The following is a 144179-nucleotide window of genomic DNA, read 5'->3' as shown; positions in this document are numbered from 1 at the left end:
TCGAAGCTGGATTATGGGAGCTTCGTCTACTCGTCCGCTCGGCCATCCCTCTTACGCCGGCTCAACTCCATCCACCATTGGGGGATACGTCTTGCGACCGGAGCCTTCTACACTAGTCCTGTCGAGAGTCTTTATGCTGAAGCTACCGAGTTACCATTGACCTACCGGTGCGACATACTGCTGTGTCGGTATGCCTGCCGGCTGTTGTCTATGCCCGACCACCCCTCTTACAAGTCCTTCTTCGCCGATTCTCTCGACCGTCAGTACGGGTTGTATGTGTCTGCCCTGCTGCCCCCCGGAGTCCGCTTCCGTCGCCTGCTTCGACAATTGGATTTTGCCCTCCCTACCACCTACAGAGAGGGTGAGAGCCCGACACCACCTTGGCTCCAGGCTCCGGTTCATATTTATCTCGACCTCAGCTCACTCCCGAAGGAGGGTACTCCGGCTGCAGTGTATTGCTCACGGTTTGTCGAACTTCGTGCTCGACTTGCCGGTCACACCTTTATTTACACCGATGGCTCCAAAACTGATGATGGTGTCGGCTGTGCCTTTGTCGTCGGGGCCACCACCTTTAAATACCGGCTCCTCGACCAATGTTCCAGCTTTACGGCCGAGCTTTTTGCTCTCCATCAGGCCGTTCAGTATGCCCGCCGCCACCGCCATTCATCGTATGTACTCTGCTCTGACTCACTCAGTGCTCTTCAGAGCCTTGGAGCTCCCTATCCGGTCCATCCCTTGATTCAACGGATACAGCAGTCCCTCCATTCTTTCGCTGATAATGGTGGTTCTGTCGGCTTTCTGTGGGTTCCCGGACATGTAGGAGTGCCTGGGAATGAGGCTGCTGATGCTGCAGCCAAGGCTGCAGTCCTCCTGCCTCGGCCAGCTTCCCATTGTGTCCCGTCATCTGACGTTCGTGGGGATGTATTAAGAGGCTTGTGTCGTTGTGGTGGGATGCTTGGTCATCCCTCCAAGGAAACAAGCTCTGGGCAGTAAAACCGCTCCCAACTGCTTGGACAACATCCTCCTGCCCATCTCGGCGCGAGGAGGTCCTTCTGACCGGGTTGCGGATTGGGCATTGCCGGTTTAGCCACCGCTACCTGCTCTCCGGTGACCCAGCCCCGCAGTGCCCTTGTGGTCAGGCATTAACAGTGCGCCATGTTTTATTGTCGTGTCCCCGTTTTAGTCAATTTCGTGTTGTCCTGTCCCTGCCATCTACTTTACCGGATGTTTTAGCTGATGACGCTCGAGCAGCTGCTCGTATTCTGCGTTTTATAACTTTAACTGGCTTGTCCAAAGACATTTAACCTTTTTACTTATTTTATCTGCATCTTTGTCAGGTCCTTCTGGTGTCCCCCCCATCCCCTTGAGTTTTACCAGATTCCATGTGCTCTCACAACAGTGACTGGGCGCTAATGACCTCAGCAGTTGAGCGCCCTTAAACCCAAAAAAAAAAAAAAAAAAAAAAAAAAAAAAAAAAAAAAAAAAAAAAAAAAAGCCTGAGCCTCAGGACGTGCGCTAGCAGCGCATGTCGGGTGTTTCAAGCGTCAACTTCGCGTCTCAATATCTCGGGATGTAATGGGAATATTGCGATCCAATCAACACCATTGTGTATGTGCTTTGCCATGTTATGGATTGCTGAAGAAAAAATACAGGAGGTCCATTTAAAAAGAACAAAAGTTTGTGTTAAAAAACACACATGCTTTCGTTTTAGAATGTTTCCAAATATGTACATTCATGGGCCACAGCGCTTCATTGATACTGGTGAAAGTCGTTTTCCAATAGCTGTTATTGTTCCAGCTTGCGCCATAGGGTGGTGGGGTTTCGGGTTCCGCTGGATAGGTCAGGAGTCCACTACACGCAGCAAGTGGCTACACGGGTAGCAGGGGTTGTGTGGCGTGGACTGGGCGGTTTTTTAGGTTAGATGGCCTCTGGCAAGTACAGAAAGGGCAACAGCCTCAAAGGGTGTGGAGCAAAGTCAGGACATGCGGGGACCAAGCAGCAATCGGTATTGTAATTGTAAACTGTCGAAGCTGCGTTGGTAAAGTACCGGAACTTCAAGCACCGATAGAAAGCACCGAAGCTGAAATCGTTATAGGTACAGAAAGCTGGCTTAAGCCAGAGATAAATTCTGCCGAAATTTTTACAGAGGTACAGACGGTGTTTAGGAAGGATAGATTGCATGCAACCGGTGGTGGAGTGTTTGTCGCTGTTAGTAGTAGTTTATCCTGTAGTGAATTAGAAGTGGATAGTTCCTGTGAATTTATTATGGGTGGAGGTTACACTCAACAACCGAGCTGGGTTAATAATAGGCTCCTTTTACTGACCTCCCGACTCAGCAGCGTTAGTGGCAGAACAACTGAGAGAAAATTTGGAATACATTTCGCATAAATTTCCTCAGCATGTTATAGTCTTAGGTGGAGATTTCAATTTACCAGATATAGACTGGGACACTCAGATGTTTAGGACGGGTGGTAGGGACAGAGCATCGAGTGACATTATACTGAGTGCACTATCCGAAAATTACCTCGAGCAATTAAACAGAGAACCGACTCGTGGAGATAACATCTTGGACCTACTGATAACAAACAGACCCAAACGTTTCGACTCTGTATGTGCAGAACAGGGAATCAGTGATCATAAGGCTGTTGCAGCATCCCTGAATATGGAAGTTAATAGGAATATAAAAAAAGGGAGGAAGGTTTATCTGTTTAGCAAGAGTAATAGAAGGCAGATTTCAGACTACCTAACAGATCAAAACGAAAATTTCTGTTCCGACACTGACAATGTTGAGTGTTTATGGAAAAAGTTCAAGGCAATCGTAAAATGCGTTTTAGACAGGTACGTGCCGAGTAAAACTGTGAGGGACGGGAAAAACCCACCGTGGTACAACAACAAAGTTAGGAAACTACTGCGAAAGCAAAGAGAGCTTCACTCCAAGTTTAAACGCAGCCAAAACCTCTCAGACAAACAGAAGCTAAGCGATGTCAAAGTTAGCGTAAGGAGGGCTATGCGAGAAGCGTTCAGTGAATTCGAAAGTAAAATTCTATGTACAGACTTGACAGAAAATCCTAGGAAGTTCTGGTCTTACGTTAAATCAGTAAGTGGCTCGAAACAGCATATCCAGACACTCCGGGATGATGATGGCATTGAAACAGAGGATGACACGCGTAAAGCTGAAATACTAAACACCTTTTTCCAAAGCTGTTTCACAGAGGAAGACCGCACTGCAGTTCCTTCTCTAAATCCTCGCACAAACGAAAAAATGGCTGACATCGAAATAAGTGTCCAAGGAATAGAAAAGCAACTGGAATCACTCAACAGAGGAAAGTCCACTGGACCTGACGGGATACCAATTCGATTCTACACAGAGTACGCGAAAGAACTTGCCCCCCTTCTAACAGCCGTGTACCGCAAGTCTCTAGAGGAACGGAGGGTTCCAAATGATTGGAAAAGAGCACAGGTAGTTCCAGTCGTCAAGAAGGGTCGTCGAGCAGATGCGCAAAACTATAGACCTATATCTCTGACGTCGATCTGTTGTAGAATTTTAGAACATGTTTTTTGCTCGAGTATCATGTCGTTTTTGGAAACCGAGAATCTACTATGTAGGAATCAACATGGATTCCGGAAACAGCGATCGTGTGAGACCCAACTCGCGTTATTTGTTCATGAGACCCAGAAAATATTAGATACAGGCTCCCAGGTAGATGCTATTTTTCTTGACTTCCGGAAGGCGTTCGATACAGTTCCGCACTGTCGCCTGATAAACAAAGTAAGAGCCTACGGAATATCAGACCAGCTGTGTGGCTGGATTGAAGATTTTTTAGCAAACAGAACACAGCATGTTGTTATCAATGGAGAGACGTCTACAGACGTTAAGGTAACCTCTGGCGTGCCACAGGGGAGTGTTATGGGACTATTGCTTTTCACAATATATATAAATGACCTAGTAGATAGTGTCGGAAGTTCCATGCGGCTTTTCGCGGATGATGCTGTAGTATACAGAGAAGTTGCAGCATTAGAAAATTGTAGCGAAATGCAGGAAGATCTGCAGCGGATAGGCACTTGGTGCAGGGAGTGGCAACTGTCCCTTAACATAGACAAATGTAATGTATTGCGAATACATAGAAAGAAGGATCCTTTATTGTATGATTATATGATAGCGGAACAAACACTGGTAGCAGTTACTTCTGTAAAATATCTGGGAATATGCGTGCGGAACGATTTGAAGTGGAATGATCATATAAAATTAATTGTTGGTAAGGCGGGTACCAGGTTGAGATTCATTGGGAGAGTGCTTAGAAAATGTAGTCCATCAACAAAGGAGGTGGCTTACAAAACACTCGTTCGACCTATACTTGAGTATTGCTCATCAGTGTGGGATCCGTACCAGATCGGGTTGACGGAGGAGATAGAGAAGATCCAAAGAAGAGCGGCGCGTTTCGTCACAGGGTTATTTGGTAACCGTGATAGCGTTACGGAGATGTTTAATAAACTCAAGTGGCAGACTCTGCAAGAGAGGCGCTCTGCATCGCGGTGTAGCGTGCTCGCCAGGTTTCGAGAGGGTGCGTTTCTGGATGAGGTATCGAGTATATTGCTTCCCCCTACTTATACCTCCAGAGGAGATCACGAATGTAAAATTATAGAGATTAGAGCGCGCACGGAGGCTTTCAGACAGTCGTTCTTCCCGCGAACCATACGCGACTGGAACAGGAAAGGGAGGTAATGACAGTGGCACGTAAAGTGCCCTCCGCCACACACCGTTGGGTGCCTTGCGGAGTATGAATGTAGATGTAGATGTAGATGTAGAGATATTTTGGGTGGACAAGATAGCTGGGACACCCTGTATATTAAGAACAGCAGAGGACCCAAGACTGAACCTTGTGGCACCCCATTCTTGATTGTTCCCAAGTTTGAGAAATCACCAGTTATTTTCATATTATGTGAAGTGTTTATTTCAACTTTCTGCACTCTTCCAGTTAGTTATGGTGTAAACCATTTGAGCATTGTCTCATTCATACCACAGTACTTGAGCTTATCTAGAAGTATTCCATGATTTACACAGTCAAAAGCTTTTGATAGATTACAAAAAATCCAACATTTTTCACATCAGGTTACTCAGGGCATTTAATATTTCTTTAGTGAAAGTATATATGGCATTTTCTGTTGAAAAACCTTCTGGAAACCAAACTGACATTTTGTTAAAATTTTATTTTTACATAGGTGTGAAGCTACTCTACATTACTTTTCCAAGAATTTTGGATAAGGCATGAAATATTTACATCCCGGCTAAGACACAAGTTGAAAATATGGTCACTATTTTGTTATTTACTTAAATTTGCCATATTTCGTGACAGTACCTTTTCCGTTAGACATTTGCAAGGCGATATTAGTCTTGGCTTCAGTTGTCTAAGTACGATTCCACAATGCATCTTTGTCGGCTGCAGAAATGACGTGGTTCAACGTGTTTGCCTCATTTTGGTGTTTCAAATACCATTTCTTCAAATGTAGTTTCTTTTTTTTATGGTTAATACAAAAAAATAGTAACATAATTCAAAATTATTTATGACGGCGACCTTCACATTGTTCTTCCGTCAACACACACAAAGAGTTACCTGCCGACTGACTATAGTCAGATGACTCCAACGTCAAAGACACTTTACACAATACACAAGCTTCCACTTGTAATCAGTCTCTTTGCTATTCTTCGATAGATTTACTAATAGTAATCAATATGCTTTTACTCTCAAAAACAGAAGTAAATTAACATATAATAAGGCAAATTATAATAAATTCTGATAAAAAGTATAAAAAACATTTACAAATTTGCATCGACAAATACAGTAAAAAAAAAAAAATCTCCCAGATCCATTACAACTGCTCCCCAGGGCTTTTGTTGTTATGGACATATACAACAAAATCCCGACCACACTCAGTGATGGATCTGTATTACACAATTAGTACATTAATGATGCAGTCTGATAACCTCTTCCAAATTTGGACTCTTTGAATCTGTGGACTTGTTACTGGCTGTTTTTGCAATGATACTTCCCCATCAATCCCATACACAAAAAATTCAAGTAAAGAAATTATTTGACATGACAAATATATATGGTATAAAACATACATGAGAAATATTCTAACATACAGCATACAGATTGAAAATAATAGGAAGGTAAAACTCATTTCCTAGAATAATATTTAATATATATATTATTTTGATTTTTTATTATTTTTTTTATTCGTGTTTTTTTATTCGTGTTTTTTTTTTCTTTTGTAAATTTTTTTTCGCTTATGATTTCCTTCTTTTAGTACAGCTAAAGATACATCAGTATTATCTAAATTTTTTTTGCAATTATTTATGTACACTTGCCTCTCGCTCATATATCATGAGGCTTTATCTAAAATTGTTTTTTGAAACTTATACCATTGCATGCATGTCCTCACATGCATGCCTTCACCCACAGGGAAGACTTAGCTTCCAAAAATTAGAAAAATTCAGAAATGCTCACTATGGAGACTTTTTTTGTAAAAAAGTAAAAATAAATCTTTCTCTCATTCTTTGTTACAACAGTGTTTTTTCATCAGTTTCAATTAACGTGTGACTTCAAATTATTAATTTATACATGCAAATATACATATTTGGTTGTACAGGCAGTTTTGTTCTAACAAGCATATTCCAGTGGAGGACTTTTGTTTTAGATGATAATAGGTTATTTAAATTTTTTGAAATTATGATTTCTGTTTATACAGTTTTAAAGAGACAACATTCCTGAGACAATCTATTTTCTTTTAGTAAATTGATACTGTCAAAATTTCCATTAGCCTGATCACCAAGTGTGTTGACAAAATTTGTCTGAATGTATTCCCTTTCACTAATTTCTATCAAAAGTTTTCTTCCAACCCAATCAAATGCTGTATTTACTTTTACTATCCAGTTCATACCCAAAAGAAAATCCTCATTAAATTCCTGAATTACAAAACATCCATGTGTGAACAACTTGCCTTCAATTAAAAATGTCACTAAAGCCTGGCTTTTTACCAATTTACTGCTCTTCCCAGTAGCACCTTTTATCTTTACCCCAACAACTGGCATTTTAACATAATCTTTCCCCACTTTCAATTTCTTGCTTAACCTATCAGATATTCCCGAGACCTCACTTCCTGTATCAATTAAACATTTACCAATCCATGACCCAATTTGAACTTTTATATAAGGACTGCAAAATTGATCACTTTTCTCAGAACCTGTATCCTCATGTAATAAATCACGAAGATACAAAATTGTCATTAGTACTCTCTATTACCTCAAATAGCCAAGAATTTTCATCCAAATCACATTGTATCTATTGAAGTACTTATCCTTCAGCTTTTCAAAAATAAAATATCTCATCTTTTTCCACCACTCAGGACATACAGTTCCACATACATTAATAAGCATCCTTCTAAAGTTCTTGTCAAAAAAAATAGTTTCACTGTTCAGCCACATATTCATAAGAAATGTGTGTGTATGATTATTATCTGTAAAAGTTTCGCTTAGGTTAGAAGTTAAACATGTGTCATCGTTATTTGTGTAGTCAGATTCTTTACCAACAACATAAAATATTCACACTTTCACATACATCCAGCTTGTGAGCTTTATTCATCCTGGTAACATCCCTGGGAAAGTCTATAATATTCTCACTATTTAATCCATTTTCAACCATGTGTATACCCAACTCCCTATTTAAACTAATGAAATACCTTTCCTCAACATCATCATCAATACCATTACCATCATTATCAACTTTATCATCAACATCATATCATTACACATATTCAGGTCATACACATTCAAATTAACCCCCAAAATATTATTTCCCCTTTCTAAAGTTACCAGATCCCTTTCACCAACATTTTCATTCTCACAGCATGCATTCTCTCTTTCATTCACACACATCTCTGAACTACTACAAATTACATCATCTGACAATGTTGTTCTTTTCTGCCCAAGTGTAAAACTCTGTTAAATTAAATGAATCACAATTACTTTTATCTACTGTATGTTCTTGTGTACTGAAAATGTTATCTTTATCATCATTATTTTCCTCTTGATATTTCTTCAATAAGTAACAACTAATGACCTCATGTGATAGCTTAGGTTCGGAACTGTCATGTTTGGGTTTATGATAGTCACATCCATTGGTCCTTTCATCATGCTCACCTTCTGCCTCAACCTTGCAGACCTTCAAGGGGGCGTCTACTGCTTTTTATTTCCGGTTCCTGTTTGAACTGCTGATTGTGGTTCTGCCAATGTCTCTGATCAACATTTCTGTTCCCATTCCTATGCCAAACATTACCTGATTGTTGGTAGTTTCTATTGTACTGATCTCTAACAAAATTTCTGTGATTTTGATCCCCAAAGTGTTCTCTATTTTGTTGATTATTTCCGCGAAAATGTTGTTCTTGTTTTGGATAAAAATTATGGTCCCTCTTTTGAAAATTGTTATATCCGCATGAATTTTGACTGACACCATGATAATTGTTTTGTTCCCTTTTTTGAAAGTTGTCATTTCCCCAATTTTGACCATTACCTTTCTGAGTAAACCCACTGTGTGTTCTTGTTGTTACCCTATCCAACTTTTCAATATAATTGAGAAACTACTCTACATTACTATCAGGACAACTCAACTGCATTGCTGATGGCAATCTTCTCTTTAAGGTATCAATTTTGATAAAGTCATCCAAAGGTTTTGTTAAATGAATAAGTTTTTGAAGTTCACTTTTGCAAAATTGTTTCATGTTCCCATCTGATTCTCTATAGTTTCTCCCATTCAAAAATTCACTTATGATTCTAGTTTGTTTAAGATCATCCCAAAAATTTTCCAGAAATTTTGATTCAAATTCTGAAAAGGTCATCCCCAAAGTTACAATCTGGTTTGCCCAAGTCAAAGCTTCCCCTTCCAAGAATTTTTTCACAAATTTAATTTTTATTTCATCTGGTGAGTGAGGTAAAAAACAATCCTTACAATACTGTATAAAATCAGTGGGATGTAAGGGTCCATCTACCGAAAAGTGCTTCACTGGAATATTAGATACAAGATTGCATGTGTTGACATTGTGATTTTTGCTTTGAAATTCAATGTCAAAACTTTCAATTTTTTCGCTAACTTCTTTGACAGATTTTTTGTTTTCTAAATCATTGCACTCTATTTTTTTCTAGAGTAACCAAACGATTGTCAGTTTCTTGTTGTACATTTTTTACTAAAACTTTTGTGTTCCCATACAAATTTTTAATTTCCCCTTTTATCTCATTAAAATCAATTAAATTTCTTTCCCTATCTACCAATAACTCATATTTTACAGTATTAATTTCACCGCTCAATTTAGCATCAATTTCATTTACTTTTGCTTCCACAGATTCAATTTTTTCCTCAACACTGCCAACTCTGTTCGAAAGATCACCCACTTGGGTATTGACTGCTTGGACTTGCAACAAAATGTTATCAATTTTTTCATCTCAGTAAGTCTTATTGTCGTCAACTGATTGTTTAATTTCTTTCGTGAAATTTACAAGAAAACTAAATCAAATTGATCGGTTCTTTCTGTTTCATTTGACCTGTCCTGATGTTCGAAGTCTATTAAATTACTACTTTCTACTTTAGGCACAATACTCTCGAAAATCTCATAAGTCATTGTGAAGAACAAAAATTTATACACAACAATACAAAACAAGATAAAAATATTGTTTTAACAAAATACGAGGGTTTCGTGACTTATCTGGAACACTCTTCTACTGTTGCAAAACCACGTTTTCCATCCATGTGATTGTTGACCAAAATTCTTGAAGTATTTTCTTCTGTCGAAAATTATATTTTTTGCCGAAACATTTATTCTCCAAAACTTGTACTTCTCAATGAACACACATACTGTAACACACATTCTGAAAAAACTGGTATTAACACACAAAAATTTTCTTCCTCGTAGCACTGTTGAAGATCTCGTGAACACAATAATCCCAGCTACAATCCCCAGTTGAAATATTTACATCCCGGCTAAGACACAAGTTGAAAATATGGTCACTCTTTTTTTATTTACTTAAATTTGCCATATTTCGTGACAGTACCTTTTCCGTTAGACGTTTGCAAGGTGATATTAGTCTTGGCTTCAGTTGTCTAAGTACGATTCCACAATGCATCTTTGTCGGCTGCAGAAATGACGTGGTTCAACGTGTTTGCCTCATTTTGGTGTTTCAAATACCATTTCTTCAAATGTAGTTTTTTTTCCATGGTTAATACAAAAAAATAGTAACATAATTCAAAATTATTTATGATGGCGACCTTCACATTGTTCTTCCGTCAACACACACAAAGAGTTACCTGCCGACTGACTATAGTCAGATGACTCCAACGTCAAAGACACTTTACACAATACACAAGCTTCCACTTGTAATCAGTCTCTTTGCTATTCTTAGATACATTTACTAATAGTAATCAATATGCTTTTACTCTCAAAAACAGAAGTAAATTAACATATAATAAGGCAAATTATAATAAATTCTGACAAAAAGTATAAAAAAAAAATCTCCCAGATCCATTACAGGCAGTCAGAAGAGAGGTTTGGCGGTAGTTGTTGACATCAGACGTATCCGCTTTTTTATGCAGTGGTTTAACAATGGCATACTTCAGTCTATATGGGAAAATACCCTGCTTCAGAGAGCTATTATATATGTGGTTAAGAATCCCACTTATTTCTTGGGAACAAGCTTTTATTATCCTGCTGGAAATGCCATCAATTCCATGTGAGCTTTTATTCTTTAGAGAGTTTATTATCTTCCTAATTTCAGGAGGAGAGGTGGGTGGAATTTCAATTATATCAAATGGTGTTGTAAGGCCTCTTCCGTTAACTGCCTTGCTTCTTCTAATGAACATTTAGATCCTATTTTCTCTACAACATTTAAAAAATGATTATTCAAAATGTTTTAGACTTCCGGCTTGTTGTTTATCAAGTTTCCATTTGCTTTGATGGTGATGCCGTCATCCTGTACTCTTGGTTGCACTGTCTCCCTTGTAATAATATTCCAAATTGTTTTGATTTTGTTATCAGAGGTATTAATCTCAGACATCATGCACAAGCTTCTGGACTTTCTAATAACCTGTCTTAATGTAGCACAGTAGTTTTTATAATATTTGGCAGTTACTCTTTCTTGTTGTTAGATACAGTTCCCTTTTGTGGCTAAAAGATATTTTTATTCCTTTAGTAAGCCAAGGTTTTTTACATGGTTTCTTATTAGATTTAACTACTTTCTTGGGGAAACATTTTTCTAATTCTTTTACAAGTGTATCACGAAGTAAGTTATATTTTTAATTAGCATCAGGTTCATTGTACACCTCATCCCAGTCTTAACTGCTGAAGATTTTCTCTGAAATTTCTAGTTGTTGAGTCATTAATTGAACGCACAACCTTGGAGGATAGTTTTGAATTACTGAATGGAGATATGTCATATACTGTAAGTAACTGAGCATCATGATCAGAAAGGCCATTCTCAACGGGTCAAGAATTTGTTTTTAAACTTATCTTGGTCTATAAAAGTGTTCTTTATCAATGTGCTGCTGTCCTTTACTACCTGAGTAGGAAAATCGATGAGATGTCAAATTGAAAGAACTGAGCAAGACTTCCAGGTCATTCTTCCTGTTACACTCTTTCAGTGAATGAATATTGAAGTCCCCACAAATAATACTTTGCTTTCCCCTATCTGACAGATAGCACAACAAGGCATCCAAGTTTTCCAGGAATAAATGAAAGTTTCCTGAAGGGGACCTATGTACTGTTACAATTATAAAAGAGCCCTCCTTCAGTTTGTTGACAAGCACATGCTTCTATATGTTGCTCAAAACTTTTGACATATATGGCAACTCCTCCTCTCACCTTATTCTCTCTACTCATATGTGCAACTAGTTTATATCCACTGATATTTACCTTTTGAATGTCAGACACAATGTGATGCTCAGACAGGCATAGTATATCTATTACACTATCAGATTCAGTGTTATCTAAACAAACCAGGAGCTCTTCTACTTTATTCTTCAATCCCGGAATATTTTGGTGAAAAATGTAACATTATTTTTTACTTTACTTTTGTGAGATTCTACTTTTTTCTTTAATCCAATATTTTGGGTTTGGATTTCTTCAATCCAATATTTTGGTTAAATATGGTAACATTATTATTTACTTTCCTGTTGTGAGAATTTTTTGAGTTTTGCACCTCTTTAGCACCTGCCTGCCTGAACTTCTCATTGGACACTGATTTTAGTCTAAAAAAGAGGTACATCCATTAGCACTAGTGCCCCCCCCTCTGCCCCCCCTTATGGATTTCACTAACAACCCTGCCAGTTTATCCTTCCCTTCCCTTCCCTTTCCTATTGAGGTGTAGGCCATGCCTTGTGAAATCCACCCTATCAATAGCCTCGACAGGAACCAAACCAGTGTCTGACAGAGTGGCTGCCCTACGCAACTGATCCAACTCCATATTTACCCTCCTGACAGAGCGGTTCAACTGGGGCTGATCATGCCACACGAAAGCAGGCACCAGCCCAACATTGGTATGGGTCGTTGCTGAGGCTATTTTCACCAGGTCACACTGAATACTGTAGCCCTGATCCCTATCAATACTGTTTCCCACTCCACCCACTATCATCACATGATCCTGCTTTGTGAAACCCTTGCACAAGGAACCTATATCCTCTACCACCTGGCTAAGACATGCACTTGGCTTGAAAAAGGTTGTGGCCTGCTACCTGTCACCTAATTTTTCCTGCAAAATCTGGCCCACACCTCTTCCATGGCTGCTACCTAGCAACAGAACTTTCCTCTTACTTTCTAATTTTTTTTTTTTTGAAACAGTTGGTTTCCTAGTGAGATTCTGTTGCATCTTAACTACATCTACTTCTACTGGAGCCTCTTCCGTACTCAACTGTGGTAGCAAGGCAAATCTATTGGTTGTGCCAATTGGGAAACTGTTAGATACTGTCCTCTTTCTGTGGCCCCTGTTCCCAGCTACCACTTCCCACTGCTGTTTACCCCCCCCCCCCCCACCTCTTCAGTTCCTCCCTGGTTCTGTCCAAATCAGCGTGAAGGGCTTTAAATTTTCTCCTCCTGCTTAGCTATAATCCTATCTCTTGAGCAAACCATGCAAAAGAATGGAAGAGTCTCTTTTGCTTCCCCAATTCCCACACTGCTACAATTTCCGCAATGAAACCACCTGTCACAACAGCTGCTCAAAACCCCTGAACTAACTTTCGTACTGCAGCTCACACACTTAGTATCCATGGTAGTTTGGAAATTAGTGAAGAGATTTACTAAGTGATAACCATAAAATATTTAATACAGATGCAAAAGGACACTAAATATGTTTTGGAAACTAATATGTAAGTAAACTATTACCAAATGCACTTAAATTTGTGGTATAACGCTAAATATGCACAATCAAAAATTAGGCCTAAACAGCCGAATGTAACCAAAATGAACTTTTTGCGATAAGTGGAAGAATACGTAAGTAAAAGAAAAACCTTTAATGGCAAGCTTGAAGAGCACACTAATGAACATATTTAATTAGTTAATCTATACGAAATGCACTAAAGATAGCGGTATAACGCTAAGTATGCACACTCGGAAAGTAAGGCAGAGACGTGAAATATAAACAAAATGAATTTTTCACGATTACTAGAACAATATGCAAATAAAGGAAAAACTTCCAATAGTGAACTTGAAGAGTACACTAAACAATGTATTTAATTAGTTAAGTGTTAAACTAAACTTAATTACAACCTAAATTACTTATCTTTCACGAGAGCTCTGTCTCCATATGTGTGGCCTTGTGCGGGGCTAAAAAGTAATGTTATGTGAAAATGAAATGAGTATAGAGAACAGTAATGGACTATGTAAAGGAGCTGTCACTGAGTGTTACTTTTGTTTATAGCATTGAGAATTAAGGGCACTTGGTTGCTTAATGATATTGCTTTGGATAAATTTTTATCCAAAGCAATTTACAAGTCAGCTTTTGCAGGATATGCTAGTGGAATAATACATGAAACGCTTTAACTTGTCAGAGTGACTCAATTGTATGTGTTGTAGAAAATAAAAACTGTATATTAGTGGATCTGAAATCCCATGGTGCTGTGTTTATTGTTAAGACTACAGAAGCGTGGGGTGATACCTGAGAAGAAAAGACCACAATCAGGTAAGTACACTTTACTGACCAACCAGGCCTGTGTGTGTCTATTATTACAATGGGCTTGCCATTCCCAGTCATTTTAAAGCTACTGCCACGCAGGTGCTCCCTCCCTCCCTCCACTTTAACTTGCTTGACTTTTTCAGCTGGTCTACATCTAAATTCTTACTCTGCAAATCACTATAAAGTACCTGGCATCAGGTACATCCCACTGTACCACAGATCACTGTTACTTTACATTATATGCGCATATAGGGCAAGGAATGAATGAATGCTTAAATGTGTGTGTCATGTAACTAGTCTAATTTCACCTTCACGGTTGCTACAGAAGTGATACATACAGGGCTGTAGCATATTTCTAGATTCGTCACTTAATCCTGATTATGAAACTTAGTAGTCAGGCTTTTGTGGGATAATTGGTATCTGCCAATTCAGGTTTCTCAGTATTTCTGGGAGAGAGACTCGTGCATCAAACAAACTTTTCACCATTTGGGCAGGCCATATTTTTCTATATTCAATATCACTGTTACTCATATTTGGTATCAGTCCCACAAACTTGAGCAGTACTCTAGAATGAAACACACATTTTGTAAACAATACCCTGTGTAGGCTGAAAACGTTTTCTCAATGTCCTACCAACTAAACCTTTCCATTTCATGTCGCCACAAATTGTTACACTGACGTATTTGTATGAGTTGACTGATTCCAGTTGTGATAACATATTGTTGTAGACACAGGTTACTACACTGAATTTTTGCGTTCTGTGTAGTGCACAATGTTACATCTCTGAAAATTTGGAACAGTGCTGATCATTTTATTATTTTGTAATCCTATGAAGGTCTGAATATTTGTGCAGTTTTTTCAGATTGTACTTCATTGTAAATAACTGTTGTCTGCAAAAAGTCTAAGGTTAGGATTGGGGAGGAGGAGGAGGAGGAGGCGGCGGTGACGACCCACATGCAACTGTACAGGAGTACATTTTCATAAATATTGGGAAAAAAGGAATATGGTGAGTGTTGTAAGGGAACGGGTGAAGTAGGCAAGCGATCGTTCATCCTCCAGCGTGGTACACACATTTCCGTCACCGCTGATTCCGCATTGCCGGGTCACTGCCCGCGCGAGTCAGCTAGCAACACAGAATAAAAGTGGGTCTTTCTGTCGGCTGGGCGGCTATTGTCATCAGACACCCTGCTGCGTCATCAGACACCAGGCTTCCGAGTCACGTTCAGGTCGGTAGGCTGCGAGGACACTGACCACTTCTGAATATGTATGTATAGAGTTTTTAATAAGTTATAGTAAATTATTCGACCGTGTTCAAATGCTGATCACAGACTTGCCCTAAGACCGTCACGCCCACTCGCCATCATCCTGACCAGTCAAATACCTTATAAAATGGTGTCAGGAGTGGGATCCTCTGGAAATCCTTTCCTGGGGAGATAAGAAAACCTACAGTCTTCTAATAGGGTATAGCGGTGATTGGCATTGTTCGCAAAGTTCGTGTTTCGTATCCGTACGTGGAAGCATCACAAGGCAGATACCATCCTCTGTTGGAGCACATCTCTGCAGACGATGCAATGGAACGAGACCCAGCACTGAAGGTAGGACTGCAGCAAATACTGGCTTTGCTTGGCGTGCATACAAACGGCAATGATGGCAAATTTTTAAATAAATAGTGACCGGGTTATTCAGTATGGCAGAGGCACAACAAGATTTGCAGACTGTTATAGCACAGTTACGAGAAGAAATTCAGTGATTGAAAACAGATGAAGGAAGTAGAAGGGATGTGGGACAAGTGAATAGTAGCCTTTGGAATGTAGCCGATGAAAGCACCACAGATTCAGCAGTAGTTAAAAATTTTTCTTTGATCCCCACAGATTGTCTTCCGTGGGAAGACTGATGAGGATATTCACGTGTTTTTTAGTAAACTGGAAAACGCAGCAAGTTTAGGATCCTGGAGTGATTCAGATACGGTAACCGTGGCCAAATTGCAAATTCAAGATGATGCACTCGAGCAGCTACTTATGACGTTTTTAAGCAGACACTGGTGCAACGGTACAAAAGGAAGAAGACAGCAAGATTTTACAGTGAACAATTGCACAATATGCGTATATTGGACGGAGAATCTATTGAGCATTTTGCTGATCCCATTAGAAAAGTTAACACTAATATGTATGGGCTCTGCGAGAACGATTCGCACAATGAGGAAAATTGTTTAAAGCAGGACAAAGGGCATTAGATAAGTTTTTGAATGGGTTACAGGGTGAAGTCGGTTGTGCAGTCACATTGGCACTTTGAGACATTTGAAGAAGCCATACAGACAGCAGTTCGATTTGTGGAAGAACTACAGAGACATCAAATAGACTGCAAACCGGATCAGTGTGTGTTCGAAGCTTATTCAGGAACCAGTTATCGTGGGAAGGGGCAACAGGCGGCCAATACTCGTGGGAAGAAGATTCGGTGTTTTGTTTGTGGAAGGGAAGGCCACATAGCGTGTAACTGTAGAGGAAGGAATGCAAGGAGTACGTTGAACGGCAGAGGGGACGGGAGGGCCACCAATACTTCCGACCCCCCCCCCCCACCCCCCCAGCCACCCCTCAAGAAGCAATAGTTACTGCAAGCTCCACGAATGACAGTTCTGAAGGGCTGCTTGTTAACGCAATTTACCGTGGACAGAATGTCCATTTTCTAGTTGATACAGGGGCTCAAATTTCTCTAATGTGCTGCCATTTAGTTAAAGAGAGAAGCTGGAGGCAGCCAAGGTGTACCATGAAAGGGTTAAATGGCAACCAGGTGCACAATTACGGAGAAGTTGTGATTAACTTCGTGATAGGCCAAGATGAATATGAGGCCGGAATGCAAGTGATAAGAAGTAGAGAGAGACGCTACAAAGGTATACTAGGGTTGGATTTCCTGTCAGCTAACAACGCTCAGATCGATGTAGCAAAGAGAAAAATCTGATTCGGTTATAATGATTATGGCTGCAATGGGAACTCTAAGAGTCAGACTAACAAGAATGTTAGTGATGCTGAGGTAATGCGCAAACAGAGTAGCGGCACAAGTATACCGTTCAGTCGATGTACATTTGACTGAAAGTGAGCGCATCCCCCCGGGAACAGGAAAAACACTGTATATCGACGTGAAGATACCGAAGTGCCGAGGAAGTAATTTGTTGTTAACAGAGCCATCAGTAAACGGTGATTTGCTAGACCAGAGCATTGTTATGTAGCAAGAACTGTCAGTGTTATTGAGGACGAACCAGATGGGAAACTGTGAGTTCCCGTGAACATTGCTAACATGAGTAATGCGGAAGTGGAATTACCACGCGGAACTACTGTGGCAACAGTATCGAACCTAGATCCACAAGACGTGATAGAAATCCCTACCAAGGAGAAAGATGTACAAGTAGCAACTTATGGTCCACCGAATGTCAATACAGGAGAGGCAACTGTCGAAGCACGTGGATCAATCGAGCAAGAGCTGGTTACTAAATTAAACCATTTATCGCTGGAGGATTGGGAAATAATTTTACCACTGCTGATTAGCTACTCGGATCTCCTCCGTGAGCGGGGTAATCTTCCAGCAACTCCATTAGTTCAACATAGAATACATACCGGAGGAGCAGCACGCGTTGCTCAACTACCATACAGAATTCCTTATAGCCAACAAGCCTTAGTCGACGAGGTGATTAAAGAACAACTGGAAGCCGGGTTTATTGAACATAGAGCCGTCTCATCCAGCCTGGGCCTTCCCTATCGTGATCGTAAAAAGGAAATCGCCTACAGGAGAACAGAAGTACAGATTCTGTGTTGATTACCGGAAGCTGAATGCTGTGACGTTACCGGATATGCATCCTGTACTGGATCTTGTACACTCGTTGGACTATCTTGGTTCATGCAAAATCTTTTCTGTTTGGGACCTAGCCTGCAAAATGCAGGAAGTATGGAAGCATGTAAAGGCTCGGAACCACCAGTCCTTTCTGCAGCAGGCTGCGCAACACGATCACGGAGCAGTCATACCTAAGTATTGTGTTGGAGACTGTCTATTTTAGTAACCCCTTGTTGAAGAAGGGTAACGTTAAGAAATTTAAATTGCATTGGAAAGGGCCATATAAGGTCCTTGAAATTATCTCCCCAGTCACATTAAAAGTCCAATTGCCGTTTCGCTCTATCATAGTGCACATGAACCGTGTAAAGCCATAATTGAGAAATCCAGTGCCGGAGCCAGCTGATGAACCGGAAGCAGCTGAGACATCCGCAGAGCACTCAAAACGGTAACCAGCCGGTGTGCCATCGACGCCAAGATCCACAGGTCGATGCTGAGGAGCCAGGCCACCGCCGAGCGTGTCCCGGTGCGGCCCCGAGCTCCCCCTCGTCAAGGTATCTGCTACGGCCGAGACAACGCTAAGTGTGTGCTAAGTGTGTATATGTCGTTTACAGCAGTGTGCAGTGTCTAATTGTGTATGTGCAGAAGTGGTAGAGTGTTATTCTGGTAACAACCAAGTCAGTGTTAACATTCTTCTTATTGCAGAAGACATGCCTTCTTGCCTTCATTATGTTAAATTTAAGGATAATGATTGTTTTTGCTTTGATCACTTGCTTTTATTTTAGGTTTTGTTTGTCTTTTAGAATCCTTCCGCGTCAATCTGGTGTTCTTTTCGAACCACAAACTAGTATGGTAGTAGCTAGTGGTAATTTTAAGATTATTTTGAAGTATAAACTAAGTGAGGTAGAAGAGGAGTTTTGGAACATAAGTGAACTTGTGAACCTTATTGAGGCAATTTCATACCATATGGGATCCACCACTGTCATGGTATCATAGCTGGGTTATGGCTAAAAACCAAGTGAAGGTAGCCTTTACCGCGTATAGAAGAGAAATTGATTGCTTTTTAAATCTTTTACCTCACAATCTTGTTAGATGTAAGCGGGCTTGGTTTGAGTTTGGTGACAATATACTCAGAACTGTCTTCGGAACATTAACTAACAGGGACTTGGTTGACATGAGTAAAAAGTTAGAGCAGGTAGGGGAAGAAGTACATTCCAATGCAACATTTAGTGATACTACGCGATATGCAGCAGACAGTTACTAATAATACCGTGTTCATTGGTAAGGTGGGTAAGTAGTTCATAGCTCATTTTAGGGATCTGTACAATGAGACAACAAGAGTCCAAAGGGAATTATGGAACAAAGTCAATATCTTGAATGCCCATGTAGAATTAAGTACTTTGTTGTTTAGGATTGCCGATAGTTTGTCAAATGCACGACTAGATGCTTCTAATCTGAGGCAGACCATTGAAACTAGCTCAGCTAATCATTTGAGCAGTGTTTTGCTGCATCCTAAAATTTTTTTGGCATTGCTAATAGCTATGGAAAGGAAACTAACTAATCCTGCGACTATGATCCTACCTGTCAATATGCAAAATTTGTATTTCTACTACCAATTGAGTGATGTAGATGCAATCATGATGGACAATGAATTGGCTCTGTCACCATTCCGTTAGCAGACTCCAGACATTACTTTGAAGTTTACCGCGTGTATACCTATCCAGTATTTTGGGCGCCCCTCCATACCTATGTTCAGTACCATCCGCGGGAGTAGTTTTTAATTAGTCAGGACTGAAGATATTTCTTAGCTTTATCCCAGAGCACTTTGTGTGAATGTGAGCAAACAAAAAAACTTGTTTGCCCTTCGAATATCATATTTTTCGACAGTCGTGTATACAGCTGTGAGAGAGATCTTTTCATGAATGTTCAACCCCGGAACTACTGTCCCAGGAACCTGAAAACACTCACTCAACCCTTCCTACAACGGTTTGCAGAAGGTATCATCTACTCTTTCAACTCAACAATTGACCTGACCTTCATGTGTAACAAGTCTTTCTCCCCCTTTACCCAAAAGATACAAGGTAGTGGTTTTGTGGTAGACATAGAAAACTGAGCTGTCAAGTGACTTTTTCCATGTACCCCAAATGTCCCAAGGCACCTTGTATATAGGAGGCAAGTTATCTGTAACTCTCATTTCTACTGTATTCCACAATAATACTTACTTATTTGAGTCAATGAATTCATTCAACTTTAATTTAAGTGGGACAGTCGAACTGTACAACAAATTAGTTCAATCCCTAAGTACTAATGGCAACGATTCGAATTTGTTTCATGCTTTCAACAGTATTAACCAGTATCAACAAGCTACTCAGAGTAACATTACTTTAAAGCTTTCCATTGGACTAACTGCAACTTTTGCAATAATTTTGTTATGTTTGATCACCTTTGGTTTTTATGTATTAAAGCGGTCAAGGCCCTCTGCACCTGCTGAGCTCAAACGTGTTACTGCCAGTGACATTGTAGTTGACTTGGCACCTATTGTGAATGAAGCCTAAGGTTATTAAAAGTTATTTGGTAGAGGATTGTTGATGAGCCACCAGGTAGCTCAATTTTATTCGGGAGGGTGATGTAAGGGAACGGGTGAAGTAGGCAAGCGATCGTTCACCCTCCAGCGCGGTACACATATTTCCGTCACCGCTGATTCCGCATTGCCGGGTCGCTGCGCGCGCGAGTCAGCTAGCAACGTAGAATAAAAGTGGGTCTTTCTGTCGGCTGGGTGGCTGTTGTCATCAGACACCCTGCTGTGTCGTCAGACACCGGGCTTCTGCGTCACATTCGGGTCAGTAGGGTGCGAGGGCACTGACTGCTTCTGAGTATGTATGTAACGAGTTTTCAATAAAGGTTAAAGTAAATTATTAGACTGTGTTCAATTGCTGATCACCAGCTCACCCTAAGACCCTCCCGCCCTCCCGCCATCATCCTGACCAGTCAAGTACCTTATAGTGTAGATGAAATTACCAGCTTTTGATATTCATAAACGTCGTTATAACTGCTATGGACCTAACTTGTTATCATGGTATTGTTACTATCATTATTAATTTGCAGAAGTCAGAACAGCTCCACATGGATGGGATGACAGCAAAGTTACTAGCAGTTTTATCATACCTGCCAGCAGAAGTGAATCACTTCAGTTCATAGCTAAAACTCTTCATGATTACTGTGGGGAAACTAGCTGCATCTAGTCATAAAGGTGGGGTGTGTTTCATGTTGTGTAGTGAAGAACATTAGACACCCAACTATCAACGAAGAATGTTTGCATTGGTTAAAAAAACTGTGTGGCTTTGAACTTTGTATCTTCCCCATGAGAAATATGGATGTTGAATTTTTTATCCTCATAACCATTTATGTACGGAACCCCTTGAGTGTGAGGTCTCAAATTCAATTTTTAGTAATGTTCATTTAAAGGCATTGCGTTAACAATAATGACAACAAAAATATTAGCTGTTAATCACAGACAGAAAATGAGTGTCTAGGAAGTGCAGAGGTCAATCTTAACAAAAATGATGATGTTCACATTCAGGGTATGTCCAAAACAAACCATTATCTTGCACTATGAACAATGAATGAAAAATTGTGCACCACAGTGATCTTGAAGGTTCGCACCATATTGATGTTATGGGATAACTGATGGAATGTGATGGCATACAACGGACTGTGAAACAGTCAGGCCCAAGGTATCCCTGCCTGTCGTAAGAGGTGACTAAAAGGAGTCTCACACTTTTTGGCCCTGTAAGTTCAGGTCCCAATTTATGGTTAAAAGACCTGCCACTTTCCAAATTCTACAGAAGTGCGGGCCATATGCGGAAGGATGCCTTATGTGGTGCATGAGTGCCCTTAGATTCGATCTCCTGAATCACTTGTCATGGCTTTGCATCTCCACCTGCAATTCAACTATTTGGGCTAAGACGCTTTCTGGGGTGTCATCTTCTTCTGTTGTCTCCTGTTCTTTCACTCTCATGACTATTGGATTTCTCTGTGCCCAGTATTGAGCACAGTAGCCAGTCCATTGTCATGGGGCAATCACATGCCCATTTGGTGGTAGTCCCCTGACAACACAGGGATCGCACTGTTGTCTTCCTTGGGCATGAGGACTCCCGGCAATGCCCATCATGCCAGGTGGCCTTTGCTGTGGCTGGGTGGCGCCCGTGAGGAGAGCCAATGGTCGGAGTGGGTGGCATCAGGGAGGATGACCCTCAATGTAGCGGTCTAAATCATCTCTTGCTGGTGACCATATGGCGCCAGCACGATCGAGTACAATTCTGACCGGTATGACCCTAAATCGTTTCCCTCTCTCACTACACTATATTAGGAACACAGGGCTACAGAAAGAAGAGAGCCATATTTGCCTTGGTATTTAGTCTGTAGCAGAATGGATAGGGACTCCCTTCTACCTATGAAGCCTCAGTTTTTTGTTGAACATATTGAGGATAAGTCTGGGGAAATAACAGCGCTGTCCAAGATGAGAAGCAGTGCAATCTTGATTCAGAGAGGATCTGCAGCCCAATCCCGGGCATTACTTGCTTGTGACAGGCTGGGTGATACTCCTGTTTGTGTCACTTCCCATAAAAGCCTCAACATGGTCCAGGGGACTATTTTCCATCGTGACCACCTCTTGCAGTCTGACAGCGAGCTCCGTGCCAATCTAGAACAGCAGGATGTTCATTTCATCCGGCATGTTTACAGGGGAGCCAAGGACAACAGGGTTGCTACCGGTGCCTTCATCTTGGCCTTTGAGGGTGATCCATTGCCTGAAAAGGTCAAAGTGATGGTTTACCACTGTGACGTTCGACCATAGATCCCTCCTCCTACGCAGTGCCTAAGTGCTGGAAATTCGGGCATGTCTTCCTGCTGCACTTCCAATGGCACATGTGGAGACTGAACGTCCGCTGCATCCAGATACTGTGTGCCTCCTCCCACTGGTATCAGCTGTGGAGAGCAGCACTCCCCTTCTCGCCAGATTGCTCAGTATTTCAAAAGGAGCAGAAAATCGGGGAGTACAAGACCCTGGGCTGGTTGACTTAGCAAGAGGCTAAATGCGAATTTGAATGATTACACCCCATTTGGTTGATGTCCACATACGCTGCAGCTAAATTACCATCACCATCACAAGTACCAGTGGTACCACACTGTATGCCCCGAACAGTGGGTCCTCAGTGCGTCCAGAATACATCTGCCCCCTTTGTGGTAGGGGGAAAATCTTCCGCTGCTCCCAAAGTACCTACTTCTGGAGCAAGGGTACTCCGCCTCCCACCCCCCTCCCCCTGCAGGGGAGATCAGTCCCCTCCCACCAGCCAGAGAAGCAACGGCCTACTCTGGCTCCTCTTGTACGGAAGGGGTCCCTTGGGACCCTCTCTCCAAAGTTCTCCACTAATGCCACAGCAGACTCTCACCAGTGGGTAAAGGAGCCAAAAGCTGCTAGACGAAGACCTTCAGTCTTCATCTGTGCCTGAAGCTACTGTCGAGAAGTCCCAGCAAGCCCCTAAAGAGAAGCGGGTGGGCAAGTAAACAAAGAAATCTGCTAAGAAAAAGGACCCCTCCGGTGACCCCAACACCACAACTTCCTACCAATTCTGCACCTGCGGATGAGGTGGAGATCACAGCCCCCCCGAGGATCTGGATCTCACTGATGTCTCATCCTGAATAGGAATAGGATACAGATATTCGATTGGTGGCAGCAGGTGACCCTGAGGCATAACCTGCCTCCTTGCATGTTTCATGCCTTCCCAGCCTCACGATAACGTCATACTGCAGTGGAATTGCTGCAGTTTTTTCCACTACCCGGCAGAGCTATGACAACTGTTAAGCTTTACACCTACTTTCTGCATTGCCCGTTTCCGGCAATGCGGACACCTGCATTTCGTGGCTATAGGGAATATTACAAGAAGCTTAGCGACTATAATAGTGTGTTAAGTGGAGTTTGTGTCTGTCCTGATCTCAGTATGCAGTCAACCTGTGCACCTTCAAACCCCTCTTGAAGCTGTGGCTGTCAGGATAAGGATGATGCAGGAAATGACTGCCTGCAATGTATTTCTTCCTCCAGATGGTTTAATACCCCTGAACACATTGGCTGCACTGATACATCAACTCCCTAAACCTTTCCTATTTTTGGGAGATTTTAATGCCCATAACCCCTTGTGGGTTGGCACTGTGCTTACTGGCTGAGGTAGAGATGTAAACTTTCCTGTCTCAACTCGACCTCGACCACAACCTATGCTTCTTAAATACTGGGGCCCCACACATTTCAGTGTGGCTCATGCGACTTACGCGGGCATTGATTTATCCCTCTGCAGCCCAGGAGTTCCCCCAATCTGTCCACTAGAGCCCATTTTCCTATCTTTCTGTCACTCCCCCAGCGCTATTCCCTTGGATGTCTACAAAGGTGGGCTTTAAACAAGGCAGACTGGGATGCTTTCACCTCTGCTGTCCCTGTTGAATCTCTCCCACATGGTACCATCGATGTGGTAGTTTGAGCAGGTCACTAGGAATGATCGTTTCTACGGCAGAAAACACGATCCCTTGTTCTTTAGGGTACCCCTGGTGAAAGTCAGTACCTTGGTGGTCGCCAGAAATCGCTGAGGCCATTAAAATGTGTCGGCAAGCTCTACAGCGACACAAGTGGCACCCTTCGCAAGAGCACGTAATAGCTTTTAAACGCCTCCATGCCTGTGTTCACCAGCTTATAAAAAGACGGAAACAGGAGTGTTGGGAGAGGTACGTCTTGACCATTGGTTGCCATGTCACCTTCCCAAATCAGGACGAAGATCAGTTGTGTTTGTGGGTACCAGACCATGACAGGTGTTACTGGCATTAACAATGATGGCGTGTTATCTAGCGATGCAAATGTGATTGCCGAGTACTTCGCTGAGCACTATGCTCGAGCCTCTGCGTCAGAGAATTATCCCCCAGCATTTCGCGCCCTCAAACAGTGGGTGGAAAGGAAAGCCTTCTCGTTCACTGAATGTCACTGTGAACCCTATAATGCTCCATTTGCAGAGTCAGAGCTCCTCAGTGTCCTTGCAAATTGCTCAACACAGCTCCTGGGCCAGATTGGATCCACAGTCAGATGGTCAAACCCCTTTCGTCAGACTAAAATCAACATCTCTTCGTCATCTTCAGTCGGATCTGGTGTGATGGCATCTTTCCATGGCAATGGCAGGAGAGCACCATCATTCTAGTGCTCAAACGTGGTATAAACCCTCTTCATATGTATAGCTGTCGGCCCATCAGTCTTGCCAACATTCTTTGTAAGCTGTGGGAACATATGGTGTGTCAGCGGTTGGGTTGGGTTGGGTCCTGGAGTCACTTGGCCTACTGGCTGCGTACCAGGGTGGCTTCCACCTGGGTTGCTCTACCACTGATAATCTTGTGTCCCTCAAGTCTGCCATCCAAAAAGCCTTTTCCAGACGCAAGCACCTTGTTGCCGTCTTTTTTTTATTTATGAAAAGCATATGACACCACCTGGTGAAATCATATCCTTGGCACATTATGTGAGTGGGGTATCAGAGGCTTGCTCCTGATTTTTATCCAGAATTTCCTGTTGCTTTGTACTTTCTGTGTCCACATTGGTGCCTCTTATATTTCCCCCCTTATCCAGGAAAATGGGGTCCCGCAGGGCTCTGTATTGAGTGTATCTCTATTTTTAGTGACCATTAACGGTCTAGCAGCAGCTGTAGTGCCGTCTGTCTCACCTTCTCTGTATGCATACAACTTCTGCATTTCGTACTGCTCCACCAGTACTGGTGTTGCAGAGCAGCCCCTACTGGGAGCCATCGACAAAGCCCAGTCATGGGCTCTAGCTCACGGCTGCCTGAGCAACACCAACTGGGGTGCAGATCGTTCTATGCTGTTGCAGCTGTACAGAGCCCTTGTTCAATCCCCCCTTGACTATGGGAGTCCGGTTTATGGTTCAGTGGCGCCCTCAACATTGCATTTACTCGACCCAGTGCACCACTGTGGCATTCGACTGGCAACAGGAGGTCTTAGGACGAGTCTTGTGACGAGCATCGTGGTGGAGGCTGGAGTCCCTCCATTGAAGGTTAGGCGTGCACAAGTGGTTGCCAGTTACATTGCACACATTCATAGTTCTGAGCATCCGAATTACCATCTCTTTTTCTCATTCACAACAGTTTATCTCCCGCATCGGAGGCCCAGGTCAGAGCTTATGATTGCGGTTCGTACCCAATCTCTTTTGTCTGAAGTGGAGTCCTTGCCTTTACCACCTATACTCGAGGTCCATTCATGTACACCTCCATGGTGTACACCTAGGCCGAAGCTTCACCTGGATCCTTCACCTGGTTCTAAGTACTCAGTTAACCCTGCGGCTCTGCGCTGTCACTTCCTTTCGATTCGTGACATGTACTGAGACCATGAAGTGGTTAACACTGATGGCTTAGTGGCTGATGGTCACGCTGGCTTTGCCTATGTTCATGGAGGACATATTGAAGAGCACTCCTTGCTAGATGGCTGCAGTGTATTCATTGCAGAGCTGGCAGCCATTTCTCGTGCTCTTGAGCGGTTCTGCTCATTCCCTGGCGTGTCGTTTCTACTCTGTAGCGACTCCTTGAGCAGCTTACAAGCTATCGACCAGTGCTACCCCCACCACCCTTTGGTAGTGACCATCCAGGAGTCCATCTATGTCCTGGAACAGTACAGTCATTCTGTGGTGTGTGTGTGTGTGTGTGTGTGTGTGTGTGTGTGTGTGTGTGTGTGTGTGTGTGTGTGTGTGTGTGTGTGTGTGTACCCCAGGCCACGTTAGAACCCCAGGAAATGAACTTGCCGATAGGCTGGCCAAGCATGCTACATGGAAACCTCTTCTGGAGATCGGCATCCCTGTAACTGACCTGCGATCATTATTATGCCACAGGGTTCTTCAGCTTTGGGAGTGGGAGTGGCATAATCTCAGTATGCACAACAAATTGTGTACCCTTAAGGAGACTATGAATGTGTGGAAGACCTCCATGTGGGCCTCTCGCATGTGGTTCTCTGCCGGCTCCGCATGGGCCATATGTGGCTAACGCATGGCTACCTCCTCCGTCCTTTGGTGTCGCTGTGGCTCACATATGACTGTCGCCCACATCGTGCTGGTCAGCCCACTTTTAGCTGCTCTGCAGCGGACTTTTAACCTTCCCAGCTCCCTATCTTGTGACAATGCCTCAACAGTAGATTTAGTTTCACATTTTATTCGTGAGGGGAGGAGGGTTATCTTAACCAACTAAGGGTCAGCATTTAATGTTCACTCTGAGGTTGCCACCCTCCCTCCATTTTAACTCTGTCACACTTTCTTTACATTTGTTTGTTCTGGTGGTCGTCGTCTCTTCCCTACACGTGTTCATCTCTGCTTGTCTTTATGGGGTGGACATTTTAATGTGTTGCAGAGTGACTGGCTCATCCTCTTATTATTGTGATCAGCCTGCCCAGACCATCTGCTCTATGGTTTTTAATACCTTCTTCTACTTTTCCCTGTGGTTTATGTTTTCCCCATTTTTTTGTTCATTCCATTTGTTTTATTTTTAGGTGTTGTGTTGGGTGTTTTTGTACTTTGAGCATGACCCAGTAGTTTGGCCTCTTTATACCCCAAACCAACCAACCAGCCACACTTTCAAGGAGGGATAGTTTGCTCTAAAGAAGTAAGATTTTTATATGCAGACCAAGATTCAAGCAAAGGAAACTTATTTTGACCAGATCTCTGCCAGAAGCAGTGTTAATACTCTAGTTGTAGTTCTCTTACACCTGTTTTCCCACTCTTGCTTGCTGTGATGTAAATATTCTGTACTGCCCTTGCAAGATCACACATACAAGAAAGAATTGTAAGGGGCAGATCACCTCCAACTTCTCACAACACAATAAATAACTTTCCAGCCATTTTACCATCCAGATTAATGGTCAGCATAATTGCATATGAATGTGTTAAAGCATTGGTGTTAGTTGATCGTTAGACAACTCTCTTGGTACCTCTAATTTCCAAGGTTCCTGTCATGCATTTCCTCATCAAATCCTGACTGGCTGGAGTTGAAAAATTCCATTATATACTATACGGTCATATTACTGCGACTTATTCAAAATTTTTTCATAACTTTTTTTTATTGTTGTGTTGCGGATGATATTCCATGTACGTAAGTATGTTTAGTACCCTTTCCTCGGACAGCTATTTTCCTTTACTACATTTCGTTGGAGGTGGGATTTGTGGCTCCTTGTTTGACAAAGATGACAAACTACACTGTTTGACACCCGTTCCAGTGTCACTTTCACTCATTAAGCACATATTGTCATCATCGTTCTCCTTGTGTACATAGTCCGCACAGTAGAGCATATACGACACCACACATTCCACTGACTGATCTTGCAGAAATGCTAATATTTCATCTGCCACATCTCCTTCACTCTGCGAAATTTATTGGGTTCCTTTGTGGTGAAATGTCAGCTTCGGCAACTGTTGATGTAGATGTGAAATATTTGCTCTGTTTTTATTGCCATTGCTCTGCTTTGTATCGACCATCACTGTTGCGAGTTACTCATTGACTAAGCAGTTAAACTACACTCTGTAGCCTTGTCCTGTGCTCACCATTGTATACTTCGTCCTGCTCCCTGTTGCCATTAGCCGTCAATATTGTGGTAGCATGGTAAACAGTATGTGGGCTGTCAAGTGTTGTAAACAGCATTGGCCTTTTGTGACCTTGCACTCAGTGGATTCCTTGTAAGGCATTTTAGACTTTGTACAGGAAAATACACCAAGCTACTGAAGATATTATATTTTTCCCTGCTTTTTTTTAACAGGTGTAAATAAATAGGAATCTTAACTGTGCCCCCTCTTACATGAAGGGCATGAGCTCATTTTCATGTAATTCATAGTAGCCTCATCACAGAATACTCAGTGAATATCTTCTGTGATATTATTTGTGACCCTGATTGAAAACATTTTACTTCTACCGCTAGTCATGTGCCCTTTGCTGAATGAAACCTCCACAATTTTTGTGTAAATATCATTGATTCCTCTGTTACAGACAGATTGGAAAGTATTATCACCAGTTTGTAACATGTTTGAGCTAAGATTGTGCTACATATGCAAAATCTTCTGCGTTGTCTAACTAGTATTTATTGAGGATTAGGAGATGTCAGGTGTCAGGATATGCACAAACACTCACAAAATAGTGAATTTATCACACTTTTCATTGACTGCCAAATTTTTTTCTTCAATCTACATTTATTTTTGGGTTGTCTGATTGACAGAGGTTGGGAAAAGGATTGTAATGCAAAATAAAAAAAAGAAATAACCTGGAAATAACCACTATATTTTAGTTGATTCCCAAAGGGGGATCATGGTACATGCCACTCTCCTTTTGCATTTTGTGCCACACAAAGCACCCAATACGGAGTCTCACAGTGCACACAGAGCAGTGATTCCCTGCATTCTTTCCATTTTCTTTCCTTCCCCAATGTTGCAAGTTCAATCATGTGTCTGGTTTGAAAAGTCCTGAGTTCAATTGGAACACATTAAGTGGAAGTGTTTGGGTATGATGGATGACCTGCCCTTTCTTGGATCACAAGCAGCAGATGATCGAGCATGATATACCCTTCTCATCATCCTTCTGGACTCGAGCATTGGAATATTTTGATTGAGGCAGTTGATGGTGGGAACAGTACTTGACCCACTGTTCGAATTCAAATCTCACTGGTTTCCCACAAATGAATTGTTTTAGATAATGGTGTCTATAATATGGAACCATTTGCTCATCAATGCTCAGGCTATCTGATAAAACTTGGAATTTTATGACATTATTATCAGCAAGTCCACCACCACAAGAAATTTGGGAAGTTAATCCATTTCATTATCTGAGGTTCTGTTCACAAAAGTGCTGTCATTGAAGTGAAAGTGGCACTTTATTTCCAGATATCTGTTGTGCCTCATACTCTGTTATATGTACTTTGTCAAAGTCCTCGTCTTCATTCCAGTATAACTGTTCCTGTGGAAGAACATGGTATCCAGTGAAGAACAGTATACCTAAGAACTTTTTAAGCATTCATTGGAACAAAGCTGTGATCATTATTCTGTATAGCTTATTGGATGCTTTCACTAGCAATCACACCGAGCGAGGTAGCGCTGTCGTTAGCGCACTGGACTCGCATTTGGGAGGATGACTGCTCAATCCCACGTCCGGCCATCCTGATTTAGGTTTTCCATGATTTCCCTAAATTGCTTCAAGTAAATGCTGGGATGGTTCCTTTGAAAGGGCACGGCTGATTTCCTTCCCTAATCCGACGAGACCAATGACCTCGCAGTTTGGTCTCCTCCCCAAAATCAGCCCAACCCCACTAGCACTGAAGTCCAGTGCTTGTTCATTGAAAAATCCATCAAAGCTGTTGGCTCCAAACTTTACATTTAGCAGTGCTACCAAGTGGCAGTAGCGCTGTTAGTGTTCTACAAGATTAGGGCAGGTTTTACTGTAAGTTGAATCTTCAGTTCAATTAGAAGTGATATTAGCTTTCATTTTCTTCTTACAATGCCCTGTATATTCTTCATCCTCCCATTCCTCGTTAGTGTGAACTTCCAATGTACATTGAACATCAGGTGAAAGAGTATCTTCCAGCATATTTTCGTGTACAGCATCAGTCGGAAATCTCATTCCATGAGGTCTGGAGGGAGCTAGACCGTGTCAGTGGTCTCGCTCACTTCACCCTCATCACCAGAAGAAGCCATGAAATTGGGCCCATTTACAATGTCTTCACTGGTGCCTGGGGGAAAATAGAAACAATGTTTTATGCAGTACCTGCCCTGAGCCCCAAATGGGGATTGAAATTCAGAGAGCTGTCATAGTAAAATAAAATAGTCCTTGGAAATAAATGATTGATAAATATCTAAAACCATTACAGAACACGCCAGTACACGGATGCTTGAAGTTATGTACATAATAATGCAAATTATGCTGTTTTGAAAATGTTTAACTCTTTCATTTTTGATAACCTTCACTTTCACACAAATAGTCCTGTAAAGTTCACTTGTTCAACAACTGACTGACAATCAATGCACAAGCTTGACGAAGGTCTAGACAACAATGCAAAATAGTAAAAATTACTGCCAACGTAATTACAAATACAAAAGTCTGTTACAAAGACAGAGGCATGGCAGTTGATGGGTTAACACCACCATCACTTCAATAAAACTTGCCCTTCATAGAGATCCAATTGCATCAGAATATAATCCTAAAATAATGGTGCATAAAAATTCTTATCTTCCAGATCTGTTTTAAATAATAAGTCACGCAGTTAGTGGTATTAAGAGTACCTTTACAGCAATTCCTTCTTCAGCATGTGTCAAAAAAAGTATAAACATTTTGAACTGTCACACTTTAATAGTTAGTGTATTATCAACTCAAACGAAATGTTCCAGTGGGTGGTAAAGCAAATGTGCAGATGTTTGATGCCCTGCAGGTCTGAAGGTAAGAATAGGCCCGAGGTATTCCTGCCTGTCATAAGAGGTGACTAAAAGGAGTCTACTACGTTTCGGCCTTTATGTGATGGTCGCCTGTAGGGTTTGACCTCCATTTTTCAAAATTTTACCAAAGAGCAAGCCAATTAGGGAAGGGCACCTTACATAGTGCATCTTGTCCATCGTGTATTGAGGCCTTTAGCCCACTTTCTCATTGTCGCATTTCAGTCCTACCCATTCTCCATCTCCCCCCAGGGGGCTCAAGGTTCTTTCGTGAGCACATGCGTGGCGAGGACGGGGCCCCGAGCTATTGCAGCCTTCCTTCTTTCCAGGGTTGCATTTCCTTGCCCTTCCCCTCCTTTCATCTCCTTGCTCCTTCCCCCTCGCCCTCTCCACTCCCTCTCTTGGTGTCCTTGCCCTTCCGTAGTGTGAGCCATTTGGGGAAGAGCACCTTACCTAGTGTCTCTGACGTGTGCCCTCTTAGTTCATTCCACCTTTTCTTTCACGTCGTTGTCTGATGTTGGGTTGCATAGCCAGCCCGTGTGGTGGGATCGCTGTGTATGCTTTTGGTTGAGCCCCCTGAACACACAGGGATCACACTTTTGATACCTGAGGTGTGACCACCTCATGTAAGCCTAGGAGTGGTTGCTTGTTATCCTGGAGCATCGGAACTCCTGGCAATGGCCACCGTGCCAGACGGCCCTTGCTGTGGCTGGGTGGCGCCCGTGAGGAGTGAGTGGTATCAGGGTGGACGCTATGCAAATGAAACGCATACGGGTCCAGAACTCTGGCCATTCTTCTGCGGCCGTCTCTCTGTGTGGAACTGATTCTTCTAGTGCTGCTTCTCCTGCCCCTTCAGCCTTCCCTTTCATGGCTACCCCCTGGGAGGAGGGTCAGGCCTGTTGGCTAGGGGCGAAACCTTTCCCCCACAATCTGGTTTGCACCAGGACTGATGGGGATACTTAAACCAATACTAAACCTTTATTCTTTGTGGAACACATCGAAGACAAGTGTGACAAAGTGGACTCCCTGAGCAAGATGCAGTCGTGTTCGTTGTTGGTCAAAACTGCTTCAGCTGCCCAGTCTGCGGCCCTTCGTGCCTGTACCCATCTTGACACAATTCCTGTGTCCATTACCCCCCCCCCCCCACCAGTCTCTAAATATGGTTCAAGGTGTGATTTTTCACAGGGACCTCATCCTTCAAACTGTTAAACTTTGGGACAGTCTCGGACCGCGCGGTGTTCACTTTGTTCAGCGTGTTCAGAAGGGTCCGAAGGACAATTGCATTGATACTGGTGCCTTTTTTCTGGCATTTGAGGGGGATACCCTTCCTGAGAAAGTAAAGATTTTGGTTTATCAATGTGATGTGAAGCCATAAATCCCACCTCCTATGAGGTGTTTTAAGTGCTTGCGTTTTGGACACATCTTCCTGCCGTTCTCAGGCTCCTCTCTGTGGTGACTGTGGACGTCCACCCTATGAGGGGAGTTCTTGTGTTCCCCCTCCTGTGTGTGTTAATTGTCATGGCAATCATTCTCCACATTCACCAGATTGCCCAGTATATAAGAAGAAAAAGAAGATACAGGAGTATAAGTCCCTTGATCGTTTAACCTACAATGAGGCTCGTAAGAAGTATGCACGTCTTCACCCTGTGTCCATGACGTCTAGTTATGCTTTAGTTATATCTTCACCCCTCCTCCCAGGGGGTCCACAACTCTTTTGTGGATATGTGCGTAGTGAGCACAGGACCCTGAGCTAATGTGGCCCTCCTTCCTTTCCGGGCTGCATACCTTCCTTTTCCGCATCCTTCCCTATCCCCCATCTTCGCCCCCCCTCCCCTCACCTCTGGCTCTTTCCTTCCCTTTCTCCCCCTCTGGGAGTATGGTTTGTGCCTACGTTTGGAGACGGATGCTCGTAAATGTAACGCGTTCTTCGCCTTCTCTGCTTGTATGTCTTCATCCTTCCTTTGTCCTTCTCTTTTCCTTACCTCTTCTCTTTACCCTTTTCTCCGCTGTGGCGTTTGAGACCTCTCTTCTTTCCTTTCCCTTTCTTTGTTTTTCCCTTTCTCTTTCTTCCTCCCTGTGCGTGTCTGAAGGCCAACCCACGCATTTTCATGCGTAGCCGGTGACGGGGTAACACGTAATTCCCCGCCACGGGTAGACATGTAGGACATGTACGACATGTACGTACCCCCTGGTAATGGCCAGGCCCAGAGAGGGGTGATTACCCGAGCTGATACCTTCCGAAAGTGCCGATTGGTCCCTCCGTCCGTTTGTCGGGATGTGTGACCTGAGGTGTGAACAGTCACCTAAGGTGGGAGTGCCCTCAGAGAGGGTCCCCACAAGGGAGGAGCGTGCCATCGGAGACGCCGGTAATCATGGGGGATTCTTCTGCAATGGTTTCCTCATCTTCCACTATGTCTGCTCACAAGCGTAAGTTCACTGAGTCTCAGCCACAGACAGTTCTTCCATAGTTGCCTCAGTTCCTTGTTGTTTCTTGGTCTGACGAAGGTCACGACTTATCCACGGTCAACCCTTTCATTATTCAGAAAGGTGTCGACGCAATTGCAGGTCCTGTAAGTTCTTGTTCCAGATTACGGAATGGCACCTTGTTGTTAGAAACAGTCAGTGCCCTCCAGGCACAAAAATTGCTGCGTACTTCACACTGCTCCAAACCTTCCCTGTCCGGGTTGAAGCGCACCACACTTTAAATTCCTCACGTGGAGTCATTTATACACGCTCCCTTGACGGATTGTCTCACGAGGAAATTCAGCCCTACCTGTCTGACCAGGGTGTAACGGCTGTTCATAGAGTTATGAAAAGGGTTGACACGAACATCATTCCAACCCGCACTGTCTTCTTGACATTTGAAAAAGTTCAACTCCCATTGAAAATCAAAGCAGGCTATGAGATAATTTCCGTTCGCCCTTACATCCCAAACCCTACGCATTGCTATCTGTGTCAGCGGTTCAATCACACCAGCCAGTCCTGTTCCAATCCGGCCAAATGTGTTGCGTGTGGCAAGGATGCCCATGAGGGTGCTTGTCCACATCCATCCCCTCGTTGCATCAACTGTATGGGTGACCACGCTGCTTCCTCTCGAGACTGCCCCATTTTTAAAGACGAAAAGCTCATCCAGGAAATCAGAGTAAAGGAAAAGGTGTTGACCTTCGCTGCTCGAAAATTATTCACGTCGACAGCCCACTGTGCCTCAGACAGGAAAATACAGCACTGTCCTTGCTTCTCCTCGGCCAACAAAGGAGGCGGCCATGCAGACTTGTGAACTCACCTTCAGTGCCACGGTCGTCAGATCGGTCAGCGCAAAGATCGCCCGTTCAACCTCACCACTTTCGCCTGCCCACTCTATGGCTCACCCTTCATCGGGTTCTACCAAATCTCGAGCCCAAAAGTCAGACACGAAGACTTGGAAAAAAGAGCATACTCGTGAAGATTTGTTACGTACCCCAACTTCACAACCATCGGTTCCTCCTTCATCCAAACATCATGTTTCCAAGAAGGCTAATAAGAAACCCAGTTCATCTCCTTCTCCGCCTAGGCGTGTCTCATCTACAGCACCACCTGGCGGAAATCGCCCTCGGCCGTCTTCTGTGTCGCCGAGGCGCACTGCTGGCAGCCGATCAACCGGCCGATTGCTGGTGGCAGGAGCTGCTCCTGAACAACCTATGGATCAGGATCTTCTGCCTTTGGGTGAATGCCATTCCATGCTGTCGGTCGCAAGCTCTGAGCAGTTGTTGAGTTGACGGCAACCTTGGTCACATTCCTCCATTTTCTGTCCACCCTATGTCCATTATCCACTGGAATATCCGCGGCATTCGAGCCAATCGGGATGAATTACCGATCCTCTTACGATCCGACTCGCCGGTCATCTTCTGTCTTCAGGAAACAAAGCTGCGTCCCCATGACCGCTTTGTTCTCCCCCATTTTCAGTCCGTCCGATTTGATCTCCCCTCTGTTGAAGGCACACCAGCCCATGGAGGACTCAAGATTCTTCTCCATGATACACTGCATTATTACCCAATCCATTTAAACACTTCCTTCCAAGCTGTCACTGTTCGTCTTTCCCTTTCTGGATATAACTTTTCTCTTTGTACTGTATACATTCCATTGTCCACACCAATGGCACGAGCTCATCTTCTTGGTCAGCTTCCACCCCCCTATTTGCTGGTTGGGGACTTAAATGCCCACCACCCGCTTTGGGGATCTCCACATCCTTGTCCACGTGGCTCACTGTTGCTAGACGTCTTCCACCAAGCGGATCTAGTTTGCCGCAACACTGGGGTCCCTACATTTTTGTCTGCCTCCACGACAAATTTCTCTCATTTGGAACTTTCGGTCGGTACTGTTCCGCTAGCTCGGTGCTTCGAATGGTTCGCCCTTGACGATACACACTTGAGTGACCACTTTCCATGTGTCCTTAGACTGCAGCCTCAACTGCCATATATGCGCCTGCGATGCTGTAAGTTTGCCCAAGCCGATTGGACATTTTTTTTTGTCTCTAGCGACATTCAATGACAGTCACTTTCCTAGCGTCGACGATGAGGTGACACATATTACAGACGTTATTCTTACAGCTGTGGAACGTTCAATACCACGCACCTCCCCATTGGCCCAGCGCCCCCCAGTTCCTTCGTGGAACGAGGCATGCCGTGACTCAATGCGCAAGCGTCGACGTGCTCTTCGCGTTTTACGCCACCATCCTACTTTGGTCAACTGTATCCGCTATAAGCAGTTCCGTGCGCGATGCTGTCGCATCATCCGCGATAGCAAGAAGGCAAGCTGGAAATTCTTTATTAGCTCATTTAACACCTTCACTCCCTCCTCCCCCCTGCGGGTCCGGGGTAAGAATAGGCCAGAGGTATTCCTGCCTGTCGTAAGAGGCGACTAAAAGGAGTTACAACTGTTTCGGCCTCCTAGTAGTAATTCCCCCTTGGGCTTCGACCTCCGATTTTCAAAATTCTACAGAAGTACGAGCCTTTTGGGGAAGGACGCCTTATGTGGTGTATCACTGGTCCTCAGTGCACTAAGACCTTGGCACTCAGCATTGTAACGGCGTTGTAACCTCACCCACTATTCCTCAAATTGGGCCTAAACGCCTGATGGGTTGCACAAGTTACGCCCATAGTGCATCCCCATCTGCACCTACAATCATGATGGACCTTCCATGGCACCCGAAATCCAGCACGGTAGCCAGCCTGTTGTGGTGGGGTTGTCATGTACCCTCTAGGTTGTAGCCCCCTGACAACACAGGGATCATACTGCCGATACCTGAGCTGCACCCTCCCTATGTCTGCCAAGGAGTAGATGCCCGTCTCCTTGGGGCATCGGGACTCCCGGCAATGGTCATCCTGCCAGGTGGCCCTTGCTGAGGCTGGGTGGCGCCTGTGGGGAGAGCCCCTGGTCGGAGTGGGTGGTATCGTGGCGGACGTTTCGCAGATGAAACGTCAACATGTATCGGGTCGCTCTGCGGCCGAGTCTTTTAAAAAGAAAGGTACTGTCTCTGGTTCTGGTTCTCCTGCCCTTTCCCCCTTGTCCACTCCCTGGGAGGAGGGACAGGCCCGCCGGCTTGGGGCGAAGTACTTTCCCCGCTATTTAGTCTGTTCTTGGACCGATGGGGGGACGTTCGCCACCTCCAAGCCCATGTTCTTTGTCCAGCACATCGAGGACATCGAGGAAATTGAGGCTCTCAGTAAAATGCGTTCGGGGTCCGTTTTTATAAAGACTGCCTCCGCCACACAGTCAGCGGCGCTCCAGGCGTGCGACCGACTAGGGAAATATCCCAGTATCGATTGTCCCGCATCTGGCACTGAATAGGACGCAGGGGGTTATTTTTCATCGGGACCTCCTGCTGCAATCTGATGAGGAGCTCAGGGCCAACCTGGAGCGCCGAGGCGTGCATTTCGTCTGGTGAGTTCAGCGCGGCCCCAAAGACCGTCGCCCCCCCAGGGGATCCAAAACTCTTTTGTGGATACGTGCGTAGCGAGCGCGGGACTCCGAGCTGATGTGGCCTTCCTTCCTTTCCGGGCTGCATACCTTCCCTTTCCGCATCCTTCCCCATTCCCCATCTTCGCCACCCCCCCCTTCACCTCTGGCTCTTTCTTTCCCTTTCTCTGGGGTTATGGTTTGTGCCTACGTCCGGAGACGGACGCTTGTACATATACTACATTCTTCGCCTTCATTCCTTGCTTGTAAGTCTTCATCCTTCCTTTGTCCTTCTCTTTTCCTTACCTCTTCTCTCTACCTTCTCCGCTGCGGCGTTTGAGACCTCTCTTCTTTCCTTTCCCTTTCTCTTTCTTCCTCCCTGTGCGTGTCTGAAGGCCAACCCACGCACTTCCATGCGTAGCCGGTGACGGGGTAACGCGGATTCCCCGCCCCGGGTAGACAGGTAGGACACGTACGTACCCCCTGGTAACGGCCAGGCCCAGGGAGGGGTGATTACCCGAGCTGATACCTTCCGAAAGTGCCGATTGGTCCCTCCGTCCGTTTGTCGGGAGGTGTGACCTGAGGTGTGAACAATCACCTAAGGCGGGAGTGCCCTCAGAGAGGGCCCCCACAAGGGAGGAGCGCGCCATCGGAGACGCCGGTAATCATGGGGGATTCTTCCGCAATGGTTTCCTCACCTTCCACTATGTCTGCTCACAAACGTAAGTTCACTGAGTCTCAACCACAGTCAGTTCTTCCATCGTTGCCACAGTTCCTTGTTGTTTCTCGGTCTGACGAAGGTCACGACTTCTCCACGGTCAACCCTTTCATTATTCAGAAAGGTGTCGACGCAATTGCAGGTCCTGTAAAGTCTTGTTCCAGATTACGGAATGGCACCCTGTTGTTAGAAACGGTCAGTGCCCTCCAGGCACAAAAATTGCTGCTTACGTCACTACTACACACCTTCCCTGTCCGGGTGGAACCGCACCGTACCTTAAATTCCTCGCGTGGAGTCGTTTATACGCGCTCCCTCGATGGACTGTCTGACGAAGAAATTCAGCACTACATGTCTGACCAGGGCGTAACGGCTGTTCATAGGATTATGAAAAGGGTTGACACGAACATCATTCCAACCTGCACTGTCTTCTTGACATTTGACAAAGTTCAACTACCATCGAAAATCAAAGCCGGCTATGAGATAATTTCCGTTCGCCCTTACGTCCCGAACCCTACGCGTTGCTATCGGTGCCAGCGGTTCAATCACACCAGCCAGTCCTGTTCCAATCCGGCCAAATGTGTTACGTGTGGCAGGGATGCCCATGAGGGTGCTTGTCCACCTCCATCCCCTCGCTGCATCAACTGTATGGCTGACCACGCCGCTTCCTCTCGAGATTGCCCCGTTTTTAAGGACGAAAAACTCATCCAGGAAATTAGGGTGAAGTAAAAGGTGTCGACCTTTGCTGCTCGAAAATTATTCGCGTCGACAGCCCACCGTGCCTCAGAAAGGAAACTACAGCACTGTCCTTGCTTCTCCTCGGCCAACAAAGGAGGCGGCCACGCAGACTTGCGACCTCACCTTTAGTGCCACGGTCGTCAGATCGGCCAGCGCAAAGATCGCCCGTTCAACCTCACCCCTTTCGCCTGTCCACTCTCTGGCTCACCCTTTGTCGAGTTCTGCTAAATCTCGAGCCCAAAAGTCAGACACCAAGACTTCGAAAAAAGAGCATACTCGTGAAGAGTTTTTACGTACGGCAACTTCCCAACCATCGGTTCCTCCTTCCTCTAAACATCATACTTCCAAGAAGGCTACAAAGAAACCCAGTTCCTCTCCTTCTCCGCCAAGGCGTGGCCCATCTACTGCACCACCTGGCGGAAGTCGCCCTCGGCCGTCTTCTGTGTCGCCGAGGCGCACTGCCGGCGGCCGATCAACCGGCCGGTCGCTGGTGGCAGGAGCTGCTCCTGACCAACCTATGGATCAGGATCTTCTGCCTTCGGCTGAATGCCATTCCATGCTGTCAGTCGCAAGCTCTGAGCAGTCGTTGAGTTGACAGCGACCTTGCTCGCATTCCTCCATTTTCTGTTCACCCTATGTCCATTATCCACTGGAATATCCGCGGTATTCGAGCCAATCGGGATGAATTGTCGATCCTCTTACAATCCTACTCGCCGGTCATCTTCTGTCTTCAGGAAACAAAGCTGCGTCCCCATGACCGCTTTGTTCTCCCTCATTTTCAGTCCGTCCGATATGATCTCCCCTCTGTTGAAGGCACTCCAGCACATGGAGGACTCAGGATTCTTCTCCATGAAACTGTCCATTATCACCCAATCCATTTAAACACTTCCTTCCAAGCTGTCGCCGTCCGTCTCTCCCTTTCCGGATACACGTTCTCTCTTTGTACTGTATACATTCCATCGTCCACACCAATGGCACGAGCTGATCTTCATCTTCTTGGTCAGCTTCCACCCCCATATTTGCTGGTTGGGGACTTCAATGCCCACCACCCGCTTTGGGGATCTCCACATCCTTGTCCACGTGGCTCACTATTGCTAGACGTCTTCCACCAAGCAGATCTAGTTTGCCCCAACACTGGGGTCCCTACGTTTTTGTCTGCCTCCACGGCAAATTTATCTCATTTGGACCTTGCGGTCGGTACTGTTCCGCTAGCTCGGCGCTTCGAATGGTTCGCCCTTGATGATACACACTCCAGTGACCACTTTCCATGTGTCCTTAGACTGCAGCCTCAACGGCCATATATGCGCCTGCGACGCTGGAAGTTTGCTCAAGCCGATTGGACACTTTTTTCGTCTCTAGCGACATTCGATGACCGTCACTTTCCCAGCGTCGACGATGAGGTCACACATATTACCGACTTTATTCTTACAGCTGCGGAACATTCAATACCACGCACCTCCGAATTGCCCCGGCGCCCCCCAGTTCCTTGGTGGAACGAGGCATGCCGTGATGCACTACGTGAGTGGCGACGTGCTCTCCGCGTTTTCCGCCACCATCCTACTTTGGCCAACTGTATCCGCTATAAGCAGCTACGAGCGCGATGCCGTCGTGTCATCCGCAATAGCAAGAAGGCAAGCTGGAAATTCTTTATTAGCTCATTTAACACCTTCACTCCCGCCTCGGAAGTTTGGAGTCGGCTTCGACAGTTCTCAGGCGCGCCTAGTTTCTCCCCGGTCTCTGGGCTCACTGTCGCGCATGACACATTAGTGGACCCCGTCGCAATTTCTAACTCGTTGGGTCAGCACTTTGCCGAGATTTCCAGCTCTTCAAATTACCCGCCAGCGTTTCTCCCGAAGAAACGTGCAGCGGAAGTGCGACCTCTTGCTTTCTCCTCTCAAAATCGCGAAATCTACAATACTGTTTTCTCCTTGCGGGAACTCCAACATGCATTCTCTTCTTCTCGCTCCTGCGCCCCAGGACCAGATGGTATCCACGTCCAAATGTTGCTGCATTTATCAACCCATAGTCTGCGTTACCTCCTTCGCCTTTATAATCGAATTTGGACTGACAGTACTTTTCCCAGACGATAGCGGGAAGCTATTGTCGTTCCTGTTCCGAAACCTGGAAAGGACAAACATCTCCCCTCTAGCTATCGCCCCATTTCTCTCACGAGTAGTGTCTGTAAGGTTTTGGAGCGTATGGTGAATTACCGTTTAGCGTGGTGGCTGGAATCCCGCAGTCTTTTAACACCTGCCCAATGCGGATTCCGAAAGCATCGTTCTGCAGTTGACCATCTTGTTGCTCTCTCCACTTATATCATGAACAATTTTCTCCGGAAACGCCAAACGGTAGCAATATTTTTTGATCTGGAGCGAGCATACGATACCTGTTGGAGGACAGGCATCTTCCGCACACTGTTCTCTTGGGGCTTTCGAGGCCGGCTGCCCCTTTTTCTTCGCGAATTTATGGCAGAGCGCACATTTAGGGTGCGGGTGAACACTACTCTCTCCCGCACTTTCTCCCAAGAAAACGGGGTACCCCAGGGCTCCGTGCTGAGTGTTGTACTGTTTGCCATCGCTATAAGTCCAATTATGGATTGTCTCCTTCCCGATGTCTCGGGCTCCCTCTTTGTGGATGATTTTGCGATCTACTACAGCTCTCAACGGACCAGCCTTCTTGAACGACGTCTTCAAGGATGTCTCGATCGCCTCCACTCTTGGAGTATCGAAACAGGCTTCCGTTTCTCTTCCAGTAAGACCGTTTGTGTTAATTTTTGGCGATGTAAGGAGTTTCTTCCGCCCTCCTTACATCTAGGACCTGTCAACCTTCCGTTTTCAGACGTCGCTAAATTCTTGGGTCTTATGTTTGACAGAAAACTGTGCTGGTCCTCCCACGTTTCCTATCTTTCGGCTCGCTGTCTGCGATCGCTTAACACCCTCCGTGTCCTGAATGGTACCTCCTGGGGAGCGGACCGAGTGGTCCTTCTCCGCCTCTATCGCGCCTTAGTGCGCTCGAAATGGGACTATGGAAGCATAGTCTACTCCTCTGCTCGGCCGTCTATTCTTCGGCGTCTCGACTCTATCCACCACCGTGGATTACGTTTAGTGTCTGGAGCTTTTTACACTAGCCCTGTGGAAAGCCTTTATGCTGAGACTGCTGAACCTCCGTTGTCCAATCGGCGAGCGGTCCTTCTAAGTCGTTATGCTAGCCATCTGTCTTCCATGCCTGCTAATCCAGCCCATGCCCTTTTTTTCGACGCCTCATTTGATGTAGGGTATGCTGGCTGCTCCTCCTCCCTACTACCCCCGGGAGTCCGCTTCCGTCAACTGCTCCATTCTCTTTCCTTCCGTTTTCCTAAAACCTTTTTGACAACTTCGGGTACAGCACTGCCTTGGCTCCGTCCCCGGATCTGCCTGCTCCGTGACCTTTGTCGATTTCCCAAAGATGGTACCCCTACCCTTGTTTATCGTCGGGCATTTGCTGCTCTATGTGCACAAATGACGGACGCCACATTTATTTACACCGACGGCTCGAAAACATCGTTAGGTGTAGGGAGTGCCTATATTGTTGGCGACACCCCAAATCAATTTCGGCTTCCCGACCAGTGTTCGGTGTATACTGCGGAGCTTTACGCTGTTCTCCAGGCTGTCCACTACATCCGCCGCCATCGGCGGATACAGTACGTTATCTGCTCAGATTCTCTCAGCTCTCTCCTCAGTCTCCAAGCTCTTTACCCTGTGCACCCTCTGGTCCACCGGATTCAGGACTGTCTGCACTTGCTCCATCTGGGGGTCGTCTCGGTGGCGTTCCTCTGGCTCCCGGGACACGCTGGTATCTGTGGGAATGAGGCGGCCGATATAGCGGCCAAGGCTGCAGTCTCTCTTCCTCGGCCAGCTATTCAATCGCTTCCCTTCACCGATCTATGGAGCGGTTTATGTCGCAAAGTTGCTCATTTATGGCATGCGCATTGGTTAACACTTCCCAATAATAAATTGCGGGAAGTGAAAGCTCTTCCTTGCGCTTGGACTTCTTCCTCCCGAACGCGTCGTCGGGAGGAGGTAATTTTAACTAGACTCCGGATAGGGCACTGTCTTTTTAGCCATCGACATCTTTTAAGCGGCGATCCTCCACCACTCTGTCCCCACTGCTCTCAGCTGTGGACGGTAAGACACCTTTTAATTGAATGTCCCTATTTTAATCCGTTACGCGGCCGTCTACAGCTATCGCCTGATCTATCGTCGATTTTAGCAGATGACACGCGCTCAGCCGACAGCGTTCTCCAGTTTATTAGTGCTAGTGAAATGACGTCAGTCATTTGAAGCTTTTTTTGGGGACAACAAACCCCTTTCTGTAGTGGATTTTTAAGCCTTCCTTCTGCTTTTAGTTTCTCCAATTTTATGACTTTGTTCCCATTGCTTCTTGTTTTCAATTTCGGTTTTTTTTTACTGTTTCCTAAGTTACGGGCTGGGCGCTAATGACCATAGCAGTTTTGCGCCCTAACACCAAACCAAAAAAAAAAAGACTGTCGCATCGACACTGGAGCATTTATCCTCGCCTTCGAGGGGGACGTTCTCCCGGAGAAGGTAAAGGTGATGTGCTACCGGTGCGACGTGCGACCTTACGTCCCGCCTCCTATGCGCTGCTTTCGGTGTTTGCGCTTTGGGAACATGTCGTCACGGTGTGAGGCTGAGCCCCTTTGTGGCGATTGCGGACATCCTCTTCGTGAGGAACATACATGCACCCCACCACCTCGGTGCGTCAATTGTCCTGGCGTCCACTCGCCTAGATCTTTAGACTGCCCCGTGTATCAGAAGGAGAAGAAGATTCAAGAATTAAGAACTTTGGATCGTCTCTCTTATTCTGAGGCCAGGAAGAAGTATGACAGCCTCCATCCCGTGACGTTGACAACTTCGTTTGCCTCAGTCGTGTCCACTCCTTTCACAGTATCCTCACCCCTCTCTTGTCCCCCCTCCACCTCCTCACCCCATCGGGGGTCTCCACCTCCCAAATCCCTCCCTTCCAAATCCTCGTCCCTCGTGGCCCCTGCCCCCTCTGCCCCGGGGGCCACCCTTCCTCCTCCTCCCCCCCCTCCGCCGCCTGAGAAGCGATCCTCTCCTCAGGCGTCCATCAGGGAAACGTTCCAGACCCCAGCTTCCGAGGTCCGGCGTTCCAACACGGACTCCACGCGTGAGGACCTTCTTCGGGTCCAGCCCACCATCCCCAACCTCATCGGACTTCCAAGAAGGCCTCCAAGAAGACATCTTTATCCCCCTCTCCACCCCAGCGCGTTTCGTCTGACGCTCCATCCGTGAGTCACTGCTCCCAGCCGTCCTCAGTTTCTCCGGGACGCTCTGCTGCCAGGCGCTCAGCTGGCCTCTCGTCGGCGAATGATGCTGCCCCTCCTACGCTACCTGGGAAAGCGGCCGCCACTGGCGACGACTCGATGGAACAGGATCCGCCTCCCGCCGGTTGTAGCGTTGTTCCCTCGACACCTGGCCCTCCGCGGCCGTCGAGGTGACCAGCTCTTCACCCATTTCATGCCCCCTCTTTTCTGACTAGCGATGGCTTTGTTACATTGGAACATAAGAGGTATTCGATCTAATCGGGAGGAATTAAAACTGCTCCTCCGCCTGCACTGTCCGCTCGTCCTTGGTCTCCAGGAAACCAAGTTGCGCCCAACTGACCATATTGCTTTTACCCACTATACCACGGAGCGGTCTGACCTCCCCCCTGTGGATGGTATTCCAGCTCATGGTGGGGTGTTGTTGCTCGTTCGGGATGATGTCTATTACCATCCCCTCCCATTGACCACCCCACTCCAAGCAATAGCTGTCCATATTACTCTTTCTGTCTTTACTTTTTCTGTTTGTACCGTGTACACTCCGTCATCCGCAGTTATTCGGGCTGACATGATGCACCTGATTGTTCAGCTTCCTCCGCTGTTTTTATTGTTTGGCGACTTCAGTGCCCATCATCCCCTTTGGGGCTCTCCTGCATCCTGTCAGAGAGGCTCCCTCTTGGCGGATGTCATCAACCATCTGTCTTGTCTGCCTCAATACTGGCGCCCCGACTTTCCTCTCGGACTCTACTCATACCTACTCCCACTTGGACCTCTCGATCTGTTCTACCACTCTTGCCGGTCGGTTCAAGTGGTATGTCCTTTCTGACACCTATTCGAGCGACCACTTCCCCTGTGTCGTTCGTCTCCTGCACTGCACCCCATCCCCACGTCCTTCGAGCTGGAACATACTGAAAGCCGACTGGGGACTTAACTCATCCCTGGCGATCTTTCCGGACCACGATTTTCTCACTTGTGACAGTCAGGTCGAATACCTCACGGCTGTTATCATCAATGCTGCCGAACGTTCCATTCCTCGTACTGCCTCTTCTTCACGTCGCGTTTTCGTCCCCTGGTGGAATGAGGCTTGTCGAGACGCTATCCGTGCTCGACGATGTGCTTTACGCACCTTTCGCCGCCATCCTATGTTGGCGAATTGTATTGGATACAAACGACTCAGAGCGCAATGCCGTAGAGTCATCAAAGACAGCAAAAAAGCTTGTTGGGCCTCTTTCACCAGCTCCTTTAACAGTTTTACTCCCTCTTCTGTCGTCTGGGGTGGCCTGCGCCGGCTGTCGGGCATTAAGGCCCACTGCTCGGTACCTGGCCTGACTTCAGGTGATGAGGTCCTTGTTGATCCTGTGGATATCTCCAACGCCTTCAGCCGCTTTTTCGCGGAGGTTTCCAGCTCCGCCCATTACCACCCTGCCTTCCTTCCCAGGAAAGAGGCAGAAGAGGCGCAGCGACCTTCCTTCCACTCGCTGAATCTGGAAAATTATAATGCCCCCTTTACTATGCGGGAACTCGAATGTGCACTTGCACTGTCCCGATCCTCTGCTCCAGGGACAGATGCCATTCACATTCAGATGCTGGCACACCTTTCTCCGGCAGGCAAAAGCTTCCTTCTTCGTACCTACAATCGCGTCTGGACCGAAGGTCAAGTCCCCATGCGTTGGCGTGACGCCGTCGTTGTTTCTATACCCAGGAGGGATAGACACCTTCCTTCTAGTAACCGCCCCATTTCTCTTACAAGCTGTGTCTGTAAGGTGATGGAGCGCATGGTTAATGCTCGGTTAGTTTGGATTCTTGAATCTCGACGGCTACTTACCAATGTTCTATGAGGCTTTCGTCGCCGCCGCTCCGCTGTTGACCACCCTGTGACCTTGTCGACATTCATCATGAACAAGTTTTTGCGAAAGCGCCAAACGGTCGCCGTGTTCTTCGATTTGGAGAAGGCTTATGATACCTGTTGGAGAGGAGGTATCCTCCGCACTACGCACAGGTGGGGTCTACGAGGTCGCCTGCCCGTTTTTATTGATTCCTTTTTAACAGATCGACAGTTTAGGGTACGTGTGGGTTCCGTATTGTCCGACGTCTTCCTCCAGGAGAACGGAGTGCCTCAGGGCTCCGTCTTGAGCGTAGCCCTTTTTGCCATAGCGATCAATCCAATTATGGATTGCATTCCACATAATGTCTCAGGCTCTCTTTTTGTCGATGACTTCGCGATCTACTGCAGTGCCCAGCGAACATGCCTCCTGGAGCGCTGCCTTCAGCGTTGTCTAGACAGCCTATACTCATGGAGTGTGGCAAATGGCTTCCGGTTCGGTTTGCATCAACTTTTGGCGATATAAAGCGTTCCTTCCGCCATCCTTACATCTCGGTCCCGTTGTTCTCCCATTCGTGGAAACAACTAAGTTTATAGGGCTCACACTGGGCAGGAAACTTTGTTGGTCTCCGCACGTCTCTTATTTGGCTGCCCGTTGTACACGTTCCCTTAATGTCCTCAGAGTTCTTAGTGGTTCATCTTGGGGAGCGGATCACACTGTCCTGCTTCACTTGTATCGGTCCATAGTCCGATCAAAGCTGGATTATGGGAGCCTCGTCTACTCGGCCATCCCTCTTACGCCGTCTCAACTCCATCCACCATAGGGGGTTACGTCTTGTGACCGGAGCTTTCTACACTAGTCCCGTCAAGAGTATTTATGCTGAAGCTGCCGAATTACCATTGACCTACCGGCGCGACGTAGGCTCCGGTTCATGCTTATCTCGACCTCAGCTCTCTCCTGAAGGAGGATACTCCGGCTGCAGTGTATTGCTCACGGTTTGTCGAACTTCGTGCGCGACTTGCCAGTCACACCTTTATTTACACTGATGGCTCCAAAACTGACGATCGTGTCGGCTGTGCCTTTGTCGTCAGGGCCGTCACCTTTAAATACCGGCTCCTCGACCAGTGTTCCAGCTTTACGGCCGAGCTTTTTGCTCTCCATCAGGCCGTTCAGTATGCCCGCCGCCACCGCCATTCATCGTATGTACTCTGCTCTGATTCACTCAGTGCTCTTCAGAGCCTTGGAGCTCCATATCCGGTCCATCCCTTGGTGCAACGGATCCAGCAGTCCCTCCATTCTTTCGCTGAGGGTGGCTCTCCTGTCAGCTTTCTGTGGGTTCCCGGCCATGTAGGAGTGCCTGGGAATGAGGCTGCTGATGCTGCAGCGAAGGCTGCAGTCCTCCTGCCTCTGCCAGCCTCCCATTGTGTCGCGTCATCTGACGTTAGTGGGGTTGTTTGTAAGAGGCTTGTGTCGTTGTGGTGGGATACTTGCTCCTCACTTCAAGGAAACAAGCTCCGGGCAGTAAAACCGTTCCCAACTGCTTGGACAACCTCCTCCCGACCATCTCGGCGAGAAGAGGTCCTTCTGACCAGGTTGCGGATTGGGCATTGCCGGTTTAGCCACCGCTACCTGCTCTCCAGTGACCCAGCCCCGCAGTGCCCTTGTGGTCATGCATTAACAGTGCACCATGTTTTATTGTCGTGTCCCCGTTTTAGTCAATCTCGTGTTGTGCTGTCTCTGCCATCTACTTTACAGGATATTTTAGAGGATGACGCTCAAGCAGCTGCTTGTGTTCTTCGTTTTATTACTTTGACTGGATTGTCCAAAGACATCTAACTCTTTCACTTATTTTATCTGCATCTTTGTAAGAACTTTCTGGTGTCCCCCCCCCCTTCCCCCCCTTGAGTTTTACTAGATTCTATGTGCTCTAACAATTGTGACTGGGCGCTAATGACCTCAGTAGTTGAGCGCCCTTAAACCCCAAACAAAAAAAAAACCTCCCTCCTCGGAAGTTTGTTGTCTGATTCGATGGTTATCAGGCGCGCCTAGTTTCTCCCCGGTCTCTGGCCTCACTGTCACTCGTGATACGTTAGTGGACCCCGTCGCAATTTCTAACTCATTGGGTCAACACTTCGCTGAGATTTCGAGCTCTTCAAATTACCCGCTGGCCTTTCTCCCGAAGAAACGTGCAGCAGAAGTGCAACCTCTTGCTTTCTCCTCTCAAAATCGCGAAAGCTATAATACTGTTTTCTCCATGCGGGAACTCCTACATGCTCTCTCTCCTTCTCGCTCCTCCGCCCCAGGACCGGATGTGCTGCATTTATTCCCAGACGATGGCGGGAAGCTATTGTCGTTCCTGTTCCGAAACCTGGAAAGGACGAACATCTCCCCTCTAGCTATCGCCCCATTTCTCTTACGAGAAGTGTATGTAAGGTTTTGGAGCGTATGGTGAATTGCCGTTTAGCTTGGTGGCTGGAGTCCCGCTGTCTAACACCTGCCCAATGCGGTTTCCGAAAGCATCGTTCTGCAGTTGACCATCTTGTTGCTCTCTCCACTTGTATTGTGAACAATTTTCTCCGGAAACGCCAAACAGTAGCAATATTTTTTGATCTGGAGAGAGCATACGATACCTGTTGGAGGACAGGCATCCTCCGCACAATGTTCTCTTGGGGCCTTCGAGGTCGGCTGCCCCTTTTTCTTCGCGAATTTATGGCAGAGCGCACATTTAGAGTGTGGGTGAACACTACTCTCTCCCGTACTTTCTCCCAAGAAAACGGGGTACGCCAGGGCTCCGTGCTAAGTGTTGTACTGTGTGCCATCGCCATAAATCCAATTATGGATTGTCTCCTTCCTGATTTCTCGGGCTCCCTCTTTGTGGACGATTTTACGATCTGCTACAGCTCTCAACGGACAAGCCTTCTTGAACAATGTCTTCAAGGATGTCTCGATTGCCTCCACTCTTGGAGCATCGAAACTGGCTTCCGTTTTTCTCCCAGTAAGACCGTTTGTGTTAATTTTTGGCAATGTAAGGAGTTTCTTCCACCCTCCTTACTTTTAGGACCTGTCAACCTTCCTTTTTCGGACGTCGCTAAATTCTTGGGTTTTATATTTGACAGAAAACTGTGCTGGTCCTCCCACGTTTCCTATCTTTCGGCTCGCTGTCTGCGATCCCTCAACACCCTCAGTGTCCTGAATGGTACCTCCTGAGGAGCGGACAGAGTGGTCCTTCTCCACCCCTATCGCACCTTAGTGCACTCGAAATCGGACTATGGAAGCACAGTCTACTCCTGTGCTCGGCCGTCTATTCTTCGGCGTCTCGACTCTATCCACCACCGTGGATTACGTTTAATGTCGGGCGCTTTTTACACCAGCCCTGTGGAAAGCCTTTATGCTGAGACTGCTGAACCTCCGCTGTCCAATCGGCGAGCAGTCCTTCTGAGTCTTTATGCTAGCCATCTGTCTTCCATGTCTGCTAATCCAGCCCATGACATTTTTTTCGACGCCTCCTTGGATGTAGGGTATGCAGGCCGCCCTTCCTCCCTACTAGCACCGGGAGTCCGCTTCCGTCAATTGCTTCATTCTCTTTCCTTCCACTTTCCTAAAACCTTCTTGACACTTGACACTTGACAACTTGGGGTACAGCACCGCCTTGGCTCTGTCCCTGGATCTGCCTGCTCTGTGACCTTGGTCAATTTCCCAAGGATGGTACCCCTTCACTTGTTTATCGTCGGGCATTTGCTGCTCTATGTGCACAAATGAAGGAAGCCACATTTATTTACACTGATGGCTCGAAAACATCATTAGGTGTAGCGAGTGCCTTTATTGTTGGCGACACCCCAAATCGGTTTCGGCTTCCCGACCAGTGTTCGGTGTATAGTGCGGAGCTTTACGCTGTTCTCCAGGCTGTCCAATACATCCGCCGCCATCAGCGGATACAGTATGTTATCTGTTCAGATTCTCTCAGCTCTCTCCTCAGTTTCCAAGCTCTGTGTCCTGTCCACCCTCTGGTCCACCGGATTCAGGACTGTCTGCGCTTGCTCCACCTGGGGGGCATCTCGGTGGCGTTCCTCTGGCTCCCGGGACACGTTGGTATCTGTGGAAATGAGGCGGCCGATATAGCGGCCAAGGCTGCAGTCTCTCTTCTTCGGCCATGTATTCGATCGATTCCCTTCGCCAATCTATGGAGCGTTTTATGTCGATGTGTTGTTCTTTTATGGTACCCACATTGGTCGACACTTCCCCATAATAGATTGCGGGACGTGAAAGCTCTTCCCTGTGCTCGGACCTCTTCCTCCTGAACGCGTCGTCGGGAGGAGGTAATTTTAACTAGACTTTGGATAGGGCACTGTCTTTTTAGCCATCGACATCTTTTAAGCGGCGATCCTCCCCCACTCTGTCCCCACTGCTCTCAGCTGTGGACGGTAAGACACCTTTTAATTGAGTGCCCCTATTTTACTCCATTACGCGCCCATCTACAGCTGTCGCCTGATATATCGTCCATTTTAGCAGGTGACACGCACTCGACCGATCGCATTCTCGAGTTTATTAGTGCCAGTGAGATGACGTCAGTCATTTGAAGCTTTTTGTGGGGACAGCCAACCCATTTCTGTAGTGGATTTTTAAGCTTTCCTTCTGCTTTTAGTTTCTCCAATTTTTTGAGTTTCGTTCCCATTTTTCGAGTTTCGTTCCCATTTTTCGTTTCCATTTTCGTTTTTTATTGTTTACTAAGTCACGGACTGGGTGCTAATGACCATAGCAGTTTTGCGCCCTAAGAACCAAAATAAAAAAAATCTTCACCCCTTCCTCCCCCTTCCTTAACCCAAACCCGGACCCCTCTTCTCCCCCCCCCCCTCCACTGCGGCTCCCACACCTTCTCCTCCGGGTGCTGCTCCCCCTCCGCAGCCAGAGAAGTGTCCCACTTCTTCGGCGTCTGCCGGTCAAGGGTGCCCCTCCTGGGATGCCCGTTCCTGGCACCTTCCAGGGCAAAGGTCTGCTGCTATGTGACGACTGTGAGAACCCCGGTCTGTCAGCCCACAGGTCGCCTGATCTCTTTCTGTTCCCGATCTTACTGCAGCAGGCTCCTTTATGCCACACAGCCCTCCTCAATCTCAAACAGAAAAGAAGAAACATAAGTCCTGGGACAAGGAGCCTCTGGTGTCACCAGAGGTCCCATCCCTGGCTTCACAACCAGATTCTGACCTGTTGTTCATGGACGTAGCCCCCTCCTTGTCGGTGACCTGGCGGTATGTCTGGCTTTAGCCTCTTCAACCCCCATTGGAATCATCGTTCCGTGGTTATCCAATGGAATTGTAATGGATACTACTGTCACCTTCTGGAACTGAAATCCTTTATTTCGTCTTACTCTGCAGCTTCTGTGGTTCTACATGAATCTCATTTTACTGATGATCGCTCATCGACCCTCTGTGGGTTCCGTATTTTCTTCGAAATCGGGTCTGACCCCTGTGGGCTTCTGCTGGCGTTTGTACATTGGTCCATACAGACGTTGCTAGCACGTGGATTCCTCTTCAAACTACATTGGAAGTGGTTGCTGTTAGGGTCCACACGGACTCTGAGGTCACGGTTTGCAATCTTTATCTTCCTCCTGACAGGGCTGCTACACATGCTGCCTTAACTGCCCCTCTTCAGCAACTTCCTCCTCCCTTCCTCTTTCTCAGGGATTTTAATGCTCATCATCCCTTGTGGGGCAGTGCATTTCCATCTAGACGAGGTCTCCTCATAGACCAGTTTATTACAGACCACGACTTGTGCCTTCTTAATGATGGCTCCCTGGCTCCCCTACTCATTTCAGTGCCGGTCATGGTACGTTTTCTGCCATTGATCTTTCTCTTTCTTCTCCCTTCCTCTTCCCTTCATTACACTGGTCGCCACACGACCTTTCTTTCTTTCTTTTTTTTTTCCTTCTGTGAGACCAAATGAAGAAGTCTCCATGGTCATGGAATGAGTCAATACATGAAATTATAACACGATAGTAGCAACAGATAAAATGAAATAAAAGAAACATAGTCAGGCAAAAAGTCGTAAGTTTAAATAAAGAAAATCAACAATGTAACACTGGAATTTGCTTAATTTTTCAGATCTTCCAGGAGCTCCTCTACAGAATGGGAGTGAGCCATGAGGAAACTCTTCAGTTTAGACTTAGTGTTTCGGCTACTGCTAAAATTTTTTAGTTGTTGTGGTAGTTTATTGAAAATGGATGCAGCAGAATACTGCACTCCTTTCTGCACAAGAGTCAAGGAAGTGCATTCCACATACAGATTTGATATCTGCCTAGTATTAACTGAGTGAAAGCTGCTAACTCTTGGGAATAAGCTAATATTGCTAACAACAAACGACATTAAAGAAAATACATACTGTGAGGGCAATGTCAGAATTCCCAGACTATTGAATAGGGGTCGACATGAGGTTCTCGAACTTACACCACATATAGCTCAAACAGCCTGTTTTTGCGACAAAAATACCCTTTTTGAATCGGAAGAATTATCCCCCCCCCCAAAAAAAAACCATATGACATAAGCGTATGAAAATATGCGAAGTAGACTACTTTTCGTGTTGAACGGACACTTATTTCAGATACTGTTTTAATGGTAAATAAAGCGGCATTTAGTTTCTGAACAAGATCCTGAACATGGGCCTTCAACAACAGCTTACTATCTATCCGAACACTTAGGAACTTGAACTGTTCTGTCTGACTTATAATATGCCCATTCTGTCTGATCAAAATATCGGTTCTTGTTGAATGGTGAGTTAGAAACTGTAAAAACTGAGTCTTACTGTGATTTAGCATCAAATTATATTCCACAAGCCACGAACTTTTCATGAACTACATTATTTGATACTGTTTCAGTATTATACACAAGATCCTTCACTACCAAGCTGGTGTCATCAGCAAACAGAAATATGTGTGAATCACCTGTAATACTAGAATGCATATCATTTATATAAATAAGAAACAGCAGTGGCCCCAGCACCAACTCTTGGGAATGCCCCATTTAAGTGCCCCATTGGGACTGAACATCACTACCTCTCTCAATATTGTGGAAAATTACCTTCTGCTTTCTGTTCTTGAAGTAAGAGACGAACCAATTGTAAGCTTCCCCTTACTCCATAATGGTCGAACTTGTGCAGTAATATTTTGTGGTCAACACAGTCAAAAGCCTTCATTAAATCAAAGAAAACACCTAGCATTCGCAACCTTTTATTTAATCCGTCCAAAACCTCACAGAGAAAAGAGAATATAGCATTTTCAGTTGTTAAGCCATTTCTAAAACCAAACTGTACATTTGACAGCAAATTATGTGAATTTAAATGCTCCAGTAACCGTGTGTATACCACCTTCTCGATAACTTTAGCAAACACCGATGGCATAGAAATAGGTCCAAAATTGTCAACATTATCAATGTCTCCCTTTTTATAAAGTGGCTTCACTACCGAGTACTTTAATCGGTCAGGAAACCCACCACTCCTAAAGGAAAAGTTACAGATATGGCTGAGTACTGGGCTAACATACATAGAACAATACTTCAGTATTCTGCTAGATACCGCGTCATATCCATGAGAGTTCTTCATCTTCAGTGATTGAATTATTAACTCAATCTCCGTCTTGTCAGTATCGTGGAGGAGCATTTCGGGTAGCAGTCTCGTAACACTTCTTTCTAAGAGTGCTATATGAGTGCCTGTTGGGACTAGGTTTCTATTTAGTTCACCTGCTATATTCAAAAAGTGATTATTAAATACTGTACATATATGCGACTTATCAGTAACACGGACATTCCCACTAAGCACTGATTCTATATCCTCGACCTGTCTCTGCAGAACAGCCACTTCCTTTACGACTGACCATATGGTTTTAATTTTATCCTGAGACTTAGCTATTCTATCTGCATACCACATACTTTTTGCCTTCCTAATAACATTTTTAAGCATCTTAAAATACTGTTTGTAATGGGCTGCTGCATTTAGATTTTAACTGTTTCTAATGTTTTAATATAATTGCCACTTGTTCTACAAGATATTCTTATCCCTCTAGTCAGCCACCCAGGCTGGCTGTTTGTGCTAGTACCCAGTTTTCTAACGGAAAGTCTTGAGCAAGGCATTATATTTATCGTCTACTGTATCAGCAATATAAACATCTTGCAACTCTTGTTCCTTGATAAGGTTTACAAAGGTCTGTACAGAAACTGGATCAGCTTTCTTAAACAGTTGATAACTATATTTAACATGAGTTGCAGCACAAAAATCTTTTGGAGTTAAAATTTGTGCATCATGATTTGAAAGGCCATTCACCTTTTTGCTAACCGTATGCCCTTCTAGTAATGAGGAATGTACAAATATGTTGTCTATGGTTGTTCTACTGTTCCCTTGCACTCTCGTTAGAAAGAATATGGTTTTAATAAGATATTATATTAAGGAGGTCTACCAGCATCCTTTTCCTTGCACAATCACTTATACAATTAATATTGAAGTCACCACATATAACAAACTTTCTGTATTTCCTATAAAGTGAACCAAGAACCACCTCTAGCTTTAGCAAAAATGTGAAATCGGAGTCTGGTGATCTATAAATAACAACAGTTAGAAGTTTAGTTCCACTAAATTTAACCACACCTGCACAACATTCACACCTTTTCAGTGCAGTACTTTGAAACATCAATTGACTCAAATGTGATGCAGTTTTTCACATACATGGCCACTCCCCCACACCGCAAAGAGCTCCTAGAAAAGCTGCCAGCCAACCTGTATCCTGGTAAAGGAAGCCTCTCAATTATCACTTATGTAAGAAATGTTCAGATATACCAATAATTTGAGTCAACATCTATAAGCAGTTCACTAACTTTATCTCTAATACCTTGTATATTTTGATGAAATATACTAATTCCCTCATTACTCAGATACCTAAGTTTTGTCGAAAGTGGTTCCTTTGTTAGGTATTCCTGCTTAAGGGAAGTCTCTCTATCAGCTGACTTCAATCTAAAAAAGGTGCAGCTGTAACACCCACTACTAGAGGAATTTTCCCATGAGTGATCCAACCACCCCCACCTATGCTGTCACCTGTAAGCTTTGCCAACCTCCCCTTCCCATGCCTGTTGAGTTGCAGGCCATGTCTAGTGAAACCTGTCCTGCTGATAGCCTCCACAGACACCATTGAAATGTGACCCATGCCTTCTGTCATCAGCACACCCCCAAGTCTCATGTTATTGCGCCTGACGGCTGTATTAAGATGAGGCCGATCGTGATGCTGAAACAGTTCCACGAAATGAACATTCGTGTTGCCAGTCTGAGTGGCTATCTTTCCAGGTCACCATCTATGTCATACTCACCATCCCTATCAATAACTTTACCAGCCCCACCCACAATCACTACCTGACCCTCTCTAGTAAAATCCCTACATAACCCCCCCTAACCGGCCGGTGTGGCCGAGTGGTTCTAGGCGCTTCAGTCTGGAACCGCGCGACCGCTACATTCGCAGGTTCGAATCCTGCCTCGGGCTTGGATGTGTGTGATGTCCTTAGGTTAGTTAGGTTTAAGTAGTTCTAAGTTCTAGGGGACTGATGACCTCAGATGTCAAGTCCCATAGTCCCATAGTGCTCAGTGCCATTTTTTAAACCCCCCCCTTATGTAAGTCACCTGAGCCAATCCTGCATTAGGCTTCACAATGCTGGCGACCTGGTACTCACTCCCCAACAGTTTGTGCAACTGCTGGCCTACACCTCTGCCATGAGAACTACCTAACAGCAGAAACTTCTTCTTTCTGCTACACTTCGCAACTGTCCTAGCCACCGTAACTGCTGAGGTCTGCTGCATATTTCCTACATCTACAGCTACTAGAGATTCCTCTCCACTAGACTCTGACAGTTGGTAATATCTATTGCAAACACCAATAGTAAAATTATCTGAAAATCTCCTTCTCCTAGCAGATACAGGGTGTTTCAAAAATGACCGGTATATTTGAAACGGCAATAAAAACTAAACGAGCAGCGATAGAAATACACCGTTTGTTGCAATATGCTTGGGACAACAGTACATTTTCAGGCAGACAAACTTTCGAAATTACAGTAGTTACAATTTTCAACAACAGATGGCGCTGCGGTCTGGGAAGCTCTATAGTACGATATTTTTCACATATCCACCATGCGTAGCAATAATATGGCATAGTCTCTGAATGAAATTACCCGAAACCTTTGACAACGTGTCTGGCGGAATGGCTTCACATGCAGATGAGATGTACTGCTTCAGCTGTTCAATTGTTTCTGGATTCTGGCGGTACACCAGGTCTTTCAAGTGTCCCCACAGAAAGAAGTCACAGGGGTTCATGTCTGGCGAATAGGGAGGCCAATCCACGCCGCCTCCTGTATGTTTCGGATAGCCCAAAGCAATCACACGATCATCGAAATATTCATTCAGGAAATTAAAGACGTCTGCCGTGCGATGTGGCCGGGCACCATCTTGCATAAACCACGAGGTGTTCGCAGTGTCGTCTAAGGCAGTTTGTACCGCCACAAATTCACGAAGAATGTCCAGATAGCGTGATGCCGTAATCGTTTCGGATCTGAAAAATGGGCCAATGATTCCTTTGGAAGAAATGGCGGCCCAGACCAGTACTTTTTGAGGATGCAGGGACGATGGGACTGCAGGATGGGGCTTTTGGGTTCCCCATATGCGCCAGTTCTGTTTATTGACGAAGCCGTCCAGATAAAAATAAGCTTTGTCAGTAAACCAATGCAGTAAACATGCATAAACATGCATATCGCCGTCATCAATCCTGTGCACTATATCGCTAGCGAATGTCTCTCGTGCAGCAATGGTAGCGGCGCTGAGGGGTTGCCGTGTTTGAATTTTGTATGGATAGAGGTGTAAACTCTGGCGCATGAGACGATACGTGGACGTTGGCGTCATTTGGACCGCAGCTGCAACACGGCGAATGGAAACCCGAGGCCGCTGTTGGATCACCTGCTGCACTAGCTGCGCGTTGCCCTCTCTGGTTGCCGTACGCGGTCGCCCTACCTTTCCAGCATGTTCATCCGCCACGTTCCCAGTCCGTTGAAATTTTTCAAACAGATCCTTTATTGTATCGCTTTTCGGTCCTTTGGTTACATTAAACCTCCGTTGAAAACTTCGTCTTGTTGCAACAACACTGTGTTCTAGGCGGTGGAATTCCAACACCAGAAAAATCCTCTGTTCTAAGGAATAAACCATGTTTTCTACAGCACACGTGCACATTGTGAACAGCAAACGCTTACAGCAGAAAGACGACGTACAGAATGGCGCACCCACAGACTGCGTTGTCTTCTATATCTTTCACATCACTTGCAGCGCCATCTGTTGTTGAAAATTGTAACTACTGTAATTTCGAAAGTTTGTCTGCCTGAAAATGTACTGTTGTCCCAAGCATATTGCAACAAACGGTGTATTTCTATCGCTGCTCGTTTAGTTTTTATTGCCGTTTCAAATATACCGGTCATTTTTGAAACACCCTGTATCTTGCCAACAGCCAGCTCCCATTCTCCAACCGCCTTCTCCCTCCTCATCCTATCTAGCTCCACCTGTTCAGTTTTTCAACTGCACCTGAAGGGCACCAATCTTACGCTCCTGCTCCTTCTTATCAACTTACTCTTGCTACATAACCTGCAGTTCCAGGAGAGGATCTCACCAGAATACCCAATGCATTCCCCCCCCCCCCCCCCCCACCTCCCCAGTGAGTGAAAATACTTCGAACAAGTCTCACACCACAATCCACTACTCACAAACCTACGGCAAAGCCCACACTTCTCACTCATAGTAAAATTTTAGAGTTATTGAAACAAGAAAACTACTGTATCTAAGTTCCACTACTACGATAAGATGTTAAAAAACTGATTATAATAATCAAACGTACTCTACAAGGGAAGTAACTAATATTATTAACAGTATTAATCAACAACAAATGAGAATATAACAGAAGACTAACACAGAAAGAAAATCAAACGTCTAATGACACAGTAACGAAACTAAAAACATTTCCCAAAAAGTTCTTCTGAAATTATTTCACCAGAAAACACCAAGAACACCGGTTGAAGACTACTAAAGTTCCTAAATAAACCACTATACTCTAACAATTAATTAGTTCTTAGCTTTTGATGCGCCGCTACAGCTCCAACTGGTCAGTGCGGAATGTAAACACAGGTAAGAGGTTAAGTTGCTTCATACGAAACACACACAAATATCAGGTCACAACACAAGAAAGGCAGAGATGAATGAAGAAACAATAAGTCACTTACATAGTAAATATTATCACAAAAACCGTTGAAATATGTATCTGAAACCTAAAAATATATAAAAACTTAGAGAGCAATCTCACACGCTTATGACGTCACACCAAAAGCTTTGTGATAGTGACCATTTCCCGTTGATTCTTTCGCTCCCTTCCCACTCCCCGATGGACAGGTTACGTGGTTGGTCTTTCCAACGCGCAGATTGGCCTCTATACACTGCACAGGTCGTGTATTCTCCATCTTTGTCGGGTTGTATTGATGACGTCCTATGTGACATATCTGACGCGATTGTTCACACTGCTAGCCTTGCTGTACCACACTCATCTGGACCACTTCGTTGCCGACAAGTCCCATGGTGGAGTATGGCCATTTCCATTGCCATCCGTGATCACCGTCGAGCTTCGCAACACCTTAAGAGCAGCCATCCGTTGCCAGTCTTATTACCTTTAAATGCCTTCGTGCTAAAGCCCGTTATTTAATCAAACGGCTATGTTGGGAACGATTTGTTTCTTCCCTTGGTTCTACTGTCCCTATGTCACGGGTATGGGCTACACTTCGCTCTCTCCAAGGTTGCCATTGGCAGTCCACCCTCCCAGGCCTTCACCTCCCAAATGGCCTTCGTACAGCCCCGTTGATTCTTGCAGAACATCGTGCGACCCATTTCGCAACGGCATTAGCACCAGCCTCCTATCTGACTGCTTTCCTTCACCGGAAACAGGGGGCCGAAGCTTCCGCCTTATGTTTTACCCCTTGTCAGTCAGAATCTTACAACGAACCTTTTACTGAATGGGCCCAGACTCCATTCATAACCAACTGCTTCAACATCTCAGTGCTCCACAACGGCAACATCTTCTCCGGGTGTTTAAGCGTATTTGGCTCCAGGGTGACTTCCCTTCTCAGTGGAGGGAAAGCATCATGGTTTCTGTCATTAAGCCTGGTAAGAACCCCCTATTTGATGAAAGCTATCGGCCAATTAGTCTGACAAATGTTGTTTGCAAGTTAGTTGAACGGATGGTAGCCCATTGGCTCAATCGTGTCCTCGAATCTCTGAATCTATTGTCGCCTTACCAGTGTGGCTTCTGAGAGGGACACTCTCCAATCATTTACTTCGCTTGGAATCCACAGTTTGGCAGGTTTTTTTCCCAGCTCCGCCATTTGGTTGCAGTATTTTTTGAACTTCGCAAGGCCTATGACACGGCTTGGTGCCATCATGTCTTACTTACACTTCATCATTGGGGTCTTTGGGGCCCACTCCAGATTTTTATCCGCCAGTTCCTGTTCCATCGGTCATTCAGGGTTAGGGTTGGTACTGTTTTTAGTTCTCCACAGACCCAGGAGACGGGCATCCCACAGGGTTCTGTATTGAGTGTACTTCTTTTCCTCATTGCTATCGATGGACTTGGGGCCTCTGTCAGTCCTTTCGTTGCCCCTGCTCTGTATGTGGATGATTTCTGCATTTGGGTTAGTTCATCTTCGATGGCCTCTGCAGAGCGGCAGTTCCAGTGAGCTATACAGTGTACCTCTGCGTGGACCCTCTCACGCGGGTTTCATTTCTCTCCTTTAAAATCGCGGGTGGTCCACTTCTGTAGCCGTACTACAATCCACCCTGATCCAGAGCTCTATCTTGATGCACAATTGCCTGTGGTTTCGTTTCCTGGGTCTTTTTTCCAACAACAAGCTGACTTGGCGTCTCCTTATCAGACTTGTGAAGGTAGGATGTTTTCGTAAACTCAGTGTCCTTCGCTTCCTTCCCACTACTCTTCGGGTGTGGACCGCCGCCTCCTTCTCCGCCTTTATCGTGCTTTAGTTCTGTCTCGTTTGGACTATGGTTGTCAGGTTTATGGTTCAGCTGCTCCTTCAACACTGCACGTGCTGGGTCCAGTCCACCATTGTGGTATCTGCTTGGTCACCGGTGCCTTCCCTACTAGCCCTAATGATAGTCTCCTACTCCCCCCCCCCCCCGCGCCGTTTATGTTCGGTGGTCCCAGCTTCTGGTGTCTTAAGCAATCGCTGTCCATTCCTCTCCCACTCATCCTTCCTATTCTATCCTGTTCAAAGACCGTGGACATTGCCCACCTGATTCCTGCCCTCGGGCGGTTCACCGGTTGGGCTCTGCCTTGAGTCTCTTCGCTGTGATTTTCAACTTCCTTCTGTCTTCCACGCTCCCTCGCCCCCCCCCCTCCCCCCTCACCCCTTGGTTAGTTCCTCGGCCCCGAATTTGGATGGATCTCCGCCGAAGTCTGAAAGATTCCATACCCCCGATGTTGTTCCATTCCTTTTCTGCCAAATTTTAAGGGAGTTTCAGGATGCTATTGTTTTTTACACCGATGGCTCTAAATCTGCTGATCATGTGGGATATGCCTTCACATCCTCTGTTGGAACAGAAAAATCATCTGCTGCCACCTGCATGTGGGGTGTCTACTGTGGAATTGATGACAGTTTCCCAGGCCCTTACCTTTATTAAACAGTCCCAACACAACCGCGTTTTGTTATGTACGGACTCAATGAGTGGCCTTCTGGCTATTGACCAGTGTTTTTTGCGCCATCCCTTGGTAGCTGCCATCCATGACCATCTCGCTGATATTCACCATGCTGCTTGTTCCGTTGACTTCCTTTGGGTCCCTGGCCGTGTGGGTATCCCAGGTAATGAGCTCGTTGATAGTTTGGCTGGGGGAGCAGTCACTTACCCCCCCCCCCTCTTTTCTCTAACTCTTCCTGCAGCGGATTTACGGCTTCACATCAAATCCCATTTCGCACAATCATGGGCCAACTCTTGGGAGGCTACCTCTGTGTCTAATAAACTTCGTGCGATGAAGGAGACACCAGGCCTGTAGCATTCTTCCTTTCGCCTCTCCCAAAAGGCTTCGACCACACTGTGCCATCTCCGCATTGGCCATACCAGGCTGACCCATTGTTTTTTTTCGTGAGATGAGCCACCCCTACTTTGTGGTTGTGGAGCCTTTCAGTCAGTAGCCCACATTTTGGTTGAATGCCCCTTCTTTTGGCTCTGTGTGCTAAGTACAGACTCCCCCCACACTTTACCTTTGATGTTGGCTGAAGATTCTGGGATAGTCGAACTGGTTCTTGGTTTCCTCCTGGAAAGTGGTTTTTATTCTCAGTTTTAAGGTTTTTAATCTCTCTCTGGAGTTGGGGCAGGGCAGTGAGTGTTGGGGTATCTCCCACTGTAAGCCGTGTTTGGAGATTCCCGACTCCCCTCCTTGGCCGAGATCCTCTTTTCTTCCCCTTTTACTCTGTTTTTATCACTTTCTAGGATTGGTTAGTCTCCTTTTCCCATACGCATTTCTACATTCTAGTGGTTGTACGCTTTTAAGTCGCAAGTGGTCTTGCCTCTACTGCTTCAGAGGTTGGACATTTCCTGCCTCTAGCATAGTGTTGGGTTCGCTCTCTTGCTGACTTACCTCATTTTTACCATTGATGACATGACTGCACTTCTACGTTTTTTAGCCTTTTCCCTTGTATCGTTCTGACTTCTCTGAGATGTCGCACTATCGGAATGGACCACATTGGAAATAAGGGACTGACATCCGTCCATTTTGGTCCATTCAACCCCAATCAATCAGCCAACCAACCATTCTCCATCTCTTGGGCGAGGACACCTTCCTGGTTGTGTTTTCCACCATGCACTGTGCAGTGTCACTTTGTGTGTCGACGGTAACCATGGACTACTTTGTACCGGATATCAAACACGGTAGCAAGTCCATTGTGGTGGGTTCGCCATGTACCCTGTTGGTTGTAGCCCTCTGACCACAGGGATTGCTCTGCTGATGCCTTCACTGTTAACTCCCCATGTATGACAAGGGGTAGATAGCCATCCCCCTGGGTCATCGGGACTCCCAGCAATGGCCATCCTGCCAGGTGGCCTTAGCTGCGGCTGGATGGTGCCCGTGAGGACGGCCCCTGGTCAGAGTGGGTGGCATCAGGGCAGATGACACTCAAAGCGTAGTCCATCATCTCTTGCTGGTGGTGAAACACCAGCAGTCTCTAAGCGATCACGAGCTCAATTCAACACACAGAAGTATGACCCCAAATCGTTCCCCTCCCTGACCACACCATGGGAGGAACGTCAGGCTATCAATGGCAGCAGATCTTATTCGCGCCGGTACCTTGTATGTTTGAGAGCTGATGGGGACTCTTTCATGACGACCAAGCCTCAGTTTTTTGTTGAGCATTTAGAGGACAAGTTTGGTCAGGTTGAGAGCTTGTCCAAAATGAGATCTGGTCAGTCTTGATCAAAACACCATCCTCTGCCCAGCCACGGACATTACTCACTTGCGACAAGCTGGGGGATGTTTCTATAACCATCACACCCCATAGGAGCTCAAATATGGTCCAGGGTATCATATTTCACAGGGACCTTTTTTTCAGTCTGACGATTACCTGCGTGCCAATTAAGAGCCGCGAGGTGTAGACTTCGTCCGGCATGTGCACCGGGGTCCGAGGGATGATATGGTTGCCACCGGTGTATTCATCTTGGCCTTCGCAGGTGATACGTTGCCCAAGAAGGTCAAGCTGATCTTCTTCCGCTGTGATGTAAAGCACAGTCCCTCCCATGATGATGTGATTTTAAGTGCTGGAAGTTAGGACATAGGTCTTCCCACTGTACTTCCAACATCACATGTTGAGATTGTGGATGCCCATCACATACCAATGCTCCATGTGCCCCGCCTCCCGTCTGTGTCACCTGCGGAGAGCACCACTAACCTTGCTCACCAGACTGCAGGATTCTCCAGAAAGAAAGGAAAATGATGGAGTACAGGAGCTTGGACGGACTGACCTACACTGAGGTTAAGAGAAAATTTGAACGCCTGCATCCTGTGTGTATGACAGTCATAGTTGACGGGTGCTTTGCCGTTGACGGGTGCTTTGCCGTTGACGGGTGCTTTGCCGTTGACGGGTGCTTTGCCGTTGACGGGTGCTTTGCCGTTGACGGGTGCTTTGCCGTTGACGGGTGCTTTGCCGTTGCCGGGTGCTTTGCCGTTGCCGGGTGCTTTGCCGTTGCCGGGTGCTTTGCCGTTGCCGGGTGCTTTGCCGTTGCCGGGTGCTTTGCCGTTGCCGGGTGCTTTGCCGTTGCCGGGTGCTTTGCCGTTGCCGGGTGCTTTGCCGTTGCCGGGTGCTTTGCCGTTGCCGGGTGCTTTGCCGTTGCCGGGTGCTTTGCCGTTGCCGGGTGCTTTGCCGTTGCCGGGTGCTTTGCCGTTGCCGGGTGCTTTGCCGTTGCCGGGTGCTTTGCCGTTGCCGGGTGCTTTGCCGTTGCCGGGTGCTTTGCCGGTGCCGGGTGCTTTGCCGGTGCCGGGTGCTTTGCCGTTGCCTCTGTGTCAGAGAATTATCGCCCAGCCTTTCGCACTCTCAAACAGTGGCTAGAAATGAAAGCCATCTCACTCACTACATGACACAGTGATTCCTGTAACACCCCTTTTGCAGAATGTGTGCTTCTCTGTGCATTTGAACGTTGCCCCCCTACCCAGTTCCTGGGCCTGATCAAATCCACAGTCACATGATCAAACACCTCTCGTCTGACTAAAAGTGACATCTCGTCATCTTCAATTGAATCTGGTGCGATGGTGTCTTTCCACTACAATGACAGGAGAGCACCATCATTCTGGTGCTCAAACCCGTTAAAAGCCTGCTTGTGGTTGCTATCGGTCCATCAGCCTCACCAACATTCTTTGTAAGCTGCTGGAATGTATGGTGTGTCAGAAGTTGGGTTGTGTCGTGGAGTCATGTGACCTAGTGGCTCCATGTCAGGGCGGCTTCCGCCAGGGTCGCTCTACCACTGATAATCCTGTGTTCCTCAAGTCTGCCATCCGAACAGCCTTTTCCAGACGCCAACACCTGTTTGCCATGTTTTTTGATTTACAAAAAGTGTATATCATGATCTGGTGACATCAGATCCTTGCCATATTGTATGAATGGGTTCTCGGGGGTCTACTCCGGATTTTGATCCAAAACTTCATTTTGCTCCATACTTTCTGCGTCCAATTTTGATGCCTCCTATAGTTTCATCCATATCCAGGAGAATGAAGTCCCGCAGGGCCCTGTATTGAGTCTTTCTCTATTTTGAGTGGCCCTTAACGGTCTGGCAACAGCTGATGGGCCCCTCTGTCTCACCTTCTCTTTTGCAGATGACTTCTGCATTTCGTACTGCTCCTCCAGTACTGGTGTTGCTGAACATCTCCTACAGAGAGCAGTCCACAAGGCACAGTCATGAGCTCTAGCTCATGGCTTCCAGTTCCACCATGAAGACATGTCATGCATTTGTCAGCGTCGTACTGTTCATCCAGAACCAGCACTTTACCTTAATGACAATCCACTCACTCTAATGGAGACATACAGTTTCTTAGGTCTGGTTTTCGATGCTTGTTTGGCTTGGCTTCCTCATCATCAGCTTAAACGGAAGTGTTGGCAGCACCTCAATGCGCTCTGCTGCCTGAGCAACACCAACTGGGGTGCAGATCGCTCTACGTTGTTGCACCTCTACAGAGCCCTTGTTCAATCCCGCCTTGACTATGGGAGTGTGATTTATGGTTCGGCAGCACCCTCAGCATTGTGTTTGCTTAATCTATTGTACCATTGTGGAGTTAGACTAGCAACAGGAGCTTTTAGGATGAATCCAGTGAAAATCATTTTGTTGGAGGCTGGAGTCCCTCCATTGAAGATCAGACGTGCACAACTGCTCGCCAGTTATGTTGCACACATTCGTAGCTCTCCTGAACATCCTAATTACCATCTTCTTTTCCCAACCACAACGATTCACCTCCCACATAGGCGGCCAGGTCAGGGCTAACGATTGCAGTTCACATACAATCGCTTCTGTCTGAACTGGAGTTCTTCCCTTCACTACCTCTACATGAGGTCCCTCCAGGTTCACCTCCGTGGTGTAGCTGTAGGCTGAAGCTTCGTCTGGACCTTCTGCGTGGCGCTAAGAACTCCGTTAACCCTGCGGCTCTCCGCTGTCACTTCCTCTCAATTCTTGATGTGTTCCATGCCTCTGAAGTGGTTTATACTGATGGAAATGTTGGCTTCGCATTTGTCCACAGAGGCCATATTGAACAGCATTCCTTGCCCGATGGCTGCAGTGTATTTACTGCAGAGCTGGTGGCCATATCTTGTGCACTTCAGTCTATCCGTTCATGCCTAGAGGAATCATTTACTGACTGCTTGAGCAGCGTACAAGCTCTCGACCAGTGCTACCCTCGCCATCCTTTGGTGGCCCCCAACCAGGAGTCTATCTGTGCCTTGGACTGGTCCCGCCGTTCAGTGGTGTTTGTGTGGACCCCAGGAGACACTGTAATCCCAGGCAATGAACTTGCTTACAGGCTGGCAAAACGGACTACAGAAACCGCTTCTGAATATGGGCATCTCTGAACCTGAGCTGTATTCTGACTTAAACCACAGGGTTTTTCGGCTTTGGGAGATGGAATGGCATAACAGTACGCACAACAAACTATGTGTCATTAAGGAGACTATGAATGTGTGGAAGTCTTCCATGGGGGCCTTTCACAGGGAATCAGTTGTCCTCTACAGGCTCTGCCTTGGCTACACTTGGGTGACCCATGGTTACCTCCTGCACCATGAAGACCCACTTTATGTGTTGGTGTGGTGTGTGGTTGACAGTGGCCCATATTCTGGTGCACTGTCCCACTTTGACTGCCCAGGGACGAAATCTTGGATTACCGGACTCGTTGCCGCTCATTTTATCTGACAACGCCTCATTGGCTGATTTAGTTTTAAGTTTTATTCGTGAGTAGTGCTTTTAGAGTGGAGGTTTTAATGTGTTGCAGAGTGGCTGGCTTTTGCTTTTTATTCTCATGGTCGGCCATGCAGTGTAATCTGCTTTCTTGTTTTACTCTTCTGTTTCTAGCATCGCTCTGTTGTTTTCTTGTCCTGTTTCGTTCCTTTTAGTGTTCATTGCCTTTCCTTCATTGTTGTGCTTTTTCCTTTCTTTCCGTTTTGTGTTACATGTCTCTTCTGTCTTATTTTCACACTTTTGGCATTGTTTTATTAGGAACAAGGGACCAATGATCTTGTAGTTCGGTCCCTTCCCCCCTCTTTTAAACCAACCAACCAGACGTTTGAGCTTCAGTATCAATAAATTTCTGAGTGCAAATCATGACAGATGCTATAACATACACCAAAATGACCGATGGGATTTCTGTGCATTCAACTTGAATCTCACCCCAAAATGTGCCCAGGTCGTATACCTTGTAGATGGCTCAGTGCTATACTCGAGTGACCACTGGTTCTGCACCACTGAAACATTCTCAAACTTCTAGTGCCAGTAAATAACCTGCTTTCCCTTGTTAAAGTTCAAATGTACATCCACCAACTTTGCATCAGTGTATTACCGCTAACAGGGCCTCACAGCTGTATCAGTAATTCTGTTCCCCTGTATTGATGAAACAGAAAATTATTTTTTCCCAGAAATTCAACCTAATATGCAGAAAAACAGATTTTCTGTTACAGTTCTTACTGAGTATCCATTTTTATGCGCCCTTAATACACTGCCTGACAAAGTGAAGCATCTGGAAGATGTGATTGGATAACAATGTAACTTTGTACACATATACACCATCGAAGGGTCCATAAATGATAAGATATGCAATTCTTTGTGACCGGTAGAATGTCCACCAGAGTATGGTAGTGCTATTGATGTTTAGTGTTGTTCCCAGATGTGGTAGGTTATATAAGGGGCATTAACAGCATCATATGTTCAGTGATCATTGAAGGACACATAGCTGCCACATACCCATGTGAGATAATATTATCAACACAAAAGTGTTTCAAAGGGGCGTCATTGTGAGTCTACAATAGCAAAGTTATGGAATGTCAAGATGTGTTGTGCATTCTCATCTGAGAGTGGCCCGAATTAGGACTGTATGTGTACATGAGGGCAGGCATACTCACTATCAAGCTTCCAATTGGCCATGTCTGACCACCACATGGGAGGGTCAGTATAATATGTACTAAGCACATTGGAACCCATTCATATCTGTGCCTGCCATTAAAGAATAAGTAATGGACTCCCTACAACATAGTCATTGCATACCATTGGTTGGTGACTAGCAGCAGCCATAATAAGAAACTTCCCCATGCCTTGTGTATGCTGCTGTTAACACAACAACATGGGTGGCTACATTTCAAGTGAGGCCATGGACTGATGATGAATGTCGTTGTAGAATTGTGTTTAGTCTTCCTTCACTAATGTGATGAGACCAATTACCTCACTGTGTGGCCACCTGCTCTGAATCAACCAACCAACTAGTCCCAGTGCCATTGTCCGGATATCAAGAACCAGTTACGACAGTTGTGGGCCAGCTTGCCTCAGGAGAGGACACAATGGTTTTTATGACACTCATCCCAACTGAACCAGTTATGCATACAGGCCAAGGGTCTGCAACATTGTCCTGGCAAGTGGGTGCCTACCCAAAGTTCATTGTAAATTTGACTGGGTTTTGTAATCAGTAAAATAACACCATATACTTTCTCAACCTGTGACGTTTCATTTGATTTTATTACCACCTTATGTATACTTAACTTTGTCAGGAATTTTAATTTACATGAATATTTGGACACAATGATATAAATTCAAATGAACACTGATCTTAATGTTGAAGTCAAGAAAATTATACATTCTCTCAGAAATAAAAGCTCATCTGGTTTTGATAGTGTTTCCAATAGAGTACTAAAGATTTGTTCACCTAGAATAAGGCTGGTCTTACCTGAAATATTTAATGCTTAACTAACTTAAGGCATTTTTCCAGAGAGGCTGACACGTGCAATTCTTAAACCCCCCCTTTAAGAAAGCTTATTAGAGAAATGTCAGTCACTACTGTCCTGTTTCACTGCTGATGACATTTTACAAAATTTTTGAGAAGGTGATGTATTCTAGTATAGTATCTCACCTTACCAACAGTAATATTCTCACCATCTCACAGTTAAGGTTTCAGAAGAGTTGCTCTACTGGGAATGCCATTTATATGTTCACTCTTCAAATCTTACAAGCATTACGTAATAAAACAGTGTTGGTTGGTATTTTCTGTGATCTGTAGAAAGCATCTGGCTCTGTGAATCACAGTATTCTCCTGGATAAGTTGAAGTTTCATGAGATTGGTGGTATAGCCAACCAATGGCTAATGTCATACCAAATCAAAAGAATACGGAAAGTTGCACTCAGTAATTCAGCCAATATAGTCCACAGCTATACTTTTGAAGAGAGAGAAATCTTGTATGGGGCTCCCCAAGGCTCAATTTCAGGTCCACTATTGTTCCTCGTATATGTAAATGATCTTCCATCTAATACACAAAAATCAGTATAAATTCCTTTTGCAGATGGCACCAGTATTACAATGAAAGCGTACGTATGGAAACAGCAAATTATGAACAATGTTCTTAAAAGTATCATTGACTGGTTAGCTGCAAATGGTCTCATCTTCAGTTTTAAAGACAGGCAACCGATTCAGTTTTATACATATAAGTGTAACACATGGTGAGGAAATGATAAATTGGACTGAAACATTAGAATTCATAGGTGTCCATATTGACGAGAATTTAAACAGGAAAAACCACATTTTGGAAATCCTGAAACAACTAAGTTCAGCCACACTTGCACTTAAAATCATTGCAGTCTTGGGGAGATACTGTAAGCTGTCTTCTGTTGCGTACTTTCAATTTCCTTCAAATAAATGTTCTAATTTATCCAAAAATGATATTAAAAATTACTCATATTCAAAATTTTTTTTGTTACAGAATGTTCCAACCTTAATATGCAATTCTTTCCAAAACCAGTGTTTTATTGTTGTAGCCTCAATATTTTGGTTTCCAAAAAGTATGCCTTTTCTAAAATAACGTGGTAGTCAGTTACTCGCATTATGAAATGTAATTTTCCAGATAGTTGTTGGCAAGCTTAGGGACTTTCAATGGTTCTCTCGTGTTCTCGTCAATACGGTACCAGAATGTTTAAGTTCTACCACTGTAAAGATGGAAGATCCACGATTTGGAATGTCAGAACTGTGTAGTAAGTAGCGCCAGGACCACCACCACAAAATTATGCAGCAGTAACACTCCAAACCATAGACTCAGAGATTTTAACCATGTTCAACCTAATGGTAAAGTATCGAACTATTTTTCTCCGAATCGTACAGTTTGTGGAAAAAGCAGTGAGAATAATTACTTTTGGAAACCTTTTATCAAACAAAGCCTGTTATAACAATAAACTGTTTCACTTATACTTATGGAATTTATCACTATACTTTGGTAATTATTTAAAGAAGACACACACGTTTCAATAAGGATACAAAAAAATATTAAACTTATAGCTATCATTCATATGACCCAAACTATTATTTAACACGACTAAATTTCATTTCTTTAGGAGTGTTATTTGTTAACATTTTACTAACACCAATATTTGTCTGGCTTTCTTTAACATGGAGAAGCAGCACAAACAGTTACTGTTAAGATTGTTGCAGTTCAACAATTATGTTATTTTACTTTCAGAAATGCTATTGAAAACCTATCCTCGTGGTCACGCAAAGCGGTGGGCCTTAAACTGATACGCGCGAACTTTAGTATTTAATAATGATTTTCAGAATTTACTACCAAAACAGTACTATTGCCAGTAATTTACTATTATTCAAGCTTCAATAAACATCAGGATACTCTGAATAAATTTGTTTAGGGAAGGACCCTACTGAGGTAAATGAAATAGGAAAATTACGGTTAAACACAAAGGTACATTTAACACTTATATTCCACTGATTGAAGATGGATGGTTCATACTGTGATACATTTATAAATACTTTGCCTGTTACTGATGTTGAAGGTGGCGTGAGGTGGTGCTGTGTAGTAACATTGCGCGGGTATGGCTCTTGATGTACATAGCTCTGTCTTCCTCTTGGTGGCGATGATAAAATTCCAAATTTCTGAGCTATTAATTTATTGCTGTACTGCGCCAATAGTGTAGAACACGTCCGAGGCAAAACAGAGTCTTGCAGGTAAATTTGGGGCCTGTAGTGCTTGACCAACGTAATGCGTGTTCAGCACTTGCAGTGCAGCTACCGACTGACTGAGCCACTTGTGCACCAATTCTCACTCGCGTGGCCCACCACCTTTTCCATTCCACCACTGAATGGAGTTCTGTTCTACCTATGATCGCTACACCTTTTGAATTTAAACTTCTGCCGACAAAAACCCTAAGTATGAACCATCTAAAATTGCATGACAGTGTATACATACAAAATTGACATAATTAATTACAGTTTTACTTGAAATATTACATAATTGTTTGCAAAATATGTTTTAATACATTTATTCCACTTACGTCAAAGAGGTTATTTTAAGCAGATAAACCACGCTTAACAAAAGCTTACTTTCGTTATAGTATGCTATTTACAATAGCATTACATGTGCCCCTGTTTTGGTAATGATTTCTGTCAAGACACTTAGCAAAACATCCAAATGCTATTGACTGTAAAGGGGCCACTTCTTACAACCTATTACATTACATTTTATACATACATATGTCAAAGCGATAGTGGACAAAATTATTTTTCTTCTGTTGCAATAAACTTGGAAAAAAAAAAAATCCTGATCCCCCTCTCCCCCCCCTTCTTCTTCTTCTTCTTCTTCTTCTTCTTCTTCTTCTTCTTCTTCTTCTTCCATACACATCATAAATTATGGTGTTAAACAGTAATGTTACAGAAAAATAATATTTATGTGTACCAAGAAATCTTAAACCTGTACAAATTATTATACATATGTTCCAACATAACTACAAATGAAGTTTCATAACATAGCTTTACCATTAAATACACCAATTTTTACCTACAGCAACATATCAGGTAATCATTTTCGAAGAAATTTACTAACCTACTGTTTTTTCTCGTAACTTCCAGTTATATGCCAAATCTTTATGTAGACCTTAGTTTCAACTGTATTTAAGTAACCTTACTATATTTCATAAGAAAATTCGGCTGCAACATGAAAAAATTGAAGCAGTCCATTTACTATTCTCTTCATAAACAAGTAACTACTTTAGACAATTTTCAACTTCATGCTACACAGTGCAGTCCTTTTCAACTACACATACACAAGAAAAGCAAAACAATACAATTTACTTCCAAATCCAATTACATTATACTGCGCAGTGCAGTCCACAAAGACACTGTACCTGTATTAGAAATTCTGACATAATTAATTTTCTACACTAATATTTACAAAATCTAGATATCATATACTAGACGTAGTAAGGATTAGTCACATCAGGTTCTAGCCACATAGGGCTTAAGGTCTACAATGTTTCTTAACCCTAATTCTCTTTTAGTTTCTGGGTACACCAGATGATAAGCATTGTTATGGCAAACATTTTCCACCAGAAAGGGACTGTGGTAAATGAACTTAAATTTGGCAATCTCATGATTAATTTCACACGATTTTTCATGAGTTTTAACTAAGAGCAGGTTGCCTTTGTCAAATTCCACAAATGTAGCTTTTGCGTTGTCCCTTTTGTTTCTGGCGTCCGCTTTCTTCCTCATTCCTTCTCTCACTAACTCTTTTTTCATCTATACTTAATTCCTTTCTGTGAGGGTATTCTGACATCTCTTCTACCACACTGTAGCGCTTTTTTACCTAGTAAGATTTCCTCCGGTGAGAACCCTGTAGATTCGTGAGGCTAAGAGTTGATAATCGCCTCAAATTTGGACACAAACTTCCCCATTGGTGGCAATATGTCCTACATAAACGTCCTAATTTTCTGTTACTACTTTCAACTGGGTTGCTGGCTGGATCGTACGCTGAAATATGTATTACTTGTACGCCTAAACATTCCATTCCTTCTTTCCAGATCTTTGAAATAAACTGGGGTCAATTATCTGACATTACAAATTTAGGTTTTCTGATTTTGTCAAAATATTCAACCATTCTGTTAAAAACGGCTTTTGCACTAGCTTTCTTCAAAGGATACAACTTTGTGCTTTGAAAATACTTCCAGCACTACTAATATACAGGTATCAGTATACTAGTAGTGCTGGAAGTATTTTGAAAGCACATAAAGTTGTATCCTTTGAAGAAAGCTAGTGCAAAAGCCGTTTTTAACAGAATGTCTTTGGGAGGGTTCCATACAAGTCAACAGAAAGCAATTCTACATCTACATTTATACTCCGCAAGCCACCCAACGGTGTGTGGCGGAGGGCACTTTACGTGCCACTGTCATTACCTCCCTTTCCTGTTCCAGTCGCGTATGGTTCACGGGAAGAACGACTGTCTGAAAGCCTCCGTGCGCGCTCTAATCTAATTTTACATTCGTGATCTCCTCGGGAGGTATAAGTAGGGGGAAGCAATATATTAGATACCTCATCCAGAAACGCACCCTCTCGAGACCTGGCGAGCAAGCTACACCGCGATGCAGAGCACCTCTCTTGCAGAGTCTGCCACTTGAGTTTATTAAACATCTCCGTAACGCTATCACGGTTACCAGATAACCCTGTGACGAAACGCGCTGCTCTTCTTTGGATCTTCTCTATCTCCTCCGTCAACTCGATCTGGTACGGATCCCACACTGATGAGCAATACTCAAGTATAGGTCGAACGAGTGTTTTGTAAGCCACCTCCTTTGTTGATGGACTACATTTTCTAAGGACTCTTCCAATGAATCTCAACCTGGTACCCACCTTACCAACAATTAATTTTATACGATCATTCCACTTCAAATCGTTCCGCACGCATACTCCCAGATATTTTACACAAGTAACTGCTACCAGTGTTTGTTCCGCTATCATATAATCATACAATAAAGGATCCTTCTTTCTATGTATTCGCAATACATTACATTTGTCTATATTAAGGGTCAGTTGCTACTCCCTGCACCAAGTGCCTATCCGCTGCAGATCTTCCTGCATTTCGCTACAATTTTCTAATGCTGCAACTTCTCTGTATACTACAGCATCATCCGCAAAAAGCCGCATGGAACTTCCGACACTATCTACTAGGTCATTTATATATATTGTGAAAAGCAATGGTCCCATAACACTCCCCTGTGGCACGCCAGAGGTTACTTTAACGTCTGTAGACGTCTCTCCATTGATGACAACATGCTGTGTTCTGTTTGCTAAAAAATCTTCAATCCAGCCACACAGCTGGTCTGATATTCCATAGGCTCTTACTTTGTTTATCAGGCGACAGTGCGGAACTCTATCGAACCCCTTCCAGAAGTAAAGAAAAATAGCATCTACCTGGGAGCCTGTATCTAATATTTTCTGGGTCTCATGAACAAATAAAGCTAGTTCGGTCTCACACGATCGCTGTTTCTGGAATCCATGTTGATTCCTACAGAGTAGATTCTGGGTTTCCAAAAACGACATGATACACGAGCAAAAAACATGTTCTAAAATTCTACAGCAGATCGACGTCAGAGATATAGGTCTATAGTTTTGCGCATCTGCTCGATGACCCTTCTTTAAGACTGGGACTACCTGTACTCTTCTCCAATCATTTGGAACCTTCCATTCCTCAAGAGACTTGCAGTACACGGCTGTTAGAAGGGGGGCAAGTTCTTTCGCATACTCTGTGTAGAATCGAATTGGTATCCCGTCAGGTCTAGTGGACTTTCCTCTGTTGAGTGATTCCAGTTGCTTTTCTATTCCTTGGACACTTATTTCGATGTCAGCCATTTTTTCGTTTGTGCGAGGATTTAGAGAAGGAACTGCAGTGCGGTCTTCCTCTGTGAAACAGCTTTGGACAAAGGTGTTTAGTATTTCAGCTTTACGCGTGTCATCCTCTGTTTCAATGCCATCATCATCCCGGAGTGTCTGGATATGCTGTTTCGAGCCACTTACTGATTTAACGTAAGACCAGAACTTCCTAGAATTTTCTGTCAAGTCGGTACACAGATTTTTACTTTCGAATTCACTGAATGCTTCATGCATAGCCCTCCTTACGCTAACTTTGACATCGTTTAGCTTCTGTTTGTCTGAGAGGTTTTGGCTGCGTTTACACTTGGAGTGAAGCTCTCTTTGCTTTCGCAGTAGTTTCCTAACTTTGTTGTTGTACCACGGTGGGTTTTTCCCGTCCCTCACAGTTTTACTCGGCACGTACCTGTCTAAAACGCATTTTACGATTGCCTTGAACTTTTTCCATAAACACTCAACATTGTCAGTGTCGGAACAGAAATTTTCGTTTTGATCTGTTAGGTAGTCTGAAATCTGCCTTCTATTACTCTTGCTAAACAGATAAACCGTGCTCCCTTTTTTTATATTCCTATTAACTTCCATATTCAGGGATGCTGCAACAGCCTTATGATCACTGATTCCCTGTTCTGCACATACAGAGTCGAAATGTTTGGGTCTGTTTGTTATCAGTAGGTCCAAGATGTTATCTCCCGGAGTCGGTTCTCTGTTTAATTGCTCGAGGTAATTTTCAGATAGTGCACTCAGTATAATGTCACTCGATGCTCTGTCCCTACCACCTGTCCTAAACATCTGAGTGTCCCAGTCTATATCTGGTAAATTGAAATCTCCACCTAAGACTATAACATGCTGAGGAAATTTATGCGAAATGTATTCCAAATTTTCTCTCAGTTGTTCTGCCACTAACGCTGCTGAGTCGGGAGGTCGGTAAAAGGAGCCAATTATTAACCTAGCTCGGTTGTTGAGTGTAACCTCCACCCATAATTCACAGGAACTATCCACTTCTACTTCACTACGGGATAAACTACTACTAACAGCGACGAACACTCCACCACCGGTTGCATGCAGTCTATCCTTTCTAAACACTGTCTGTACCTTTGTAAAAATTTTGGCAGAATTTATCTCTGGCTTCAGCCAGCTTTCTATCAGACCTTGAAGTTCCGGTACTTTACCAACACGGCTTCGACAGTTTACAATTACAATACCGATTGCTGCTTGGTCCCCGCATGTCCTGACTTTGCCCCACACCCGTTGAGGCTGTTGCCCTTTCTGTACTTGCCCAAGGCCATCTAACCTAAAAACCCGCCCAGCCCACGCCACACAACCCCTGCTACCCGTGTAGCTGCTTGTTGCGTGTAGTGGACTCCTGACCTATCCAGCGGAACCCGAAACCCCACCACCCTATGGCGCAAGTCGAGGAATCTGCAGCCGACACGGTCGCAGAAACGTCTCAGCCTCTGATTCAGACCCTCCACTCGGCTCTGTACCAAAGGTCCACAGTCAGTCCTGTCAACGATGCTGCAGATGGTGAGCTCTGCTTTCATCCCGCTAGCAAGACTGGCAGTCCTCACCAAATCAGATAGTCGCCGGAAGCCAGAGAGGATTTCCTCTGATCCATAGCGACACACATCATTGGTGCCAACATGAACGACCACCTGCAGCTGGGTGCACCCTGTAGCCTTCATGGCATCTGGAAGGACCCTTTCCACTTCTGGAATGACTCCCCCCGGTATGCACACGGAGTGCACATTGGTTTTCTTCCCCTCTCTTTGCTGCCATATCCCTAAGGGGCCCCATTACGCGCCTGACATTGTAGCTCCCAACTACCAGTAAGCCCACCCTCTGCGACCACCCGGATCTTGCAGACTGAGGGGCAACCTGTGGAACAGGACAAGCAGCCATATCAGGCCGAAGATCAGTATCAGCCTGAGACAGAGCCTGAAACTGGTTCGTCAGACAAACTGGAGAGGCCTTCCGTTCAGCCCTCCGGAATGCCTTTCGCCCCCTGCCACACCTTGAGACGACCTCCCACTCTACCACAGGTGAGGGATCAGCCTCAATGCGGGCAGTATCCCGGGCAACCACTGTCGTAGTCTGATCGGGGGATGTGTGGGACGAGCTGGCTGTCCCCGACAAACCCCCATCCGGACCCCCACAGTGATGCCCATTGGCAACAGCCTCAAGCTGTGTGACCGAAGCCAACACTGCCTGAAGCTGGGAGCAAAGGGATGCCAGCTCAGCCTGCATCGGAACACAGCAGTTGCAATCCCTATCCATGCTAAAAACTGTTGTGCAAAGAACGTCTGAACTAATCTACAGAGAGCGCAAACAAATCGACACAAAATTTAAACGGTTATTAAAATACAAGATTGCCTAGTAAATGCAGTAATCCTGCTACATGCGCACTGCTGACACTGCTCGGCAGCGGAAGGAGACTACGCGATTTTACACTATTCAGGTACTAAAACGCGATGCTACAACTCTCAAATACTATAATACGCCTGAAATTTATGAATTAAACAGTGCAAGTACCAAAAACACGCAAAGAAGTTAAGAATTAAACTATGTAACAAATGAGTGAGCTAGGAGTATACGACTTGCTGCTGCAGCTGCTTATCCAACGTGCGGCAGGGAGCCACTAGACTTTGGCTATCTGCGGATGTTGGGCGGAATCAAATTTGACTTTTACTGATTTCCAATTTTCGTCGTCATTCTGGCAATGCCTCATACTCTTACAAATGGATTCAATCTTTTTCCTACCAGGTACTTCCTTAAGATGGAATATCTGAAACTTCCCTTCTTCTGGGATTTCTCTGGGGATAGAATCCACATCCTCTGGTAACCCAGACAAAGCATCTGCAACTATGTTTTCCTTTCCTCTTACTTAATGAATGTCATAATCGTACTGTTGTAAACACAACGCCCAACATGTCAATCTCCAATTCAACAGTCAGCGGTCTTTCAGAAAGGTTAATGCCTTGTGATCTGTATGAATGACTACTTTGTGTCCCCATAGATAATGCCAGAACTTTTTAAGACCCCATATAATTGCTAATGCTTTCTTTTCTGAGATGGTATAGTTCTTTTCATATTGCGTTAGAGCTCTGCTAGCAAAAGCAATAGCCTTATGTAAAACTTTTCCTGACTCTTGAATTTCGTGAAATATTTAGACACCAATGCCATAAAAACTGTTATTTGTTCCCATATGGGACGGTTGAGATAGCTCTGGATGATGCAGTACCTTATATTCTTATTAATTCAGCTTTTAACCTGTCAGTCTTCTTGACATTCCAGTGTCCAAATGAAAGCCCCAATTTTCCCAGTAACTTATTCAATGTGGACTATTGAACAGTTGTCCTTTTGCAAATTTTCTGTTAAATCCGAACAGGCCTAAGCAAGCTTTGAGCTGCTTCCGGTTTTTAGGTGGAGGACAATTTTCTATTATGTTAGTTTTTCAGGATCTTTGCAAATTCCTGAAGTGGTAATGATGTGTCCTAAAAATTTTATTTGCTTCTGCACGAATTCACATTTATTTAGCTTCAGAGTCATACCTCCTTTAATTAGTGCTACAAAGACGTCTTTTAACAGATCAATATGTTCTTGCCTTTAAGGTCAAAGGAAGATAAAGGTGTAAATAATATTTACAAAAGAAACTTCTCTGTGGACAGCTATCATAAGGTTCATAAGTATCTTAGAAAATGAAAATTGGTTAGATGTTATGAAACAAACAAGTACAGATGAGGCATATAATGTATTTGCATTGATTTATATGATGAACTTTGAGATGTGTTTTCCAAAGAAACTGACCAGAATAGTGTCTACTGGACACACAAAGTCACATTCTTGGGTGACTCTTGGCATTAAGAAATCATGTGAAAACATGAAAAAACTGAATTCAGAGTTGAGGGAGTGTACAGATACTGATTTTATAGAATATGTAAAAAGGTATAGGAAAATATACTGCAGAGTAAGTGCAAATGCAAAGTTATTAAGTAATGATATAGAAATAAAACAGTCCAGAAATAAAAATAAAATAATAAGGGAAATTGTGAGAAAAGAAACCAGGGTACCTATCAAAGACAAGGAAATTATTCTAAAAGATGAGAATAAAATGGTAGACAAATATGCCATGCCTAATTATATAAATACTTTTTAAATGTACCCCAGACATTAAGCAGGAATTTTGGGGAGCAGATTAAGATGGAAGCACCCAAAGCAGCCAGCAGTATGATGGCAGTTCCAACAAATGAAAAGGAAGTTTTAAAAGTGATTAAAAGTCTCAAGACCAAGATGTCAGCTGGAGTAGATGAGGTGCCAATAATACTAGTAAATAAAACAGCTAATCAAATGGCGAGACCATTGGCACACATAGCAAACTTGTCAATGGCTGAGAGCGTGTTTCCACAGAAACTGAAAACTTCTAAAGTCGTTCCCCCTGTTGAAAAATGGTGATAAGCTTAAAATACAAAACTACAGACCTGTCTCACTTCTCCCAACTTTCTCTAAGGTTTTAGAGATACTAATGAAATATAGTCACACATTATCTTAATATCCACAATCTGATAAACAGTAATCAGCATGGATTTCAAACTGGGAGAAGTACTGAAACAGCTATACTGGAATACACAAAAGAAATAATCACTAAATTGGAAGAGGGGAAAAAGTGTAGTTGGGATTTATTTATTTATTTATTTATTTATCTTACAGCTCGAAACATGTATTTAACATGCATGGGCAATGTTATAATAATTACATTCAGATTATTGATACACAATATAAATAGATTACATGCTACTAAGTAAAATATCATTGAAGTATATTTAATATAGCATTCCTGAGGTCAAATCATGTCAGCACCATACTGTATGGGCACTTCAATACAAGCCATTTTTTTAACTGGTTTTTAAAAATTCTACCAGAAAGCTGTTTCAGGTTGTTTGGCAGAGAATTATAAAATATTGCTCCCTTAATGAATGGGGTATTTGTTGTTAGATTCAATCGTCTACTCACCATATGAAAGTCTGATTTTTGTCTTGTATTGTAATCATGGATTTCCATATTCCTGTTTGTCACTTTTTTGTCTTTTTTCACTAATAATATTGATTGGAACATATATATTGCATAGATAGTCATAATATTAAACTTAATAAACAGGTTTTTACATGAAGTTCTGGGTCTTACTTTTGCCATAGTTCTTATTACTCTTTTCTGCAATACAAATACCCTTTTTATATTGTATTGGCTACACCCACCCCACAATACAATTCCATAAGATAGATGGGGATACACGAACCCAAAATACGCTATTTTTATTGCTTCGATATCTAAATATTGAACTAATCTCCTTAGTAAATACAGACTAGATGTTATTTTACCACAGACATGATCTATTTGCTGATTCCACGAAAGTCTGTCATCTATATATATCCCCAGAAATTTACATTCTGAACAGGTATTTTCCTGAATGTCCTCATTTAGAACAGTATTTTTATTTGAACTACTTGTCTTAAAATAAATTAAATTAGTTTTGTTAATATTGACCCTCAGGTTTTCTTTTTCAAAATGTGTTTGGGCTTTTTCAACAAAATTCTGTACCACTGAATTTAGGTCATCATTACTACATGCCCAGCAAACCCCAGAGGTGTCATCAGCATACATAGTAATATGATGACTGGTGTCTAATACTTTTGGGAAATCATTCACGTAGCAAATAAACAAGAAGGGGCCCAAGATAGAGCCTTGTGGCACACCAAAATTTATGTTCCTTATCTTTGATCTTCTTTTTGCAATTACCTCTCCATTATCATACACAACTTCTGTGCATTGTTGTCTATCTTTAAGGTAAGATTCTATTAAAAGCAACAGTTTCCCACTGACACCATTATAAGCAAGTTTACTTAAAAGAGCGCCATGATGGACTCTGTCAAACGCTTTGGAAAGATCTAAAAACACTCCTGCCGTTTCGTAACCCTCATTTATTTTCTCCATCAGACAGTGTACAAACTGTACTGCTGCAGATATGGTGCTCCGACCACTTCTAAAGCCGTGTTGGAAATCTCCTATTAAGTTATTCATATTATAGTGCTCAATTAGGATTTCTAGCATTATTTTTTCAATTAATTTACCAAACACTGACGTTAAGGCAACTGGTCTGTAGTTCTGTGGTTGTTTTCTTTCCCCTTTTTTATATAAAGGTTTAACTAAAGCAAGTTTCAGTTTCTTCGGAAACACACCTTCTTCAAGTACACAATTTATTAGATGGACTAACGGTCTGGCTAACTCACCCTTGCATTTTTTCAGTAGAAAAGGAGAGAATTCATCCCATCCAGCTGATCTTTTATTTTTTAGGTTGTCAATTAGCTCTGTTACGTCCTTGATGGTTACTGTAGGTAGCATATAAGAGTCCCTTTCCTTTTCCTTATCATATTTAAACGGCCTCTAGATTTGTCAAAAGCCTTTTACACTGTTGACCACAGCATACTTTTCCAAAAGCGTGAAGCTATAGGTATCAGAGGACCGGTAAAAAAGTGGTTTGAGTCTTATCTGGAAAAGAGGATGCAGATGGTTGAAATTACAGCACCAAATATTAATCAAAAAATTAAACTTAAGATAAGATCCAAGGGAGGTCACAGTAGGAGTACCCCAAGGAAGTGTATTAGGCCCCTTGCTGTTCCTCATTTACATTGATATTCAGGTGGCAGAGAGAAAAGCTAGAATCATGTTATTTGCTGATGATACTAGTTTAATAGTTAGTGATCTGAAGCAGTCATTGCACAGTACTGTGGACCATGTCCTACAAGATATACAAAAATGGTTTAGTGCTAACAAGCTAACACTGAATGCAAAAAACTATTTATTTATTTCATTCGTGTTCTGTAGACCCATTAGTGATAAATTGCTTGGGTGTAGAATGTGTCATTTATATAGATTTGAGACAGTTGTTTACAAAAATGGGTTGTACAATGAATAATATATTACATAGAAAAAATGTTTGCAAGAATTGTTTTCTGTAAAAAGTTACAAATTACATTGAACAGACTTACAATAGATAAAAGTCAATTCACATATTCTCATACAAAAATTCGTCCAGTGAGTAAATGGTTTTACTTAGAAGATACTGTTTAAGTTAATCTTTAAAAGTAGGTGGATCAGTAACTGACATTTTTATTGCCCGAGGGAGAGTGTTAAATATTTTTATGCAAGAGTAGTGTACTCCTTTTTGCACCATGCTTAGATTCTTTTGCTCAAGGTGTAGATCATTTTTTTACCCTAGTGTCATAGTTATGATACATGCTGTTCATTTCAAAAAGGGAATGGTTTTTACACAAGAAACACATGAGAGAGAGAGAATGTACTGAGATACTGTTGTGAGTATTCTCAGTTCTTGGAAGAGTTTCCTGCAGGAATGTGTGTAATTGACACCACACAGAATCCTAATGACTCTTTTTCTGGGCTATGAGGATTTTGTTTGCCTTTGGCTGGTTTCCCCAGAATATAATTCCACAGGCCATCAGGGCATGAAAATAACCAAAATAGGCAGCTTTCAAAGTATTTACGCCACTGAAGGAAGCAATCGCACGAATAGCGTAAATTGATGAGCTTAGTTTTTTATATAGGTAAGGAATGTGTAAGGAGCTGTTTAGATTGCTGTTAACAAGTAGACCCAGGAACTTTGTTGACTCCACTCTTGCTAAATTCCTATCATTGTATTTAACATTAATCTCCCCTTCGATATTTTGGCTTGTATGGAATTGAATCAATTAAGTTTTTTCAAAATTTAGTGATAATCCATTAGAGGTAAACCAGTTAAAGGTCTCCTGAAAAATTTCCTTTACAGTGATTTCAAGATTAGTATTTGTTGAATTGTCTACCAGAATTGTCGTGTCATCGGCAAACAAAGTAAATTTTATCTTAGCCATTGTATGCATTGGAAGGTCATTTATGAAAATAAGGAAAAGTGGAGGACCCAGAATAGAGCCCTGTGGGACTCCACAGTTTATTGTGCCCTAAGAAGAGGACACTGGTTCCCCATTAGTGTCATTTACCATGACTTTCTGTTTCCGGTCCTTTAAATAGGAGGCAAGCCACATCCCTGCTTCTCCAGTTAACCCATAAAATTCTGCCTTTCTCAGAAAAATCGCATGGTTCACGCAATTGAATGCCTTAGAAAGGTCACAAGAATTCCAGTTGGAGACATTTTATTATTGATTGATTGCATTGGTGAAAGAATATATTGCATATTCTGTTGATGTTTTTCTGGAAACTGAATTGACTTTTGTTGAGAATATTGTATTTACTAAGATGTTCAAGAATCCTTCTGTGTACAAGTTTCTCGAGAATCTTGGAGAAACAATTTAAGAGTGAAATAGGACAATAATTGGTTACTTAGTTTCTGTCATCCTTCTTGTACAATGGTTTCACCACTGCATATTTAAGTTTATCAGGGACAATTCCTAGTCTCAGTGATTCATTAAAGATGTGGCACAGGACTTCACAAATGAAAATGTGTGTGTTTCAACACTTTGATGGAAATACCATCAATAACAGTTGAGTTTTTGTTTTTCATGGTCCTTATTATCTTCCTTTCCCTAAATCGTTTCAGGCAAATGCCGGGATGGTTCCTTTGGAAGGGCACGGCCGATTTCCTTCCCCATCCTTCCCTAACCTGAGCTTGCGCTCCGTCTCTAATGACCTCGTTGTCGACGGGACGTTAAACAACACTAACCTAACCTATTATCTTCTTAATTTCCTCAACAGTGACAGGAGGCATGCTAATCTGGGGTGTTGCACTAACTCCATTTCTTTGTAAAAGATTCAGAGCCTCATTTATAGAACAATTACACCCTATTTGATCTGCTGCAGTCAAAAAATGCTTGTTGAAAATTTTTGCAACATTTTCACCTTCATCAATGATACTCCCATTATGTCTAACTTCAATATTTTCTGCATCATTTGAGTAACTTTTAATAATAACCCAGATGGTTTTTATTTTGTTGCCAGAATTATCTATTTCATACTTTTTGCCTTTATCAGAACTTCATTTAAGATCTTGCAGTACCTTTTATAATGAGCTCTTATTTCAGGAACATTAGTATTTCTGAGAGAAACATAAAGCAGTCTTTTAGTCCTACATGATGTTTTTATTCCTTATGTGAGCCACTGTTTGCTGGTATGGCTCTGGTACTAGTTCTTAGCAGTTGTTACAGGGAAAACAGCTTCAAAGTGGCACACAAATTCATTTATAAATAGGTTAAATTTGTCATTGACTTTCAGTGCTCTATAAATTGAACTCCAGTAAATGAGTTGAAGATAACTGTTGCAGATCATGAGATTTTCATTATTAATTACCCTAAATGACCTTTTACAGACTTTGTCCTTCTTGTGTGGGCATATATAATTGATAGTTAGCAATTGGCCATCATGGTCTCAAAGACCCTTTACGACTTGTTTTACTGTTGCATTGGTGTTTCTATTCTCCGTCTGGAGCTCCATAATGCATAAACAACTCGTTTCTTCTGCTTCTTAACCATCTGTTATATCATGACAACACTTTCATATGTACTATACCTCGATAGGGGATGCTAACCTCCTCTGTTCCTTCATGAGACGTGGAATGTAGCAGTTCACTTTTGATCAGCTGCTAATTGAACCAGCTACTATCCAAAGAATGTGAGGATGCTCTGTGACTTTGAGAATTAACGATGAATGGATGTACTGTGCATTAATCTGTATACATGTGCAATCTAGTATATGATACTCGCAGGGTAGTGGAGGGATGGTTTAGCAATGATGCAGAATCTCTGAAGCATGCTGCTGTGTCACTGATCGGCATTGAAAAACTGGTAAAATGGCTAAAACTGATCGCACCATCAACTGTAATGCTTATTACAGTACACTGATGGTGTCTTTTCCATGCTATCCACACACTTGTACACTGTTGATTACCACATAATAATTGACTGACACTACTTGTTTGAGATGGAGAAAGAGTCTTGGTGGAGGGGCAACATCATCTGGCGATGGCTAGCGCCGAAATAGTGATCGTGTACATGACCACAAGATGAGGAATCAGTCAAAATGGAACACCGAGTCATCTGCTAAAGTGTCACTGTGAAAGATGAGTTTAAATGTAGATGTCATCAGTCACCTTCAGACAGCTGTTTGGAGATGCTACACAGTGCCAGAAAACACTTCTAGTTTCCTTATGTCGTGACTATTTTATTTCAATCATCCAGAGTGAGTGAGTGTGTGTGTGTGTGTGTGTGTGTGTGTGTGTGTGTGTGTGTGTGTTGAGAAAGCAGCAGCTACATGATTTACACCGTGTTATGTCCAGTTTTCTGTGGAAGCCCAAGGCTCGAAACATTTTAATATCAGTTTAGAACCTGACACAGGACTTCAAGTCATTCTGGAAAAAATAAAAAAATGTATGGCTGTGTACAAAGCTGCAACCGATAGTCTGCAGAATATGGTCCTTCTACAGTACAGGTGATGAAACGTAACAGTGGTCTGTACAAGCGACTTCAATCACTGATTGCATCAATACATGTATATTTAATAGCGTCGCCACATATGCTCAATGCCAGCAGACAGATGGTATTTGTTTTCGATGTATATATCTATTTCTCTGTCGGACGAAGTTAGCACAGTTCATAGTTTCTTATTCTCTGTTGGGTGGTGCATGATAGAGAGAGCGTTTGAGCGACAAACGTGGATGCACCCTGAGACACACACATCTCCTTTGGACTGTAGTACCTCTATGTAGTTTAGAAACGCATTGCAATGTAGTAGCATAATGCTCATATACTGTATGTGATCATTCTCAATCAGTCATTGCTTATAACCCAGTGGATATATCACAGAACGGTATGATATGGCACTGAGATAGAATGTGTCACAAATACTGGAGAAATATCTAGCAGTGTCATGAGGGAGTTGCAAATACCCAGCTTCATACCACATTCCTTAACCGAATAACTTTCTAAATTCGGTGCTTTTATTACGAGCTTACACCACTGGTGACATGCACCCACACTTTCGGTCTGTTAATACACACCCTGTGATCACCATCTGCATTCAATGTGGCAGTATTTGTGTGGAAGACTACTTCATCCAGAAACAATACCATACCTTGATTTATAAAGCCTGTATAGTTTTTAACAAGGATATCCTTAGCGTTACTTGTCTGCACCGGTAGAACCAAGACCTCTTGTGGCAGTAACACAGCCATTGCCATCGTGTTTTCTTAATAGCTCGTCGCTTATAAGACGATTACGTCTATCTTCCTAAATCACGCTGGTACCACTCGCAAGGAAAGCAAATGAGACATGTCCATCCATCGCAGATTTTCGCTCAGAATTGTTTGGTGTCATCAACATTAATTTATTGTGGAAGAATTATATTTAGCAGAATGGGATGAGTGATGAGTTCGCTATGATCAGCATGTTTATAAAGTATGTGTGTATTCCAACATGTGCAAAGAAGATGGCTTTGTCCTGTCATAAGGGAAGGTATGTATTTAATGTGGAAAATTGTGATAGCCGTAATGGGAATCAAAGATTTTTTTTCATGTGGAAAATTTTGTCCAGTCAGGAGAGGGTTATACATATTTATATTTCCAGAACCACAGCTGTCAGGTGGGGGCATTTCCGATACTTCACTCATTGCCAAATGTCATCAGATTGAGAGTGCAATCATAATATTTAATTGTAAGTACAGTGATAAAACATATGTTCCTAGGACGATTCTGCCTGGCGTGCAGGAGTGCATGTGTTATGGCAGTAGACTGTGGTGGGAACCATTGACACTTCTGGCTTACGGTGGGACTTGTCCAGACTGGAGAGCCCAGCAGGAGTACAGGAATGCACGTGTTCTCCATGGAGATTTGAGAAGATTCAATATGGGCATGTGTTTGCTCTGAACCATTATTCTCTCCCATGTAAATTGTCTGGCTGACGGCTTCTACATGTTTCCCGTTTTTATTTGGTTGAGAGAACATCGATTGTGATGCACGTTGTGTGCATCTAGATGGTGAAAGATGGGTGGAAGACACCTTTGCGGGTTCTCTAGACATAAGAAACACCTTGGTTGACTTTGTAAATCATGAGGATGAATTGGAATCTGTTATACCATTGATATCGTATTCGCGCGTGGAACTACCAGTTTTCTCTATTTTTTTCGAGTTTTCATATAAAAATCTTCACAGACGAGATAAGTTTCTAGTTACTCAATGGTTTGCAGCATGTCCCACGTTGCTGCACCTCGCTAAAGTTTCTAGAGATACAATTTTCACTACTTATCTTCGGAATTGCACTGTGCAAGCGATCAGTAGCTAACCACTATATGACTGATAACGATAAATATCGCGTGAGTACTATGATGAACTGTGAAACAATATGAAAATACATATGTTCTTGTAATCCCAGAGACTGGAGATGGCTGCAGGAAGCAAGCAAGCAAGCAGGTTGGGGTTGGAAACAGTAACACCTTTGTGCCTGGGTGGTAGGGGGGAGTCAATTCAGCCTTTATACACCAGTTTGGAGAGTGACCGCAGTCTGCTGAGGGCACTCTCGTCGTGCATTGCGCCACCATGTGTGCAAGAGCAGTTGACTCGTGACAGGTGGCTGTGGTGAATGACTGCCTCACCTTGCAGGAAATATCTAGTGCTGCAACTATATGTATGGTGTATGTGATTATGTTTTTTGGGGTCTGCTTGTATTCATAGTATACGTACGAAAGTCTGGTGGTTGACGGCTATATGCAGGATACGGAAGTGATGAGTGTGTATAGTGGAGGATATGAACTGTCTGTGCTTACTACATTGATATCGTATGTGGTGATATAGTCTAGCTCGATATGGGTTTCACACTGAAAAAAATTCAAGCTTTCGTCGACAGTAGCTGGGCAGTGTAATTAAGGAAGTGTGTTTCCGTATTTCCTGAGCTGTAGATCACTTTTGCAGGGATTAACTGTTAGTGCAATATGATTGCTGTATATTTTTTTCGATCTGTACAAAATAGTTTTGTCGCAGAAAGTCTGGTATGAAGAAAATGGCGGACGGTGCTCCCACACCAGCAGCAACAGCAGTTTGGTGTGTTTCACATCGAAAAATTCAAGCTTTCCTCGGCAGTAGCAGACCAGTGTAATTGAGGAAGTGTCTTAGGCGGTAGTTTCCACATTTCAAGATCTGTAGACCATTTCTGCAGGTTTTAACTGTCAGTACAATATGAAATCTGTACTTTTTTTCTCCTTTCTGTCCAAAGAGTGTTGCCACTGAAAGTTTCGTCTACAGAAAATGGTGGACTGTGCTCCCATACTGGCAGCAACAGCTGTTTGGCGTGTAAATTCAGTAAGAACCAATCAGAATGCTCCATTCACAAGACATCGTTTGTGTGGGGATAGGATCCTCTACGGACTGGTTCGAACAAGATGTCTAAAGGTCTCTATGGAAAGTTCTGTGACATCTGAGAACAAAATGATGTCTTTTTGTTCGAGTGTTCAGAGAGTCGCCCAAGCAGACCATCCATCTCTGGTGAGGTGCTGTCCCTCATCCACCATTGTGGCTTTAGAGTATCTCCAGACCAGCAGCTGTAGGACATGGAAAATTCACCGCAAATTCCAGCAATTTTTCTCGTCTGTAGGACTGTGCTTCGAATTCTGTTTGAGTAATTATTCTGATTTTCCTGTCTGTGTTTAGACATCAGTGTGAGCTTCGAGAAGAGAGGAAAAATAATATTCCTGACACCAGCAACGGCAAATATAAAACTAAGCCCAGTCACCGTTTCAGAAAAGTGATGAACACCACAGTAGCTGTAGGACTCAGAAATTTTTCTCTGTCTCTGGCAGTGCCTTCAAACCAGCAGCTAAGACTCTAAAAGTGGTGACCGTCTTGTTTAGAGTTACAGAAACGTTTATTTAGACTTTCAAATAGCATCGTTTTCGGCGTGTAAAATCAGATATTGCAGTTGATATCGGTTTCGGGACCTATTTCCCACAAAAGTGTGTGAAGTGTCTCAGGGAGATGTCATAAGTGTGCTGCGATCTTTTTTTCGAGCCCATCTTCGAGCGTGACGTTATACATAGCAAGATTGAAGCAAACTACTCTGCAGCTATCTTTTTTGAAAGTGCATTTACAGACATGTTCAATTGGATTTAGTAGCTCTTCAAGCAGCTCGTGCTCAAAGACAAGGGGATTTCCCACAAAAGTGTGCATGTCTCAGGGCTGAGAGGTGAGTTGCAATCCTTTCAGAGTCCGTGTTCAGTTGTGGTGATGGCGGTATTCCTCGGAATTAAACGTGTAATCGCTTAAATATTCTCACGTCATCTGCAAAGCTCTCTCTCTCTGTCTCTCTGTGTCTCTCTCTCTCTCTCTCTCTTTGTGCAATGGTACATTTAGTTCCCCTGACATCTTCACGTTATGTATGTGACAATGTTCCTCAACACCAGATTTAGTAACTCCTGAAGCAGTTCGTGTTCAACAACAAAGGGTATCCCTGTGCCTGCAATAGGAAGGAAAAAGGCCGCGGGTATTTCCAACGCAACAGGAAGTGCTTAGTGCGTGGCCCTGCAGCAACCGCATGACCATATCGTAAGCCGTTGCACTCCCTGGTCGTGCTGTGACCCGGCATGTTGCCTCTCTTCCAGCAGGAGATGGAGACTCTGGACTGTTCGTCTTGCTTCTTGTGCTTCAGAAGACAGACAGACTGGACTTTTATCGAATGTTCTACATTTACAGCACAGGCATTTATCAGTATGAGTTGGGAATGCAACTTAGCCCCATTTCATTATTTCATGAAGCGTATTCATCTCCGCCAAATATCATTGCTATCGAAACAGCTCAGTTGGTAGAGCACTTGCCCACGAAAGGCAAAGGTCCCGAGTTCGAGTCTCGGTCCAGCACACAGTTTTAATCTGCCAGGAAGTTTCATATCAGCGCACACTCCGCTGCAGAGTGAAAATCTCATTCTGGACAGTCCTCAAATGCATGATTAGAGCTGTATACTCATACTCCTCCTCCTCCTCCTCCTCCTCCTCCTCCTCCTCCTCCAGCACAGACAGCTAGTCCATTGAACACAATAAACAATTATGTCCGTTCTCACAGTCCAGCAGCTAGACACAGACCAAGTCCTTTCCCTGCCACTTTTTTCCGTTGACGCCATCTTGGATTATGTCACAGGAGGGGAGAGGAGGGGCGACAGTGCCCTCTGGTGTTGGTGCTGTGAACTAGGTCAGCTGGACTGCATACCTCATTGTGGACACACTGGATGGAGATCTTGTCTATGACAAGTCAAATTGTTTAAATAAGCAATGCATGCAAAATGAAGACTTATGTCCATCATGTCTGGCAGACCAGCACGGACCGAGTCTTTTTCCCACCAATTTCCAGATGTAGGAGGGGGGGAAGGGGAGCAATGCATACAAAATAAAGACTTACGTCCATCGTACCCAGCAGCCCAGCTCACACTGAGTCCTTTTCCCACATATGTCCAGATGGTGGGGAATAGCAGAGGTGGGGGGGGGAAGGGGAAGGGGGAAGGGGAGGGGTTAGGCTAGTGGAGGTAGCCCAATTGACCTTTTTTCCCACCAAAATTTGAAAGTCCCGCCATGACATCACTGCGACATTGCCACATCTATGGCTGCCATCTTGAATAAATCTGGCAACAATGCAGAGTGTGGTGACGCCCGCTTTGTCCCACTACTTGTATGAACTGAGAAACGCCTCAGAACCTAAGCCAACTTGAACTGCAACTTGCAGACAACTGCACCCTACACATTCGACAGTGGCAAACGAGGCCTCCTCCACAATTCAGATGAGGCCCCCCAGCGGATATACTGAGTGCACATTGGATTTCTTTCTGAACCTGAACTATCTGCCTAAGGGGTTCTATAAAGCGCCTAAATTTGGAGCTCCCAATAACTAGTAAACCCATCCCCCTACATGCCTATTCAGACCCTGCTGCAGGAGCAGCGACCTGTCCATTCACAGGGCGAGTGGGTGAAGGCAGGCAGTGTGTCTCCACATTGGCCCCCTGGCTTTAGTGATGTGAATGCATTACCACCTGCCACACATCCCCTTGTGAAGGTGGATCCACTGCATTTGGTTCACTGGGAGGTTCTTCAACAGCAAATCCAGTGGGCAAAACAAGCAACACCTTAGGTGTCATGAGGCATCTCTTGGGATGCTTCATTTTCTCTGCCACCGCAATACCCTGGAGCAGCTGCCTAAAGACGACTGACCATATCCAAATGCACATACAGCTGATTGCCAAATGTGGGCAGCTCTTTCTGCATCCGCATACAACATGTACACATCCTAACCATACCAGTATTACTAACTTATGAACTGACTGTAAAAGGCAGTGGAGGCTGACGCCTAATGAGCTGTGAAACTGGCTGTTCATAAGAAATGAAAACTGCACTACAGATTGACTTGTCACTTTATAGTTACAAGGACGCAACAATAAACCTTTTAAATAGAGAAAGCACAAAACTTAAGAACGTTACTGCTAAGAAACTAAATACACTTTGCCCTTACCAGGTGTATCCCAGATGGCAGTAGCAGCCTGTCCGACGCTTGTTAGGCTCAAAGCAAACAGCCCTGGCTCTTAAAAACAGACAAGTCAATAACTAGTGAGCAAATGACTGCCCGAATTTACGCTTAGTCGTAAAACGCGAGAATAAACGACTTAAATAGAGAAAAACATGCGTGAAATTTAAGAACTATGCTAATAAGAAAACACAGAAGGAGCAAAATACATAATCAATGACCCGCCATCACAGTCTTCATATACTTGACTGAAAGAGGAGGTAATCCTGCACATTTAATAGTCATAGAAACAAAGCAGCTATCAGTTGCTGTACCAACAGGAATGCAGAGACAGGAGGCCAGCTCAGTTCCTGCTTGAACTACAGAGCATTGCAGTGTCAGATTTGGTTCTGGACAAGATACTGCATGCTATCAGAGTGCACAGTCTCCCAGCACAAGTGCAAGCAGTCGTAACTGCACAGACAGACATGCAGCTTGGCACAGTTTTAGACTTGGTCGATCAGGTGCTCGATGAGCTGGCAATGGCGCTTTGTACCACAGCTGTAGCAGCTCCTGACACAAGTACCCCCACCTCCGCAGTAGTACATGCCTCCTGCAGTCACCGCTTTGGACACCAATCTGCACCACCTAGTTCAGAACTTGGTCACGCTGGTAGCAGCATTAAGCATACTGGTTGACCAGCTGGTACACTCATGGCCAGAGACCAACAGCCATCACAGCAAAAAGCAGATTATGCCACCGCTGCACAGGCTCACACAACCAGCAATGCAGCACCAGCTGCTCTAGCAGTAACCTGCTGATGCCAGAGGAGTCACCAAACAGTTTTCGCTGGTACCACATATGACAAAGTGCCATCCATCCTGCTCATACCCAAATTCTGGCTGCAATCGGTCTTAGACTTACCCTGCTACAGTTCTATATCAAAGTGTCTCTTCATGGTTGAATGGGCTGTCAGTGCCAGATATCTTGTATACACAATATTCCAACTAGCCATGGTGAGGGGCCGCAGGACTGCTCAGGTGCTGTTTCTTATGGCTGCGAGTAATTAGACTATCAAAACAGAAGCACAAACCAACAAGATTTGGACATTGGACTACACCACACATTATGGACCTTCACTGTGGCAAACATCAATAAGCCAATGGTGGGTGCATATTTCCTCAGTCAGTAAAAGCTGCTTGATGATATTGCAAACACCCAGTTGACAGTTGTAAAAACAAGGTTGAAGATAGCAGGACTGTGGCAGCAGACGAATTTCTTCAGTGTAGAACTACTCAAGTGCCTGGGCTATATGCTGTCATCCTCCACAAATTTACAGAGGTCACTCACCCGCCTGGTGCTCTGACAAACTTGAAACATTCGAAATTCAACCACACTGTACCTATGCCTGGTCCTTCCACCTCACCTCATGCTGTGCACATTAACTCACGCCCGGTAGGCTCACTGCAAGGAAGGTTGAGTTTCAGGCTATGATTTGACAAGGCATTGTCTGACCATCAAGCAGCCCATTCTTCTCTCCCTTGCACTCAATCCAGAAAAAAGATGTTTCATGTCCTCCATGTGGGGACTATTATGCCTTGAATTCACGAATGATACCAGACCAATTTCCAGTACCACACCTACAGGATTTTTGCCAAACCTTGGGAGGCTCAGTAATTTTTAGGAAAATCGACTGCATGAAGGCATTTAAGAAACGGCAATTATCACGCCGTTTGTGCTCTTTGAGAGCATGTATATGGCGTTCGGTCTTTGGAATGCTGTCCAGACCTGGCATAGTTTACAGGATGGCGTCTTGTGAGGCTTACCATGTTGTTTCACACATCCTAACGACACCCTAGTTTTCTCAAAGTCGCCCATCCTCCACCAACCCCACCTGAAACCATCATTCAGTGCCTGAGTGACGCAGGAATCGTCCCCCTGAAGTGTATATTTTTGGCATGAAAATAGACGTTCTTAGACTTTTAATTACGTTAACCGGATCCATGCCACTACCTTACAAGGTACAGGTGATCTTAAATATGCCACACTCACTCTCAGACGCATAAAGAATTACACTTCTACCTCAGCATGCTTAACTTTAACCATTCGACCTTCCTAACTGTGCAGGAACAACTGACAGCAACTCTATGCAGCCCCACTCTAAAGGGAAGGAGTCCCATGTGCTGGATGGATGCAAGGGGGAAAAACTTTGCTGAAATCAAATGGAACCTCACAGAATAGATGTTGCTCACTCACCCAGTGCATGATGCAGAACTGACTGTGGTTGTGGACATCATCCAGACCACCACAGGTGCAATGCTTCATCAACACATCAGCAGTAGCCGTTATTTACTCTGCTTCTTCTCACTGAAACTACTGATGTTACAATGCGTTTGGTTTTCTTATGATCATTAGTAGCTTTGCGGTATATGAGATGGTAAAATACTTCTGCCCACCTGTAGAAGCCCTCTCCTTCATTATTTACAGTGACTACACGCCCATCACAAACGCTTTTAGTGTAAACAACACCAAATGTTTGTCACGCCAATCCCAGCCTTTGGAATATGTGTCACAGTTCTCTATAAGCATTCATCATATTTCCGGGACAGAGAGTACCATTGCCGACTGCTTGTCTGATGCTTGTGCCATTGTCTCTCCACCTGTGAACTTTGTGGGTATCGCCCAAGAGCGGGTGAGCACTGAACAACTGGAGAGCCTCCGCCATGACGCCTTCAGTAGCTTACACCTTGAATTAGTGCCCATTCTTGGTTCCACCCATAAGATTTGGTATGATGTATCAACAGGCAAACATCGCACATTCCTCCCAGAGAAATTGCAGCACAGTGCTTTTGTTCACCTCCATAGACTTTACGCCCCAGTGTCACCTCTACTGTATCGCACATTGCCATAGATTGCATCTGGCCAGGACTCCAGAAAAACTACTGTCGACAAGTAAGCACTTGCACTGCATGCCAATTTGCAAATTTTGGAGGCACACCTGTGCACCTGTCAGCATCAGTCTCGACACGACATGCGACATTCCACATGTCCACGTGGACATTGTGGGCCTGATTCCTCTGTCTGATGGCAAGGGGTACCTGCTGATGATGCTGGACCATTTCACTTGTTACATGAATACATGAAATGTATTCGCAGTTGCTAATATGGACGAACAGTACTTGTATTATGGAATAACGACAGTGAAAATATGTGCTGGACCGGTACCCAGAACTGGATATTCCGCTTATGAACAGTCGCCTTACGATTAGGATATCCAAGTGCAACTCACAGCCAGACCCAAACTTACACCACAATCACACTGACCCACACTATCCCAGCCTCTGATGGATTACATCACATGTGTTAGCCACCATGTCCACTTCAAACACCCATGCTGTGTAATAACAATGTCATGCCATGTGACACTACCCGCATGTGCCCCAGCTGCCATATGGGGTTAGAATATGGCCGCTGAACTGCTGCTTGCTGTAGAGACCCTGTCTCCAGTGGTCTGCATCATCAGTTGATCTCCAGTCAAGTTCCGGTTAACACCTCCCGTCTCATCAGCAGCTTGTCTGTCACAGCTCCTGGACTCACTTTCATGTCCTTGTGCTGCTGTCACATCAGGCATTGAGGCGAAATAAACTGCCTCACTGGTTTCCATATTTACATTCGGGTTTAACTATAGACTGTGCCCACCATGTCGCCTGGCTGTTCTGCCGCTGTTGCCAGACTTGTGTTTGAGTCGCAACGTTTCTGCACTTGCACAAGTTAAGACACTTTATGCAGTTCCCTTGTCTCTACTCTCTCGAGTGCTGTGGCCAGACTGAGCAGTGTTGGTGAGCTCAGTGAACAATGAACAGCACTACTTTGTGAATGCTTCATTTCGTTACCTTGCATTAAGTGTGCAACTCATGAATGCATTGTTTCACTATATTAACTGCCAGCCAGACATTGCTCGTGTGTTAGTGTCCTCTCAGATGAACCACATATGGACTATGGACTGTGCACAGCCAGCCACCAATGTCACTAGCCGGCTGCATGCAGACACACAGGCGTGTACTCTGCCAGCCTGTGTGCTGACGTCTCTGGCTGCTGCCTAATCACTGTCAACTGGCCCACTACCATTGTGCTCATGCTGATGTCACCACAAAGGACGTGAGCTCCAAACATGCTAGTCACAAGCTGGTTGCCTGCACCCTCTCATAGCTCCTGAGCTCCACTCCCAAGGAGGGATCTGTGTGGCAGTCATACGGAGAAATGCATGAATGCCAGAGCCGCAGTTACAGCCAGCACATACTAGCAGTGCCTGATATTCGCCAGCCCATTCAGAGATTTACTATGTGGTCAAATTTTGGCAATTGTGCGACGTGCAAGCCACAAAACTGAGGCAAGTGCTAGCTGAGTGACAGAACAGTGTAAACGCTTCTCCAGGAGTCTCATTCTGCTTGAGCAGTCCACGTGGGTCAAGCTTAACGTGAGTTCCCACAACTTGTATGGTATTATTTCATTAGCGCCATCTGTTTATCCATCTTGTTTCACCACAGTTGTGTAGTGCACAGCACCCAATCTGTCGGGAAGGTGTTGTCAGTTTCGTCTACTCACACATCCCTCGTTTTCCTGCAGTTACATAGGCCGGCCGAAGTGGCCGTGCGGTTAAAGGCGCTGCAGTCTGGAACCGCTAGACCGCTACGGTCGCAGGTTCGAATCCTGCCTCGGGCATGGATGTTTGTGATGTCCTTAGGTTAGTTAGGTTTAACTAGTTCTAAGTTCTAGGGGACTAATGACCTCAGCAGTTGAGTCCCGTAGTGCTCAGAGCCATTTTAGCCTGCAGTTACATGATCAAGCAATGTGCTCGTTCACTGAGGAGTGTACACCCTCTGGGAACAGTGTTAAAGCAGGACTCTTGTGCGATGCCTATAACTGCACTCACGCGATCGCAAAAACACAGACTATCACTGTTGTTGTTGTGGTCTTCAGTCCTGAGACTGGTTTGATGCAGCTCTCCATGCTACTCTATCCTGTGCAAGCTTCTTCATCTCCCAGTACCTACTGCAACCCACATCCTTCTGAATCTGCTTAGTGTATTCATCTCTTGGTCTCCCTCTACGATTTTTACCCTCCACGCTGCCCTCCAATACTAAATTGGTGATCCCTCGATGTCTCAGAACATGTCCTACCAACCTATCCCTTCTAGTCAAGTTGTGCCACAAGCTCCTCTTCTCCCCAATTCTATTCAATACCTCCTCATTAGCTATGTGATCTACCCATCTAATCTTCAGCATTCTTCTGTAGCACCACATTTCAAAAGCTTCCATTCTCTTCTTGTCTAAGCTATTTATCGTCCACGTTTCACTTCCATACATGGCTCTACTCCATACAAATACTTTCAAAAACGACTTCCTGACACTTAAATCAATACTCGATGTTAACAAATTTCTCTTCTTAAGAAACGCTTTCCTTGCCATTGTCAGTCTACATTTTATATCCTCCCTACTTCGACCATCATCAGTTATCTTGCTCCCCAAATAGCAAAACTCCTTTACTACTTTAAGTGTCTCATTTCCTAATCTGATTCCCTCAGCATCACCCGACATAATTCAACTATATTCCATTATCCTCGTTTTGCTTTTGTTGATGTTCATCTTATACCCTCCTTTCAAGACACTGTCCATTCCATTCAACTGCTCTTCCAAGTCCTTTGCTGTCTGACAAAATTACAATGTCATCGGCGAACCTCAAAGTTTTTATTTCTTCTCCATGGATTTTAGTACCTACTCCGAACTTTTCTTTTGTTTCCTTTATTGCTTGCTCAATATACAGATTGAATAACACTATCAAAAAATATTGTCAAGTGGTAGTGTATTCCTTTATGACAAATAAATGTATGATTTTGTGGACATGATTCTTCTCAATTACCAGCACCACGGTCTACATCCTGAACACAGTGCATGGGTGTGGCCATAAAGCCAGACCACTGCACCACTAAATTTGTAGGCAGTGACCCTACACATCCCTGCTTCAATTGTATTTTTATTTTTTTTAAACGCTGTTGAATGTTGACTTGCTGCCCATTATTTGATTATGGAAGGAAGTCTGTCCCCTAGGAGCCATCATTTAATGCTGGCACGAATTGTAACATTTCATGTTGATTTTATTCTGTTGGTGCGAAGATCAGTGATAGAAAGTCCGTAGTGGCTCTTAACCTTTAACTCGCGAGATGACTTTTCTGTGGCGTATACCATGAGGTGGAGTCCCTGGGACCCCTATGTTTAAAGCGAGGTTTAAGGCAAAAATCATATGAAATAGTTAATTTATGCGATATAACATTTATTTTCAGAATTATTGAAGTGTTGATTAAATGCTTCTACTTTATTTTATTGCACTAAACAAAGCCTCCGGCATTTTTCAATTTATCACACAAAGGCACATAATTTTTTGTAGTTATTTTAAATAGTAAACATAAATGGACTGTTAGAGTACTGAATTTCAAATTCTGAAAAATTATACAATCTCTGTAGCAAATAAATTTCCATATAGAACTAAATTCCAGGGTTTACATTTGCGCAGAAAGATTCCACCCAATAGCTACAAAAAGAAACTTTGTCAAATTCACATGGATTGCTGGGAACTACATTTTTATTATCACCAGTCAGAACACATTCGATTTTAACACACACACACACACACACACACACACACACACACACACACACACACACACACACACACACACACCTGAGGTTATCAGTTCCCTAGACTTAGAACTACTTAAGAACCGCTCGGCCACAAAGACCGGCAGAAAACTTCGATTTCATGGTTGAGCGGCTGTTCATAAGCCACACATCACGCCGGTAAATGCTAAACGACGCCTCGATTGATGTAAGGAGCGTAAACATTGGACGATTGAACAGTGGAAAAACGTTGTGTGGAGTGACGAATCACGGTACACAATGTGGCAATCCGATGGCAGGATGTGGGTGTGGCGAATGTCCGGTGAACGTCATCTGCCAGAGTGTGTAGTGCCAACAGTAAAATTCGGAGGCGGTGGTTATGGTGTGGTCGTGTTTTTCACGAAGGGGGCTTGTACCCATTGTTGTTTTGCGTGACACTATCACAGCACAGGCCTACACTGATGTTTTAAGCATCTTCTTGGTTCCTACAGTTGAAGAGCAATTCGGGGATGGCGATTGCATCTTTCAACAAGATCGAGCACCTTTTCATAATGCACAGCTTGTGGCGGAGTGGTTACACGGCAATAACATCCCTGCAATGGACTGGCCTGCACAGAGTCCTGTCCTGAATCCTACAAACAGCTTTGGGATATTTTGGAACGCCGACTTCGTACCAGGCCTCCCCGAGCGACATCGATACCTCTTCTCAGTGCAATACTCCGTGAAGAATGGGCTGCCATTCCCGAAGGAACCTTCCAACACCTGATTGAACGAATGCCTGCGAGAGTGGAAGCTGTCATCAAGGCTAAGGTGGGCCAAGAACATACTGAATTCGAGCATTACCGATAGAGGGCGCCACGAACCTGTAAGTCATTTTCAGCCAGATGTCCGGATACTTTTGATCACATAGTGTGTGAAAGTCAGGACTCGGCAGCCGCTATATTATCATGTAATCCGGAAGTCAATTTTCACAAGAACACAAGAAGAAGGGTGTAAATGTAATCGATTTGTGTGTGTGTGTGTGTGTGTGTGTGTGTGTGTTCGTGAATACTTTTTGATCCAATAGTCACGTGAATGGTGATTGCTGAAGTGACAAATACTTTACCGAAACGTGAGAAATTTTATATACTGACAATGTGGTCAACATCCCAGAAGAAGAATTTTATAGCATCATATGTTGAATGAGAATGAAGTAAGAACTGAGGATCATATTGTTAGTGATCCAAAAAAATTGCCGATATAGTCAACAAACATTTTTTAAGACTAACAGCACAAGTAGGATCGCAAGGCTCCATAAATCAAGCAATAAAGTTTTTGCTAGCCGTTGTACCAAGCACAGAACATCAGACTCAAGTAACAGCGGTTACTGTTCTGGAAATTGGTTCAAATGGCTCTGAGCACTAAGGGACCTAACATCTGAGGTCATCAGTCCCCTAGAACTTAGAACTACTTAAACCTAACTAACGTAAGGACATCACACACATCCATGCCCGAGGCAGGATTCGAACCTGCGACTGTGACGGTCGCGCGGTTCCAGACTGAAGCGCTTAGAACCGCTCGCTCACCGCGGCCGGCTTCTGGAAATTGAAAGAGTCATTAAATCTCTGAAAAGTAATAACTCTATTGGAACTGACAACATACCCAGAAAATAATTAAAATACTGCAGCAGCCATGTAAGTAAAACTCTTTGCCACATTTACGAAGCATGACTTGAGCAGGCTGAAGTACGCAGTCGTAAAACCTCTGTATCAGAAGGAAGATAAGGCTGATACCGCTACTGCACACTATTGGCCAAAATCGCTATTGACATGTTTCTCAAATGTTTTAGACAAACTATGCATGCCAGGATTGTTTAGCATCACAGAGAGAATAATGTCGTCAACAAAAGTTAGTTTGGATTTCAGAAGGGGTTAGCAACTGGAGATTCAATGCTTGTATTTGCTGTCAATGCAGTTTTACACAAAGCTACGTATCTAGGGATAAGCGACGCAGCAGGGAAGTACCTAGAGTCGTATCTTTCAAACAGAAAACGTGTTTCACCAATATAGCGAACTCCGCCCTCTAGTTTTGTTTTCAAGCAGCTCCACGATTATGACGTCTTATCTCTTGAAATGTCTGTCTTACAATGATATAATTTTGCAGGTAGATCCAGTGGTGCATGTGGATACTGCATGCGAAATGTGTTGCGAATAGTATTAGTAGTAAAGAAGTGATAAATTAAAACGTCATGCATGATGTGGCGCTTTACCACGCATCCAAGTGTTCATGGCGTCGTATTTCCTCAACTATGCGTTGTACAATGATATAATTTTGCAGGTGCATATAGTTCTATATGTGAATACTGTCTGCAAAATTTGTCGCGAATGCAGACGTCAGTAAAAAAGTAATAAACTAAAGTGTCACACCTGATGCGGCAGTTTCACTGCATCTACAGCGAAAATGTAGTCAGCAATAAGCTCTTTCCTTTCATCATTTTTGTTGGAGCTGTCGGCGAGAAAAAAAATTCTTAATGGTTTGACACCATGTGTAATGTCTTGCAAGTTACCAGGTGCTCCTGTCCTCAGATACTGATGAATAAAATTTTGGTATTCATGTCATGGGTTACACTTCTTTTCCACAACTTTTGAACAGAAGAAACGCGATATTTTGCTTTCATTTTAAACAAAAACTTCCCAACTGTAATTGCATATATGATGCATTGGTGAACTGTAAATACAGATAGTGGTATACCATGCTGTCAATGTTTTGGTCAGAGTGGCATGGCGGCAAGCCACGCTGCCCTGTCTTCGAAGCGTAGTATGTCTGGGGCCCGTAGCACAATATCCCTTTATCCCTACCTCTATGACTGTGTCCGTACAGTAAAATGAGTCCTGTACTTCTGGTATTTTGGCGTTCTGTGCTGCTACATACTGTTACAAACAGACCTCGACCCTTGCCTGCTCTATGTACAATGGGCCGCACCGTCCGCCAGGGAGTTGCTGTAGTTTGGAGGTTAGCAGGGTCAGTGGAGCAGTTTATGACTAAGATTTATTCCACCTGACCATTAGGACTAAACCGAATGCTGGAATGTGATGTAACATGAGTGGCATACTATTATCCATGTATAGGTGCCAGTGGTTAGTCACTTGAGAGCCTCGGTGCCACATAGATTGTATTCAATCGGGTGCGCAGTGGGACCACAGAACAACAAGTAAAGAGAAGCGCAACTCCCGCATTAAAAGAGGGCAACACTGACCGGTAGCAGCGCCTCTAGTGGTATGGAGATGAACTGAAAAGGATAAACATTGCGGGTTGCATCCCTCCTAGCTTATGTACGCTGTTTTACTTTTTTCCTTTTAATTTTCTTATCTCAGTTTTCTGGGTGTGCTATGTAATTATTTTGGCTAGCATCATAATAAAATAATTTAAACACGGCTATAACACACTGCAATACAGCAGTGACAACCTATTATTCAGGAATATTTGTAGTCCAATTTAGCTGCAACAGTTTTGTTTAGCTTCAGCTATTTAAGCTACAAGCTTGTTTCGACTTACTGTCAGTTTCAAGTGTTGCGTCTAGTTTTTATGATGCACAAAACATCCTGGAGCTCTTATATGTTGATAGAAATCAATATAAGTGTGTCAGTTTACAAGTCTATTCTTGACGTTTGCGTCTGACAGTCACTGCTTCTATGATCTTCTCTGGAGCTGTGGGGTCAATGGAAGAAAAAAACTATTATTAAGAGAATAATCGGCAGTTAAAGAGGTTCAATTAAGAAATCTTTGTCACAGTGTTAATGAATGAAGAACTCTAAAAATTTTTATAACTATGTTTCTGGACTGTAATTTCTGAGTAATTGCCCAGGAAATGTGCTCTACTGACCATTAAGTTCTTAGAAAAGTTCCTACATCTTAGAATTGTAAACGCTTCAACACAAAAAAGACATCAATATTAAGTACCAAAAATAGTAAAGGTGGATAAAAACAGTAAAATGAAAACAAAACTTACTTTTTATTTGTTAAGCATACAATAAAAAATTCACTATTAGCAACAGTTTCACCTGATTCACTACTTATATTAACAATTTCACATGGAACACCTGCCACAGGTTTTGGAAACTCACCCCTGTTTAGCCTATGCCTAGTTTTATTCATAAAATCTCCCTCGAAAAAGTAATCTTCACAAACAAAATAAGTAGCACAATTCACATCAGGTCACAGTTTACAAACACTTTTCCGCTTCAGAAGCAATCCTTGAAGTAGTTTTGGAAACTTGTTGAAATGCTTGTTCCCAACTTTCTCCGTTGAACCGACGTAATATCCAGATGAACAGCCAGGGAATTTACAGGAGTATTTCTACGTCAATTTGTTGTGTTGAATATTCTGAAGAACATAAAATTCTTCATCAAATAAAACTACTACTGACACATCAAAGTTATTTAAGTAAGCAAGCAGAAATGACAACTTCATTCACGACAGAAGAGAATACATTTGATTTATAGGATACGAGATCATTTACTGAAAATTAAATGTCTTACCTTAGGATTAATTGCGGACATTTTTTCTGCAGGAAATCTCTTCAGTTCCACAGTGAACTTTATGAAATTTAAAGTAATAAACCCCTTTATAATGAAGATGAGTAGTATGTAAATATGAAACATATTCAAAGACGACTGTAACCGTGGACCTCAGTGCAGAGCAAGACGATATAATATCAATAACCGCCATTGGGCAGTTCTCATTGGTCAATTGCAGCTTCGTTTGACCCATAGCGCCTGTAGTGGTCTGGAAGGAACTACCTGGCTTGTTGCCTCTTCTCCCATATAGCTTTCACCCCCGTGAGTGGGACAATGCCCACCTAACATTTGTTAGGTGTCGTAAGCACCACAGACCACGACCTTTACATTTCTCGAAGACGTTTGACTTTCAAAGATAGTTCTGCTCTCCCGCTCTCGATGCTACTCATTGTAAGCAATCTTGGGAAGCACCAAATGAACCAAGTAATATTGTAATGGAAAACGGTGTTGCAGCAAGTAAGAACACGGACCTACTGTGATAAATAAAATATAGTTCCGAGGCGCAAGGTCCTCCAATAAAGAACATGTTAGAACTGCAAGCGATCGTTAATACAGTAATGTTTGACACCTGTAGTTAATCTGAGAGCACACAAATGACAGAGTATCAGGCTAACGTCTTCCCTTAAGCGTCTTATGATGAGACATCTCTCGTTTATGTTCGTAATTTATCTTCACAATGAATCAGGCTCTATCCTTTAGAGTCGGCCGCTGTGGCCGAGCGGTTCTAGGCGCATCAGTCAGGAACCGCACTGCTGCTACTGTCGCAAGTTCGAATCCTGCCTTCGGGCATGGATGTGTGTGATGCCCTTAGGTTAGTTAGGTTTAAGTAGTTCTAAGTCCAGGGGACTGATGACCTCAGATGTTAAGTCCCACAGTGCTTAGAACCATTTGAACCATTTGATCTATCCTTCAGAACAACGCAATAAATGTTAGCCCCTTCTAGAAAAATCTGTCTTCTCTTTATGTACATAGAATTTAGATACTGGTTTCACTCATAGTTAAACAATTAATTTTGCACTGCCACACGGGACTTCTAATCATGCAACTGCAACAGACACTCGCTTGCCTGAACAGTAACACATTACACATTGAATTTGGATTCCTTTAACTGCACTTGACTCTATGGCCATCTTGCGTACAGTAAAACCTTGAAGACTTATGGGAAATACACACCAGCGCCGAGTCATGCCAGAAATCACTTACCCGTGACGATGAGTCTGCATCTTGATTGTGATACGCGGTTCTACCGTTGTTCTAAAGTTCATCACAGTTCCAATGAGACTTTGTATCACACCGTCAAAATCACTGCCTCACGTACGCTTTTACTAGCATATTAAATTGCGGAATAACCTGTCGCTGCTCAACTGCTGTTTCAGACACTCTGAACAGAACCTTGAAAGCCATTTGTAATGTGGAAGTACTTGCTGACCGAATAGGGTTAGTATCTCATCGGAGGGGACAGGTAAGAGTCTGTCCACGATGAAGGACACAGAACGACACACTAGAGCGAAAGCACCAGCGCCAAAACAAGCGCTCCCCTCCACTTTATTCGTACCTCTGCGCCGATGAGTAATCAAGTCTTTACTCATTTTGTAAATCAATGAAAGAAAATAGCATATAAGAGAGGAGATCGTTTTCTTAAACCCTGTCCTCAATTACGTGCTTTAGATTACATTTAAAAAATATTTTTCTTAACCTGAATGGTTAAGAATAAGTGGGATTATTTTCTCTCAACGCCGATATCTCGCAATATCGCCATCGAAGCTCTACAGGGAGGAGCTCCCCTCAGCACTCTTAATCGGCGCACTTTCTGGTACCGGAACAGTATTACTAAGCTGAAACTGTTCTAGAAGGTACTAGAAACATATCAATTTTCCGTGAAACTGGCACCCCTATCTACATCCAGCCACATCAACCAGTGCGCCTTCCCGCTCGAGATGACTCAGAACCTTCTATACCGATCGTTCGATATGTGCCTGCCCACAGCCTTCTGCATACTCTCATTTACATTTACTTTGATTAATAAGGAAAATATATTAATTCATGCCGCCTTGTGGGTGGCGTGAATTACTTTGGTTTAAATTGGGGTAAAGTCCTTACATTAGTATTATTATTAAAAATTACTATTGAAGCTTGTAAATAACATTGCAAAATAGAGTGGGTATATTTATATAGTACTATGTAAAGTAGTTGCTACGTTACAAGTTGTGCAAACCCTTGGAGTTTGGTTTGAGACTGGCAGCATTTCTAGGTCCATTATGAAGCAACAGGAAAGTTGGATGACCGAAGGTAGTTGATAGCAACATATTTTGAGGCATATATTAGGATCCCTAAACCAAAAAATATATAAGAAAAGGTAACACATGAAGTGTAAAATTATTGTGAGTTGTGCAACAGAGCAACAATACCACAGTCCGTCACTGGGGATTAATGGAGTGATTCACATCAACATCAAAAGTGTTGCAGTATTGCTACTACTGTACACTGCTTACATTTACATTCATTTCAACTAGAATTTTCAGAGGATGTAACTGGTGTTCCAAATATAAACATTGAAACGGTTCGACATTTCAGCTGCTGGCATTTTGGATACTGATCAGAATACAAATCTTGTACTTGAACAAAACTGAAACCCATCCCCCTCAAAGAAAAAAAATTAACTACGTCCATGGAGTCATGACCAAGTACCTCAGTTTGTAAGAACATTGCCACTAAAAGGTAGGGATCTGGGTTTTGAGTCCCAATGTATCACACATTAGATTACATTAGTACTTGTTCCATAGATCATGAATACGACACTTCGTAATGATGTGGAGCGTGTCAGGTTAATAAAAGTGTTTATACAAGATATTATATTAGACAAAATATTACATGACACTCAATATTTTTTTTTTTTTTTTTTTTTGTCGAGGTTGGGAAATTACCCACTTACTATATCCAGAAATTCATCTAATGAGTAGAAGGAGTTGCCATTAATAAATTCTTTTAATTTCCTTTTAAATGCTATATGGGTATCTGTCAGACTTTTGATGCTATTAGGTAAGTGACCAAAGACTTTTGTGGCAGCATAATTTACCCCCTTCTGAGCCAAAGTTAGATTTAACCTTGAGTAGTGAAGATCATCCTTTCTCCTAGTGTTGTAGCCATGTACACTGCTATTACTTTTGAATTCGTTCGGATTGTTAATAACAAATTTCATAAGTTTTAATCTGCCACTAACATTGTTAGCTGCAACAGGCAGAAGATGTGCTTTGTTGGTGCTGCACATTTTAGCGACTATGACCAAGATAAACTCATGCTGCAGTGTTCTCCTTTGGCACACCAGTGTAGAAGTGTGCACAAATCTTCGAAGTGAAAAATCCGTGCAGTACGCACGTTTATTTAATATAAAAGCCGGTTTCAGAATTTTTCTTAGTGCGACACCGCGTGTACAAGATTCGCCTGCCAATTGAAGTCCTAGATTCCCATATTTCACTGTTCACGTCCCTTCTGCATAATCTTTTATTAATGTGTATCAATATCCATCTGTATTGTGATATATTGTGACATTTCGAACATTCGTGAGTGCCACAACTAACTCGTACTGTTATTGTCAATCATGTACTTCAACTTAATTGCGCTCTTTTAAAATTTTTGAGAACAGCAGGCCTATCCTTGTTCAAAAGAATCGCTCTCTACTTTCATTGTACAGTTACTTGAGAAACACATTGATTTTGAGAATTTTCGGACTCTTAAACTATATTTTTGTGAGCTACTGGTACGAGTGTTTTGTATACTGTGGTGTCTTAAGCTGTCGCCAGCACACCAGTCGGCAAAGATGTAGCAAGAATATCGATAGTAGGCGTTGGCTCAAGGGCGCCTATCAGGAGACAGGCGAAAGACAGACTCCCAAGCAACATGCCACCAACGTCCTCTCGACGGCAAGTATTTAGATCGCCGCTGCTGACCAGAGAGACAGTCTCAATCATTATCCCAGTTGGCGTCTGTCAGTTCCCATCACTGGCTACGAGAGTGTATAGCGACCGAAGTAGTGTTTATAGCGGGACTTTTACTCCACAAACAGTGAGGCTAACGTGGATGTTTATTTGAAGAGCTTGTACCACAACACATGGACCCTCTTAACGATAAGTAGCTTCCCGTTAATGTAAATAAAGGAGGAGGAGATTAGTGTTTAACGTCCCGTCGACATCGAGGTCATTAGAGACAGAGCACAAGCTCGGATTATGGAAGGATGGGGAAGGAAATCGGCCGTGCCCTTTCAAAGGAACCGTCCCAGCATTTGCCTGAAGTGATCTAGGGAAATCACGGAAAACCTAAATCAGGATGGCCGGACGCGGGATTGAACCGTCGTCCTCCCGAATGTAAATAAAGAACCCTGTTAATACATGTGTGCAGTTGTGTTGTAGAAAGAGGATACTGGCCACCATCCAACATCCTATCTCTCGATTCCTGTGGTACAAGACCCTACAGTGTCGATGACGATACTATAGTGGTGACGAGGATACAACACATACATAATTTATTTCCTAGCAAATCAGCGTTTGTGTTTCATAGTTATGCCAAAGAATACCTCACCCCAAATTTCATTGTTCATCAACGCAAAAAAACGTGCGTTTTTGAGAATTTTCTGAAGTCACCATAGTCCTTTGCATAATCTACTAGTAATTTGTAATAAATTGCAGATTTGGATTTAAAAAATGGCATTTCAGTCTTTAATCGCTATTTTTTATTTTCAGTGACCGATTTCAGGCTAGCTGCCCATCTTCAGATCATGTATTGCAGTTACAGAGTAACCTGTCAGTACAGAACTATTGGTTCGCAGTCATAACTAACTTTTTTAGTTATGACAGTGAACCAATAGTTCTGTACTGACAGGTTACTCTGTAACTGCAATACCGGTACATGATCTGAAGATGGGCAGCTAGCCAGAAACCGGTCAGTGAAAATAAAAAAACAGCGATAAAAGACTGAAATGCCATACTTTTATTTAAAGAACGATCGCGGCAATCCCAATAAGACAATTGTGTCTAGTTTTGATGTTTTGGATTTAGTTACTGTAGCAGATATTCTATCTGACATGTATTAAATCTAGTTTTACCTTACAGAGGAGTAGCCCTATATATTATCTGCATTTATAGTAAAGAAACCCTGTTTTCTAGTTTGCTAACAACTTTGATTAACCTCAAAACTAGTAATTTTTAGCACAGTTTTTGTGTTACCTTAATAGAAATCTCGTTTTGTGTATTTGGTTCAATTCTTATAGGGTATTAGTAACTTTCTGTCTCAATAGATTAAAAGATAACCATTGCATTTAATTTAAAGTTATTTGTTCACTGGCTTGTAATACATTGCACCAGCCAAAATGCAGCCCCACTGTGAACGCTGTTCTCGAACGCAGGATGAATTGGTTGATATTTGTAAGCAGGTGGAAATTGCCCTGACTACTGTCAGACAATTGGCAGCTGTAGCAAATTGGTGTGTTGGAAGAGCTCCTGAGAGTTGTGTGCCTGTGATACTGGCACCAGAAGTACCACAGTTACCATCCTATCCTGTGAATCCTGTCTCCTCTGCAGAAAGTTCAGGATCTGTCATTACTCGTCCACTTGACTGTGAGTGGTATGTCAATGGTAGATCTAGATGTCCTGTACAGGATGGATGGAGATGAGGGAGGACGCAGGGTGTTGTACCGATCCCCCAACCAACAAGTTTGAGGCGCTGTCTCTCACAGAAACAAACTGAGCCAGTGGGACTCAGTTCACCTTTTTGGGTAAACCTGTTTTGTCCTTTGTCAGGAGGAGGTAAATGCACAACGGTAGAGGTCTATTAATTGTCGGTAGTTCAGATGTATGCTGAATGATGGTAACCCTTACAGAAATGGCAGCAAGGGACAGGAAGGGACACCAGGTGCACTCAATGTGTATGCCTGGGGGGCTCATTCATCATGTTCAAGAGGCTATTTCAGCGCCCATTAAGGGAACAGGGTGCAACCAACTGCATATTGTGGCACGTTGGAACAAATGATGCCTGTTATCTTTGCTCCAAGATCATACTTGGGTCATTCCAGCGACTGGCAGAGAACTGATTGTGGCCCCTTGATTCTGAGTCGAGTGGAAGGACTGAAGCAGAGACCTCGAAAGTTACATGACGAACTAGACTGTGACTTCCTGGGCTTGCACCATAGTGTCGAGAACTCTAGGGTCCCCTCAAACGGGTCAGGTGTGCACTACATATCAGAGGCTGCTATTCAGGTAGCTGACTGTGTGTGGGGTGTGTACAAGCGGTTTTTAGATGAGGCAACTCTCCATTTAATCCTGATAACGATACCTGTAGCAAACCCAGACATATCAGTGTAAGATCGAAAGAAATGCCTCTCACGAGTGAGACTATTAAAATCCTAATGGTAAACTGCCGAAGCATTTGCAACAAAGTACCAGAGTTTGATGCACTCATGAAAAGCAGTGAAGCTCACACGATACTAGGTACAGAAAGCTGGTTGAAGTCTGAAGTTGATTACAATGAGATTTTTGGGGAAAATTTAAGTGTATATCGAATAGATAGGCAAATGGGAATTGGAGGTGGTGTATTTGTCACAGTAGACAAGCAACTCAAATCCACCAAAATAGAAACTGAAGCTGCATGTGGAAGTGGGCAAGAGTCAGTATCAGAGCTGGGCATTAAATTATAATTGGATACTTTTATCGCCCATCAGACTCATCTCTTGATGTAACCGGAAACTCTAGAGAAAACCTCAGTTCACTTGTATGTAAGTTCCCCGAATATGCTGTAATCATTGGTGGAGATTTTAATCATTTTCATTAGTGGCAGGCATGGTAAGACATCTTGTGAAACATTAATAAATGTCTTCTCTGAAAGCTACCTAGGACATATAGTTAGGAACCCCACTAATGATGAAAATATATTGGCTCTAATACTAACAAATAGTCCTGACCTCTTTGAGAATGTCCATTTCAAAACTGATATCAGTGATCACGATGTGGTTGTGGCAACAATAATTACCAAAACACCAATGACAACTAAGACAAGCAGAGAGATATACATGTTCAGTAAACTAGATAAAAAGTTAGTAGTGTCATACGTCAAGGAGGAGCTTGAAACTTTCTGCACAGCGCAGGACTATGTGATGAACTATGACTCAAGTCTGAAAGAATAACTGATCATGCACCAGATAGATATATACTGAGCAGAACAGTTCATAATGGGAGGGAACCTCCATGATATACAGTCTCTGTAAAGAAACTTCTAAAGAAGCAGAGACTACTGCATAATAGGTGTAAAACAAAGTGTATGGCTATAGGAAGAGAGATGTTGAATGAAATGCGTTTGGATGTCAAGAGAGCAATGCGTCTTGCCTTCAGTGACTACTGTAGCATAACATGGTCAAATGATCTTTCACAGAACCCAAAGAAATTCTTGCAGTATGTAAAGGCTGTTAATGGCACTACAGTTAGTGTCCAGCCACTATCGAATGAGACAGGAACTGAAACTGAGGGTAGCAAAGCAAAAACTGAAATGCTTAACTCCATTTTGAAATGTTCCTTTATGAAGAAAAACCCAGGAGAATTTCCCCAATTTCATCCTCATACCACTGAAAAGATGAATGAAGTAAGTATTAGCCTCAGGGGTGTTGAGAAATAGCTGAAATCGTTAACACTGAACAAAGCTTCAGGGCCCGATGGAATACCTGTCAGATTCTATACTGAATTTGCGACTGAGTTAGACCCTCTTCTAACTACAATCTATCATAGATAGATTATAGTTAGTTCTTGGAAAAATGACAGGCCACGCCTGTTTACAAGAAGGGTAGTAGATGTGCCCACAAAACTATAGGTCAATATCCTTGACATCAATTTGTTGTAGAATCTTAGAACATATTCTGAGTTCAAACATAATGAGGTACCTTGAACAGAATGACACCTTCAATGCTATCCAGCATGTATTCCAAAAACATCTACCATGTGGTACTCAACTCTCACTTTTCTCACATGGCATACTGAAAGTTTGGATCAAGGCAACCAGGTAAATATAGTATTAATTGGTTTCCGAAAAGCACTTGACTCAGAACTACTCCTATGCTTGTTGTCCAAACTACGGTCATATGGGGTATCAAGTGAAATTAGTGACTGGATTGGGGACTTTTTGGTAGGGAGGACACAGTATGTTATCTTTGATGCAGAGTCATTGCCAGATGTAAAATCAACTTTGGTTGTGTCCCAGGGGAGTGTTTTGGGACCCTTGCTCTTCACGTTGTACATTAATGACATTGCAGACAACATTAAAAGTAACATCAGGCTTTTTGCATATGATACAGTTATCTACACACATCAAAAAATGTTTTGCATCACCTTGGTTCCGACAGTTCCGGAACCTGTACAGAAAATTGGAATAGAGATCAATATAAACATTATTTCTGCCCTTTTTATTGCTCATGAAAACCACACATTGCACGTTGTACCACGATACAGCAAGACCTTCAGAGGTGGTGGTCCAGATTGCTATGCACACCGATACCTCTAAACCCAGTAGCACCTTCTCTTGCATTGATGCATAACTGTATTCATCGTGGCATACTATCTACAAGCTCATCAAGGCACTGTTGGTCCAAATTGTCCCACTCCTCAACGGCGATTCGACGTAGATCCCTCAGAGTGGTTGGTGGGTCACGTCGTCCTTAAACAGCCCTTCACAATGTATCCCAGGCATGTTTGATAGGGTTCTTGTCGGGAGAACATGCTAGCCACTGTAGTCGAGCGATGTTGTTATCCTGAAGGAAGTCATTCACAAGACGTGTACTATAGAGTTGCAAATTGTCGTCCATGAAGACGAATGCTTCACTAATATGCTGCCGATATGGTTGCACTATCGGTCGGAGGATGGCATTTGCGTATCATACAGCTGTTACTGTGCCTTCCATGACCACCAGCAGTGTATGTCGGCCCCAAATAATGCCACCCCAAAACAGCAGGGAACCTCCACCTTGCTGCATTCACTGGACAGTGTGTCTAAGGTGTTCAGCCTGACCGGTTGATTCCAGACTCGTCTCTAACGATTGTCTTGTTGCATATGCGACCCTCATCGGTGAAGAGAACATGATGCCAATTCTGAGCGGTCCATTCAGCATCTTGTTGCGTGCATCTGTACTGCGCTGCATAGTGTTGTGGTTGCAAAGATGGACCTCGCCATGGACGTTGGGAATGAAGTTGCGTATCATGCAGTCTATTGCGCACAGTCTGCATCGTAACACGACGTTCTGTGACTGCATGAAAAGCATTATTCAACACGGTGGCGTTGCTGTCAGGGTTCCTCCGAGACATAATCCGTAGGTAGCAGTCATCCACTGCAACTGTACCCTGGGGCGGCCTGAGCGAGGCATATCATCAACAGTTCCTGTCTCTCTGTATCTCCTCCATGTCCGAACAACATCACTTTGGTTCACTCCAAAATGCCTGGACACTTCCCTTGTTGAGAGCCCTTCCTGGCACAAAGTAACAATGCGGATGCAATCGAACCACGGTATTGACCGTCTAGGCATGAATGGACTACAGACAACTCAAGTGATATACCTCCTTCCTGGTGGAATGACTGGAACTGATTGCCTGTCAGACCCCCTCCGTCTAATAGGTGCTGGGATCCCCTCCGTCTAATAGGTGCTGCTCATGCATGGTTGTTTACATCTTTGGGTGGGTTTAGTAACATCTCTGAACAGTCAAAGGGACCGTGTCTCTAATACAATATCCACAGTCAGTGTCTATCTTCAGGAATTCTGGGAACAGGGGTGATGCAAAACTTTTTCTGTGTGTATTATGAAGTACAATCTGAAAGAAGCTGCATAAGTATTCAGTCAGATCTTGGTTGAACTTCAAAGTGGTGCAAAGAAGTATCCTGTGACTACAATATCAATGGATCACTGTTGGAATCGGCCAACTGATACCAATGCCTGGGTGTAACACTCTGTAGTGATGTAAAATGGAATGATCACGTAGGCGATGGTAACCCAGGTGATAGACTTCGGCTTATTGGTAGAATGCTGGGAAAGTGCAGTCAATCTACAAAGGAGATCGTTTACACATCACTCGTGCGACCGGTTCTAGAATATGGCTCGTGTGTGGGAGCCATACCAAATAGGACTTACAGTGGATGTTGAACATATACAGAGAAGGTCAGCACGAATGTTCACAGGTTTGTCTAATCCGTGGGAGTGTGTCACCGAGATACTGGAGGAACTGAACTGGAAGGCTTTTGAACGTAAACTATCCTGAGAAAGTCTGTTAAAGTTTCAAGAACAGGCTTCAAATGATGTCTCTAGGAATGTACAACAATCCCCTATGTATCGCTCACATAACGATTGTGAAGATAAGAATAATTGCTGCATGCACAGAGGCATTCAGACAATCCTTCTTCCCACGTTCCATGTGTGAATGGAACGGGAAGAAACCCTAATTTCTTGTACAATAGGATGTACCCTTTGCCATACACCTCACGGTGGTTTGCAGAATATAGATGTAAATGTAGATAGAAGCTCTTTTAGTGTGATCTTTATCAGAAAAAAACTGGAAGCACACACATCAAAATGAAAAAGTGTTAAAATATGTCATTTCTTACTAGACACAAAGTGGAATAGAAAATTACCTTGAAAATACCCGTGAAAATACATGATAACCAGTAAGGTATTATTATAAGTTTGATATCATTTTACATTTCCTTTTAATATCTTATGCTGTGACTATGATTTTGTAACCATGTAGCTTTTGCCCATCCTCCCCTGTCAATTACATTATGATGAACTAGATCCAAAATATTTGTTGAAGAATAAATGTTTTGTACAATAGCTTAAAAGTATGAGATGTCATGTATTCACACAGCATTCTTCTATCGCACGTCACTGTATTTCGCTCTGTAGAATTCAAACATGTATATTTTGTAATGGAAGCCAACAAACCTATATTCAGGACAGTGGAAATTAAAATGTCCTGTGATGCCTCTCCTACTCCCAGTCGGCTGGTTTCACGTCCTACCCCCTTAAAAAAAAAAAAAAAAACTCACAGTTAATACTGGGTGGTATTATTTGTGACCAGCACAATAATAACTCTTCAGAAAATTTGCATTCTTTATTGCCTATTAGCTAATAACTTTCTCTTTTGTGTGACATAAAATTAAATATAGGAAACCTAAAACCAGTAAAGACAAGAGACAAACAAGACAGTACACATTTTTTCAATCCTTAGATTCCAGCATTTTTTTTTCCTGTCTCTACTCTTGCTACAGCTTTACACTGTGTGCTTTCCTGTCTGCAAAAGAATCCAATACCTCATCAAGGTTTGTCAAATGTCTTGCTACAAGAAAAATTAAAATGTTGTTGTCTAATACTGAAAAAGCTGTTAATACAGATAGTACCCAAGACTGGTGTGGTTTCTCGATCAGTTTACGCCTGTTTTGTTACTGTCTGCTAGATAAAATGAAATAGGCCTTTCTAGTACTGCAGCATTTGTAGTTAACACCAAATAAGCGAGACTGTTTTGGCATGAATGGTTTTTTTTTATGCACATCATTTACATAAATAACATGACAGAACATAATTTACTAAGTACCAATATCAAATGCCTATTAGGCCTACTACGAGCAGGAAGTTTCATGTTAGGAAACAGTTTCACATTTCATTCATACGCTCCAGCAGTTTCTCAAGCATGAGATTGAAAAGTATAGTACGAAATTCTTACATAAATTTGGAATTGTCATATTCTTCCATATAATTTGTGTGATGTCCCTATTTCTTGACCTTCCTTCTTCTAACAATGTGGTCATCACTAATTCTGTAACTGTTCCTGCCACTGTCAAAACTTATCCTCCAGTTAATTTTACTATCCCTGACAGGATCACAAGTACATTTACCCCACGTTTATTTTCCAGTTAGGCATTTACACATTTTCCATACAGTGCTATTCTGAGAATTGTAGCACACGCCAAATAAGTGAGACTGTTTTGGCACGAATGGTTATTTTTATGCACCTCTTTTACATAAATGTACTGCTGGTAGTGTAGCAATCTGGCAAAAATGTTTTGTCTTGTTGGATACACCGCGAAGATAATACGTAATCTTTCTTACCTATTACTGTTGTTGGTCATTTATTTCCACTCTGGTAATCTGAATCTATGGATATCGCTAACAACCCTAATCATTCGTACACCCAGTCAACCACATAACGATTGGCATTCCACCAGTTGGGGTTTATTCAGCTCAGCTCATACAGCCATGTCCTCTTTTGTCTGTGGGAAAGTTTTTTTATTTCTAGATGTGATGGGGATTCCCCTGGCACAGACATCATGTACAATATGCAAATATTAAACAATCAGCTAATGATTCGTTCGGAAATCAACCTAAAATGCATTCAAAAACCAACTGGGATGCGTTTCAAAATCATATGAATACTCGATAGACCAACATGCGGTAGATGCTAGGCACTTTGTGAAACAAGATTTTTTTTTTTCCCTTCAAGAATATCAATCTGGTGCCCACTGAAAGTTTGCCCCCCCCCCGAATTCCGGGCCTGGAGCTGGCATCTGCATTGGTAGTCTAAGCAAGCTTGTGAGTTAGTTAGTTAGGTGTTCCTTTGAATAGCACGGAAATCCATTATGATGTGGAATGTGTCGAATGAACAAGAAATGCACACAGGAAACAAGTTTTTTTTTTTTTTTTTACATTATAGTGTTATACATAAATATTTCTATTATCTATCCCAGTCCCTTAAATGGCACAAAATGCATATTACATATCTCCAGATTTATTTACTCATATTCAAGGATTCATCTATGGTACAGAGGAGTTGTCGAGGAGGTATGATTTCAATTTGTTTTTGAAACTGTTACTGCTGTCTGTCAGACATTTTATTTCATATGGTAATTTATCAAAAAAATTTATAGCAGCATATTTTGCCCCTTTCTGTGCCAAAGATAGGTTAAGTAAAGGATAGTGTAGCTCTTTCTTTTTTCTGGTATTGTAATCATGAATGTCACTGTTGATTTTAAACTGGTCCATGTTGTTGAAAAAAAAATTCATTATTGAGTAAATGTACTGTGAAGCAGTTGTAAGAATTCCTAACCTTTTAAACAGATGCCTACAAGATGTGCGACTATGAACCCCACACATTATTTTAACTACTTTCTTTTGAGCAGTGAATACCTTTTGCCTAAGTGTTGAATTGCCCCAGAATATTATTCCGTATGACATCAGAGAGTGGAAGTATGCAAAGTATGTTATCCTACTAATATCTACATCCTCAAAATTGGCAATAATTCTGTTTGCAAAAGTTGCTGAACCTAGTTGCTTTAGGAGATCCAAAATATGAATTTTCCAATTAAGATTCTCATCTATATGTACACCCAACAACTTAACTGTGATTTACTAAGTATCCCATTACTGTTGAGATGGCTAACCACTCTTGAGTACATTACTTTCTCAAAGAGTTATGAAAATGCTGTAAGCAAGGATACAGGCCGGTAATTATAGACATCTGTCGTTTTTGTAGAGAGGCCTGACAATGGCATATTTTAACCCGTCTGGAAAAATACCCCGTGTCAGTGATGCATTACATATGTGACTGAAAACATCAGCTGTAATTGCTCCACATTGGTTTAATAACTTGTTTGAGATGTCATCTACTCCAACGGAACATTTATTTTTCAAAGATTTAATAATTTTCCTTATTTCACAAGAGGAGGTTAGATGAAACTTAATCTGACTAAAATTTTTCAAAACTGACTCTTCCATGTACTGCCTGGCTTTTTCTTTTGAACTATTCTCACCAATTTTTTCCCCTACACTTAAGAAGTGATTTTTAAATAGATTGGCTACCTGTGTACTGTTGGTTAAGATGGTCTCATTCTCTTTAAGAGTAATAGTACCTACCCCAGTGGTTACTTTTCCTGTCTCCCTTCTAACAATATTCCATTTTTATTTGGTTTTATTGCTGGAGTTTTTAATTTCTTCTCCAACATACATATTTCTTGATTTACTTACAACTTTTCTCAGTATGTTACAATAATTTTTATAGTGTAAAACTACTTCTGGATCTTTACTAGTTCTTTCTTTCTCATACAGTTTTCTTTTTCTTTCTGAAGACATTTTAATATCTATAGTAATCCAAGGTTTTTTTGAAAAGTTTGTGGTGTTACATTTAGTAATTTTCTTTTGAAAACAATGTTCAAAAGGGGATATAAATTTATCAAGAAATATGCTGCATTTTTCATTAGCATTTGGCTCATTATATACATCTTCCCAGTTTACATTTCCGAACCTTTCTCTGAAGTGATCTATAGATACCGGGATGAGCACCCTCACACTTTTACTTAATGGTTTTGTAAGTTAATCAGTTGTGCATCATGGTCAGATAATTCATTTACCACAGGGAAAGCATGTGTTTGTTCTACATCCTCTTGCTGTACAAATGATTATCTATTAGAGTACTACTGTCCTGAGCTATACATGTAGGGAAATCGATTACTGATTCTAAGTTCTATGTTGTTAACAACACTTCTAGTTCACTTTTCCTATAAAAATTACTTACAAATTTAACATTGAAATCACCACAGATTAATAACTTCTTTTTGTCTGACAGACAGCATAGTAAAGAGTCAAACTTTTTTATGAACAGCTCCCAATCTCCTAGTGGAGACCTGTACACTGTTGCTAATATCAACACATTATTTAGCCGACGTTCACATGCACAAACCTCAAAGTGCTGATCAACACAAAATTTGCTTACTTCAACAGTTCTGTATTTATATCCTTGTTTTATGAAAATGGCAACTCCTCCTTTATCCATACTATATCTACAAGTGTAAGATGCTAAATTATACCCATCTACACTGACATTTTCCATCCCCACAGTTACATGGTGCTCAGACAGACAAAGTATATCAATCTCATACTTATTTTTGAGATCATCTAAACACATTATCAGCTCATCTACTTTATTTTTTATTCCCCTGATATTTTGGTGAAGTAAGTTGATACCACCCTTAGCTTTATCCCAATTTGCTGTGCATGAAGTTTCTTTTCTTCTATTTTCCTTGGTTATTGTCTGTCTGGAATTTGGCTTTAACCTAAAAAACGTATCTGCCTGGTCCCAATAACCACAGGGATCACCCCTTGTGCGTCTGTGGCCCCCCTTACAGTATCTGCTAATAGAGAAGCTAACTTATCTTTCCCCTTCCTATTAAGTTGCAGGCCATGTGTAGTGTAACCCCACCTACCAATATCATCAACTGGAACAGCACTCATGTGAGACTTCGCCAGTGTCTGGAGCATCCCGTTCAGCTCAATGTTCAGATGCCTTACAGCAGTGTTTACCCAGGGCTGATCATGGTGCTGAAAAACCTCCACAAACCCCACATTTGTGTGCCCAATTTCTGTTGCTATTTTATCCAGGTCGCTCCTAATACTATATCTTGGATTCATAGCCAGGCTGTTTCCTGCTCCCCCATCTATAATTACCTGATCTTTCTCAAAGTCCTTGCATAGCTGACCTAAGTTTACTGTCACCTGGCTAAGGCTATCACTTGGTTTCACAAAACTTGTGACCTAGTACTCTGTCCCTAATTTCTCCTGAAGCTGTTGGTCCACACCCCTCCCATGACTGCTACCTATAAGCAGAATTTTTCTTTTCCTATTCTGGTTTGATCCTGACCTTTCTTTTCTTTAAGCTAGTATTCTGCTTCAACCTACATTCAACTACATCTGAATGAGGCCCTTCCCCCACTACTTCAGATAGCAAGCTAAACTGAATTGCTAACTGCATTTCAGAAGTTTCATCAATTGTTTCCCTTTTTCACCCTTTGCTTGGTACCTTCTCCCAACGTCCAGAGCCCTTTTCCTCCCTTACCTTACATAATTCCAAATTCGCGATTTCTAATTCAGCCTTAAGGGCACAAATCTTTGCCTCCTGTTCCGCAATTTCTCTGTCTTTTCTACATAACCTATACTGATCTCATCCTTCCATGCAGTGTTGATCACAGTAGCTGATTTTGTCAAATGTGGTTTTATACAAACTGAGGTACTCATTTTTTTGAAACCTGATATTGCAGCCAGTGGAAAGCATACACCGTTGCAAAGATAGAATATCATTTGCATCGGACTCCACTGAAGTACAGTATAATGACCATTTTCAATAGGATTAAATTCACTGCTAATATTATTAATGGCTAGCAAATGAGTGATGAGCAGGTATAACCATTGCGGATTGTTGCTTATAACAGCTTACTGGTATGTATCTGCAGAGACTTTTTTAACAAGAGAAGCGGGCTACAGATGTGGAATTCGTTACATGTTATGCTTGAGAGATTGACAAGAAACAGTGTAGAACCCTGCTAGTCTTGCAAATCCTGATCACTTTACAATAACTACTTGTGGCGCAGATTGCTAGACAGCAATCCTAGCCTCCAAAAATTCTATATGGTGAGAGCACTCCATCCAACTTCAGTTAGCTTGCCAGAAAACTATATCCCATTAAAGATGAATAGTATTAACGAGCGTGAAACATTCTCATAATAAAAATAAGAATCTATGTTCGCTTATATCTACTTCATTAACGAACTAAATACATACATAGTACCCAGATGATTCGCAGATTAACGAATATTCCATAAAACTTTAAAATAAGATATAAAATCAGCACCCTGCTACGATTTCCATCGAACGTCGTGCCACACAGCTGTCGAATCGCTTCACCAACAGATGGCAGAGCAGTATCAAGATTGACGGTTTTCAGCAGTCTGCTTATCGTAACATACGTGCAATATCAATCCCGTTTTGTAACACGTTTGAGAATGAAGGATAACTACCACATGTGAATTAAATGTCTGCAAAGTCTTCACGAGACGTCAGAGATAGATAAAGGTAACATATTAGGGCCATATGTACTGCATATTGACAATTGCCGCAAATCTTTGCTTGGGAGATGGCTTTCTGGTGACAGGTACAAAGCACGTTACGCAAAAATCTTTGAAGGCAGGATTGCATTACCATAAGTGAAGGATGGAACCTCTCTCCCGACCGGTAGCAACTATTTTGTACGCACACTATATCGTGGCAGTTTTAGGCGGGGAGCATTTTGAACTATGGTTGCGGAAGGTACCGGTAGAGGTCGGGCATGAACTACAACTGCCAACCGCTTAGCCCCTACCACATGCTTTGTTACTCCAGTTTGCCTTGTGTTGCATACTGTTTTTTTTTTTCCTTATTCTGAAATGAGTGAAGAGACTAATCCTGGTGCATACAGAGATTCGAATGCGATTCTCACTATAACAAAGGGAATCAGCGATCCCTATGACTTGTGTCAGTTCTGCTTTCGTGGAAGCACAGAACGCGGACTTAGGATGGCAGCCCTTCGAGAGGGAGGCGGGGTTTATTTCCCACACCACATCTCTCCCTTGGGCTGTCTAAGTTTACGTTTGTTTACAGTTGCGGTAGACGGCGACGAGTCAGTGTCCCAATAAAACTGGGATGCTCTCGAATAGGAAGATTGTAGCACTTCACCAGTATCTGATGAGGATGCTGTATCTGTTTATGATAACATTGTCTTCGTGATTTTGCTAGAACATATGAAAGTGATCATATTTCGTATTTAAAATACTGTAATTGGTTCTACGTTGACGTATTTGATGATGGTTTGGGACAGACTGTGAATTTCCTAAGCATTTCATTCAGGTTATGTTTATGGTAACAAACCATACATGTTATTTTACATGAGCTTTTAAGTTTTCGCATTGCGACATGGAGATAAATCTTGCGAAAAGTGTTTTTGTGCACATACATACGTTTATTGTACTTTATTTATAAATGATACAAGGCTGGTGTGTACAGAGAAAGTGACATAATTTTTGCTCTGCCCGATAAAATCTCGGTAGTTTCTGTGACATCGTAAAAGCAACGGCTTTTACTGTAATTTATTGTGATTTTTTTTTTTTTTTTACAGCAGTGTCGGCATGGTAGTTCTGTAGTGCTGGAATGGGGTGATGTTGCATGTTAGTGTTTTAAGGAATGGAATAAGACCATAAAATAACTGAGGTAATGAAGCCATTATTATTATTATTATCATTATACTTAATTTAGGCTGTATGCAGACGGAAAGTGACTGTTAAAAATAAACCATAATTTACGTCATTTCCAATAATGATAAAATAGTTCTGTTCAAAAATATTTTTGCAACAGAGTTCTTGGGGCTGTACATCTGTGAACACCTCATGGTCCAGAGATCTCCAAGAAATTACAAGTGATTTGGCTCCAGTCACAACCCGGGTGTTCCCGTGGAACTGTGACAGCCTATGGTTCACTGTCTCTGATGCTACGCATCGTCTCGGTGGGTATAAAGTGCTTTGTTTTTCTGTAATTATTCCTTGAAGAAGGACTGATAAAGTGAGTACCATGCAATGCGTGTTTGATAGACATACAGACATACCATCCGCTTTTGAGTGTTGCAAATGAATTTACAAAAATCTGAAGTCAACGTCAAGTACAATAATAGGTATTTAGCAAGACATTATCCAGAATTGCCTGGTTTTGAAAGTATTTAAGGCAGAAGGGTGTGAGAACAAGGTAGCTACTAACAATATTGATATCAGAAAATTCAAACATTGAGGTGGTAAAGGTAATGGTGTGCCAATTACTAATGCTACACATTATGTAAGGAACATAAAAGTATACACTACACTATCATTATAAAATTTATTTGAAAAATTAAATAAATTGCACTGACATCCTTCATTTCTGCTGCCCTTTGTACAGTCAAGAATGGTACAGTGTGTCACCAGTTTTGAGAACCTGAAATGGGGCAAGCTGAAACTATTCTACTTGCAATTGTTCTACTCATTTTTAATAACTATTGTGGTTCCTTGTCTTTGAGCTAATTGTACTTACACAAGTATAGCATATGCAATGTACATACTCAAAAGGATTAATTTCATATTTACCTACTATTTTACATAATTTCAAAACTTGTCAGAAGAAGTAGCAGCTTCACAGTTTGGAAAGTCATAAAAATGGCTAGGAGAGTGGTGTGCTGACCACATGTACCTCCATACTGAGTGCATGATGCTTCAAGACAGAGGATGACACAGCAGCTGGTAAACATCCTTGGGCCTTAAAGACCTAAATGAGGGGCACATAATTAACTTAAGATATTTATATTTAAACATACCACACATTTGCCAACTGAACCCTTGTTTGAAATTCCAGAATTTGACTGTTTCTGTTGCCTCAGTTTTTGTTAACTAGTTAATGCTCTTATTCAGCTTAACCCTTACTTAAAAATATGCTTAAATTTAAATAAAAATTGAGACATGACAAATATACTTGAGTAAGTAATCCAATGTGTAGGCATACAGTGTTAGTAAAATAGTACCGAGAACTGTTATATTTCCCAAACCACCATCCTTTAGTTAAACCAAATAATTGTTGGCGCTTACAAATTATCCATACTAGTCAATTTTCACCTTGCTTTTTTATAAACTACAGTGTAACTATCAAAACTACAAATTGTCATTATGCAGTCTTTACATACCACCCCAACCCAAAAATCAGTTGTTGAAGGTTATCATTCAACATAAGGTGTGTGCATAACAAATCTGAACAAGGCAGTCAACCAGTAAACTTATCTGCATCACTCTCTGATTCCACATCCAGTTATTACACAATTAACACCTCTTCGTAAAAATGTGCACAAGAGTTCGATTGCCACCAAGCGAACATCTCCATGAAAGTGCAGTCTCCATTTATACTCGTGTTAACAGCAATGTGGTATTTGCATCAATCAAAATAAGTCTCTCTTTGTACAGTAATGCTCATTGAAACCTGCATGGGACAAGTATTTTATTATATTTTCAGTGCAGTGTGAGTTGAAGGACAATTGGACTAACTGTCACTAAATAATGATTTCAAGCTAGTGGACTACTGCTAGTACTGTGGATTAGATCAGATTAGATTAGTACTTGTTCCATAGATCATGAATGACACTTGGTGATGATGTGGAACATGTCAGGTTGATACAAGATATTACATTACACAAAATATTACTTGACACTTAATATTTTTAATATTTTTTTGTGGGTGTTGGGGAAATTACCGATTTACTATATCAAAAAATTCATCTAATGAGTAGGAGGATTTGCCATTAAGAAATTCTTTTAATTTCCTTGTAAATGCTATATGGCTACCTGTCACACTTTTGATGCTATTAGGTAAGTGACCAAAGACTTCTGTGGCAGCATAATTTACCCCCTTCTGAGCCAAAGTTAGATTTAACCTTGAGTAGTGAAGATCATCCTTTCTCCTAATGTTGTAGCCATGTACACTGCTATTACTTTTGAATTTGTTTCATAAGTGAATATATAGTGAGGCTACAGTGAAGATCTCTAGCACTTTAAGTGTCTGCTGGATGATCTGGGATGAGCTCCAGCAATTATTCTGATTACACGCTTTTGTGCAATGAACACTCTTTTACTTAATGAGGAGTTACCCCAGAATATGGTGCCATACGAAAGCAGAGAATGAAAGTAGGCTTGGTAAGCTAATTTACTGAGATGTATATTGCCAAAATATGCAATGACCCTAATAGCATAAGTAGCTGAACGTAAACGTTTCAGCAGATCTTCAGTGTGTTTTTTTCCAGTTCAACCCCTCATCAATGCATACATCTAGAAATTTTGAATATTCTACCTTAGCTACCAATTTCTGATCAAAGTCTATAGTTATTAATGGTGTCATTCCATTTACTGTGTGGAACTGTATGTACTGTGTGTTGACAAAGTTTAATGAGAGCCGATTTGCAGAGAACCACTGAATGATTTTCTGAAAAACATCGTTTACAATTTCCCCAGTTAATTCTTGTCTGTTGGGTGTGATAGTTATACTTGTATCATCGGCAAAACGTACCAGCTTTGCATCTTCGTGAATATGGAATGGCAAGTCATTAATATACAGGGTGTCCCAGCTATCTTGTCCACCCAAAATATCTCTGGAACAATAACAGCTATTCGAAAAATACTTTCACCGGTATCAATGTAGGGCTGGGGCCCATGAATGTACATATTTGGAAACATTCTAAAACGAAGGCATATGTGTTTTTTAACACAAGCTTATGTTTTTTTTTTAAATGGACCTCCTATATTTTCCTTCAGCAATCCATAACATGGCAAAGCACATACACAATGGCGTTGATTGCATCGCAATATTCCCATTACATCCCGAGATATTGAGGCGCGAAGTTGACGCTTGAAACACCCGACATGCGCTGCCAGCGCACGTCCTGAGGCTCAGGCGTGAACCCCATGCTGCCCGTAATCGCGATGTGATTGACATGCGTAATCACACTTCCATACTTATCAAGAGGTCCGAAACGAATAATACGGTCTGCTGCCATCCTGCATTAACGTCGTAAATTCCAGCAGGTATTTATCCCATTGGCTAGGGGTGATGCGGTTCTGTAACACATCTGTGTACCGCAACGTTAGTCACAAAGTTAACTTCGCTTATCGTTAATCCGTTACTAAAAAGGTAATGCCGTTCAATGTTAAAACTTTACTTTACTGTAGATCTACTGCAAGTGACAGTTAATCATTCACTCGTAATAGTAAAATTCATGTTGATGGTTTTAGTGAAACGAGCAAGTGGACTAAAAATTTTACCATTGTTTAGGTAAAAATGTTTTGATTTGGGAAGTTCAGGTAGGACATAGAAGATGAATGTAAACATGTTTAACCAATTAGTTTTATTATCACATAATTATCAATGTTATGTTTATCTAATGTGTTAAATAACAAATTGTTGCAAACAAATGTTTAACATCACTGGGTAACATGGCCCTTTGTAGAAACTTCCACTGTGATACCAGCACTACTTACTAAACATAGCGTTCACACCTCATGCTCAAAGTGATGCCCATTGGCTTGCATACATAGGGTCACTCTGCGGATGAAGGATGCCCTACTTCGTGCTACTGTTTCCTCTTTGATGGCTGTACAAGCATCAATAATGCGTTGCTTCATGTCCTCTGGTGTTGTTGGTTCATGTTGGTAAACAGCATCCTTCACTGCTCCCCAAAGAAAATAATCCAGTGGTGTAAGGTCCGGAGATCGGGCAGGCCACCTAACTGGGCCACCTCGTCCAATCCACCTACCAGGGAACTTACGGTTCAGAAGTCGTCGTGCTCACAAGGCGTTATGTGCAGGGCATCAGTCATGCTGATACCACATGACCATTTCCTGGTTCAGAGATACGGTGTCAAAGAGAACAGGAAGATTGTGTCGTATAAATCTGGAGTATTGTCTGCCATTTTGGATGCCATTTATAAAGAAAGGTCCAATAATGGTATCTCCAATAATCCCACACCAAACATTAACTTTCCACGGACGTTGATGCTCTACCTGACGGAGCCATTTTGGATTGTCTGCGGACCAATAATGCATATTCCTCATATTGACAATTGCTTTGTTGGCGAATGATGCCTCGTCGGTAAAGAGAACATCTGCAAAAAAATTTGGTATAGTCAAAAGTTTTTGCTGAGCCCACCGACAAAATGTTACCCTATTGCGGAAGTCATTTCCATGAAGATCCTGGTGTAAATGAACATGGTAAGGATGAAATTTGACGTTTAAGAATACGCTGTGCACTTGATTTCGACACACCAACTTCATGTTCAATTTGACGTGTGTTGATTTGAGGATTCATAGCTATGGTAGTGAGCACAGCAACTTCAGCACGTTCATCTGTGCGTGTTCTAGGACGATGTCGAGGTCTTGGATTTAAGCTTCCCGTTTCACGTAGGCGAGATGTGAGACGACCAAACATCCGGCATAAAGGCAATGGCTTGTCAGGGAATCGTCTTCTGTACAGTCTTTCTGCCTGAACAGCATTTCGTCCACCTACACCGGGTACAGTACAGGTATGTAGAGTAGGGTACAAAACAGACATATTAACTTAATTATCATAATGTTCGCTAACAGTACTAATCAACAAACAAACAAGCAATCTCATAACGTATTTCCCGTCAACGTACATTCTCCATAGATCAACAGCATTTCTACCATATCTTCATGTGTGTACATTATACTGTACAGTATAAGTTCCACAACACAATGTTTATTCACAATGTGTACTACCTCCGTGCCGTCACTAGATTACTCTGATGATGCACGACTACACTGGCAAGCGGTGTACTGCACGCCAAAGCAACAACAAATGGGATGCTCGGAGGGTGGCGGAGTACAGGAGTTTGCATGGGTTGCAAATCATAAAGAAGGCGAAGTGGTAACTGTGGCAGTAGTGGGAACTACGTTGGACACTTGACTAGGTAGCGCCAGGCCCTGTGCGACAGGCACAATGGGTCATATAACGCATTTGATAAACCTAATTTTGGGTGTGCAGGATAAATAAGACAACCTGACCGGTGTACACTGATCGGTACTGGTTCATATTGTCAACGTAGATACGTAAAACGTGCAAGAGGGAAACACATTATGTGTTTATGAGAGTTGATGGCAGCAGACCGTATTATTCGTTTCGGACTTCTTGATAAGTATGGAAGTGTGATTACGCATGTCAATCAAATCGCGATTATGGGCAGCATGGGGTTCACGCCTGAGCCTTCCCCCTGCGGGTCCGGGGTAAGAATAGGCCCGAGGTATTCCTGCCTGTCGTAAGAGGCGACTAAAAGGAGTTTCAACCGTTTCGGCCTTCCATGTGATGGTCCCCCTTGGGGTTTGACCTCCATTTTTCAAAATTCTACAGAAGTACGAGCCTTTTGGGGAAGGACACCTTACGTGGTGTACCACTGGTCCTAAGTGCACTAAGACCTTGGCACTCAGCATTGCACAGGCGTTGTAACCATACCCACTATTCCTCAAATTGGGCCTAAACGCCTGATGGGTTGCACAAGTTACGCCCATAGTGCATCTCCATCTGCACCAGCGATCATGATGGACTTTCCATGGCACCAGAAATCCAGCACGGTAGCCAGCCCGTTGTGGTGGGGTCGTCATGTACCCTCTAGGTTGTAGCCCCCTGACAACACAGGGATCGTACTGCCGATACCTGAGCTGCACCCTCCCCACGTCGGCCAAGGAGTAGATGCCTGTCTCCTTGGGGCATCAGGACTCCCGGCAATGGTCATCCTGCCAGGTGGCCCTTGCTGTGGCTGGGTGGCGCCCGTGGGGAGAGCCCCTGGTCGGAGAGGGTGGTATCGGGGCGGACGTTTCGCAGATGAAACGTCAACACGTATCAGGTCGCTCTGCGGCCGAGTCTTTCAAAAGAAAAGGTACCGTTTCTAGTTCTGGTTCTCCTGCCCTTTCCCCCTTGGCCACTCCATGGGAGGAGGGACAGGCCCGCCGGCTTGGGGCGAAGTACTTCCCCCGCTATTTGGTCTGTTCTCGAACCGATGGGGGGACATTCGCCACCTCCAAGCCCATGTTCTTTGTTCAGCACATTGAGGACATCTTCGGGGAAATCGAGGCTCTCAGCAAGATGCGTTCAGGGTCCGTTCTTATCAAGAACACCTCCGCCACACAGTCGGCGGCGCTCCAGGCGTGCGACCGCCTAGGGGACATCCCAGTATCCATTGTCCCACATCTGGCACTAAATAGAATGCAGGGGGTTATTTTACATCGTGACCTCCTGCTACAATCTGATGAGGAGCTCAGGGCCAACCTGGAGCGCCGAGGCGTGCATTTCGTCCGGCGAGTCCACCGCGGCCCCAAAGACCGTCGCATCGACACCGGGGCCTTTATCCTCGCCTTCGAGGGGGACGTTCTCCCGGAGAAGGTAAAGGTGATGTGCTACCGGTGTGACGTGCGACCTTACGTTCCGCCTCCTATGCGCTGTTTTAGGTGTTTGCGCTTTGGGCACATGTCGTCACGGTGTGAGGCTGAGCCCCTTTGTGGCGATTGTGGAAGTCCTCTTCGTGAGGAACACACATGCACCCCACCACCTCGGTGCATTAATTGTCCTGGCGTCCACTGGCCTAGATCCTCAGACTGCCCCGCATATCAGAAGGAGAAGAAGATACAAGAAATCAAAACTTTGGATCGGCTCTCTTATTCTGAGGCCAGGAAGAAGTATGACCGCCTCCATCCCGTGCCATTGACCACTTCGTTTGCCTCAGTTGCGTCCACTCCTTCCGCGGTATCCTCACCCCTATCCTGTCCCCCCTCCGCCTCCTCCTCCCATCAGGGGGCTCTGCCTCCCCCTCCCAAATCCCTCCCTTCCAAATCCCCCTCCCCCGTGGCCCCCACCCCCTCTGCCCCAGGGGCCACCCTTCCTCCTCCTCCTGCCCCCATGCCACCTGAGAAGCGATCCTCTTCTCAGGCGTCCATCGGGGAAACGTTCCGGACCCCAGCTTCTGAGGTCCGGCATTCCAAAACGGACCCCGCGTCTGAGGACCTTCTTCGAGTCCAGCCCACCATCCCTGTGCCTCCTCGGCCTTCCAAGAAGGCCTTCCAAGAAGGCCTCCAAGAAGAAGTCTCTATCCCCCTCTCCACCCCGGCGCGTTTCGTCTGACGCTCCATCCGTGAGTCGCTGCTCCCTGCCGTCCTCAGTTTCGCCGGGACGCTCTGCTGCCAGGCGCTCAGCTGGCCTTTTGTCGGCAAACGATGCTGCCCCTCCTACACAACCAGGGACAGCGGCCGCAGCTGGCGACGAGTCGATGGAACCGGATCCGCCTCCCGTCAGTTGTAGCATTGTTCCCTCGCAACCTGGCCCTCCACGGCCGTCGAGGTGACCAGCTCTTCCCCCGTCTCGTTCCCCCGACTTTTTGACTAGCGATGGCGTTGTTGTTGTTTCATTGGAACATAAGAGGTATTCGATCTAATCGGGAGGAATTAAAACTGCTCCTCCGCCTGCACTGTCCGCTCGTCCTTGGTCTCCAGGAAACCAAGTTGCGCCCGACTGACCGTATTGCCTTTACCCACTATACCTCAGAGCGGTATGACCTCACCCATGTGGACGGTGTCCCAGCTCATGGTGGGGTCATGTTGCTCGTTCGGGACGATGTCTATTACCATCCCATCCCATTGACCACCCCACTGCAAGCAATAGCTGTCCGCATTACTCTTTCTGCTTTTACTTTTTCAGTTTGTACCATCTACACTCCACCGTCATCTGCTGTTAGTCGGGCTGACATGATGCACCTGATCGTTCAGCTTCCCCCGCCGTTTTTATTGTTCGGCGACTTCAATGCCCATCATCCCCTTTGGGGCTCTCCTGCATCCTGTCAGAGAGGCTCACTCTTGGCGGATGTCTTCAACCATCTCAATCTTGTCTGCCTCAATACTGGCGCCCCGAATTTCCTCTCGGACTCTACTCATACCTACTCCCACTTGGACCTCTCGATCTGTTCTACCACTCTTGCCCGTCGGTTCGAGTGGTATGTCCTTTCTGACACCTATTCGAGCGACCACTTCCCCTGTGTCGTTCGTCTCCTGCACCACACCCCATCCCCACGTCCTTGGAGCTGGAACATACTGAAAGCTGACTGGGGACTTTACTCCTCCCTGGCGACCTTTCCGGACCACGATTTTCTCACTTGTGACCGTCAGGTCGAATACCTCGCGGCTGTTATCATCAGTGCTGCCGAACGTTCCATTCCTCGTACTACTTCTTTTTCACGTCGCGTTTCCGTCCCCTGGTGGAACGAGGATGGTAGGGACGCTATCCGTGCTGGACGACGTGCTTTACGCACCTTTCGCCGCCATCCTATGTTGGCGAATTGTATTGAATACAAATGACTCCGAGCGCAATGCCGTAGAGTCATCAAAGACAGCAAAAAAGCTTGTTGGGCCTCTTTCACCAGCTCCTTTAACAGTTTTACTCCCTCTTCCGTCGTTTGGGGTAGCCTGCACCGGCTGTCGGGCATTAGGGCCCACTCCTCGGTACCTGGCCTGACCTCAGGTAATGAGGTCCTTGTTGAGCCTGTGGCTGTCTCCAACGCCTTTGGCCGCTTTTTCGCGGAGGTTTCAAGCTTCCCAGGAAAGAGGCAGAAGAGGCTCGGCGACCTTCCTACCACTCGCTGAATCTGGAAAATTATAATGCCCCCTTTACTATGCGGGAACTCGAACGTGCGCTTGCGCTGTCCTGGTCCTCTGCTCCGGGGCCAGATGCCATTCACGTTCAGATGCTGGCACACCTTTCTCCGGCGGGCAAAAGCTTCCTTCTTCGTACCTACAATCGCGTCTGGACCGAAGGTCAAGTTCCCATGCGTTGGCGTGACGCCGTTGTTGTTCCTATACCCAAACCCGGGAGGGATAGACACCTTCCTTCTAGTTACCGCCCCATTTCTCTTACAAGCTGTGTCTGTAAGGTGATGGAGCGCATGGTTAATGCTCGGTTAGTCTGGATTCTTGAATCTCGACGGCTACTTCCTAATGTCCAATGCGGCTTTCGTTGCCACCGCTCCGCTGTTGACCACCCTGTGACCTTGTCGACATTCATCATGAACAACTTTTTGCGAAGGCGCCAAACGGTAGCCGTGTTCTTCGACTTGGAGAAGGCTTATGATACCTGTTGGAGAGGAGGTATCCTCCGCACTATGCACAGGTGGGGCCTACGCGGTCGCCTGCCCCTTTTTATTGATTCCTTTTTAACGGATCGACAGTTTAGGGTACGTGTGGGTTCCGTATTGTCCGACGTCTTCCTCCAGGAGAACGGAGTGTCTCAGGGCTCCGTCTTGAGCGTAGCCCTTTTTGCCATAGCGATCAATCCAATTATGGATTGCATTCCACCTAATGTCTCAGGCTCTCTCTTTGTCGATGACTTCGCGATCTACTGCAGTGCCCAGAGAACATGCCACCTGGAGCGCTGCCTTCAGCGCTGCCTTCAGCGTTGTCTAGACAGCCTCTACTCATGGAGCGTGGCAAATGGCTTCCGGTTCTCTGAAGAGAAGACGGTTTGTATCAACTTTTGGCGATATAAAGCGTTCCTTCCGCCATCCTTACATCTCGGTCCCGTTGTTCTCCCATTCGTGGACACAACTAAGTTTCTAGGGCTCACGTTGGACAGGAAACTGTGTTGGTCTCCACATGTCTCTTATTTGGCGGCCCGTTGTACACGTTCCCTTAATGTCCTCAGAGTTCTTAGCGGTTCATCTTGGGGAGCGGATCGCACTGCCCTGCTTCGCTTGTATTGGTCCATAGTCCGATCGAAGCTGGATTATGGGAGCTTCGTCTACTCGTCCGCTCGGCCGTCCCTCTTACGCCGGCTCAACTCCATCCACCATCGGGGGATACGTCTTGCGACCGGAGCCTTCTACACTAGTCCTGTCGAGAGTCTTTATGCTGAAGCTGCCGAGTTACCATTGACCTACCGGCGCGACATACTGCTGTGTCGATATGCCTGCCGGCTGTTGTCTATGCCCGACCACCCCTCTTACAAGTCCTTCTTCGCCGATTCTCTCGACCGTCAGTACGGGTTGTATGTGTCTGCCCTGCTGCCCCCCGGAGTCCGCTTCCGTCGCCTGCTTCGACAATTGGATTTTGCCCTCCCTACCACCTTCAGAGAGGGTGAGAGCCCGACACCACCTTAGCTCCAGGCTCCGGTTCATATTTATCTCGACCTCAGCTCACTCCCGAAGGAGGGTACTCCGGCTGCAGTGTATTGCTCACGGTTTGTCGAACTTCGTGCTCGACTTGCCGGTCACACCTTTATTTACACCGATGGCTCCAAAACTGACGATGGTGTCGGCTGTGCCTTTGTCGTCGGGGCCGCCACCTTTAAATACCGGCTCCTCGACCAATGTTCCAGCATTACAGCCGAGCTTTTTGCTCTCCATCAGGCCGTTCAGTATGCCCGCCGCCACCGCCATTCATCGTATGTACTCTGCTCTGACTCACTCAGTGCTCTTCAGAGCCTTGGAGCTCCCTATCCGGTCCATCCCTTGATTCAACGGATACAGCAGTCCCTCGATTCTTTCGCTGATAATGGTGGTTCTGTCAGCTTTCTGTGGGTTCCCGGACATGTAGGAGTGCCTGGGAATGAGGCTGCTGATGCTGCAGCCAAGGCTGCAGTCCTCCTGCCTCGGCCAGCCTCCCATTGTGTCCCGTCATCTGATGTTCGTGGGGATGTATGTAAGAGGCTTGTGTCGTTGTGGTGGGATGCTTGGTCATCCCTCCAAGGAAACAAGCTCCGGGCAGTAAAACCGCTCCCAACTGCTTGGACAACATCGTCCTGCCCATCTCGGCGCGAGGAGGTCCTTCTGACCAGGTTGCGGATTGGGCATTGCCGGTTTAGCCACCGCTACCTGCTCTCCGGTGACCCAGCCTCGCAGTGCCCTTCTGGTCAGGCATTAACAGTGCGCCATGTTTTATTGTCGTGTCCCCGTTTTAGTCAATTTCGTGTTGTCCTGTCCCTGCCATCTACTTTACCGGATGTTTTAGCTGATGACGCTCGAGCAGCTGCTCGTATTCTGCGTTTTATAACTTTAAATGGCTTGTCCAAAGACATTTAACCTTTTTACTTATTTTATCTGCATCTTTGTCAGGTCCTTCTGGTGTCCCCCCCATCCCCTTGAGTTTTACCAGATTCCATGTGCTCTCACAACAGTGACTGGGCGCTAATGACCTCAGCAGTTGAGCGCCCTTAAAAAAAGCCTGAGCCTCAGGACGTGCGCTAGCAGCGCATGTCGGGTGTTTCAAGCGTCAACTTCGCGTCTCAATATCTCAGGATGTAATGGGAATATTGCGATGCAATCAACACCATTGTGTATGTGCTTTGCCATGTTATGGATTGCTGAAGAAAAAATACAGGAGGTCCATTTAAAAAAAACAAAAGTTTGTGTTAAAAAACACACATGCTTTCGTTTTAGAATGTTTCCAAATATGTACATTCATGGGCCACAGCGCTTCATTGATACTGGTGAAAGTCGTTTTCCAATAGCTGTTATTGTTCCAGCTTGCACCATAGGGTGGTGGGGTTTCGGGTTCCGCTGGATAGGTCAGGAGTCCACTACACGCAGCAAGCGGCTACACGGGTAGCAGGGGTTGTGTGGCGTGGACTGGGCGGTTTTTTAGGTTAGATGGCCTCTGGCAAGAACAGAAAGGGCAACAGCCTCAAAGGGTGCGGAGCAAAGTCAGGACATGCGGGGACCAAGCAGCAATCGGTATTGTAATTGTAAACTGTCGGGGCTGCATTGGTAAAGTACCGGAACTTCAAGCGCTGATAGAAAGCACCGAAGCTGAAATCGTTATAGGTACAGAGAGCTGGCTTAAGCCAGAGATAAATTCTGCCGAAATTTTTACAGAGGTACAGACGGTGTTTAGGAAGGATAGATTGCATGCAACCGGTGGTGGAGTGTTTGTCGCTGTTAGTAGTAGTTTATCCTGTAGTGAAGTAGAAGTGGATAGTTCCTGTGAATTTATTATGGGTGGAGGTTACACTCAACAACCGAGTTGGGTTAATAATTGGGTCCTTTTACTGACCTCCCGACTCAGCAGCGTTAGTGGCAGAACAACTGAGAGAAAATTTGGAATACATTTCGCATAAATTTCCTCGGCATGTTATAGTCTTAGGTAGAGATTTCAATTTACCAGATATAGACTGGGACACTCAGATGTTTAGGACAGGTGGTAGGGACAGAGCATCGAGTGACATTATACTGAGTGCACTATCCGAAAATTACCTCGAGCAATTAAACAGAGAACCGACTCGTGGAGATAACATCTTGGACCTACTGATAACAAACAGACCCGAACTTTTCGACTCTGTAAGTGCAGAACAGGGAATCAGTGATCATAAGGCCGTTGTAGCATCCCTGAATATGGAAGTTAATAGGAATATAAAAAAAGGGAGGAAGGTTTATCTGTTTAGCAAGAGTAATAGAAGGCAGATTTCAGACCACCTAACAGATCAAAACGAAAATTTCTGTTCCGACACTGACGATGTTGAGTGTTCATGGAAAAAGTTCAAGGCAATCGTAAAATGCGTTTTAGACAGGTACGTGCCGAGTAAAACTGTGAGGGACGGGGAAAACCCACCGTGGTACAACAACAAAGTTAGGAAACTACTGCGAAAGCAAAGAGAGCTTCACTCCAAGTTTAAACGCAGCCAAAACCTCTCAGACAAACAGAAGCTAAGCGATGTCAAAGTTAGCGTAAGGAGGGCTATGCGAGAAGCGTTCAGTGAATTCGAAAGTAAAATTCTATGTACAGACTTGACAGAAAATCCTAGGAAGTTCTGGTCTTACGTTAAATCAGTAAGTGGCTCGAAACAGCAAATCCAGGCACTCCGGGATGATGATGGCATTGAAATAGAGGATGACACGCGTAAAGCTGAAATACTAAACACCTTTTTCCAAAGCTGTTTCACAGAGGAAGACCGCACTGCAGTTCCTTCTCTAAATCCTCGCACAAACGAAAAAATGGCTGACATCGAAATAAGTGTCCAAGGAATAGAAAAGCAACTGGAAACACTCAACAGAGGAAAGTCCACTGGGCCTGACGGGGATACCAATTCGATTCTACACAGAGTACGCGAAAGAACTTGCCCCCCTTCTAACAGCCGTGTACCGCAAGTCTCTAGAGGAACGGAGGGTTCCAAATGATTGGAAAAGAGCACAGGTAGTCCCAGTCTTCAAGAAGGGTCGTCGAGCAGATGCGCAAAACTATAGACCTATATCTCTGACGTCGATCTGTTGTAGAATTTTAGAACATGTTTTTTGCTCAAGTATCATGTCGTTTTTGGAAACCCAGAATCTACTCTGTAGGAATCAACATGGATTCCGGAAACAGCGATCGTGTGAGACCCAACTCGCGTTATTTGTTCATGAGACCCAGAAAATATTAGATACAGGCTCCCAGGTAGATGCTATTTTTCTTGACTTCCGGAAGGCGTTCGATACAGTTCCGCACTGTCGCCTGATAAACAAAGTAAGAGCCTACGGAATATCAGACCAGCTGTGTGGCTGGATTGAAGATTTTTTAGCAAACAGAACACAGCATGTTGTTATCAATGGAGAGATGTCTACAGACGTTAAGGTAACCTCTGGCGTGCCACAGGGGAGTGTTATGGGACCATTGCTTTTCACAATATATATAAATGACCTAGTAGATAGTGTCGGAAGTTCCATGCGGCTTTTCGCGGATGATGCTGTAGTATACAGAGAAGTTGCAGCATTAGAAAATTGTAGCGAAATGCAGGAAGATCTGCAGCGGATAGGCACTTGGTGCAGGGAGTGGCAACTGTCCCTTAACATAGACAAATGTAATGTATTGCGAATACATAGAAAGAAGGATCCTTTATTGTATGATTATATGATAGCGGAACAAACACTGGTAGCAGTTACTTCTGTAAAATATCTGGGAGTATGCGTGCGGAACGATTTGAAGTGGAATGATCATATAAAATTAATTGTTGGTAAGGCGGGTACCAGGTTGAGATTCATTGGGAGAGTGCTTAGAAAATGTAGTCCAGCAACAAAGGAGGTGGCTTACAAAACACTCGTTCGACCTATACTTGAGTATTGCTCATCAGTGTGGGATCCGTACCAGATCGGGTTGACGGAGGAGATAGAGAAGATCCAAAGAAGAGCGGCGCGTTTCATCACAGGGTTATTTGGTAACCGTGATAGCGTTACGGAGATGTTTAATAAACTCAAGTGGCAGACTCTGCAAGAGAGGCGCTCTGCATCGCGGTGTAGCTTGCTCGCCAGGTTTCGAGAGGGTGCGTTTCTGGATGTGGTATCGAGTATATTGCTTCCCCCTACTTATACCTCCAGAGGAGATCACGAATGTAAAATTAGAGAGATTAGAGCACGCATGGAGGCTTTCAGACAGTCGTTCTTCCCGCGAACCATACACGACTGGAACAGGAAAGGGAGGTAATGACAGTGGCACGTAAAGTGCCCTCCGCCACACACCGTTGGGTGGCTTGCGGAGTATGAATGTAGATGTAGATGTAGAGAGATTTTGGGTGGACAAGATAGCTGGGACACCCTGTATATTAAGAACAGCAAAGGACCCAAGACTGAACCTTGTGGCACCCCATTCTTGATTGTTCCCGAGTTTGAGAAATCACCAGTTATTTTCATATTATGTGAAGTGTTTATTTCAACTTTCTGCACTCTTCCAGTTAGTTATGGTGTAAACCATTTGAGCATTGTCTCATTCATACCACAGTACTTGAGCTTATCTAGAAGTATTCCATGATTTACACAGTCAAAAGCTTTTGATAGATTACAAAAAATCCAACATTTTTCACATCAGGTTACTCAGGGCATTTAATATTTCTTTAGTGAAAGTATATATGGCATTTTCTGTTGAAAAACCTTCTGGAAACCAATAGGTGTGAAGCTACTCTACATTACTTTTCCAAGAATTTTGGATAAGGCATGAAATATTTACATCCCGGCTAAGACACAAGTTGAAAATATGGTCACTATTTTGTTATTTACTTAAATTTGCCATATTTCGTGACAGTACCTTTTCCGTTAGACATTTGCAAGGCGATATTAGTCTTGGCTTCAGTTGTCTAAGTACGATTCCACAATGCATCTTTGTCGGCTGCAGAAATGACGTGGTTCAACGTGTTTGCCTCATTTTGGTGTTTCAAATACCATTTCTTCAAATGTAGTTTCTTTTTTTTTATGGTTAATACAAAAAAATAGTAACATAATTCAAAATTATTTATGACGGCGACCTTCACATTGTTCTTCCGTCAACACACAGAGTTACCTGCCGACTGACTATAGTCAAAGACGACTCCAACGTCAAAGACACTTTACACAATACACAAGCTTCCACTTGTAATCAGTCTCTTTGCTATTCTTCGATAGATTTACTAATAGTAATCAATATGCTTTTACTCTCAAAAACAGAAGTAAATTAACATATAATAAGGCAAATTATAATAAATTCTGACAAAAAGTATAAAAAAACATTTACAAATTTGTATCGACAAATACAGTAAAAAAAAAAATCTCCCAGATCCATTACAACTGCTCCCCAGGGCCTTTGTTGTTATGGACATATACAACAAAATCCCGACCACACTCAGTGATGGATCTGTATTACACAATTAGTACATTAATGATGCAGTCTGATAACCTCTTCCAAATTTGGACTCTTTGAATCTGTGGACTTGTTACTGGCTGTTTTTGCAATGATACTTCCCCATCAATCCCATACACAAAAAATTCAAGTAAAGAAATTATTTGACATGACAAATATATATGGTATAAAACATACATGAGAAATATTCTAACATACAGCATACAGATTGAAAATAATAGGAAGGTAAAACTCATTTCCTAGAATAATATTTAATATATATATATATTATTTTGATTTTTTATTATTTTTTTATTCGTGTTTTTTTTTCTTTTGTAATTTTTTTTTCGCTTATGATTTCCTTCTTTTAGTACAGCTAAAGATACATCAGTATTATCTAAATTTTTTTTGCAATTATTTATGTACACTTGCCTCTCGCTCATATATCATGAGGCTTTATCTAAAATTGTTTTTTGAAACTTATACCATTGCATGCATGTCCTCACATGCATGCCTTCACCCACAGGGAAGACTTAGCTTCCAAAAATTAGAAAAATTCAGAAATGCTCACTATGGAGACTTTTTTTGTAAAAAAGTAAAAATAAATCTTTCTCTCATTCTTTGTTACAACAGTGTTTTTTCATCAGTTTCAATTAACACGTGACTTCAAATTATTAATTTGTACATGCAAATATACATACTTGGTTGTACAGGCAGTTTTGTTCTAACAAGCATATTCCAGTGGAGGACTTTTGTTTTAGATGATAATAGGTTATTTAAATTTTTTGAAATTATGATTTCTGTTTATACAGTTTTAAAGAGACAACATTCCTGAGACAATCTATTTTCTTTTAGTAAATTGATACTGTCAAAATTTCCATTAGCCTGATCACCAAGTGTGTTGACAAAATTTGTCTGAATGTATTCCCTTTCACTAGTTTCTATCAGAAGTTTTCTTCCAACCCAATCAAATGCTGTATTTACTTTTACTATCCAATTCATACCCAAAAGAAAATCCTCATTAAATTCCTGAATTACAAAACATCCATGTGTGAACAACTTGCCTTCAATTAAAAATGTCACTAAAGCCTGGCTTTTTACCAATTTACTGCTCTTCCCAGTAGCACCTTTTATCTTTACCCCAACAACTGGCATTTTAACATAATCTTTCCCCACTTTCAATTTCTTGCTTAACCTATCAGATATTCCCGAGACCTCACTTCCTGTATCAATTAAACATTTACCAATCCATGACCCAATTTGAACTTTTATATAAGGACTGCAAAATTGATCACTTTTCTCAGAACCTGTATCCTCATGTAATAAATCACGAAGATACAAAATTGTCATTAGTACTCTCTATTACCTCAAATAGCCAAGAATTTTCATCCAAATCACATTGTATCTATTGAAGTACTTATCCTTCAGCTTTTCAAAAATAAAATATCTCATCTTTTTCCACCACTCAGGACATACAGTTCCACATACATTAATAAGCATCCTTCTAAAGTTCTTGTCAAAAAAAATAGTTTCACTGTTCAGCCACATATTCATAAGAAATGTGTGTGTATCATTAGTATCTGTAAAAGTTTCGCTTAGGTTAGAAGTTATACATGTGTCATCGTTATTTGTGTAGTCAGATTCTTTACCAACAACATAAAATATTCACACTTTCACATACATCCAGCTTGTGAGCTTTATTCATCCTGGTAACATCCCTGGGAAAGTCTATAATATTCTCACTATTTAATCCATTTTCAACCATGTGTATACCCAACTCCCTATTTAAACTAATGAAATACCTTTCCTCAACATCATCATCAATACCATTACCATCATTATCAACTTTATCATCAACATCATATCATTACACATATTCAGGTCATACACATTCAAATTATCCCCCAAAATATTATTTCCCCTTTCTAAAGTTACCAGATCCCTTTCACCAACATTTTCATTCTCACAGCATGCATTCTCTCTTTCATTCACACACATCTCTGAACTACTACAAATTACATCATCTGACAATGTTGTTCTTTTCTGCCCAAGTGTAAAACTCTGTTAAATTAAATGAATCACAATTACTTTTATCTACTGTATGTTCTTGTGTACTGAAAATGTTATCTTTATCATCATTATTTTCCTCTTGAAATTTCTTCAATAAGTAACAACTAATGACCTCATGTGATAGCTTAGGTTCGGAACTGTCATGTTTGGGTTTATGATAGTCACATCCATTGGTCCTTTCATCATGCTCACCTTCTGCCTCAACCTTGCGGACCTTCAAGGGGGCGTCTACTGGTTTTTTATTTCCGGTTCCTGTTTGAACTGCTGATGGTGGTTCTGCCAATGTCTCTGATCAACATTTCTGTTCCCATTCCTATGCCAAACATTACCTGATTGTTGGTAGTTTCTATTGTACTGATCTCTAACAAAATTTCTGTGATTTTGATCCCCAAAGTGTTCTCTATTTTGTTGATTATTTCCGCGAAAATGTTGTTCTTGTTTTGGATAAAAATTATGGTCCCTCTTTTGAAAATTGTTATATCCGCATGAATTTTGACTGACACCATGATAATTGTTTTGTTCCCTTTTTTGAAAGTTGTCATTTCCCCAATTTTGACCATTACCTTTCTGAGTAAACCCACTGTGTGTTCTTGTTGTTACCCTATCCAACTTTTCAATATAATTGAGAAACTACTCTACATTACTATCAGGACAATGAACTAAACTCAACTGCATTGCTGATGGCAATCTTCTCTTTAAGGTATCAATTTTGATAAAGTCATCCAAAGGTTTTGTTAAATGAATAAGTTTTTGAAGTTCACTTTTGCAAAATTGTTTCATGTTCCCATCTGATTCTCTATAGTTTCTCCCATTCAAAAATTCACTTATGATTCTAGTTTGTTTAAGATCATCCCAAAAATTTTCCAGAAATTTTGATTCAAATTCTGAAAAGGTCATCCCCAAAGTTACAATCTGGTTTGCCCAAGTCAAAGCTTCCCCTTCCAAGAATTTTTTCACAAATTTAATTTTTATTTCATCTGGTGAGTGAGGTAAAAAACAATCCTTACAATACTGTATAAAATCAGCGGGATGTAAGGGTCCATCTACCGAAAAGTGCTTCACTGGAATATTAGATACAAGATTGCATGTGTTGACATTGTGATTTTTGCTTTGAAATTCAATGTCAAAACTTTCAATTTTTTCGCTAACTTCTTTGACAGATTTTTTGTTTTCTAAATCATTGCACTCTATTTTTTTCTAGAGTAACCAAACGATTGTCAATTTCTTGTTGTAAATTTTTTACTAAAACTTTTGTGTTCTCATACAAATTTTTAATTTCCCCTTTTATCTCATTAAAATCAATTAAATTTCTTTCCCTATCTACCAATAACTCATATTTTACAGTATTAATTTCACTGCTCAATTTAGCATCAATTTCATTTACTTTTGCTTCCACAGATTCAATTTTTTCCTCAACACTGCCAACTCTGTTCGAAAGATCACCCACTTGGGTATTGACTGCTTGGACTTGCAACAAAATGTTATCAATTTTTTCATCTCAGTAAGTCTTATTGTCGTCAACTGATTGTTTAATTTCTTTCGTGAAATTTACAAGAAAACTAAATCAAATTGATCGGTTCTTTCTGTTTCATTTGACCTGTCCTGATGTTCGAAGTCTATTAAATTACTACTTTCTACTTTAGGCACAATACTCTCGAAAATCTCATAAGTCATTGTGAAGAACAAAAATTTATACACAACAGTACAAAACAAGATAAAAATATTGTTTTAACAAAATACGAGGGTTTCGTGACTTATCTGGAACACTCTTCTACTGTTGCAAAACCACGTTTTCCATCCATGTGATTGCTGACCAAAATTCTTGAAGTATTTTCTTCTGTCGAAAATTATATTTTTTGCCGAAACATTTCTTCTCCAAAACTTGTACTTCTCGATGAACACACATACTGTAACACACATTCTGAAAAAACTGGTATTAACACACACAAATTTTCTTCCTCGTAGCACTGTTGAAGATCTCGTGAACACAATAATCCCAGCTACAGTCCCCAGTTGAAATATTTACATCCCGGCTAAGACACAAGTTGAAATTATGGTCACTCTTTTTTTATTTACTTAAATTTGCCATATTTCGTGACAGTACCTTTTCCGTTAGACGTTTGCAAGGTGATATTAGTCTTGGCTTCAGTTGTCTAAGTACGATTCCACAATGCATCTTTGTCGGCTGCAGAAATGACGTGGTTCAACGTGTTTGCCTCATTTTGGTGTTTCAAATACCATTTCTTCAAATGTAGTTTTTTTTCCATGGTTAATACAAAAAAATAGTAACATAATTCAAAATTATTTATGACGGCGACCTTCACATTGTTCTTCCGTCAATGCACACAAAGAGTTACCTGCCGACTGACTATAGTCAGACGACTCCAACGTCAAAGACACTTTACACAATACACAAGCTTCCACTTGTAATCAGTCTCTTTGCTATTCTTAGATACATATACTAATAGTAATCAATATGCTTTTGCTCTCAAAAACAGAAGTAAATTAACATATAATAAGGCAAATTACAATAAATTCTGACAAAAAGTATAAAAAAAAAATTTACAATTTTGTATCGACAAATACAGTAAAAAAAAAAAAAAAATCTCCCAGATCCATTACAGGCAGTCAGAAGAGAGGTTTGGCGGTAGTTGCTGACATCAGACGTATCCGCTTTTTTATGCAGTGGTTTAACAATGGCATACTTCAGTCTATATGGGAAAATACCCTGCTTCAGAGAGCTATTACATATGTGGTTAAGAATCCCACTTATTTCTTGGGAACAAGCTTTTATTATCCTGCTGGAAATGCCATCAATTCCATGTGAGCTTTTATTCTTTAGAGAGTTTATTATCTTCCTAATTTCAGGAGGAGAGGTGGGTGGAATTTCAATTATATCAAATGGTGTAGTAAGGCCTCTTCCATTAACTGCCTTCTTCTAATGAACATTTAGATCCTATTTTCTCTACAACATTTAAAAAATGATTATTCAAAATGTTTTAGACTTCCGGCTTGTTGTTTATCAAGTTTCCATTTGCTTTGATGGTGATGCTGTCATCCTGTACTCTTGGTTGCACTGTCTCCCTTATAATAATATTCCAAATTGTTTTGATTTTGTTATCAGAGGTATTAATCTCAGACATCATGCACAAGCTTCTGGACTTTCTAATAACCTGTCTTAATGTAGCACAGTAGTTTTTATAATATTTGGCTGTTTCTGGGTCATTACTCTTTCTTGTTGTTAGATACAGTTCCCTTTTGTGGCTAAAAGATATTTTTATTCCTTTAGTAAGCCAAGGTTTTTTACATGGTTACTTATTAGATTTAACTACTTTCTTGGGGAAACATTTTTCTAATTCTTTTACAAGTGTATCACGAAGTAAGTTATATTTTTAATTAGCATCAGGTTCATTGTACACCTCATCCCAGTCTTAACTGCTGAAGATTTTCTCTGAAATTTCTAGTTGTTGAGTCATTAATTGAACGCACAACCTTGGAGGATAGTTTTGAATTACTGAATGGAGATATGTCATATACTGTAAGTAACTGAGCATCATGATCAGAAAGGCCATTCTCAACGGGTCAAGAGTTTGTTTTTAAACTTATCTTGGTCTATAAAAGTGTTCTTTATCAATGTGCTGCTGTCCTTTACTACCTGAGTAGGAAAATTGATGAGATGTCAAATTGAAAGAACTGAGCAAGACTTCCAGGTCATTCTTCCTGTTACACTCTTTCAGTGAATGAATATTGAAGTCCCCACAAATAATACTTTGCTTTCCCCTATCTGACAGATAGCACAACAAGGCATCCAAGTTTTCCAGGAATAAATGAAAGTTTCCTGAAGGGGACCTATGTACTGTTACAATTATAAAAGAGCCCTCCTTCAGTTTGTTGACAAGCACATACTTCTAAATGTTGCTCAAAACTTTTTTGTATCTAAGCTTTCTACACAGTGATAACTTTTGACATATATGGCAACTCCTCCTCTCACCTTATTCTCTCTACTCATATGTGCAACTAGTTTATATCCACTGATATTTACCTTTTGAATGTCAGACACAATGTGATGCTCAGACAGGCATAGTATATCTATTACAGTATCAGATTCAGTGTTATCTAAACAAACCAGGAGCTCTTCTACTTTATTCTTCAATCCCGGAATATTTTGGTGAAAAATGTAACATTATTTTTTACTTTACTTTTGTGAGAATCTACTTTTTTCTTTAATCCAATATTTTGGGTTTGGATTTCTTCAATCCAATATTTTGGTTAAATATGGTAACATTATTATTTACTTTCCTGTTGTGAGAATTTTTTGAGTTTTGCACCTCTTTAGCACCTGCCTGCCTGAACTTCTCATTGGACACTGATTTTAGTCTAAAAAAGAGGTACATCCATTAGCACTAGTGCCCCCCCCTCTGCCCCCCCTTATGGATTTCACTAACAACCCTGCCAGTTTATCCTTCCCTTCCCTTCCCTTTCCTATTGAGGTGTAGGCCATGCCTTGTGAAATCCACCCTATCAATAGCCTCGACAGGAACCAAACCAGTGTCTGACAGAGTGGCTGCCCTACGCAACTGATCCAACTCCATATTTACCCTCCTGACAGAGCGGTTCAACTGGGGCTGATCATGCCACACGAAAGCAGGCACCAGCCCAACATTGGTATGGGTCGTTGCTGAGGCTATTTTCACCAGGTCACACTGAATACTGTAGCCCTGATCCCTATCAATACTGTTTCCCACTCCACCCACTATCATCACATGATCCTGCTTTGTGAAACCCTTGCACAAGGAACCTATATCCTCTACCACCTGGCTAAGACATGCACTTGGCTTGAAAAAGGTTGTGACCTGCTATCTGTCACCTAATTTTTCCTGCAAAATCTGGCCCACACCTCTTCCATGGCTGCTACCTAGCAACAGAACTTTCCTCTTACTTTCTAATTTTTTTTTTTTGAAACAGTTGGTTTCCTAGTGAGATTCTGTTGCATCTTAACTACATCTACTTCTACTGGAGCCTCTTCCGTACTCAACTGTGGTAGCAAGGCAAATCTATTGGTTGTGCCAATTGGGAAACTGTCAGATACTGTCCTCTTTCTGTGGCCCCTGTTCCCAGCTACCACTTCCCACTGCTGTTTACCCCCCCCCCCCCCCCCCCCCACCTCTTCAGTTCCTCCCTGGTTCTGTCCAAATCAGCGTGAAGGGCTTTAAATTTTCTCCTCCTGCTTAGCTATAATCCTATCTCTTGAGCAAACCATCCAAAAGAATGGAAGAGTCTCTTTTGCTTCCCCAATTCCCACACTGCTACAATTTCCCCAATGAAACCACCTGTCACAACAGCTGCTCAAAACCCCTGAACTAACTTTCGTACTGCAGCTCACACACTTAGTATCCATGGTAGTTTGGAAATCAGTGAAGAGATTTACTAAGTGATAACCATAAAATATTTAATACAGATGCAAAAGGACACTAAATATGTTTTGGAAACTAATATGTAAGTAAACTATTACCAAATGCACTTAAATTTGTGGTATAACGCTAAATATGCACAATCAAACATTAGGCCTAAACAGCCGAATGTAACCAAAACGAACTTTTTGCGATAAGTGGAAGAATACGTAAGTAAAAGAAAAACCTTTAATGGCAAGCTTGAAGAGCACACTAATGAACATATTTAATTAGTTAATCTATACGAAATGCACTAAAGATAGCGGTATAACGCTAAGTATGCACACTCGGAAAGTAAGGCAGAGACGTGAAATATAAACAAAATTAATTTTTCACGATTACTAGAACAATATGCAAATAAAGGAAAAACTTCCAATAGTGAACTTGAAGAGTACACTAAACAATGTATTTAATTAGTTAAGTGTTAAACTAAACTTAATTACAACCTAAATTACTTATCTTTCACGAGAGCTCTGTCTCCATATGTGTGGCCTTGTGCGGGGCTAAAAAGTAATGTTATGTGAAAATGAACTGAGTATAGAGAACAGTAATGGACTATGTAAAGGAGCTGTCACTGAGTGTTACTTTTGTTTATAGCATTGAGAATTAAGGGCACTTGGTTGCTTAATGATATTGCTTTGGATAAATTTTTATCCAAAGCAATTTACAAGTCAGCTTTTGCAGGATATGCTAGTGGAATAATACATGAAACGCTTTAACTTGTCAGAGTGACTCAGTTGTATGTATTGTAGAAAATAAAAACTGTATATTAGTGGATCTGAAATCCCATGGTGCTGTGTTTATTGTTAAGACTACAGAAGTGTGGGGTGATACCTGAGAAGA

The 144179-nt window shown here is 43.2% G+C and overlaps 1 protein-coding gene and 1 long non-coding RNA gene across 2 annotated transcripts; one reads left to right on the top strand and one right to left on the bottom strand.

Annotated features, from left to right (window-relative positions):
• Positions 1-30728: 30728 nt before the first annotated feature.
• Positions 30729-93279, bottom strand: LOC126249512 (translation initiation factor IF-2-like). Its single transcript, XM_049951164.1, has 3 exons — positions 93171-93279; positions 63181-63630; positions 30729-30817 (listed from the first exon to the last, which is right to left on the bottom strand). The coding sequence occupies exons 1-3, from the start codon at positions 93277-93279 to the stop codon at positions 30729-30731; spliced, it is 648 nt and encodes a 215-aa protein (XP_049807121.1).
• Positions 93280-119155: 25876 nt separating this feature from the next.
• On the top strand, positions 119156-120500 carry LOC126249041 (uncharacterized). Its single transcript, XR_007545595.1, has 3 exons — positions 119156-119503; positions 119775-119863; positions 120008-120500. It is a non-coding gene; the product is annotated as an uncharacterized LOC126249041 (long non-coding RNA).
• The last annotated feature ends 23679 nt before the right edge of the window (positions 120501-144179 follow it).

This window comes from Schistocerca nitens, chromosome 3, assembly GCF_023898315.1.
Source record: "Schistocerca nitens isolate TAMUIC-IGC-003100 chromosome 3, iqSchNite1.1, whole genome shotgun sequence".
Classification (NCBI taxonomy): domain Eukaryota; kingdom Metazoa; phylum Arthropoda; class Insecta; order Orthoptera; family Acrididae; genus Schistocerca; species Schistocerca nitens.
This window is presented reverse-complemented; position numbering and strand designations above follow the sequence as displayed.

What these genes read in the sequence shown, in the direction of transcription:
- LOC126249512 (XM_049951164.1), bottom strand. Translation starts at nt 93,279, where the DNA reads ATGGCGGAGGCTCTCCAGTTGTTCAGTGCTCACCCGCTCTTGGGCGAT. An exon ending in CAGACAAGCAGTCGGCAATG is followed by an intron (nt 63,631 to 93,170) that starts GTACTCTCTGTC and finishes GCACCGGCAAAG; the next exon opens with CACCCGGCACCGGCAAAGCA. An exon ending in AGCACCCGTCAACTATGACT is followed by an intron (nt 30,818 to 63,180) that starts GTCATACACACA and finishes ATTTTCCCCCAG; the next exon opens with GCACCAGTGAAGACATTGTA.